General features: G+C 38.1%; 1 protein-coding gene across 17 annotated transcripts; it reads left to right on the forward strand.

Annotated features, from left to right (window-relative positions):
• Nucleotides 1-9,810: 9,810 nt before the first annotated feature.
• On the forward strand, nucleotides 9,811-103,578 carry MPDZ (multiple PDZ domain crumbs cell polarity complex component). Of its 17 annotated transcripts, none has more exons than XM_058043240.1 (50): nucleotides 9,811-10,788; nucleotides 18,777-18,847; nucleotides 19,306-19,472; nucleotides 27,722-27,943; nucleotides 28,972-29,111; nucleotides 30,792-31,005; nucleotides 32,961-33,089; nucleotides 34,330-34,533; nucleotides 37,202-37,316; nucleotides 39,702-39,790; nucleotides 41,434-41,629; nucleotides 42,925-43,023; nucleotides 44,934-45,013; nucleotides 45,715-45,861; nucleotides 47,080-47,247; nucleotides 48,205-48,390; nucleotides 51,165-51,374; nucleotides 53,788-53,904; nucleotides 56,415-56,573; nucleotides 59,344-59,631; nucleotides 60,542-60,665; nucleotides 63,693-63,891; nucleotides 66,740-66,781; nucleotides 71,310-71,414; nucleotides 72,196-72,288; nucleotides 72,787-72,964; nucleotides 75,048-75,158; nucleotides 75,686-75,769; nucleotides 78,292-78,393; nucleotides 79,581-79,652; nucleotides 82,319-82,481; nucleotides 83,035-83,231; nucleotides 88,050-88,141; nucleotides 88,406-88,496; nucleotides 88,842-88,922; nucleotides 89,465-89,557; nucleotides 89,650-89,724; nucleotides 91,081-91,258; nucleotides 92,027-92,172; nucleotides 92,488-92,571; nucleotides 92,678-92,871; nucleotides 93,127-93,274; nucleotides 96,557-96,643; nucleotides 98,004-98,100; nucleotides 98,501-98,544; nucleotides 99,609-99,731; nucleotides 100,510-100,614; nucleotides 100,732-100,844; nucleotides 101,859-101,982; nucleotides 102,748-103,578. In XM_058043240.1, exons 2-50 carry the CDS (start codon nucleotides 18,832-18,834, stop codon nucleotides 102,892-102,894), a joined length of 6,438 nt encoding a protein of 2,145 aa, XP_057899223.1. In that variant the 5' UTR covers nucleotides 9,811-10,788; nucleotides 18,777-18,831; the 3' UTR covers nucleotides 102,895-103,578. The 17 variants fall into 17 exon arrangements, with proteins under 17 accessions (XP_057899223.1, XP_057899222.1, XP_057899227.1 ...); XM_058043239.1 differs by lacking the exon at nucleotides 9,811-10,788 and adding an exon at nucleotides 10,863-10,944; XM_058043244.1 differs by lacking the exon at nucleotides 9,811-10,788 and adding an exon at nucleotides 10,863-10,944 and having other exon boundaries at nucleotides 98,504-98,544.
• The last annotated feature ends 40,601 nt before the right edge of the window (nucleotides 103,579-144,179 follow it).

Below are 144,179 nucleotides of genomic sequence, written 5' to 3' on the forward strand. Positions count from 1 at the left end.
GACAGCCAGCAGTGTCGTGGCTGTGAGCAGTTACAAGATTTTTATTTTTTTTCATTCCTTTCATTGGTAGCCTTCTGATGTCTCCTTTCTCTTTCTTTAGCATAATTTTAGTATATAATTTTCTTTTAATATAATATATGCCATAAAATAATACATTAGCCTTCTGAAACATGGAGTCAAGTTTCTCACCTCTTCCTTTGTTGGGGTTGCCTGCAAATTCCACATGGTATCTCAGCCATCTCTGAATACCTGAAGATGGGCTGTCTCTGCAGAGCAGTGCCCCCTGGCATGTGGGCATATCTGAAGTGCTAGGCAGCAGCAAGCAGTCAGGACTGATCACAGCAGCAGCTTGAGCCACCATGGAGACAAGCTCTGCAGAGAGACCACTAGGGACCTGAATTCTTTCCGGCTCTAAAGACTTAGTTGGTTCACCAAGCTGCTGTGATGGATACAATAAAGTTTAATGCCACTCTTTATCTGACACCTGTTAAATGTATTCCTTGACTCCTAGCTTCTCTTGGGTGTCCATCTCATTTTTTTTAAAGTTTGAGTAGAAATTAAGAAACCCTTACCTAAGCCATCTGCCAAATTAATTTGTAGCATAAATCTATTTTTTAAAATTCTTTCAAGTTTGTATGCCAAAAGTCTATCAGGTTTATTATTTCACTCCTTGGGGAAATGCTTACTGAGATTTAAGAGGTGTTCAAATTCCTAAGAGTTTGCATTTCCCCCCCACGCCCCAGTTTTAGAAAGTGTCTTCAGTACCTCTGGATTACAAGGCACTTTTGTTCTCACAGGAAATTGGATTTCTCAAATCTCTCATCAAGGCTGAAAAATCACTTATGTTTTGCCACTCATGTAAGAAAAGTACACTTACAAGCAAGGCATGCCTGTCACTGCTGCACTTGGAGCACAAGCTACAATCAGACTGCTGATGCTTATGGCTTAATGAAAGCCTGAGGCAGCTGACAGTCAAAAGACAAAACTGGCATTTTTTCTCAAAGCTGATTATAACTAGATATAAAAATACAGTTTTTGAATAAAATTGGAGAGGCAAAATAAGTCTTATTACATTATTCAGAAGGTTACTTTTCCTGTTAAATAATTTCAAGGATTTTCTTTATAATTCACATAAAAAATCAAACATGTTAAAGATGCTATTTTCTAACTAACAACAGAATATTCTGAGTTGGATAGGACTGACAAGGATCAAGTCCAACTCAAAAGTGAATGGCCCATATAGGGACCAAATCCAGGATCTTGGTATTGTTACCATCATACATATTAACATTATACCAACTGAGCTAATCTCATTTTCCCAAAATTGCGAGCATAATGTGAAATAAAAGTCCACTTGGATTTTCCAAAAAAACCAACGTAATGACTGTAAAGTTGCATCCAGAGCAAATACAATTGATTCAGTTTTCAAGTATGCTAGATGTCTATGACCTTGCTATGGCTTTCGAGGTCTTCACAGAAGTACTGAGGTATAGGCAGAGGTCATTTGTTTTCTTGGAAAATGGTGCAGTGCCTAAAGTAGCCTTAGCAAGGAAGAACATAGACAACATTACTCAGATCTTTCTCACTTGCTGGATCAAGGCATTTCCTATTACTTCAAATTTATATATTACAAAATTCTCTGGTTATTTAATCCCTGAAATAAAGGCTTGTTCCTTTTTGTGTGGAGAAGGCATCCACATATACACAGATTAGCTTCATGGGCAGACTCTCCAGCTGGAGTGTAGCAGACTGATCAATTATATTTCCTCTTCTTGCTACAACTGAAACTTCTCTTGATCAAGGACTCTACTGTGATGTTCCTAGAAGGAGTTAGGTAAAAGACTTTTAAATTCAGATGTCCATAATGCCATATATGAGGAGTATGATATCAAATAGTCTTGGTATCAAATGCATGAACTGTGCCCAAATCACCATAAAAATAGGGTAATAGAGGTTATTTTTTCAAGAAATTTAAGTTTTAACCCCTTCAAAGAGGGATGTCAATTAATTTGCCTGTGCTAAATTCTTTCTCAAAAATGAACACAGAGGATTCCATTTGGTCCTTGTGGTACCTGTACAGGAACCTATCTTCTACCCAGAGAAGTTTGGGTACAGTCCCCGAAATCAGATAGAAAAACATATCGTTTATGAATTCTAGCAGGATTTACCTAAGGGTAGACAAAAAATATATGAGGAAATAAAAATGGACTCATCTAGGTAAATTTAATATCCCACATATAATGCTGGTGGCTCTTAATGTGTGAAAACTCAGGCACCAGACTTGGATGGGGCTGGGTATTGGGTGAGGGATACTGGTAGCCTTCTCTAGGTACTCACACAGATCTGAAAAAAGACTTTTGAATCTCTCCAGCTTGAATTAATTCTATAAGAATTCTTTCTTTCTAACTTTTCTGAGGATAGTTTTAATATGCAGGTCCATAATTTATTTCTTTACACTGGAATGGAGAGTGACATTATAAGTAAAAGCACCTGCAGAAGAAATCTGCAGTAAGGGTGACCTTGGAGGCATGGATGTCTGGGAGCCCCAGAAATGTTCTTGCAGTGAAGTCCACATGAGTTGTCATGCATTAAGATTCTAGAAAAGGAGGACACATACAATGACCTGGAAGAGAGGAGGAGAAAGGCTGACTGTAGCCTCATGAGTGTAATGATGCACTCTGTGTTGCAGGGCAGGGGGTTATATACAAACTAGTGGGTTTCAGTTTGTGTACAGCTAGTTTATGCAGAGAAAAGTCCTAAAAACTATGAGCATTTTTCTACTGATGTTTCCTCCTTACATCCAGCTTACAAGTCAGATAGGGAGGTGTAGAAACATTTCTCTTGTCGGAAGCAGCTCCTTTCAGCTGTTTGAGTAGCATTTACAAACCAGTGTTTATCATGCATTGTGCACTCTTCATGTTCAAGAAGGTGTATATATGCTAAGGCAGCACTGGATTGTGAGTCAAAATAGGTTTAATGTTTCTGTTTTCTTTACCTTCATATGTTTCTGTAGTTGCCTGGGCATTTATAGTTTGTTTTCTGAAGCTCTAGTACTCAAATAATAGGGGCATGAAAAAGAAAAGCATGAGAGGAAAAGAGTGATTTTTTGCTTAGCTGTTTATTTTTGGAAATGACATTATTATTATTCATTCCTCCTACATACAAATTAGATTCAGAGTTCAAATATTATTAAGAAAAGACTTAAAATTCATCACTTTGCAGTTGTTTAATCCATTTCCTCTTGGCTTGTCCCCTTGGCAACAAAAATTAAAGGACAACCATATAATGAAAAAAACAAATTGCAGCTTATCTGAGCCAGTCTTTGCATAACGCATTTTGAGATTCTGACTGGATGTAGGCAAATGTTGTCTCAAGTTATAAAACTGAAGGAAGTCATTATAGCCTTGAGATCTCACCCTGTGCTCTGCACATTGTATGAATACTTCAAAGGCTAGAGAAAACAACAAAAAAAGCAATACCTAGCCAATAAGAACAGCTACACCATCTAGTTAGAAAACAAACTATATTTTGCATACAAGGTTTTGAGTACTGATAAGTAACTGATTAACTCCTGAAAATAAGGGATTGGGTGGCTTGGATGGAGTATTGATTCTTATTTTTACTTATATTGCCAGTTTCTGGCACTTAATGACCAGATGAGGGCAAATTTGCTCATTGAATTTCAAAGTTTTTAAGACCTCCTTATGACAATATCACTACGAGAAGGAACCTTTATCTGTAAGAGAAGCAGCTGACCTAAACCAAAGTGTATTTTAACAGAAAAAAGGCATTTACTGAAATAGTTTCCTTCTCTAACAGAGCTTTTTAATGTTGCAGTTGGACTAAATCTAAATTTGTTTCATTTGCTAGAATGATTTTCACTTAGTGTTAAATACCTATTTAAGAACAACTAAAATGAAACTTCCATTTGTCAGATATTTGTATTAATAAGCTTATTCCAGAAACACCAACCTTTTTTACATCTTCTGGTCTGCTGAAAGCTCTTTTCTCTCTGTGTTTTTTCATAGTGTTCTTAGTACTTTCTGGTGGCTTGTAGGAATGGTGAACTCCTTTGCAGCACTTGAGTACGCACAGAAGAAGGAAAGACCTTCAATGTATCGAAGCAAACTGTAAGGAATTTATATCAGTCAACCTTACTGAAACTCCAAAAGCTTTGGCCAGTTACAGACATGCTTACTTATATCTCGGCCCATAGTCTGTAGCACATTGCATCAGAAGTTTCCTCCTTACATCCATCCAGCTGAATAGGAAATATCCTCAATAACAGAAAGGTTCTCCCCACTCTTCTTCTTTTTACAGGTGCTAATCTAACTAGACAAAATAGTTTTGAAATAGAAGAACGGGTACAATAGCTAATAAAGCCTTTTTCCTGGGAAGTTCTTCAAAAAAGCAGAGTGGCCTTCCTTCGACATGTCATCTGCCATCCATAAATGACTTGGCTGATGAGCAATATTTAGTTTTCAAGTTCACAGGCAGATGGATATATTCTTTGCATGTTTAGATTCTGGACTCTCCGTACTTAGAGTCCAAAACACCAAAACACTGGTGTTTGTTTAATTCTGGTAATTCGTAGACTGTAGTAATTACATTTTCAATGCAACTATGTAATGGTATGAATGGCGGTTAATAGTAGTGGTAAATACTAATAGCTTTACTTCTGACCCAAAGCTCACCTATTCCATAAACAAGATGAAAGGACACAGATGTACATTTCTGCCTCTTCTCTACATGTAAATTAAAACTAAAAACATGCAGAGCCATGTGGAATCAAGTCCTCCAGAAAAGCAATGGAGCAGGGTTGTTTGCTTGGTCTCTCTGTACAGAAAATGACTTGGCAAAGCTAACGGTAAAACTTTATTGCTTTCTCAAACAGACTACAGCTCCAATACTAGTCCATTACTGGGACAGTGTAGTGATACCACATTGATACCACTTTGGTTTGAAAAGACAGGTGTCTGCTAAGAAAGGCAGAAGTCTTCCTTGAAATGGAAAATTTAAACCCCTTCCCTCTGAATTATTATTATTTTTAAATTAAGGGGCTCTTAGAAAAAGATATGGGAATAGGAATAACAGTGCTTTACTAGGAAAATTAAAAATACAAATGTAATAATACAAAAAAAAAAAAAAAAAAAAACAAAACTACAGACAGAGTCTGAATATGGCCTGACACCCTGTTGGTCAGGGTGTTGATAGGTTTTGATAAAATGGTGGTTGATAGGTTTGATTAAATGGTCAAGTTTTGATTAAATGGTGGTAGTAATCTTTTTGGAGTGATAGATGTGGTTTTGTTGAAGCAGTGATTTTGTAGAAGGCTGTAGTTTTCTTTTGCAGTTCTGGTGGTGGTGTAGATGGGCCTGGTTTTCTTCTGGAAATCTAGTGGAGAAGACAGCTGTTCTTCTGCAAATCTAGTGGGAAAAGACTGCCCTAAATATGAGGTTCTGTCCAGGTAGGAATGCTTGGCTCCTCCCCCTGGGTGGAGTATCTCACAGTGGGATGATACGATTTTATCAGTCATGCAGTGAGACTCAATAGCCCATTAACAGAAGATATTTCTTGGAGGTAGGATTGTTGGTGGAAGAGATAAAGAAAACTGCCTAATGAACAGAAGATAACCACCTCACTTCTAACAGATGGCAAATGTTCAACCCAGCTAAATCTTTCAACCTAAGACATGGTCCAATAAGTAGAGAACTATTTATCCAAAATGGGTAATATCATGAATCTTTCTGGGAACAAAAGACCTAAGATTGCAAATTCAGAGATGTACTTTTTTCTTAAGATTTCAACACTGAACATCATTGAAAGCAAAACGTTTCTTCAATTTCACATTTGGATCAGAAGCAGAGACTTGAATGCAATCTGCATGGTACACTGAACAGGGCAAGATACCAGACACTTTGACTGGTTAAATAGTGCATGCAAAGGTAAATACTTTTTGGACAATGATAAACTGCAGAGCCATACAACAAATCATTCTGTACATATTGCTGTGCTTTACTTTAGTTTTACTAATTTATCTGTCTACAAACTCCTGAACTAGACATGTCAGGTTCCTTCCATTCTAATTTTTTTAACTCTAAAGAATATGTCATGCAGGACCTCCCAATATTGCTAACACAAGAATTGCTAATAATATATTGCCCTATCTTTTCAAATATTGGAACTGTTGCATTGACAAGTATACCAGAGCACATGTTGCTCTGGACAACATCTCTTGAAAGACTTCTGAGGAAAGCTTTTAAAATTAGATTGTCTGAGAGTGGGGTCTGTCAAATACGTGGCAATCTCTAGCAAAATACAACATTTTAAAAAACCAAAACCACCATAATCTGACAAAACCAGACTCTCCTTGTAGGTATTATGCATCTGAAGAATTATGATAAGGTCAATATGCTTTGTCACTTATTTGGCTTCACTTCTCCTCTATGGGGAAGGCCTGTGGCATTAAACAATCCTGTTTGTGTGTAAATAAATGCCTTTTTAATTTGTCATAATTGCAAGTATTTTGTTTTGTAGTTATAAATAATTAATGTACCTTCTATGATTTTTTTACTCTGTTTTACCTTACAGAGCATACTTCCCCTTCTATTTGTATGTGTAACCTCCAATAGCAATAATAACAGCGATGAAGTATGTCCGCAGGGAAGACCATTTCCCAAAGAAACTTTAAAATGTAAATCTATGCACCATTCTTGCCAACATGCATGCTTCTGTAAGTGAAACTAATATTTGCTACTTGCAGCATAATAATCCAAAATCAGTAAATTTCAAACAGAAGTTATGAGAAAGTTTCCAATTTTAGCTCTGTATAACAACATACATGGTGCTACCTCCAGTAACAGAAGCAACTGTGTAGTTACACCATCTGACTTTCGAAGTGTAACTTCTATGTTGAAATGAAGAAGAGTGTTGTTATATGTAATACTGAATGCTTCTGCTAGTATAACTTATTCTACTCTTAAGAGCTCCATGAAAAAAGATGGTGATCCATCCTTGTTTGGATAAAGACAAAATGCATAACCACATACTTAATATATTTAGATTAGCAGCTATAACAGTTAGGATCATAGTTACCTTTGATCTCAGATTGGTTTTCTTTACAGCTTAATTCCACTTAATGCAATGGATTACTCTTGCTTTATAGAGCCAGGAATAAAATTTGATCTATAATAAATTATTACCATTCTCTAAAAAGAAAAATGGTAATTAGTGTTTTTTGACTTGAAATTTAAGCAAATGCTGTAATGAAAAGTATAATATTGTGTCTATGTATGCATATATACATATGAATATACATTAAGAAAATTATCCTGTAATATTGAAGAGTAAGGCTATAAAAGAGAAGTACATACGATTTTTAATCAAGGTAGTACTTATGAAAAGTGTTTATTGGTCCCTTTTCAGGTTCATTTCTAAGTTCAGGGATGGAATACTTCAAGCATAGATAAAAAAATTATAAATATTCCTGAGTCCTTCCTCTCAGGGTACTTCTAGGTCCCTAAAATATTTATTCTACCCATTCTGCAGTGGAGCATGCAATAACAATGCCCATACCAAATATGATACACACAGTGATGAAACTAAACAATTATTGTTATGAACACTTTTTTTTAGGGAATAAATAGTTCTGTGTCATAAATGTAACCAAATGTGTTTCATAGGCAAAATCTTCTCAAAGTGAAGTTAGTACTTGTGACTCAGAGCAGAATCAGACTCTTATTTCATTGGCTAGATCCTGTTCCCATTACTATTTTAAAAGGCTGCATCCCCAACAGCAGCCTAATGAATGATTTAATGGACACATAGCCTTGTTTCTGGCGACCCTGTTATATCTGTAAAGACTTCTTTTTTCAGTTTACTTCTCCTTCATGTTTTCCAAAAAATCTAAGCAGTGAATCATTAATATTAATATTTTATGTATTTAAGTAAATCAGCAAGGCAGGCATCTCATCCAATATTGATTTGACCATGACTACATTATAAATTGACCTGAGAAATGAAATATATCAGAATGTTAATATTAGAGAACATAAAATGAGGGTTTCTTAGATCCCCTTCATCTTCTCCTTAAGTTCTTTCTGATAGAATATTTTTGTAGTCATAGTAATCTTTTGAGGAAGGCTTATGATATAAAAAATTGCTTGCAATTTTTATTTTCAATCACTTGAAAACCATGTGTAGACACATCAACTATTTGTAGCTTGTTAAAACATTTAGCCTTGAAATACAAAGTAGATTCTCTTTTCTCACATTTGAAGGATCCCACAAGATTATAGAACACCAATGGCCACACTCCTTACAGTAAAAAAGCGTTGACATAATTTAAAACATTGTGTGTCATTGTACCTGATGTAACCCACACTAACAAAATCATTGATACGTTGTGACGCTCTTTTTCTAGGGGGAGCTGGAGAGGTCCTATTTTATAACAAAAGGAAGAAATAATTACATATGAACGGTGGATGTCTTTCAAATTAACTTTCTAAAGCTGGTAGCAAATATATCCATGAGACCAGTTGTGTACTCTGAACCCTAAGAATTTACTTTGCTATTTGCTAGAACTGTGCCTGCATGGCTCTTCATCAGTGTCATCAGCTACTGTGTGCAAGAGGGCATTAGATTACTGTGATGCCAATTCCCATTACAGTTTAATGTTTATTGTATGTACAGTTGTATGTTTACTGAAAGGGCTCAGTTTCTCTGTATAGCTGGGTTGGCATAAATTTACTCATGCAAATATTTTTAATACAGGCAAGGCCTAATGGAGCACAATGCTCTGAACTTCACTAACTATCATCTACTTAATATATACTCCAAGGATTTGACAAAATCTGAATAGAATTTAAAATGTATGTCTACTTTAGAAAAGCAGTCTGTATGTTAAAAAATTTTCTGAAAGGTATATCCCATACAAAGCCAAATTGCACTGGGAAGAATTATTACACAAGTGATGCTGTTGTACAACATGAGTACTGCTGCACTTTTGACCATTTTTTTGTCCAAATAAACTTAATAGAATCACGGCATTTTGTTTTAGTCATATCCCATAGTTAAATCCTGAGCAACAGGAAAAATAACAATAACATTCTCATCTTGTACTTATCTAATCAGCTGTGGCTTATTCATTGCACAATGATACATGGAAACAAAGTGTAACTTATCTTTTAAATTTTATTCTGGATTTAAGAAAGGCTCATGTAACACACAAAGTTGGTGGGACAGTTATAGAGCATTCAATGTCCTAGCTATAGCAGAGCCTCTGTTTTTGATTAAAAAAGCAATATGCTTTTAGCACATGCCAGACTGAACAATGGAACCTGTGAATAAAATCTTGAAAAGTACTTTTCTTAGTTAAAAAGTGGAAGAATTATTGTTAAAAATATATATTATATAATATAAATATATATAACATAAATACGTATAACATAATATAAATATGTATATTTGAGTATTCAGCAGAGGAAAAGGCAGTTAATATTTGGAGTTTTTCAATCCACCAGCTGTAATAAGAGCAAGCAAGAGAAATATTCCTTAGTGATTCAATCTTTTTTCAGAATTTAGTTTTCCAAATAAAATAATAAAAATAAAAACAACCAAAGCATACAGTGTACAAAGACCTGTGTTTCTTAAAGTTAACATGTAAAGTGGTCTGTATAAGAAAGTGTTGGTATTGGGATTGCATTTATTGATACTATTGAAAATAGATAGGGCAGTACTCCATTCTAGCTTCATAACATTAGGTTTCTTTAAAATTTTTGTATGAGCAAAAAAAAAAAAAAAAAACCAAAAAAAACCCAAACCACCAAACACTCAAAGAAGCCCATCAACCAAACACCACCACCACCCCTCAGCCACAAACTACTGGAACTTATGATGACACTTAAGATTAACCTCTGTTTGGAAAAAGAACCAAACCACGACAGAAGGCAAGAAGCAGATAAAAGCTCATGGAGCCTCTGCCAGAGGCAGAGAAGCAGCCAACATGCCCAGTGGAGCAGCCGTGGTCCATCTGCAGGAGCTTTACCTCAGTTGAGCTGCCTGAGAGCATTGACACCAAAAAATAGTCTTATGTAAAGGAATAGGGGAAACCACGACCCTGATAATATTAGTAGAAGCAATGTCAACAAATACCAAAATAATACCACCTTCAGCTGAGCTTATGTTTTTGGGTATTTTGTGGTTGCTGCAAACATCTCTGCATTATGTCCTTCAGTCTTAGACATATATATGTGAAACACATAGCATCTTCCTTACTTCTAGTTAACACAATAACCAGCTGCTGCATTGAGGGAAAAGTCATCCCTTTATAAATTCTAAGACTTTATAAATCATTTTGTCTAACTTCATCATGTGTTGCTTGGTGATCTTGGTTGTTTTGTTTTTTTAAACATTTCCAAACATTTCCCATTTTCCTCCGTTCCAGGCCAGGCTCATCTTGTTGCGCCAGAAGGGGTACGGCGGTGGCTGGGCTGGCAGCAAGCGGGGCCAGGCCCGGCCGCAGGCGGCACCGCACCGCTGGAGAGAGGCAAGGGCCAGCCTGCCGCCTTCACTTCGCAGGCGAACCGGAGAGCTAAGCCGGACTAGCCCGGCCTCTCGGTATCATCCCGGCACGGCGTGCGCCCCGGCAGCCGCGGGGAGACACACTCTGCGGGAAGGGCCGCGAGGCTACAGGCCGGCAGGGACGGGACCGGGCACCCCGAGCGTGCCCCGCTATCCCCCGGATACCCCCGCCCACCGTCGCTGCGGGCGGCCGCCCAGCCCGCCTCGGTGAGACCCGCGGGCGGGGGCTGCCGGATTAGGTTTCAGGCCGCCGGGGCGTGCCCGAGCGCGCTGCCCCCGCGGCGAGGCTCGCTCGGCGCCGCTACTCGGGGGCGGGGAGGGCGGAAAGCCGGGCCGGGCGGCGGGGCCCACCGAGCCGCTGGGGTAAGCAGGGTGCTGCTGGGCCGGGCGGCACGGAGCGGGGCGAGCCCGCCCGAGTCGTCCCGCGGGGATGCGGGCCGGGAAGGGCGGGGAGGGTCCGCCGCGTCGCTGGAGTTCGAGCTACCATTTAAAACGCGTTTGCCTCTCGAAGTTTTATTATTGTTCATTTGATCCGAAGGGTTTTGCCGGGGGAGGGGGGGGGGGGGGGCTGGAGGAGGAGAGAGGCCGTGGAGCCGCGGGCCGGGGAGCTGAGCCTGTTGCTGTGTCCCGGCACATCCCCGCTTCCTCCGCCTCAGCCGACCGCGGGCGGCGGGAGCGGCTGTGGGGGCCGGGCTGGGCCGGGGCTCTGGCTTGCGGCGGGCGGGCGGTTCGCGGGCTCTGGCGGCCTGGCGGGGCGTCGTCCTCACGTAAACAAAAGCCGAACCTCCCCTGACATCTGCAGGGAGCCCTGCTGCCCATTCACGCATTCTTTATTTATCCCCCGCGGGCATTTCGTGACGGGAGGCGGTCTCCTCATCTGCCCCCGCTGCCACCGACCTTGCTAGCGGCCGCGGCCCGCGGCCGGCACTTGTGGGCGGCGGCGTTGGCTCTCGCTCGCAGCCGGAGCCGGACCGGAGGCCCCGGCGACGCTGGCCGTGTCCTCGGGCTCCAGGCGGGGCGGTGGCCGCAGTTCTTCGGGACCTGTTGCCGTGCGGGTGTCGGCGCTGCCCGCAGGTCGGACCCCGCCAGCAGCTCCCCGGTAACAGCTTTGGCTGGGTGGAAACGGAGATGTGCTCTTGGAGGAGTCTGGGTGCGCAAAGGAAAGGGATGGTTCGTTTTTCGTATTCCCCCTTGCTGCCAGCACCTCCCTGTGTTACTGGAAAGAGTATTAGGAGGAAAGAAAGCAAAAGAAAAACTCACAAAGCCGACCTTTTGAACTCCGTGTACAGCATTTAAGAGGTTTGATTTGCCGTTTGGCAGAAAAACGTTGGTTATAATTTTTTTCCTTTTTCTTGATTTTCCTTTTGATTTTATAAACACTGCATCGTCCAGCTATATTTTTGTGTCCTAATACGTGTAGAAGATTTTTTTTTAATTAAAACTGTTGGATAGGAAACGTCCTTACTTGGCTTTGGTCCCTGAAAGGGTGTTGGGAGTCTGTCGCAGTAGGAAAGCAGAGATATACTGAGATAAAGAGGAAGGGTCAGAATTCTGCAGTTGCGGAACTTGTATTGTGTGATGCCCTGTGGTTTCCGTATCACTTCTGCGTTTCCCAACAACTCCTTGGTAGGGAGGAATACACTGGAAAAGGGGAAAGTGGTAAAATACTTTTTGGGAGTGTTACTTGATGCTTCTGTAGAAATTGAAAGTAGTTGTAACACTAGAAGAAAAGAATGCAAGTGGAAAATAACTAAGGACATACCCACCTTAACAAGCAGCATTATTAGACAGAGAACATAATTTAGAAAAAAAATTTTATCAGTTTTTAATTGCCGATTTTTATGTCTCCTATCTTGTTAACAGCAACATGCATGTAACATTTACTGATTAGCTGTGGTGTTTCTAATGGTTTCCTTAGTGCTTTGAAGAGGCTTTCACTAGGAACTGGATACATTCTCCCCCCTTCATGTGGAAGTGCACTAGGAAAGTTAGATAGCTGTCAGCACTACGGAAAGAGAGCTGCACTACGTAGATACTAATGGATCTTTTCATTCCACCTGGCCCTGGTGGGGCCCTGGTCTGTGAATTCTCCAGGCAAGAATGCCTTAGATCTTCTCAGTCATGCAGATAGCTGTAGATGGTTTTGTTTTAACAAGTAGCACTTAATTCAGCATATTGAGAACTATTGTAAAGACCTTTTAAACCTCTGCTCCATGTTTCCAACACAAAAAAAAAAAAAAAATTAAAATTTTGTGAAGTGCATCCAGTACACTTTCTAATTAGCTTCATATTTGAGCATCCTGGTTAAGCAGTTTTGGTTAGTATAATGCCATGCTGGGAGGATGCTATATTATCGTTGATAAGGACAGTCTTCTTTCACTGCTGGTGTTCCTGACAAGTCAATAGGAAAATATGCTATTTTTGTCTTGGCAATAATAACATATTTCTTTTGTAGGCTTTTCAGACCCTGTCCTTATATCTGAAACCCCTCACACAGTGGTCTTGTTAAACAGTGTTATGATATAATGTATAAGTCACTTGTTATTGTCACAATACACAAAGAGAAATTTCTGTTTTCAGTTTGTAGGGATGATGACTCTTTGTTGATGCTTACTAGCAGCTGTTTGGAGAGGCTTTGTGTTTATTCATTTATGTATGCCATGTCACCTCTGTGAAAATCCAATATACATTGAGGTGCAACTGTTGTAAAATCTGTGCTTCATCAGGTTTAATTGAATTTAATGAATATGGTTATCATTTGCCTATACTTGAAAACATAAAGAGCCAATATTAACCATGCCTGTATTTCATCAATTCAGTATATTCACTGGCGTCCCCTATATTCTGTATATGCTAAAAGTTGCTTTGCACTTCCTGAAGCTAATGTAAAAGGATGCCAACTGATCTAAATTTAAGATATTTACTGAAATTTTTTTTTTAAAAAGATGATGCATTTGTTTCATTAACAAAAAAATCCCCAACAGACCCCACCAGAAACACCCTACCTTCTATGCTGTTATTTTTGAAATGCTCTTTGCAAATCAGTTTTAAATACACTGTATCACACACATTTATCAGTAGGTGCAATCATTATGGATAGTTTAGTTGCATTTCCCAGTTGCAATTATTAGCATGTCAGTTACTATGGATATTATATCTTATGCTGATGTAGGGCTTGTTACATGTTACAGAAAATTATTAATTATACACAGAGAACAGATTGCCGGTTCATGGAAAAAGATTTTAAGTTTCTTTAATACATTAGAGTGATGCATACAGAAGATTAAAAGTAGTTGAATGTTCAAAATTCTGTTTTCATAATTAATTCAAAGTATATGGTGTTGTTCATCAGCTCTCTCACAGAACTTTTCTTCAACATATGGAACCACTACCTCTATATGCATTTTTGATGCATTCGGCATTTTGCTAAATTCAAAGAGGCTAGTAATGTTTTTTCAAAGTGCTTAGAGTCTTAATATAGGCTGTGCAATACTGCCTTTTTATTTCTGCTTTGAATGTTTCAGAACAATTTTCATTAGCATAGCTATCAAATGTAGATGTCAGGCATCTCTTGTTTGCTTGTTACATTCCAGGTAGTTGATGGAAATCTGCTTTGTTCCTTGTGGAACTGTGCATGTTAATTTTGTTTTTTTCTTTTTGTTCTCTTTTTCCCCATTGGTCATTGTTGTCTTGTATTTTTTTTCCCACCCTTTGTGTGCTTAAAAAAGTAGTGTATGTAACAGCAAAATTGCATTGATAGAAAAGTAGCTAGAATAAAAACCAGAAAAGCATGAGATCTTTGAATTCACTGTGAATAGTTTCCACTGCCTTGATTTTCACAAGACTGCTCAGTGTCTGGGGATCCACCTCAGTTTTCCTCCTGGGGTTAGTAGCCATCTTTAAGGAGGTAAGTGGGAAAAATGAAGAGCTCTTAGAATCTGCAGGCAAGGCAGAAAGTTAAGCAGTAATGAGCATCTTCCACTCCCTCTGTGGTTTGGTTGCTGTTCCTGCACGGCACAGGTGCTAACATGATACGCCTATTTGAGTGATAGCCAGAAAACTGGGGAGGAAGATGGCATGGGATAAAAATCATGTACTGAAGGATATCTCTAGCCCACACAAACATAGGCCAAAGTGTTGGATTAGAAGTTCCGAAATACTCTCTTTAGCAGCTATAAAATGCATGTTGTGGTTACTTTGCTGCTTAATTGAAATAGATTTAATTTTAATCTCATGCAACTCCAAGCCAGAGTTTGGGCCTAGAGATTGCTCTTAAGATAGACATTTTTCTGTATGCTCAGAGTATTTCAAGTAATGCAGGAGCTATGGGGCAAAGCCTATTACTATGTTTTCTATCTTTGGCATTGCATGCTTCCTAATCCATGCTATGACCATTAGTTTCCAAGGTATTACCTAAAATGGCTTTGTGAAGCAGTAGATGGAGTATCCGTCAATGAAACAGAGTAGGTTTCCTAGTAGAAACTAAGTGGTAGTTGTTAAAGAACGATCAATGGAAATGCGTCGCCTTACTATTTTCACAAATCTTTTGTCTGTTTAGCTAAATGCCTTCTGCAATTGTAGTGGAAAGGAGGTGATCAAATAAATTTCAGAAGTTAAAAAAATTCTGCCACCTGTGCATTTTAGTGTTTCAGAAGTGGACAGATAGAAACCAGAGTTGCAACATGCCAGCTGTTTTGTGGCAACCAATGTTATCAAAGAAGGGTAGCATGAAGAGTGGCCAAAAACCCCAGTTTTGTTCATTAGCGTTGGAAGAATCAAATTTCAAAAGTGCAAACTTGAAAGGGATCATCTTTAACTTTGGTTTGTTCTTAGAGTGAATATGGTGTGTTTGTCACCTTATACCTGTCTAAAATTCCTTGTGTTTTCTATTCTAATGTTCTAAAAGAACATTAGGAAAGTGAGAGAAGATGATGAGGTTTGATTTTTTTCCTTTTTTTTTTCTTTTTGGTTTGTTTGGCTGTTTGTTTTTTGTTTACATCACAGCTTTCAGCTACCTGTGTGTTTTGAACTTGAACATAGATTTAACTTGCTATTTGTTTAACTGTCTTTCTTCGATTTGCCTATAAAGTCTTGACTCAGACAGCCTGTGTTCTTATTACTGTGAAGAGATTAATGAACTTCAGCACTGAAATACAAAAATAGTTAAATCTACTTTGAGCTAAGCTACTAAGCTCTTTGAGGTGTGAAGATTGTTGTATCCTATATAGAAGGGTTGGTTTTGGCTTCAGGTTCCTGTGATACGACTGCCAGGAGATTGCAAAATGAGGAAATCAGAACTAAACTCCCCATTAGAAATCTACAAACTCCCCATCTAGAAATCTACAATCAGAACTAAACTCCCCACTAGAACTAAACTCCCCATCTAGAAATCTACAATACCATTATAAAAATATACAGTATAATAGAATTAGGCCTTTCAACAAGTGATCATGCATTCCACTCTACTTCTCACTAGCACATTGTTGCTACTTAAAAGCAAGCTGGTTTAAGGGCCAGTGTGTCTTGTAGTGGGTGGTGGTGTTTATGGATATGTCTCTGCAGTGTATTTTGGAGAGATGTGTGGTTTTTTCTCCAATACTTCACTATGTTAATGTGCCATTAAGCTGGTGCTGGCAGATCCCACTTGTTAGCATTGATGTGGCACAGCAGGAGCAGTCATGTGTTCATTTGTCCTTTCAGAGTGCAGGTGGAGCAAACAGGGGCCAGCTTGGCCTGCAACACTGTAGAGGCAAACATGAGTGCCTCAGTGCATTGCATCTGCCTCAGAGGAGGTGTCTGAGGGAAAACATTCTGATGACAGTTTTGGTCTTTCTCATGCTTATTGCTGACTTCGACAAAAGCATTAAGCTGGCCAGCTGGGAAGGGATTTCCTACTAATAGAAACCCAAATAAAGTGAATAAACGGAGAGTTCAAAATAGATTTGCTGATACTAGCATGGCACTAGAGCAGTATTCACTCCTCTCTAAAGCATGAGATAAATAGAAAGTAAGTAATGAGTGTCTTAGCAGAGCTAAGGACTTCTTTTCATTGCAAATTACATGGCATAATCTCAACCTATAGATATGTTTAGGACTTGTGTCTGCTTGTAGAATCCTCTGCTATAAGTTGTTAGAGTTCATATCTTCAGAATTATATCAACACAAAGATGATTGTGGGTACTGTCACTTGTAAAATTTACATTTCTCAGCACAAGAAGAATGAAATTTTAGTCAAATTGAGTCATAAAATAAAACAATATCCAGCTACCCCAAAAGGTAGAGACATTTTACAACTGCATCTCTTCTTGAGATACTTGCAAAGCTAAAGCAGAACCGTAACCTTCTATTTTTTCCTGAGTAGTTTCATCTGTTGAACATAAGATGTCATATGCTTGTGCATATAGTGCTGTGACAAATAAAATAACTGAAAAAATACTAAATTTCTGATTTTTTGCACAGCTCTCTGGTTCCATCCACTACACAGCCCCAAGGGTAGGTATTGAGAAAGAAATGGAGCAGTGACTCAGGAAAGAACTGCTTTGATTTGCATTGGTACTGAGGAAAACATCTACAAGCATGGTATAAATACCTCTGATTTTAAATAGTGGCTATGAATAGAAGTGATAGTAGTTTTTAATCTAGAAAGAAAAGCTGTGGGTGATAAGGGTTTGGGGAAGTCAGCTTCCTTCATAACATTTAATTCTCATCCAGCCCTTCCCATGTAAAATAGACTTTGTTTTGTCCTGTTTTATAGAGTGACAAGGTGAAAAAACAAGATATTTGGGTCGTTTTTCAGATCTGGAAATCACATTTTGGGATTTTCCTTGCCAAGTAAGAAAAAAAATTATAAAGGCTTATTTTTATTTAAAAGCATAATTTGGACCATGGAGCAACATTACTTTGACAAAGTCAGGTTAAGGGGTTTAATAATAATCCTAAAAAGGATGATCAATGATTCTGTATCGATGTATTGTCAAATTCAAATGCAGTCTTCAGAGAGGTTATGTACTCCCCATTCTTTTACTGGGCTGGACTGGGCTCTGAGTAACCACATCTAGTGGAAAGTTCTCTGACAATGGCAAGGTTGGAACTAGGAAGCTTCAGGCATATTGAAACTAGGGAAGTCATACCGATGGAACTTGAAACCATTTTAAATCCATTTGGTTTGCTTTTTCTGCACTAACTGCAAACAGTATAGGCTTGACAAAATGATCAGATTCTATAACTAATGATCCTGTTAGGCTGTCTTATCTAGTGGTCTGTCAACGTCATTCCTTTTCCTCTTTTTATCCAATGTCTCAAGAAAGAATTACTTTTCTTGAGTGCTTTGAGATCACAGTTCTGCATGTTTTTAGGTTCTCCAGATTCAAGTGGGGATGCTGTACTGTTTTTTTTCCTACTATAAAAAAAACAAACTATGAAAGATAAAATCAACAGTTCATACACCTGCAATGATATTTGAGCTCCTCACTTCTCACCTATCCATCTCCATCAAACATGTTCTGTCACTGCAAATTTCTGAGCAATTGCAGATGTACATTTTTAAAAAGCCCCAAACAACCCCAAAAAGCAGCAAAAAAGAATAAGCAAAGCAATTTCAGAATTTCTTCCTCCTAATGTGGAATTTCCTGCCTGGAAACCCACACTGATAAAAATTCAGGTATCATCCACATCTGAGTGTCAACAGCATTAGATATTAATAGTGGAGGCTCTACAAGCTTGTAGCCTTGTGGTTTATATGACTTTTCTTTCAAAGGTGATTGTAAAAAGTGTGCTGTGGCTCATGCGCCTGAAATTGTCAACACAGAGCTTGAAAACTGATCCCGCAGGGAATGTCTTTTGTGAATCACTGAAAAGGAAAGCAATGAAACTGTAAAATTTCAGTGGCAGCTGTGACTCATAGTGTCTGATTAAAGCAGTGCAGGACATGTTGTGCAACAGTAGGCAGACAGCTACTTTGATATGGAAATGAAAATAAGTTACAAAGTATATTCCTAAAGCAATTTTCAAGAAGATTTTGAACACCAAAGTGAGTCAGAGTTTGACTTTGAGGTTATTTTAATTATCTGTGAAGATGGTTTTTTTGTGGATCGTTATTTTGCAGTTTATTGCTTTCAAAAGTCAACCTTTTTTCTTTCCCTTCAGAGCTTAGTATTTCTATAAATGTGACCTTTTTTTCTTCTGTTACTTTTCAGGGAAGTATTTACAGTCTCTTTCCAGTTTTGAAATAGAAGCTGAGAAGCAGAGAACATGTTGGAAACAATTGGTAATTTTTTTTTTCATTTGTATCACGATATTTTTGTGGCCACATTGAGTGTGTGTGATAGATTTGGGATATAGGTGTATACTGCTGAGAGAGGTTTTGAAAAAAAATAATATACTGTGCTTAGAAATGCTGTTGTGTTTGGGTTTTTGTATTTGAAAACAAAATTTGTACAATCATATGTTTAATGTATTTGAATTTGAGCCTGTTGTCTGGATTTCATTGTTTTAATCTTTTCTTGAATTAAAAATTTGCATGGAAAAGAAAGATGTTTTCTATTATGACTATTTATGCCCCTATTTATTTGCAGTGGACTGTAGCCACAGTTCCTGTAACTGGATTTCAATGAAGGCTCTTTCATTTTGTAACTCACTTCTTGATGGACAAAAATACAATTTTCATTGGCTTCTGATTTATGCAGTCTAGAAACTGGTGCTGACTAGGAATGATTATTGCTACAGATACTCATCGGGCCCTCCAGGCCATGGAGCGCTTACAGACAAAACTTCGGGATCGAGGTGACATTGCAAATGAGGAGAAACTGAGCCTATTAAAATCAGTGCTGCAGAGTCCTCTTTTTAATCAAATTCTGAGCCTTCAGACTTCTGTTCAACAACTGAGAGATCAGGTAGGAAAAATAGTCCTGCAAGTGCAAGGGGAAACTTGCTAAGGCAATGCAAATATGTTTGTGTTTCTGCTTTTTGAACAGGGAAATAGCTTTAACTAAACATCTGATCCAAAGGTTTGGGGACATACCACATGGACTTTTTGGGAAGCTATGTTTTGTGTATGTGATTTTTATGTATATGTGATTTTTTTGTGTATCCTTCTTACTTAAAATGTGCAGGGTAGGGAAATGGTGATATGGGTGCGGGGGGGGTAACATAAAGCTTTTTTTCTCTGACCTTCAAAAGGAGCATGTTTTCTATGAGGTCTAGAACTTGTTTCCTACGAGCCTTTTATTGCTCCTTTGTGTCTTACCCTGCTAAAATAAGGACGTAGAGGGAAGCTGTAGAATGGTTGACTTCTGAAGGAAATGAAGATCTATTTTGTACTTTGTATAGGAATAAAAGATCAAAGAGAAGCCAGAGCTTTTGCCTCCTTTTTGCTTGCTCAGGATATTAAGTATTAATTTTCTGCATGTTTTCAATGAGCTTGAGAAAAGGGTCAGCAACTTGGCTAGATTGACTTTATTTGTTGCTATAATTTTCTGGTCAGCAGAATAAGAATTTGAAGAATATAAAAAGTAGTTCAGTAACTGAATTAGGACTAAACTATGTATCTGGCTTTGCAAATTTTCATTCCTGTTGAATCCTCCAAGATGGCCAGCTCTGTCGGGTATGCAGAATTGCTTCTGGGAGGGAGCAGATCTGTGCATGGACCTTATCATCAGTGTGGAGCCTCATCTGGTCTCTGACCAGACTATGATGAGACGGATTCCTCACAATCCTCACAGTACTTCAGCTGTGCGGCAGAAGAATGCACTGTGGCCCTTTATTGCTTCTTGTGGATCATCTTGATGCTATTTTGCACAGACAAGAAGTAAATTAGAATGGTGTCTATGTTGTATTCATCACAATGGTTTTCAAATTTTGTCTGTTTAATATTTAGAGACTTAATGACATTGGAGTAATTTAAAAAAATCTCAGGAAACAAAAGCTGTCCTGAGGGTTTGTTTGCACTGCCATTTGGAAATGAGAATTTAACAGTGACATCCAGAAATTGTGTGAATTACATGGTGAAGACCCTAGGAACATGTAGTAAGAAGTAAAAGTATGCCTGAAACTTTAATAAATATTTTTTAAATGGCAAATTAAATTTTCACTTTTGGACATTAGCTATGAAGTTAAAGGATGGCTATCTTTTTAAATACACTTTGCTAAATTAGAAAATGAAGGAGGAGATGCTAGGATGGGTAATTTAAGGCATGTATTTTTTAAAAAGCAAATAACAATTTCACTTTCTGTCCTGACTGCAGGTTTGTCAGTGAAGTAATTTTAGTGCTCTGTGCATGTTGCATGGTATGTACCCTGTTCTGTTTGACAGGGGAGCTATTTGGATGTGAATTCCCTTTTTTTTATGTGTGCTTATATGAACACTTACACATGTAAGTATATGTTTCCAGCATTCTTAGATTTTGTCAGTTCTTCATCTTATATTTTTTCTGTAGAATTTCTTCCATACAATATGACATGAAATTATTTGTTTTTATTTTGTGGTAAGTATTTACAAGGCATACTGAAACAGGACACAGAATAAAAGCATGAAATAGGTAGTTATGTTAAAAAACCTGTGTTTTCATAGGTGCACTTTTGAGGACACCACTCAAGGACACCCTTTTCACAACTGTAAGGGTACTGTGCTCTTGAAGCTCTTAAGCAACAGGTTGATGAAAACTGCAAGGCATGTGAGTAGTGACCAGGTTTTTTTGGCCAAGCTGTGTCAGAATAAGGAGAGAAGTTGTATCCCTACAGTTGCAGTCAGAGCCCTGTTCGAGACAGGATGACAAATGGTGCTGGCTTGTGCAATGACAAGATGTTGCAGCTTCTACCCACTGGAGATAAGGATGGCTAATTTTTTTATGTTTAATGATGAGCTGCAGTGACAGTTTAATGGGCATTTGCTTCTTTTCCAGGTGAAGTGTGACAGTCTGTTTAACTGCCCCTCTCTTTTCAATGAGTTTTTAAACAGCTACAAGACTACTGCAAAATTCTTGAGGAGGTCATCTTTTAGGACAAGGTAGTTTGAAAGAGGGGAAGGGAGCAGGGAAGACAGAACGGCAATTTACTTTACAAGTCAAACAGATTCTTTGCAAGTATCCCAGCAGATGTAGGTCAACCAGTGAGACTTCATTGTGGACCTCTAGGGTCATCAATAAACTTCAAGGTAAAGATGTATTCCTGGCTTGAGGCATTGTGTCTTGAAAGCCCAGAGATGATAGTGAAAGTCCTGCCCTTTATTTGGGCAGTATGTGGACTGGGTGGTATGTTGCTTTATCTTGAGGCATGGTCTAAAGTCAGAAAATCTGGTGCCTTGATTCTTATTAGGTAGGCTTTAATGTTGAGGCGTATTTTTTTCCCTAAATGAGTGAACAGGGTTTGTTTGTACTGCTAAACTGTCATTGTGAAGTTAACCGAAGTGGAAAAGTCTAAGCACAACAAAGGGATGTTTTTTTGTGAATTACTGTTTTGACTTCAGAAGTCTCTTGAACTGGGGAGCACTGAAGGAAAAAACTATTTTTTTCTTGTCTCTTTCTGTCCTTGTTCTTCAGTTAATGCTTGTTTTCTGATGTTGAAGAGCAGTCTTGTTGTTTGAAGTTAAGACAGAGACAGAGAAGAAAAATAGAGATTGTGGTGTTTAAAATATCTTAATATTATTTTATTTTCTTTATGAAATATTTTAAAGAAAATGATTGGACTATGTTAGCATCCCTGTCCTGCTTCTTTTCTATTCCTTTTTGTCTCTCAGTTGTTCACCTCCTCCTCTATACCTTGTCCTGTCTCCTTTCCACTCAGAGCTGTGCCAGAACAAAATATCTAGTGGTTGGCTCAGATGGCAGGGCTGCATTTCTCAGTTTTGGGGGGTTTTTTTGTTTGATAGTTTGTTTTGTTTTGTTGGTTTTTTGTTTGTTTTGGATTTTCTTTGTTGGTTTTTGTGGTTTTTTTTTTTTTTTTGCTTTTCTGTTGTGTTTTTTGTTTGTTTTTTTATTTTTTTTTTTTTACTTGTGAGTTTGACCATAGTTTTTTCTTCACAATGTAGTGGTGGGTAGCAGCTGGGTGTCTGTACAAGGGAGGATTTAGGGAAGAAGTGGGATATTGTCTTTTTCTGTTGCTGGTGAACACTTAACATTGTTAACACAACTCTGTCCTTTGGACAACTAGAGACTTTTAGTTCATGTTTTGAGCTCCTCTTGGCAACAATACTGTTTGTGCTTTTAAATGAAGTGATAACAAGAAATGCTAATTTGGGATCTACTTCATCTGCTCTGTGGATGGAGCCATAAAGGTGCAGCGAGCAGAGTGGTGCTGGTGCCAATTCCTGTTCCAGGCAGCTCAGGGCCCTTTCCTGCTGTTGTGCATGTTCTCTGGCTTGTGCTTCCTCACTTCCAGTGTGATTGCAGTTGCAGCTGGCCTTCTTGCTACTCAGGAATCTTGCAATCAGTCTTGTGCTTCTTGGGGTGTCCAGGGTTGCTGCTCAGTGGCTGCTGTGCAAAAATACTGAAAATTTCTTTTTGTTGAATAAGTTGAGACTTAGAGATGTTGAGGACATTGCTTTAAGTTTTGATACAGTACAGACGTGGATTGTGTTGCTTTTTTGTTAAAGTATTTTGAGCTACTGCCTGTAAGCACTACTTGATTGTATTCTGTGTCTGTCTGTGTGACTAAAACATATATTTTGTCATACTAAGTGGTATTTATGATTTTTCCTTTTTATCTTATGCAAATTTTGTCCATGCTGGAGATGTTTATACCATAAGGAGAAAGCCAATCAAGGAAAAATAGCATAAGCAAGCTTATAAAACAAAGCAGTAATGTTTCATTCCGTAATTATACAGTCAAGGGGCTATAAAGCTCTTTTTTAATGGAATTATGGTAGTTTGCAAAAGTAGTGCAATATGTAAATTAAGAAAGTAGTGCAATTTGTAAGTTAAGAAAAATATATCATTTTAAGATTTGCGCTTGAGGTTTATTGCTCCCCCTGGAATGACCTATACTGCTGTGGTTACCAAGAATATATAGCAGTTGCGCTCTAGTTTTTCGTGCTATAAACCTGGATTTCGTGGGACATGTGGAAGAGAGTGGTCATCACATTTCTGCTTATAAATATGTCTTGGAATTCTGAACTTCTACATTAAGAACTACCGTAAATATCACTATAAATGTTTTAATAGTTCTTAAGGTGTAACCATGTCTGTTTCCAAAGAAGAGATGTGAAATGTGAGGTTTTTGCACACACACACAGAAAACTTTATTCTGTTAACAGTTTAACTTTTTTTTTTAGTTTTATTGTTTCTTGGAGTTTTAGAGGTCAGATGAAATTTTATGTGAGGTTGGCTTCATGCACTAAGCACATTTTCCATTAAATATGAGCTGTGTTTGTTTAAAAAGGGTGTAATGAAAATGAGATGTTGCTGTCAGTTGCTGTGACTGTGTTCAATACTGTGTTGTAGCTCTGCTGTTGTACTGAAATTTTGAGGAGAAGGTTTGAGGACTAGGTATTTCTAGTCTGAACTGGAAGGTTATTTTTTCCTTTTCCTGCAATGTATATAGTATGCAAGACTTCCTTTCAGTGGTATTTTAACCATTGTGCAAATAAATATAATCCAGTTTTTTCAGAATAGTGGAGTTACTGCATTATGTATATTAGAAAAACAAGAACAGTTTCCATCTTTTGCTTTGAAAGACAATGGGAAAAGTCAGTCTATTCCTGTATATCTATTCCTGTATATCTATATACTCAGAAAAGTATGGAGAAAGGATGAACTTTCAAATGGAGGAAATAGCCACTGTATTTGCCAGTTTGAACAGGACTTGGTCAGTGAAAACATGCAATATAGAAACTAAAAAAAATCATTGGCGTGAAACAACTACTGTTTCAGCATGAGAATGTGCAAATTCTCTACCAGGGAGAAATCCAGAATTCTGTAGGGACATTGCCCTACCTTTTTTGAAAAACTGAGTGGAGAAAAGCATGGTGATACTGGATAGATGTTCAGGTGGAAGTTGAAGTGCCCATCATGATTACTCTGCTCTTAGAATACTGTAAACAGTGCAGTGAGCTACCTAAAGCAATCAATCCACTGTCCAGTAGTACTAGGAGAACATACTTAAATCACAGTATAAGTTTGAGTGGTACAAGTAGTATTTTGGATTCAGATTAAGCATGTAATACTAGTCATAATGGCAATATGTCATACTCTGAAACGTTTTATTTTTGATGTGTATTTCCATTTGTTCTTTGGTGATTATAGATACAGAGAGTCTTTTATGGTATACTAGAGAAAAACCGTATCATAATGCAAACACCATTTATAACATCCATACTCTTGTAAAACGGACATAATTTTGTTTACTGTGGTTTGATGTAGATTTTTATGTATGATTTTTCTAGTGCAATTTGCTCCCTACACATTTGTGTGTAAAGAAGTACTTTAGATACATGAGGAACATAGGCTTTTTATGCCAAGAGGGGTTTCACAAACTGGGACTGTCTCTGCATTAGCAGTCTGCAACATTGTGTGGTGTCCTAGAACAAATTCAAAGCAGGGGGCTCTCAGCTGCAGTTTCTGTGACATAAAATTCTGTTTCTCTCCTTTTTGGCCAATGTGGCTTGTTTTTTGTAAAGTAGAAGGTGTTCTAGCTTTCTGTACATTTCAAATTTTGCTTTTAGCATTGTTACAGAATTTTCCTTTTTTTGTCTGAGAAACTGACTACTCAAAGTAGGGAATTTGCACACAGTTGGGTTTTATAAGACTATCAGTAATACCAATGACTTTCTACTTCTGCCACCCTGAAATGTGAAGCATCCAGAAGCTCCTGGATGAAGGAGCCCTCAGGACAGAATAATGCAGTTAGAACGGTGCTAAATGAAATTGCAGATATTTAATGTATTTTTCTCTAGGTATAATCATACTGATTGAAGTCATTACCATGCTCAGCTGCTGAGCCTGGCTCACTTAGTTTGAAGTTACCACTCCAAAAGCTGCACCAAAGTTTAGTGAGCCCTCACTAATGGACATTGGATAAAATTGGTAGTTTTTACTCGTACTGTTCTGTTCTTTGTTTAGGCTAACTTTGCTGGCTTTGCCAGAGCAGGTGATAAGTTCTCTAGGGACTGCTTTGACCAAGAGTGCTCTGAGGATGGTAACTTACAGCAGAAAGGGTAACTCTGCGCTATTTTCTGCAATGACCACTGCGATTTAGAAAGAGAACTTGAATCTAGGACTTACTAACATTTGTGATACCAGACCTGTATACTATGGCCTTTAGGTGCACATGAAAGGTAGTTCGGTGTGTATCTCATATACTCTTAGGCTGTTTCATATGAATGGTTAGTTGCTATAATTTTAGATACTCCTAGGATTAATGATTTCACCAATGACCAAATTTTGTGGGAATAAGCATAGCAACAGTCTCTATAAGAAGATTTGAAGATGGAGGAGAATAAGAAATAAAGCACATAACTGACCAAGTTCAGCTATACAGTTTTATACATTGAAATGGATAACACTGTGAAGGTGGAAGTGAATTAACCTATTATATGGCCTTATGCAGATAAGAAACACAAGTATGTTGTAGACTTTACTAGTTTCAAATCCATTCATATAATGTAAGGGGAAGTCTGACATTCTCAAAAGGGTAGAATTTGATTACATCTCTGCGTATTGTTACGTGTGATGAACTGTGAAACAAGGCTTATCTATCTGTGCATTACAAGCTTTCCAACACGAATGTATGCAATCAAAGAAAGTGCATATGTGCACATTTTAGGTGTTACAATTTGTTTGAAACATAACCCAGATGATTCCTCACAAGTATGGATAAAGAACATAATTGTTGGGATATAAAAATCACTGAGTTCCAAACATCCAAATTTTCTTCTTTACAGTTTTTTTAGGTCAGAGCTGACTTAGAAATGCTAATGAAAACTTTTCTTTTTAATGCTGACTTGTGGTATTTTTTCTTTAACTTGAGGCCTTCCCAGCCATATAAGTTATTCAACAAATTATGTTTGTTTTATTGCATTTTCCTAAAACACTCAGATGAGATGAAATTGTATGATGGAGAACAATATTGACCTTTTAATAACTGGACTGTTGGAGAATTGATATGATAAACCCAATAGTTGTAAAATACTTGAACAATTGAGACTGGTGCAGTAGATATTTTAGAATATATTTACTGTTTTGAAATTTTTATTGATACTTGAAGTATAAAGTACAACTTTAAGGAAGGGGAACCTTAGGTTTCTGTACTGTGATGCAGAATGCTAGAAAGTGTGCATTGTAAAACTATGAAAAGTATTTTAAGTTGCAATATAATAGTTAGTATGCCAGGCCAGTAGGAAGCAAATTTATCTGGAGTAAAGCAGTACCAATTGAAAGTCAACAGACATGTGAGACAAAAGACAAATGAGGGTTTCTGCTTTACCTGAGCTTTATATCACCAGCAGTTATTAGATTGGTTGGCACAGATCACTGGGAAGAGGTGATTTACTATGGCTGTGCAAAACAGAGGTTTTTCTTTTCTGTTCTGAGAAAAATGGCTGTAAAGTTTGTGTAAATGTATGATTGTGACTTACAGATCAGCCTGGTGATTTCAGACTTGTTCACAAATCTTGTATTTAATCCTAGCTCATGCAGATAGTAACACTGGTAGGTGTAGTACATAGTGATGCAGAAACCCTGACCAGTGAAATTTGTTCTCTATGTAGCTGTTTGATTTACTTATTTTTTCATCAATTTTTGCATGCTTCTTTTTAAAATTGTAAAACAAGTGATAACATTTTTTGTTTTGTTTTTTGGTTTTTTTTTCCTTAAATACTGATGTTGTAAGAAACCTTTGTTCTCGTTTACCTCTAGCATAGTGATGGAGTACTTCAAGATGCTATCGTGATGGGAACAAATGAATTTTAGACAGAGTATGGAAAATAATTTTAAGTTATTCTAATCAATTTGTTTTGTGGTTGTAGTGTGCAACTCAATTGTACTCAGTTGGGTATAAATATTGAAGGTAATTTTTCTCCTTAAAATGTCTGTTTAAAATTGCAAATTGGAATTTCAAGTACTTTTGATGGTCAGTTGGCTTATGATAATGTCCTTACCTAAGGAGGTTTCTGCTGTGTCTATAAATCTGTGTTGCCTTCAATCTTTTACAGGTAAATATTACTCCTTCCATACATTCCAGTGGTGAATTCCCTCAGCTTCTCCATCATGGTGTGAACATGGGGTCCTTGCCACTTAATGAGTCATATTTGTTGGCTCAGCAGAATGGCAACCCAGCTAATGTGTTAGAAACATCAATGAGGTCCATTACTCCTCAGATTAATGGGAAATTCTCCAGTGATGACTTTGAGCAGCTGATCAGAAACATGTCCCAGGTAACCCTATCATATAATAACTACAAAATATGGATTACTGATTATATGAGGATTAAGGTACATGTATATTTATTTAAAAGCAATTGAGTTACTGTACGAACCACAATACCATTTATGTATAAATAAAAGTAACCTTTTAGTTTGAGAAACAATTAGTAAGTGAGAAAGCAGTTTAAAAACTAGCCCTGACATAGTCACTCATGAGCTACTGTCCTTAGCTGACCAGTGTGTGTATTACAGATCAGTATGCCATTATTTTTTCATGCTCATTGTAAAACTGCTGCTCTGTGCATGAGGGAGGTACTTTGTCAGAGCCTGCTCTTGTATGCATAATTAACGAAATCTATGTGTTTCTTGGAAATCAAATGGAAAATTTTGACCTTGCTGTGCATTGTTCTCTAATCTTACTACTTTTCTGTAGTAGGCAGAAGTGGTGCACGAGTCCCTTCAGTGGCTGGAGCTGGGAGAGCCCAAGCATATTTTCTAGGATTTATCAATTTAATCTGTAAGAGAGCAGGATAGGAGAAGCCTAGTGGTGTACAGGAGAGCCTTTTTGCATAGTCCAAGTTTTTTTCATCTGTCTGAAATTCATCTATTTCTGGTTTTGCTTGAAAGTGGTCCTGTGGTCCTGTACCCTCTAAAATATATATATATATATATATATTAATTAGTATATAGTATATATATAGTATATATACTATATATATGCTATTCAGTCACTACTAAACCAAAACTTTATATATTTATCATTTTTCCCTGATTTCCTCTTCTGGGCTGTAATAATATTTATTTCTCAAACATTTTCTGTATGATAGCAAGAAATTGGAAAGGAACAACTGTGTTTCAGTTATTAGCTTGTACAGTTTTGCTCAGCTATAGTTGTTATTAATTAGTGACAACTTATTTGTTTCAAAAATTAATTTCCAGTTGTTTGCCACATTTATTGTTGCTGCTTTTCAACATAATTAACCTTTGTTCATTTTTAACCTTTTAACATTTGTACACATTTTTTAACTTTTGCTGAACAGGGTCGTCTTGTTGAGACAATTGACCTTATTAAACCTCTAAGTGGTGGTCTGGGCTTCAGCGTTGTGGGACTCAAGAGTGAAAACAGAGGAGAGCTAGGAATATTTGTGCAAGAAATCCAGGAGGGAAGTGTGGCACATAGGTAACATTACTACTGAATATTTTACTATACCATGTGTGTATGTGACGCTGCAGTTCAGTTGTGTTACTGCTGTCATTTTTGTTATTTTATTTTTGAGCTTCTGGTACAAGGACATGTTTACATGTTTCTCTCTTCATATTCTGAGCATCATCACAGAGGTAAAATTACTTGCCACTATTGATATGATGTTGAAACAGGCATCATATGAACTGTTCTTATTTTACAGAAATTACAGATGGCTTTCCCTGGGATTTTTAAATAGGGAAAAAGAGGGAGATACTGTTCTGTGTCATGTCTTTTAAAGTAGGAATACATATTTTGCCATCATTGAATGCACTGAAAAACAATTTGATGCAAAAAAGTCAGCTGTATCTGGCAGTGTTATTTGTTAGTTAGAGTCCCATTGAGCAGGTGTGAAACCCAGATTTGACATCAGGCAAGTCTTGACCTAAAGTCAGGGATATTCACAGAGATACTCAGCTGATATTACAGAAGCTCAGCAATAATGCCTTGCTGAAATTATGCTTCAGACTTAAACTCAGATTCCACAGCTGATGTTGAGAGAACTGCTGAGGAACCACACAAACTCAAAGGTAAATGGCAGCAGCACTCATTCACTGCAGGCTAGTAAAGTGTGTCACTGGTCCAGGCTGCTTTGTGGTGTACTCTGTACATTGTGTGGAGAGGCTGAGACATGTTGGTGCTGCTTCTCACTGTGCTTTAGGGAGATATTTTCGGATTTTTTGTGATCTGAATATTCACTGTAAGTCTAATAACAACATGGGCAAGAGAGACAAGAACATGGTATACAGACTTAATTGTAGTTAATCAGGTATAAAATGCAGCTTGCTTTATACCCTACGATATTTTTTAGTCTCCTCAATTTTTTCTTTTTTTCTTTTCTTTTCTTTTGGTTTAGGCGAGGTGGCTTTTTTTTTGTTTGTTTGTTTGTTGGTTTTTTCTTCTGTTTGCTTGTTTCTTGTAAGTTGAAGCTAAATAGTTTTTCCCTACCTTGGTGCTCTACTTGGGTTTATCGACTGTGGGGGCTCACAAAGGGTGTTGTAATAGAAATTCTTGTTTTCCTTGCTGCCCTTGCTCCCCTTTTTTATCAAAGCATTCCCACTTTGGGATGCAAAGAAGTAGTGGAAGAAAGAGAGGGTAATTCAGCTTCATGCACTTCCTTTGGAGTAGATCTGAGGAAGGACTCGGTATGTGATTTTACAGTGATGCTTAACAAAATTTGTTTCTGTAACATACTGATGAAAGTGTGTTCCACTCTATGGTTTGATGAATATTCAGAATGGGTACACTGAACAAAGTGGAGCACTTGGTCTGTAAAGCAAGAGGCTCAAAGTCAAGGATAAGCATAAATTCCCAGGCTGTGGTTGGGAGCAACTGAGATTAATATACTTAGTCTCGCATGGGGGTTCAGGGAGAGAAAGCTGGCTAGGGGGTAGTCACCAGGGGAAAGGAGCAGTGGGATTAGCTTCAAAGGGAGCCATCACCAGGGTGCCACATCAGCTCCTTTCAGCAACACTGCAGGGGGGGATTAAAAAAGTAGGGGGAATTGAGGTTGTTAAAAATCCTGTAAAATTGTCAAAATATTGCAAATTCTGTGTCAATGCTTCCTTGATTTTTTTTATTTGTTTATTTTGTCATCTGTTTACACCTGTGTGATAGAGATGGAAAGCTGAAGGAAGGAGATCAAATCCTTGCTATTAATGGACAAGCTCTTGATCAGACAATTACACATCAACAGGCTATCAGCATTTTGCAGAAGGCAAAAGATAATGTCCAGCTAGTTGTGGCTAGAGGCACTTTTCCTCAGATCATCAGTCCTGTAGTTTCCCGGTCTCCATCTGCTGCTAGCACAGTTTCAGCCCATTCCAACCCGGTGAGTATAGCTCAAACATCTGTGTATTCATTCCTGGATGTACATGTACTTACTGCATATAGTCTTTTGAGTAATTTTTTGTAACTTGTATGTACATTCCTTCACAATTCTTGAGGTTTTTCTTCTATTTATCTTTATTATACCTTTTCCCTTTCAAGACTAGAAAATATTCTTGCTTGCTGGGGGAAAAATCTTAATCTTGGATGTATTCTATGCTCCCATCTGCCAAATTATCTGTATCCACCAGTGCAAATGCAGCATGTTTACCTTACTTGATGAAGCTTTATTTTGAGGTTGCACTAAACAGGATATTTTTTCTTTGCATTCTGCTTAAGCAAACAAATTTTTGAGGCTTTGTAATCTGATCTGCACCACCAGCTGGATGGGTGCTTTTGTGTTTGTTTCTCTGTTATCTGTTAGCATGGGAGCTCCAGTGAAATTACAAGATGCGCTTAAGGACTCCCTAAAAAGCAGCTCTGCTACAATTCCTTTCTTATGAGAGCTTTTGCACATCTAGGTGTAGACAGCACAGTTCAGAAACATGGTGGTATCAGGCTGATATAAACTGTACTTTCTCTTCCTCTTACCTCACTCATGTAATGGATTGTCCTGGGATGGAACAGCCTATATTCAATTTTTTTATATTCAAGTTCAGTCTTCTGTGGCCCTTCTTTAAGGGAGTCAATTACCAGAAGTGTAGAGAGCAATCATTCTGGAAAAAGGAACTGTTTTTTTAATCATTAGTATAAAGCCTTTAGTGGAAGAATGTCAGAAATGTTCTTTATATCTGTGTACAGGAGGGCAGCTGACTGACCTAACTTTTCCTGCCAGCACATAGGGGAAGCCTGCTCTTTTCCAGTATTGCTGTGACAATATTGTTATCTATGTGATTGCCTCTGTATTCGCTGAACAGCTTCCCTTGCATGAAAAGATGTTCTTTACAAACATTCCATAGCTGCTTCTGGTTTGTTTAGCATACCTTTCCCAGTTTTCATGTTCTCTTTGCTTTCAAATGCAACATACTAGGAGCCATTCTTTTTCCTTCAGGCTTTGCTTTATTATACTGGCTTTATGTTAAGACTGGATTTCCAAACAGGTATCACAGGCCTTTGAATTTGCAATACCTTGATTATTCAAAAGAAAAGCTTATTTTAAGATTATACCTGGTGTAGCACCAGCTGTGTTTTTAAGTTTCAGGTGAGTTTACTGTAGGAGTTCTTGTTCAGAAGAAGGAGTACCATGAGCTTCCAGCTGTCCCTTCAAGGAGTGCCCCATGCGAGTGAGATAGGATTTGCCTTTCTTTCAGAGCAGTTTTGCCCCTCTCAGAACACAGTCTGCTGTCAGAATGACTTCATTCTCGTGCTGTTGCCATCAGACAAACCAGAAGAATACTACATGGGGCATTTCTCTTACTACCTGCCTCACAATATTTGGTTCTGCTTTCAGCCTTAGAAGTACTGAATTGGGATTTTGGTTTCTCTTTTGCTTTGTTGTAATGGCTGATGTGAACATGCCTGAAGAACAGACCTGAAAATTTTAATTTCCAGTCCTGTGTGATTTTCTAGAAGCAGTATTTACTGACTCCAAAGGAGCATGAAGGTGGGCAGTGCTAGGCTGCTGCCTGTATTCATTTAACGAGTTCTTGGAAGTTCTGACTCATTATTCAACTCTGGTTTGTATCAGAGAAGTTCCACCTGTTATAGAATTAGTTATTTACTGATTAAATATTATGTAATATCACACCTAATAGTAAATGTTAAAAAGGTATTATATGTAAATCTTCCTCCAACTTTCCATTATTAAAAACATACTCAAAAAATAAGAGAAAATATGCTGCAAATTCCTATATATGTATTAATAGTTTGACTTGATAATTGTAAAGGCCTTTTTACACCTGAACGATTCTATGATGCTATGTTTTTAATCATTTGCAAGCTTTTATTTTTTCCTTTTAGGTTCACTGGCAGCATGTGGAGACCATAGAGTTGGTCAATGATGGCTCAGGTCTGGGATTTGGGATAGTGGGAGGAAAGTCAACTGGCGTGATTGTTAAAACCATCCTTCCAGGAGGGGTGGCCGATCAGGTAAGTTCAACCTACCTCTCTGTTACTGTTCAGTAAGGTGTGAAGTTACTCATTACTTTTATGATCAGACCAAATAGTAGTAGCTTTTATCCAAATAAATGAAGAAAAAGAAACAGTAATTATGGAAAATTTTCCTCTGTAAAAGTGGCTTTAATGCAGGAGTCTGCATTTGAAATCTAAAGATTAATTAGGTTCTAAATTGCATTTTCAAATTTAGTAACATTATAAATGTTGTGTGCATTTACAGTCTTAATTCTTTCACGAGTGTACTTTCACGAGTGTATGAGGCTGTAATCAGGGGTGGTGAGGATTCCAAAGATTGACTTTCTGTGCCCTAATAGCTAAGAGCATCTGCTTTTCTCTGCTGGGCTTACTGAAGTTGGTAGTAGATATGTGGCTTCGTGTGTCTGCTTCAAGACACGGGCTCTGCTCTTGCCTGAAGGGGTCGTGTGAATTGAATTTGGTTATCACACCTCATTTCAAGCTTGTTCATTGGACAGGTACCTTGGGCTGCATTTATGATGGTTAAGGATTGAGTAGGCACAGAGACTGGTCAGTCTTCCAACAATAGTAGTAGTGGCCTGATAACAGGGCCTGGAGGGGCATGGACAGCATTTACTGCTGTCCTCTTTCCCCTGAACAGGTAGATAGGTTCCTTTTAGAAACCTGTCTTTCTAACACTCATCATATGTCCTAAATTCATATGAAGCTTTTTTATTAATTAAAGGTTAATCAGTAAGAGACTAAACAAGTGTAAATCAGTTTATATAGCTGGATCACAGGAAGAGAGAAATGAATTTTATTTTGAAGTCATGGTTAATCCTGTTACTATTAGTAGTAGCTTTTTAGTATCAGTGCAAACCTGAACAGGCATTTGTATTCTGTTTTTTGGATGTGTGCTTGAAAATGGAACCCAAAGTTCTGCAATCTACATGCAATTGTTAAATACCATTAGGAGCTGGTAGCTGTAGCACATTTTTGTAGCTAAGCAAATTTTTTTCTCTGTGCTTGGATGGTGTCTTGTTAAAGGATCTCCTGGATATCTCTGGGGAAATTCCTGATAAAACTTGTGTGCCATTATGCAGCCTTCTTTTCTTCTCCATGTTATCAGGATATTGGCTTGGCATCCAAAAAAAGTCACCTGATTCATCTGTCAGAAGTGACTAAAGCTATGTGCTATTTTTCGAGTTGAATAGTACATGGGAGAAATGGCATTTTTTCATCATTATTTTTCCTTCAGCATGGAAGACTGTGTAGTGGAGATCACATCTTGAAAATTGGTGATACAGACCTAGCTGGAATGAGCAGTGAGCAGGTGGCACAAGTTCTAAGGCAGTGTGGAAATAGAGTGAAATTGGTAATTGCAAGAGGTCCTGTTGAGGAACCCCTTCTACCTGCAGTTCCTCCAGGAACACCAGTACCCACCTCTACACCAGAGAAACAGGTACGCAACAGTGAACATATGTAACCCATTGCAAACTTCCTTTCTTTTTAACTGCTCTTTGAATGTCTTTCGTGTTAATGTTCTCAGAAGCTAGGATTTTGTTCCCCAGTAGTGCAATTCTGGGAGAATTTAAATGTAATGAGTCCACAGTGCAAGGAACTGTATTCTTGAAGACTTTTGGGATTAAGGTTTAGGACTTCAATAAGTATAATCTGATTAACAACTTGTTCTGAGTGGCTTGTAAGGTATGTTATTACATTGGGACAACTGAAGCAATGCAGTCTTTTCTTCAGGACTGAGCTAGTTGAGTCTTTAGCATTTCTCTCTCTGCCTTTTTCCTGTATAATTTCATCTGTTCATCAGAACTTTTCTCCCTGTGCCAAGCAGCACAGAGATGCTAATCCTTTCCTACATCACCTGTCACTGCTCATTTGCTAGATATTTTCTAAAAAAAGTAAGCCAGCTGCTGCCCTTACTCCCCTGCTGATGATTGTACTTTGTATCTTTACTCCTCTACAAGTGTCAGCCACTTAAAAAATGCTGTAAATATTATCATGACTTGTCAGCTCAAAACCTCTACAAAATAGGTAATTTACATGTTTGTAACAAAGTCTGGTTTCATGGGATTCAGAAACAGTACTGTTTTGCCACATATTGCTATGACCAGATACATTTAAATGTAAATATTTCAAGTAAATTAATGAGAGAAGAAAAGGTTTGTTGCTTTTGAGCCTATCCTTAGATAGAATTTTTTGTTTTACTTTTTCCTGTTGTTTTTCTGGACATTTTCTTCAGTTCCAATGTAGATTTGAGTCAAGTCACATATGAAGAGAAGTCCTTGAAATTTATGCATGGATATTATGTTACAATTTAGATGGTGTTACCATCCTTTTGTCTCTGTCCATTGTAGTAATATCTGTGAAAAATTAACATATATTCATCCCTTGTTTTGTGGCTATAAGGCAAAGAAAGTTGATTTTAACATTGAGATTTCTGAGCATCAAAGATAAGAAACAAACTAGTACTTTTGTGTCTTTACAGCTCAGAGATGTAAAATCTTTCTGCATTTTAGATAAAGACATTAATATTTAGCACTAGTATTACTTGTCTGAAATGCATCTCTCAAAATAAAAGCTGAATTTGATAATTTAATCTGTGCATTATTTCTGCAGTATTTGCCTTTTTGAGGTTATATTATGCAATGTTTGAAGATCTATCTGCAGCTGCAGAATATATGTGATTTCTAATACTGACAAAATAGCGAAGGGACACAATTTGAGGTTTTTGCCACCTTCCCAATTTTAATACTTTTCAAAACCTTTTTCCTGCTACTTCTTTCCTGGCAGGAGGCAGGCTATTTTTAAACTGCTCCTGCGTACACAAAGTCACATTCTTGGAAGGAGCACCCCTGTTAGCAGTCATGCAAAACTCATTGATTTGGGTCTGGAGTGAAGATGATGATTCAAACAGCTTGATTTTTAGTTTCTTCCTGTCAGATGTGATGTAGGTGAAGTCTTCATGATGCTCTTAAAACTATTATTGGGACCAGAATGGCTTTGCAAAATGGTCACTTCTTGTCATGTTACCTGCAGATGTGTATCTTGTATAAATTCAGGAGGCTACAGGAATTGGATCTTTTTTCAGTGGCATTACTTGTGGCCTAAATAGTTAATCATCAATGAGAGGGATGATTAATATATTAGCAATTTATATTTTTTCTTGTATTCAATTTGGTTTCTGGGGGGTTGCTTGGATAAAGAGCTAAAGTCAGATTCTGTTGGGAAGTAGCATCTTAGCTCTCCTGAAATCTTTTTTGGCGCATACTTACCTAGTCAAACTGGCTTTAGTTAATATCTGCTTGGTTTCCATATTGGCACTTAAAAAAAAATTAACTGCTATTTGGCATGCAGAAGGGGCAGAATAAAAACTTTTGATACAAACCCCCAATGTTAAAATAGGATTTTAATACATATTCCACTTTCATTAACGACAAGTAATTAAATAGATCCAAAATCCATTGGTACTGAAATTCAGAGAGTTATAGCAGGTATTAATGAAGATTGTAATTATTTAGCTAGCTGGAAATATAATTATGTGCTAAAATGAAATTTTTAAGCCTTTCAAAAGCAAAAAATATAATTGCCGGACTCGTGATAGCTTTTAGCATATTTTAAATTAACAAGTTTTAAAAAGACACCTATAGGTAATGAACAGAAATTTAGACAAGTAAAATAGAAAATACAATTGGTTTTGTTTTTTTTCCTTATTTTTAAAAACACAGCAGTCTAAAGCTAGTTCTGAGGAGGTCCCAGAAAATCGGCAAGCTACATATGCATATACATATATATGTAACTTGCGGTACAAGAAATGAATTGTTCAATTTGGGCAAATTTTGCCAATCATTTTATTAATTAAATAATGATTTGATAGGTTGAAGGTGGTATCCCAGAACAGTGGGGTGAAGGAGGACATGACCTGCCCTGCATTGCTTTACTGTGAGGAATGTTACCTACTCTTGCTTGACAGATGAACAGCAAATAAGAACAGAACCAAATTTCATACTTCCTTTTTTGTGGTTTTATCTAATTTGATGTGTTACTGACATTAAAGAATGTGGTGAATCTTTAAAGAAAAAGAGCTTCCTTTCTAATCCCCCTTTTCTTTTTAGGATGATGCTTCTGTTGATAGCTGTGAGGATGGGGAGAAATTCAATGTTGAACTCACTAAAAACAACCAGGGCTTAGGAATAACTATTGCTGGTTACATTGGAGACAAGACATCAGGTAATTGTTGATTCCTGCACTTTATTATGCAGTCTGTTGCATACTATGGTATATGTGCATCAATGACTTAATTTTGATATACCTTCTCTTAAAAGAACCGTTAACCTTTTAAAATATATTTGAAATTTGAAAAGGAGAAAGAATGGTTTTTATTTTGTAAAAAGGATGTTCAGAATAAAAGCAATTGATATTATTAAAAAATCACACCTCAGTATTTTTAAATCTCTTTTTATCTTCACTTTTGGCTAAACTCGTAGTTGCGTGTTTCTGAAAAGCAATGGTAAAATAGTTTGAGTCCTTTCTGTTAGAAGTAGCCTTCTTACAAGGCAACACAGTAGCATTCTGAGTAGTTTCTAGGGATTGTTATTAATTTTTAAACAATGTACATAATGCTGCTTGCGCATCACAAATTCTTTACTGACTTCTGGATGTAATAAATGTTTCTTCATCTGTGTGCTGTGGCAGACAATACATAAGTTTATTTAAAGAAATAAATGCAGAAATGTTCATGGACAGTTGCTTATTTTTACTTTGTAATTTCCACTACATTTTTCACAAAAATAATCCAGAACTCTCTTAAGCTTTCTTAGGGGAAATTTGGCAAATTGAGTAATGCTAGGAAGGGATGTCTTTTGAATGTGTCATAAAACTTCTCAAAGAGCTGTTGCTTTGATTTGTATGTTGTTTGAAAAATGTATGGATTATGGTACATTCCATATTCTTGGCAGTTCTAGCTATAATTTTTTGGATGAGACATAACTGGACTTCCATGGGACAAGACAGTCAGAGTTCATTAAAGTCCGCTCTTCAGCAGCTTCCAGTTGAATTTCAAAAGACAAATTGAGACGTAGAACATGTATAGATCTGAGAGCACATCTTGACTGATTTAGTGTTTGGGTGTCATTGGTCTTCGGTTTGAAATTACTGTGTTGCATGTACCTATGCTCGAGAATATCCGTGTCTCAGGAACTACTTAGGTAACTCAATTTTGTGGCATAACAGTTGTGGAAGAACTTGGCTGTCAGAGAAGGAGCAATAAAGCTACTGGACAACAAATAACATTTCTGTATTTTTTATAAGTGACAAATAACTTGTCATGTTATCCTACAGCTGTTACAGGATATAAGAATGCTTGGAAGTTAGGAGGACCAGCCATGTAATTATGCACAAAGCCTGGGCAAACAAAAACCCACCCCAACCCCCTGCCCCCCCCCCCCCCCCCCCGCCCCAAAAAAAAAACCCCAAAACCTGACACAAATAGAGAGACTTGTCAATGAGGGGACTTGAATATATATGTAATCTTATTTTTCCTAAGCTGAGTTGAGTCATTAACGCTCCTTCCTTATAGCTTTTGTCATATTGAGGGCCAGTAAAAAGATAGCTTGAGGTCTGCAAAGGGTGTGACAGCTTTCAAAATACATTTTGTAGTGTATTATGTTCACATCAAGCATATTCATTTAACAGAGTAAGAACATTTGTTGAGAAAAAGTAGATGCTGTTAAGATTTCTGATACCAGTGTTACAGGCCTGAGACCATCAGAGTGATTTCATGCCTTTTTATGCTGTTATTTTTCCTGATTTAATGTAAGCTGTGCAAAATGTACATGTAGGAACTCCATATATTTTTATTTTATTGAGCTGTTGAAGTTGTTTCAATGCAAGTGTGTTTTTCTTGAAATGTTTTCTTTTAGTAAAATGTCCCTTCTGTAGGTGTTTTCTATGTATTATTTTCCTTTTGATTCAAAAGTAGTGACTAGTAAGTAACTAAAATGTTTTTGATGGGTGTTTTTTTGTTTAATTTTGTTGTTCTGTTTGAGTTTTTAAGACTTTGTAACCTTTTTATCAAATAGTGATAACGGCAGTTAAAAATTGGTTCAAACGTAAAGTTGTGTTCCTGTTCATTTATAATTTTATCAATATGGCAATTGAAACATGCATTTTTTAAAGCTGTTATTAGGTACATAGAAAATTCAGAAATTACCAGATTAGTGTACTCCAGCTGAATTTTCTGTCCAAATCTGGCAAAAGTCAGAAATATGTTTTTTGTCTATGCTGGTTTCAATGTTTAGATTAAAGGAAGTTAGAATATTTCTTGTTTTGCTTCAAGAATATTTCTTGTTTTGCATCGGGAATTGTGTATTTGGCATTGTAAGGTTTTGAATGAAATCTGAGCCAATGCAGACAGACAATCTGGCTCATTGTTTAAGATGATAATAATATATATGTTTTTCTAAATCATTGCCTTCTTTATGATTCTTTTATTATCTTACTTAGAGATTGTTTTTTCTTTTTTATCCCCTTTTTTGATTGGTGCCTTTAGTTGCATTATTTAAATTGTTTCTAAATAAATCAGTTAATTTAATTTTCCCTGTTTTTTTATCCCAGAACCTTCTGGTATCTTTGTGAAAAGCATTACAAAAGGCAGTGCTGTTGAACATGATGGCAGAATCCATGTGGGAGATCAAATTATAGCTGTAAGTAAAAGCGAGATGAACTGAGATCGCTTGTCTATAAGACTCTGTTTCTTTATGTTGCAAAGAAAAGCTCATGAAGTACTTATTTAAAATACTCAGGATCAGTGTTGCAATTCTGAGTCCTTTCCTGACAGAGTATCTCGCCACAAGTTTTCTGATTGTGATACCTGCATGTAACTTGTAATTCTTAAAAAAAATATTGTATGTGAGACTATATCATTATATATCATCCTTATCAGTATAAGGTTGGTAAGTGTGAAATTTCAGAGTCTGATTCAAGTTGTGCCACTGTTTTCAAAATTATTTTAAGAAGTTGTGTCCATAAGTTTTAGGTGTTCAGAGAAATAAGAACATATTTTCATCCGTAAACTGTTGGTTTTGTGGTGGAAATCAGGTCCTGAATGCAGGGAGTGCATTTTTGTGTCCCTCATATATCTGTCCTTGCATTTGTGTGAAAAGAGCTCTTAAGAACAGATTATGGTCTCTCTCCAGAAGTGCCTGCATGTTTGTTTGTGGAAGTACATATATTTTTTCTAATGATTTACATGCTGAATACAAATGGCTAAAATGGATTATTCCAAAGTTTGTTTTCTTCTTCTACTGCAGCTGCAGAAGGAGAAAACTATTTGAGTAATCCCAGACGCTGAAGCATAAAAGTGTTTTTTAAATATGGTTTAAGTGTGGAGGAAAAATTAAATAGTCACACCTGATTTTTAGTTACTTTAGAAGAATTTCAGAGAGGGACAACAAATGACTAAGGGTCCAGGAGATTTATTCTTCATTTAGGAGGACTTAAAATAATGAAAATTGTGTAGATAGGCAGAAACAAATACAGGAGTCACAGAGCATAGTATTGTAAGAAGTATTTGAGAAATGTAAGGCACTGTGAGGTAGATGTAGAAATAATAGAATATAATGGAGTTTTCAGGGAGAAGAAGAATAAAATATGGTGGATGCTAGCTAGGGGTGATGGGATAGAACTGAGAAATGTCAAAGTTTTGAATTTCAGAAAAAACTCAAGTTAATGAGATAATAAAACAATTTAAAACAGAGGAGGCCAAAATTTTATTCTTTAAACTCTTAAAATGATGAACCAGCAATAATGTCTACTTGTTTGCAACAGTGTTCTGTTTGTAAATTGGGATTCATGGTGTTCATTGGTAGACTTCTCTGTATCTAAGTTTAGCTGACCTCAGAACGACTGCGCTCTGTAGGTCTTTCTGCCCTAGTGGATCAATGTGTGTCTCCTTGTTGTTTCTCCAGAACTCCTAGCCATGGCTGTGTTGTTTATTCACCCAGTATTATCCCTCAGAGGTAGGGATGGCTGAAGTGGTTGAGTGACAGGCTGTACAATATGCCCTGCACAGCACATGCTATACCCTCTCCCACCTTGCAGAGAAGATCTGCCTGGCTGCACCATGGTGGGTGCTCCTCCCCTCTTTGCTGTGGTGCTGGTTGTCACCTAGCTCTGAGCTACTCCAGTGGGTGTGCCTAGCATATCCAATTCCATAAAACTGTATAGGTTTTGTTCTTGCCCCTCCACTTGCTTTTTGCTTAGGCTAACAAATGCTTAGAGCTCACTGCATTGTTTTGCCCTGAACTTTTTCTCTGTGGGTGAGCTGAAAAGCTGCTTGATCCTGCAGGTGGATGGAACAAATCTTCAGGGTTTTACTAACCAGCAAGCAGTTGATGTTTTGCGGCACACGGGACAAACGGTTCGGCTTACTTTGATCAGAAGAGGTCTTAAACAGGAAAATCGTATTCCACCCCAGGAAGACTTCAGTGCTCCTGTTGAGCAGGACTTACTATTTCAAGCAAGGGATAGTACCACAGCCAAAGGTAATTAAAACTGGCTTTGCTGTTAAGTTGGCTTGAAGCATGTTTCTTTTCAATTGCAAACTGTAAGTAAAATGGGCCAGATTCATTCTGGGTAGCCATTACAGATGGTAATGGGTAGCTGCTGTACATGAGGGTGGAATTTTGTCTGCAATGGTTTGATTAATCTTTTAGACACAGTGGTATTATTTGCTACATTTTCAAAGTGACTGTTGAAAGTTCTTTCCTGCATTGCACTTCTAGCTGAATTGCTTCAAGCCTTTGATCCTGCAAATCTTTGAATGGTAAGAAGGCAGCAAATGTTTTATTCATACTCAGGAGTGAGAGCTGCATTCAAAAGCAATCAGAGAAAGGCCCTCCTTGATGGGCATAATCAATCTCATCCCCTTTTACTCTTGCTTGTTACAAGGTAGAGGAATGAGAGGAGTAGCCTGTATTTAGGGGCTGATAGGATATTCACAATGCATGTGTAAAATGTTCAGATGCCAAAGACCAGTAGTAATTTTGATGCTGCTGAGATTAGTGCAGCTTTATCTTACATACTCTGCCCATATTTAAGTATATGTGCCATGTCTTGAAAGTCAGTGTTTGAATGAAAGTTATCTATCTGCACAGGGGCTGGAAGCACAAAATAGCTGCTTGTGTTATAGTTTGATGTCAGTGAAAATATGTCACAAGTAGTCAACAGAGGCTTAATCTCCATCTTGCACAAGATTTTCAAAGAGCCAGTAGTATCTTACCTGTATTTCATCCTCCCACTCCCACCATTAACAAAAGGTATAGGCCAGTGTTCAGGATGCTGTTTCTCCAGCCAACAGGTATTCAAGACATCTGACAGGTCACAACAGACAGAACAGAATTTGGTGGTAAGAGAGGTTTCCTATGTATGAAAAGTGTGCCAGGTATGCAGCTCTCCAAGGCTGAAGCATTTTTGTTTTCAGTGTTAGCTTTCTGAATTCCACAGAGGAAAAAAAAAAGAAATTAATATAAGAATGTTAAAGAATGTTATATTTAGATGTATTTTTAGTCAGTCATAGAAATGCAGGTACTGATGATTTCGGTGGGTTTTTTTGTTGGATGAACTCACTGGAGAAGGCAATGCATTAACAGAAGACAATGTCTTTGAAATGTGATTTTTTTTTTTTGGGCCACACATGCCAGATTCCGTTCGCCAAATACGAGTACTCTGAAGTCCAGTGAAGGAGAGAGTTGGTGTCCCAGAGCATACGTGTGAGCTTGATAAGTATTATGACATATAAAATAGCAAAATAGCTGAAAAGATTTCCTCTTTTTTTCAGATAACAATGAAACAGAACAGAGATCCCCATCACTGCCATGCTGTGCCAGTGTGGTAAATATTGGAGATGACATGAAACAACAGGAAACAGGTTCTCAAGGTTTAACATTTTATTCTGTGAAAATGCCCTTCTGTGCGCTTACACAAAGATCAGGTGTTTTGTGTGTCTTTCCATCTTCTGCAAGCTCTGTAGCTGAGGTAGAACTAGAAAGTCAAAGTAGTCATACATTTAATCATGGGCTCTTAATTGTAAGTTTTGTCGGAACAGGACTACTGTATGTGACTGAAAATAATTATATGCTGAAGATATCACATGAAGCAGTCTGCTTTGGCTACTTGCTCAACCCTCTCCTAGTCTAGTTTTGCGTATTTACTCTTAGTGTAGCCTAGAAAAAAAAAATATTTCTTTCCCATTCCCTGTTATCTTTCCAGTTGTCTGCAGCTGTGCAACCACATTCCAGCACTTCTGCATCTTCTGATAAATTTCCTTTCCCCAAATTCTTGAGCTTACATTTCATTTAGTGTTCTCTGGTAATGTCTAAAATTCAGTCAGTTCTGGTTTACTGATACTCTCCAAATTTTCCCATACTTTTTGTCAAAATTCCTATTTTCTACTGTGTATGTTTTTCCTGCTTGATCTCCTAGACCACTGTTCAGCATTTTTAGAAGTCCTGTGTGATGATATGCTTTTCAGATTTAGACATAACTTGATGGGTCAACTTGTTGTGGAACATTTTTGTGCTTCTGAAGTAAAAGGAGGAACTGAAAAGTTCTGCGATATATATCTTTTCATAACTCATGCTTTCTGATTATCTTGGATAGCTGAAGGAATCTCTTTTTAACTTCTTCCCTTCAAATACTGCTGTATCTTGGCCTTGGGGAAAGTATTGTCCTCTTTGAATACAATGCAACATCTGACTTTATATTTAGTAATGTCTCTGGGCAATGACTAGACTTAAAACACAGTCTGAGGCTCCTAGTCTTTTTCTATTCTTACAAAAATCACTTTGAGAACTTTGTAATGAAGATTCTTCTCCTTGCTTGTGATGAGCATTCACTCTGAAGAGTTTATTTTGATACTTACTGTAGACACAGCCTAGACCATGGACCTTGAGTATGTAGGGTCCTGTTAAACTTGCTATGTTTGCTGGCTGCTGTATCCAAATACTGCTTTTTATTGGTTTCTGCCATAGAGCCTAGACAATGTGCATGAGGAGGAAATGAGCAGAAAGAGAGCATTTCTCTGTTTTTTAAACCTGCAAATAAACCTTCAGTCAAATTAAGATTTGCTGCAGTTTTCTACCTAGCCTGTCACTGTATGACTGTACTTCTCCCGCTTCCTTCCTTTCCAAGTTTGTTACTGTTCTTTAGCTATTAAAATATTTTTTTTTAAAGAAGCAAAGAACTTGGACTTTTTGCATTCTGTTACTGACCTTTAGGGCTTACAGTTTCAGAAAGGTCTTTCACAGTTGCGCTCATGGTTTTAAAAATAATAATAAAAAAAGATCTCCAGATTGTGTTTTTTGGACATTCTCTATAAAATACAGGGTCTGTCCAAAAGGATCAGTGTGCATTTTTAAGTATTTTAGCCATCCTCCTGAAATAATCTGATCAGCACACATGTAGTCTGATTTAACATAGGGCTTGAATACAATGTTTTCGTTTCCTTTGTGTCTGTTATCTTGAAAAATTGCAAATAGTTGACTCAACTCGGAGGCTAGTATGTGTCTTTTTTCCCACCCCCCAAACTATTTGACTGAACTTCATGTCTTTCAAAATACACAGTTAGTTTTTCACGACTAGAATCTTTATATTGCTTTGCAAGTTTTTGCTGTGGTAACCCCAAGCTTGGTGAGACTAAACATGCCAAGTTTTTAGTCATATCTAGGAGAGTTCTGGCATCATGGGAATGATTGTGTCGTTGTGCATGTTCCATATACTTTTATCAGTTGTAGGAGTTGACTAGTCTTTTTAATTTTTTGTTACAATAATCTTAAATATAAATTTTAGATTTCCAGCTAACTAGTACAGAAGAAGCAGCTGCAAAGATAAAATGGCAGAGGATTATGGGTTCGAATTATGAAATAGTGGTAGGTAAATTTTGTTTACTCTTGTTAATTATGCATCTCTTTCATCTGTGCATCTATTATGTTGACAACATATGGATAGAAATATGTTTGTATTGCATTTGTTCCTTCATGTATGAAAATAACACATATGCTCCTTAGTATCTTGAAGATTATTCTAATTATAGACTTTGAATATAGATATGTATTTTTCTGTATTCTATCAAAACCATAGCAGACTTTGATGATTACTGTGCCCCTGACTATTGTTTCACTTATTTTCTAGTTTCAGGAGAATAAATGTGTTTAGAGAAAAAATATTTAATGTGAACTCCAAAGCTCACTTCATTAGCTAGGACTTGAGCCTTCATTCTCATTCTGCATATTGAATAAATGATTTCACGTAATGATCTAAATAATGCATAGAACATATACTGTAGATACAGAAGAAAAGAAGTATCTCATTTTAGGTGATCACATGTCACAGATGTAGTGTCTGCAGAACTATGTATTATTAGATACATTGTTGTCATAAGCAGTTCCCACTTGTGTATTGCAAAGTGGTGATCAACGAGTCACTTTTTACCTGACTTACCATTTTACATGATAGTACTTCTGGTTTCTCACTTCTGGAATTTTGACCTAATTGCATGTAAATTGAAGTGGAAAGTAACAGATCTGGCTGTAAATATGAAAAATGTAACCATTTCTTCATCTTATTTTAGGTGGCTGTGGTTAACAAATTTAGTGAAAGCAGTGGATTAGGGATAAGCCTTGAAGCTACAGTGGGTCATCATTTTATTAGATCTATCTTACCTGAAGGGCCAGTTGGACGAAGTGGCAAGCTGTTCAGTGGAGATGAACTGCTAGAAGTAAGAATAAGTACTGCTTTTTCTTAATCTGCATTTAGTAAGGTTTTTGAGCAGTAAGTTTCTTCTCATAGGCTGTGACCATGGGAGTGATGTATGCCTAACAGCATGCCAGTTAGTGGTTGAGTAGTCACTTCATATGTACTTACATATATTTATGTGAGTACATGTGCTTACATACATTTCTCTGCTGGCAGCTGATTTTTTGATAGTCCAAGGTCTCTTGCATAGTCTGAGCTCAGCTGGCCAGTAAGCACCATGCAGCCACTTGCTCACCTACCCTCCTCACCCCCAGTCCGCTGGGATGAGGAGGAGAATCAAAAGTAAGACCTTGTAAGTTGAGATAACGGCACTTTAATAATTGAAACAAAGTAAAGTATAATAATAATAATAATAATAGTAATATTAGAAATATTAGTAGAAAGAAGAAAAATCTTCAAGTGATGCACAATGGAAGTGTTCACCACCTGCTGACCAATGCCAGACCCTGTCCCTGAGCTCGGATCAGTGCACTTTCCAGTTAACTACCCTGTTATATACTGGGGACATGACGCTCTTGAGTGTGGAATATCCCTTTGGCCAATTTGGGTCACTTATACATTGTGTGTTCCTTCATAGCTTTTTTTCCTTTTTTGTACCTCTTCAGGGGCAGAGCATGAAACATCAAAAACTCCTTGATTCAGCTTAACAGCAGCCAAAACATTGGTGTGTTATCTAATCCAAAACTGAATCCAAAACACACTACTGTGTAACTAGTGAGAATAAATTAACCCTATCCGAGCTGAAACCAAGGCTGTCACCGAAAAAGAATATGTAGTGAAAGTATTAAGATTTAATAGGATTATCCCAACTCAGTGAATGGACTAAATATCTAATTACTTTTCTAAATTATTCTTCTAGAATTAAGATGTGAATTTGGTTTATATTAATGCAAGAAACATGAAAGTTTGTTGTATATGGTGTTTGTAGGGCAGTGTCATGCATTTTAAAAGACCATACATTTATTTCAATATGTATCTTGGTACTGAGAACCAAATTGAGTAGAAATTAATGGTTGGAGGTGTCTATTAGCTTGGGGATTTTTGTTGCTTTTATTTTACTTTTTTTTTTAATGAGGTGATTGGTGAGTTTGGGTTGGCTTGGGGTTTTTTTTACTCATTTTTGTTATTGTGCTTCAAATACACTCTAGTTCTAATCAGTGTGTATTCTTTATTTATTGAGGTGAATGACATCTCTCTGCTCGGAGAAAACCACAAGGATGTGGTCAGTATCTTGAAGGAGCTGCCTATTAAGGTGACAATGGTGTGCTGTCGTCCAGTAGCTCCACCTGTTACTCAACCAGAAATACTAGAGAGTCTAAGCCTGTCTGAAGTTCAGCTCACAGAAAAGGTATTTTGTCTTTAAACAATCACTGAAAAATGACAGTTTCCTTGAGAAAAAAAAGATTAAATTCTTCTATATGATTAGAAATATATTTTAATATTTTTGGAATTGGAGCCAGTCTAATAGGAAACAGCAAATAATGTTTATATGCTATTTTTAGGCCCTCAGAAGATATGAATCCTGGCTGGTCATAGGCAAAATATTGTAGGATGTGGGGCTTTCTCTCTAAGTACTATGCTTCTTGTTCTGTAGGCGAGATATAGGAGTATAGCAAATTGACCTTGGGTTCTTTAGAATCTGAATGTATTTAATCTAGTTTTGAACTTTGCTACCTGGCTTTGCATTGCACGTAGTGGTGTTTGATTTCCTTGACTGACACTTCTGTCACTTGCAAGTGCACAGCTCTGGGCAGCCAGGTGAACTAAACATGTAGGAATGGCCTAGGGTGTAGCATAAAAAGCAATAGCATTTGTATGAAAAGAGAAACAGTTAACTGAGTTCTGAGCAAGGCACCAAATTCAGCTTATAGTTTCTAAACTTCTCTGTGAAACCAAGTGAACAAAAGTCTATGTACATATGTATGTACATATTTGTTTTTACTTTTATTAAATATTCTGGCTACTATCAGTATGATTACATTTAATGAAGGCATATTTTAGACATAATATTTAATAACATATATTTCCCAATATTTGAATGCATATACTAAAAAAGTTTTTTGAAGATTTTTATTTGACAGAATTTTGTAAATATTTTTGTTGTGCGTACTTGCAGCTTGCCTATGAAGGATAATTGAATTTTGTGTGAGGTTTATCAGTGTTTGTTAAATCTCCTGAGTGCTTGCACTTCTTCTGTGTTTAGATATATCACTTAGGTCTTATCTTTTTTTTGTAAATAGGTTTTTGTCTCTAAAGATTCTCAAGTGTTTACATTTTATTGATGAACATTTACTGTTTTTCTCAGGGTCACATAGAACTTGGATTCGTTGGCTCCTCAGACACAGAGGGAACAACTTTGGAAACAGCTGATGAGGGTCAGAGTATGGAAGAGGTGCAAAGCTCATCTCTGGCAATGTGGGAAACAGAAATACAGCACATTGAGCTGGAGAAAGGGAGTATGGGGCTTGGATTTAGCATATTGGACTATCAGGTAATTTCTGCACTTCTTTGGATGCAGGACAAAATACTTTGTATTGTTTGGATCTTGCAGTATGTTCTATGCATTTTAAGGGTCAACATTAATTGAAACCAAGCAATAGAGTAGAACTAATCACAGCTGGTAAGCATTCCAGTAATTATATTACATATTTCTCTCATTGTATTAAGACTACAGTTTCTAATGATAGTAATACTGGTTCAGAAAAACAGATAATCCATTATATTCTAGGGTTTTCAGAAACCTGTCTTCTAGTGACCCAAGGACAACAAATTATGTAGCCAGCGTATTTAGGCATTTAGCCATGTATTTTGCACCTGCAGTGAGGTGTTTAGGGCAAGATCCAATAAAGGACTTAAATGCTTAAAGCAGGATTTACTAAAATCCAGAACTGTAATTCTGAAATCCCTTGCTTAGCTGCTGTCTGTCGGGGACATGCTTAAACATCCCCATTCATTTTGTGTTTGACTTCAGAATTCCTGGATACCTAAAATATGTTTCTTGGTGTGTCCCAGTCAACAGCTCACTGCCTGTCTCTTGCCTTCACTTGGTATGGATGCCAGAACAAATATTCCTCCTGTTCCCAGTTTTCCAGTGGATAATTTTTAATTGAATATCAAGTAATTTCTCCCTGAGGTCAGTGTAGGCTTTTGCTGAGCTGTTCTGTGGTGCCATGGGGATCACATCTCTTTCCAGGTTTCCGCTCGATCTTGTCCATAGAAATGCATTTACATCTGGAGATAACTTCCAGGGGGGAATTATGGCCCCAGGGCACTCTTTACAGTTAAGCTGTGGCTTAGATTTTGCATTTGCACACTGATAAAGTGAAGAGCAGTGTAGTGTAATGTGAAGGATAAAGGCATGGTAAAGTGTCTTTTATGAACGCTGAGCACTGACTACTCTTTAAAGTGTTGCTCATGATGCTCTGCAGTGAGACATCACAGATTAGCCTGAGTGTTTAAGTCCATGTCAGCACACAGTAGAAGTATTTTTGCTTCAGCCTCTTCTGAGCATTAACACAAATGGTGGGTGCATATGTGGTTAGTGACTGAATTTTTTTATGGTTAATGAATAATAGTACCAAAGGCTTGTGGGAAGTGCCTTAAGTTGGTTAATGTATTTTTCAAATATAAGGTGGTATAACTTATATTTTTCAAATAGAAGTTAGTCTTCCAGCTTTACCCAGCTTTCTGACACTTAGCTTTTTTTTGATGTTGTAATATTTGGGTACTGTCATATGTTCTCTCTTTTGATGTGCATTAAAAATTCCACTTTGTCACCGAAGTTTTGCTTTCTTATAAGACTGTCAACAGTAAATTTACAGGGAGATTTACATTTCTATTTTTCTGTTTCCATCAAATTCTCAATTGATTTTCAGTGAAGGGTGAACTAAACTTAAGGAGAATTATGCTTGTACTAATGCATTCCTTATGTTTTGTACAATGGCAGGCCTGTAGAAGGTCTGCATAATTTCTAACCCTAAGGAGGACTGCGACATAGACCACAGAGGCTTGTTTCTTTTTTTTTCCCAAATATGTGTCATGCAGTGTCATCTAAAGTGACAGTGTATTTACTTTTAAAATAGTAAGGAAGATGTCAATGCTCAGCAGCACTGCTAGTTATTTTGACTTGGGAAGTGTTTTATTGCTCCATGGCATTTTTTTTTACTGTCATCAAGTGCTAAGTGTCTTCTTGATGTCCTTCCTTCTTTCCTTCACTCCCTCCCTCCCTCTGCTCCCTCCCTCCGCTCCCTCCATCAACACTTCTCTCTCACACCAGCTTTCAGCAGTCTCTGTATTCCTGTGACATTTTCATGTTGCTTTGATGGTGTCTGTCCTTTCAGATGTACATCTTGACATGAAAGCTTGTTACAGCTGCATGCTGGTTTGTAGATGTTTGCTTTTCTCTACTTTTGCTTTCAGTAAAACTGTTACAGGGTTGCATTTTTTGGGGTTTTTTTTCTGTTCATGCTCTCAAGTGAACTGCATGTTGGAAGTATTAACATGATGTTCCTTGTGAATGTAGTTCTGTAAGAATTGCAGCCATTTTTTGCATGTGTGATAATTGTTATAGAAGAATTATATATTCCTGTTAATAGTATTTGATGCTAGTTTTTTTTTAATAAAATTCAGTATATTGGAGGATGGTCACTTAAAAGCAGTTTTCTTCCTTAAAAGCAAACATCACTTTGATTTGTCTTATTGATTAGTCTTATATTGGTATGTTCTTCTCTCATGTAAGCATTTAATTAGGCAAGCACAAGACCTTGCCTCTTGAAAATGCTTTCTCATTTGAGCAATATCATGAAGTATAAGTCAGTTATTGAAAATAAGTAATTCGTTCCACTGGAGTGCATGTGTTACATTTGCCCCCCCCCAATCTACATTCCCCACCTGCGTCCTCTGAGTGCAAGGGAGGATGAAGTTTGCAACACTGTTGTTACAGTAGGAAGTTTATGAGTATGAGTTTCTGATGTGCATGGATGACACTGTGCACATATAGTAGCATTTTATATTGGAGATACATGATGGAACATCACCTAGACAGGAGTAATAATTTTCGCATTTAAGAATTGAAATTAATGGAGGTCTAAGTGTATGGACAGTACAGACAGGATGGTTTGCTCCTACTGAAGGTTCATCTAGAGGAGAGCAACACTTCTTAATAACACAACTCTAGTCAATAAAAGGTCATGAATAAAAATTCTCCTCTCAAGATATAAAAGAGTAAAAACAACTAAATATTTTTCTTCCCTTTTATTTAATTAGGATCCTGTTGATCCAGCAAACACTGTAATTGTAATTCGCTCATTAGTTCCCGGGGGTGTGGCTGAGCAAGATGGCAGACTTCTTCCTGGAGATCGGCTTATGTTTGTCAATGATATCAACTTGGAAAATGGCAGCCTGGAGGAAGCGGTGCAAGCACTGAAAGGAGCCCCAACAGGAACAGTTAAAATAGGAGTTGCCAAACCATTGCCTGTAAGGATTTGGGAATTCAGTGTGTATTTTTCATATAATTGAAGGTGGTACATGTTGATCCTGACCTCTCCATACATTTTGTGTGTTTTGAGGTACAGTTGGGTGGCCCAACTATTATCTCACATGTAGGAGTTGCCTGGGTAGTATATTGCTGGTGTAGTGATTGCAGGACCTAGCACACCTGTCTTGCAGATGAAAAAACAGCAAAGCACCTTGCAAACAGCAGAATCTTTCAGGGCTGAAAGTTGCCATAATATTGTACACTGTACACTTTACATGGTTCTCTGAATGTGTGAGATGGTGACATAAAGTTGGTTTTGATTTGTGTGGAATTTACCGATTCCTTTGCTTTGCAAGGTATAGTATTGTTACAGCTGCTATTCTGCTTGGGGAGGTTCTTTCATTTATTCTGGGTGTTGTGTGAGTGAAACAAGAAAACATTCAAGAGGTTCAATAACAAATTTCTACTTGTAAGCTTAAGAACATTATGGTAGAACAATACTTGGCAAATTTTAAAATATAGATATTTTAGTTAGAAATGCAACCATATAAAAGCAAAAAAAATAACACTTCAGACAATGTATATGGGAAAAGAGAAAAAGAAGGGATAAGGGTAGAAAGATATATAGTCACTACCCGTGGATCCAGTGACAAGACTTGATTGTTGCAATTTTAGTACCCCTTCAAAGTGCTGGTCACAGTCTTGATCCACTGGGGATGGGGGAAACCCATGAAACACAAAGTTCAATGACTTAATCCACGCTCAGGCTAGGTGAGAATGCCCAACTACCTCCCGTGAGGTGAAGAGTTTTACACTGTCTCATGTAACACCATAGATCACAGGGCATTTCTCTCTTTGATGGTTTAGGACACTTAAAATGTTACAGCTTCCTCTCAGGTTAGCATGATGGAGCCAATTATAGCCCATGAGAAGGCATGAACACCTTCAGGCTTCATGTGAGTGTCCTGGTAGGTCTCTAGAGGGGAGTTTTCACACCTGAGCCACTTGTGTAAGGACATGGACATGATAAAAAGCACTATGGCACCTTGCAGGATTTGATTTTTACTAGCCTCTTCCCTTATCTGGCTCAAAACCCAGCTTGTAGCCTTGGGTGGTGGGTGTGCACCCCCTCTGTAGCTGGTTGGTTACTTTGTGCTTGGTCAGCAAAGTGCCTGCTCCTTTGGCAAATGTTTGATGCATTCACCATTAACATTCCAGCCCCTCACAAGTATCTATGCAATCTTTGTATTTAAACAGCACACTTTGTTTATGTTATATTGTGTAGTCTTCAGTTTGTATACATCTAACTGGTTATTTCAGGTTTGGTTTTATAAGGTAGTCTGTTAGTTAAGGTAGTTAAAGATTACCCATGGTCGCTGAGATAGTATAGCAGTAAGAATGCTAGTGAACGAGCGTTCCTGGTGGGTTAAGTTCAAATCAGGAGAATGGCATTAGTCCATACATACAAGGAAGATACCTTTCTCTATATTAGTAAGTGCAAGTACAGTTTAAGGGGTTCATTTTTGTTTTTCATAAATTTATAATCTTGTAACCCTTATGGATGTAGATACCAAATTTTCATTCTTAGTGGATCATTGTGGAGAGAGTGGGAGGGAATGTCTGTTGTTTAAGTTCCCAGAAACCTTGCTTTTTGTAGTAAGAGAATACATTTTAACTTGCTCTGCTAAATTAATTTTTTTTAAATTGGAGACTCCATATTAATTGCAATTGAAATTTCATACTCTAGAAGATGCCACTCTAAAAGAGAAAATGCATGGGGGTTTTGTTTCCCTAAAGTTGTAAATATACAGCATTTGCACTTCAATATTTCATGTTTTAAGTTTGCCAAGTGATTAAATGTTGCAAATAATCCCTGCTTCTTTTGCAGTACTGGACAAATGCACCTACTATCAAGTTATGTTGGAAAAAGGTCTTGGTTTGTAGTCAGAATTACATTTTGTCCTCTAGAGGCTGACAGATGCAATTGTGAAACACAGAGAGTAGATGAAGTTTTCCTGCCTCCAAGCAAGATTGCTCTGTGGCTAGCAAGATTATAAAGACCTTTGCTGTTAGGCTCTTTCTCTGTTGGCAGCTGTGATGGCAGTTTTAGTATATCTTTATTAGGACCAGAAACTGAAAATGAGCCTAGACTTAAGCTGTGGGCTCTGTGGTATACCTGGACAGACCTTTTTCATTATTTGGGGTTTTAGAATGAGGTGTGAAGCTGAATCAATTCAAGTAAATTTGAAAAAAAAAAACCCTGAATACTGTGACTGTGATTAAAATGATCTCTTTGCTGCATTTGGAATCCATTTGCCTTTCTAAACAGCCCCCTGCCCCTCTCGCAGAATGCACACTGCACCTGCTGTGTCCAGGCCACTCATCCGACTCAGAGCTTCGTTCTTTCTGCAGCTTTCACCTGAGGAGGGCTATGTCTCTGCTAAGGAAGATTGCTTTTTCTACACTGCCCAGTCACTTGAGGAAGAGGGGCCAGCTGATGCAGCCCTCTTCCGTGCTGAGCTGGCTCTGGTTAGTGGCCCAACTTACCACAGATTTCTTCAATCTTTGCATTTTGTAGTGAAAGGAGTTGCCTTGTCACTGTCCATGCTTATTTTTTAGTGTTCACTGTCTCCACATTACTCATCCACTGTAGGTGGGATGGATTCTGACTTTGTAGAAACTGGTGTCTAGAGACTTCGTCTTTTTGCATGAGCTGTGAATCTGGCCTCTGATATGTACAATGCTGGGGAAAAAAAAGTATTTTGCTGATGTTTTCAAAAGTGCATGGCTATCCACTTGTCCTTGCATGTATTGAGCAGCCCTTTGGAAATCTCATCTTTTCAGATGTGCACCTTTTTCACGTGCTTATTTTTCCATGTATCGTAATACATCACTTTTCTGCTGTGGAAGGTTTTTGATATTCCCTTTTTGCATGTAATCCAGCCTTACAAGGAGTACGCTGTCTTCAAAAGCTGCAAATACTTCCTCCTAGTAATATTCTTCGGCCTTCAACATCAGTCAGTGATTATGAGATTTACAAGGTCAAAAGGTCTTCACTTGTACGAACAATGCGGCTTACCTGAGCATTCAGTGCCTTACATAGCCCAGAAGTTGCCAATAAGATCTCAGATTAAAAAGACACAGGACCTAGGGCACAGCAAAAAATCCCCCAACCTCTCCTTCCACAAAATAAAATAAAAAAAACAATGAGGCAACAACCCAGAATACACATGTATATGTATGTATTCTAAGTGTGTATTCTCATGGTTGTTTGTTCTGTTATGGGTCTGATATTGAAATTATTAGGCCCTCATTTTCTGGGGACCTCAGCAGGGAAAGTAGCTTCTAAACATGAGAACTTAGTTCATTAGAGAAAAAGTCAAAGTTGAACAAAAACCTGAAATGCATCCTGTCAAGGAAAAAATCTCTGCGTTACTGCTTCCAGCAGGTTTGCTGTTTTTTCACATTTGTATTTGGCAAGCTGATTAATAGCTTGCTTTTAAAGAAGACTGCCTGTTTTTAATTCTTCTGTTTGTTACCTTTAGCAGTTAGGTAACAGTATTTTTCTTGCTCCATTAATTTAGAAGAAGCACGAATTTTGTATTCTAAATAACCTTTAATTGAAGATGTGTTGAAATGATCAAATTAAAACTGTCTAAAAAATTTGACTTCCATCTGTGCTTCCAATCCAAAAAAACTTGTGAAAAAAGCAATGAAAATACATGACATAATAAAATTGTCAGTCAAGTTTGTCAGTTGTCTTAATTAAATGTGCAAAATGGGAAACTAAATGTGCAGTTGCCCAGCTTAAGATATGTTTTGAGAGTGCACATATGAGATACTGTTTTTCATAGACAGATCGGTACTCAGATTTTACAGATATGTTCTGAATTTTCACAACATTTTTTAGGGCATAGCTTTGGTAAAACAAATATGCTTTTTCAAGAAGATGAGCTGAGAGTAAGTTACAGCAAAGAAGCAGTTTGGATTAGCAGTTAAGTCTGTAGGCTTGAAATAATAAAAAAAAATAATCCTTTTTACCCTGAAAAGGAATCAATGTGTTGAATTACTGCATTTTGTTGCTACTGCTATAATGGATTTATAATATGATTAACCACAGGGGCTGAAAAACAAGTTAGATCCCATCTCAGGTGCACTCATCTGCTTCATACAAGTTTATCATATGAACATGGCTTTCAATCCAGTGATCATTTTGTTGGCCTACAATATGTTCTTGAGCTCTTCCAGGGAGATGAAATAATAATCAAAGTGTAGTGTACAAAGCACCATAAATTAGGGGTTTTAGGGCTTAATTTTATTATCGTATTTAAAAGAATATGAGTCTTTGAAAAAAATGTATTTCATTTTTAAAAAAAGACAAAAATACTACCCGTGTCAATGTCTGAAACTTTAAAAAATTTTCTCATGTAAGCATAATAGAAATATACAAATCTTTATTGTAATTTTGTTGTCAAAAGCAAAATAATTTAAAATCTGTTAAAAAAAATCACATAAAGATTTTTTCATATAAATGCACTTTAAAGCTCTGTAGTTTTCAAAATTGTTTTTAAGAGAGTTTAAAAATAACTGATCCTAAGAAGTTGAGTGAAGAGAACATTCCTGACACGTGCTACCAAGTGAAGTTCACTACTTTTTCCATGCTGAAAAAAATTAAAAAGAAAAACAAAAAAAGCTGTAAAGAAATCAAAATATGGACACCAAAAAATACAGTGGAATTCTCCCAACACTTTGTACTTCCATTAAGAGGCATGACCATGCCTCAGCCCCACAACTTATTCTGGTTCAGACTCTTGCATTACTTCAGATATTCTTTGCAACCTTTGAAGAAGTAGTAACACAGATTTACTGGAAGCAGAAAATTTTTCTACTGCACTGTGCAAATGTAATTTCAATCTAAAACATGGAATGAAAGAGAAAAACAGGAAAAGTATCAGTATGTAGTGGCTGGTGTGCATGTGTTTGAGGCTTATGTGGTGTGATGGCAACTGCCTGGCTGATTGAATTGCTTTTGTTATTAGGTGGACTCTGGCGAGGCAGATCTAGCGGATGAGTCCACCTTAGAATCACAGTATTCTCTGGAGAGAGACGTCTTCCAGGACTCAGTGACAGCTCTGCACGACAGTGCCTGTAGCGGTGAGGTGAACGACAGCTTCTCTCTTCCATTATCAACTCCCAAGGTAAAATCGAGGATGGTTTTATTGACGGCAGACTTTGATTTTAAGTGTGGGCAGGCTGTATGATCAGATAGAAACGTTTTGTGTCATCCTGGTTCAAAATGCTCTATTTGCTAGCAGGGTAAAAATTTTTTTAAAGTAGTGCTAATATCTTGCAGATGTCTTTGTTGAAGAGAGAGGCACATAGTAGGCACAAAGCTTGGATTTTTGCTAGATAAAGCATGATTTAGCCAGAGTATGGTGAACTGTTTGTAGTATTAAAGGTGTGGTGAGCAGTCTGCTAGAAAAAAATAGTTGTCATTCAAAGTATAGTAAAGAGTGGTAACACAAAATTACTGTGTTCCTCTGTATTATAGTATGAAAAATAAGAGTAAATTTTTATCCTTATTTTTACTTTTATCCTTAATAATTTGTTTGTTTCTGTGTTTTTGAATGAAATTTTCATAATTATGCTGTCATGAAAAGCAAATCTGTGTATGTCCAAACTCTGCTAATTGTTTTTATGTAAAGCAATAAATGGAGATTTGTTTCAGAGTAATAAGAAGATAATAGCTTTTTTGGTTCTTAGTCACATACCCATAATGACCTGATTGCGTTATCTTTCTTTCCATAGTTTTTCATGGTTTTTAATCTTTAGATTTTAATATCACTAACCTAGAGCTTTCCGATTCCATTCTCCTAGCAGTCTTCATTGAAAACCACGGGGTTTGCAGTCTGTGGTCTTGAATAGAGTAGCTGCTGCTTTTTCTGCCACACCTGAGCTGCAGTAACTCCCATTAACCTTTCTGGAATATGTTTAGCTCTTATGAGATGCTGGTTAGAAAGCAAGATTAATCTTCTAATGGTTTCTCCTAATCCACAGAAGAGCACATTTCTGCTGTGCCAGTGGGACAGCTTGCATTATTTAACTCCGTAATTGTTACTTAAATGGATTATGCATTTTACATGCTTAGGAGCATTTTGTGAGATAGAGACTGGATTTACATTATATATCACATTGAGGCTCTAGAAAGACTTTAGTTATTTTCACCATTGACTTAAAAATAGCTTTACTTTACATACTCTTAAAATACCATGGTCCTGACTTTTCAGTGTCCGTCTCTGTATACTAGTATGAAGTGAGTACTAAGTTCTCATCAAACAGCCTATTCATGATTCAAAAAACAAACATAGTGGGAAGATCTGTCTGATGAAGACTTTTGAAGCAAGAAAATGCAGTAAAAATTAAAACAGCACTGTTTGCTGCTGTGAGGAATGCAAAGATATTTCAGTTATTTCTGGCTACAGGGCAGTTGGCTGGTTCGGCCAGGTCACTTTGGTGTTGCATTTAAAATAGGTGTTGAAAAACCAATTTTAAATAATGCAGATGCTCTAGTGAGGCCACATGTTACTATAGTTATGGATTCCTGGAATTATGTTTGTCCTAAAAAATTGTATCATTGGCTTTTCTTTAAGTGAAACAAAAATAAAAATGAGCGTATGATGCAACTCTTGATATGGCATACAAAATAAATGTTGAGTATAATTTGATGCTTGTTTTCACTGAATTGGAAATTGATATGAAACAAGCTTAAGAGTAGATGTCCCAGCTGCATTTGAAACCTTTTAAAATAATTTAAATAGATTGCAGTATTGTGTTCTGTTCTCAAAAAGGTAGGAAATTATGTCATTGATTGTATCATGCAGATTAGTTGTATTTAGGCTCTACTCAATTATCTTCTCAGCTATTACTTAAACCACTTATTTACTGGTAAGCCTTTTTTGATTCTTGTCTGGGGGCAGAGCAAACCTGCATGTACTTCATGAAAGTTGACAAAAATGAATTCTAGGACTTTTGAGACAAAATGTTGCAAAATATCCCCAAGCACATCTCCCCAGCTTTTTGGAGAAGCAAAAGAAGAATTAATAGGACTGGTGGATAACAAGACAGATAGAGGTAGTTGATTTTGAGCTCTTTTATTGCATTTCAGAAAAAAAATCTCTAATATTGATACAGAGCCTCTAAGTCTAACTTCTGAGTCCTTTATATATCTTTTTAAAATCTAATGGCCTAACTATTTTTAAAATAACTTACTTTAAAAGGTCAGCTAGAGAATATTTGAAGTTTTGGGGTTTTTTTTTCCAGAATGTTGTGATTGTTGGAATCCCTTGAAACATTTCAAAGTCATGGCCTCAGAATTTTGGAAGTCTAAACAAATGTGTAGGGAACTTAGTCCTAGTACTGCAGCCATAATTATTAACTGGTAAGGTTCTGCAATTGCATTATTGTATTTCATTGTTGTCACATTTAAAATCCCCCATATTCACGTTTTGAGGTTTGACCCAGTTTTTACTTGTCACTCTCTAAAGGAAGAGAAGTGTGAAAGTTTCTGCTCAGTTAAATGGAAGATAACTGTACATTCTTATTGTCTGAGCTGCTTGAAATTCCTCTTTGCTTGCTAAGTGTGCTGAAAGTACTGCAGAATTCTTTCACATGAGAAAAACAACTGTATGCTTGAATTTTAAAAACTTAATGGAGTTATTCAAGTTAGAGTTAGTAACTTGTACTGATTTCTGGTGTTGTAAAGCAAAAGAAATGGTCTAAGAAATCAAGTTCACTTTATAGTAGAATGAATGCCTGTAGGAAACTGCAGATAAGGTTGGTCTTGCTGATCTCACAGCAATATGTTTATATTCTATTAGATTAATTTTTTTTAAGGTTTTAGCATGAAATGTGGTTTTGAATTATACTACAAATGAATAGTGATTGTTCATTGTCTCCTGTGTTGAACAGTCTGTTGGAGAGGAATGCCCAAATGCTACAGGTGATTTCCATGTATCTGAGAAGAGTCTGTACAACATGAATCTGAATCAGAGACTGAGAGATGAAAAATCTGTAGTGGATAGTAACCTGGAAACTGCAAGTGATTTTACTAAAATAGATCTTCTGACACTGGAGGTTTCAGATATCAACCAGAATGAAAGTGAAAATACAGCAACATGGGCAACATCTCAGACAGCATCAGAAGTTGTACTAAATACAAGCCTTGCTACTACTACACAGCTTGATCCCAATGAAAAAGTAAATTCTTTTGCCTTTTTATTTTTTTTTCAATCATTTAAGAAACATACAGAAAGGCTGTAATTAGACCAAAGAATTTTCTGCAGGAATTGTCACAAGCCAATAGCCATGTATATTTCTTTGATTATTAATTTGCTTTGAATATGTTAGCTCACGTCAAAACTTTGGGACATAGTTCTTTCCAAAGCAAGACAGAATTTATTTTACTGTCATCAAGACAGTATTTTCTCAGAGGCTGGCGGTACAGGGATATATACAAGTCTTCTCAGACCTTGCATCATTGACACTGCTGGGCACCTCCTGGACAGGATGGGAGTTTTCTTAGCCCGTGTTAACCTTCACAGGGACATGAGTGCACGTAGGAGGTGCACAGCTGGAATTGGGCCTAGGAAGCCAAGGGGGGGTGGTGTGAATGTCTTGCATCATGCTGTTCTTGTAAACCTGTGCAGTTCAGCTCACAAACTGATCTGTGATAGTGCAGTGTGCAAACATAATTTTCCTTTATATGGCAGTCACTGTGGCATGTGTTTCTTATTTATTCCATTCAGTGATTTATTAAGAAATGCTTAAAAGAGCTGCAATTTCTTACAGGATTTGTTACTTTGTACTGGCAAATTGTTAGACATCTGTGGTGAATGAATGTGAATCCCTTGAATTCATTATACTAATTTTGATATCTCTAAATTAAAAGCGTGCTTTGTGATAGATGTGGTACATTGCCTGAATGAAAACAGAATTTATGATATTTAATGAAAATATTGATCTTTGGTGAACTGACTTCTCTGTCTGTAAAAGGAATCCGACTTATTTATGTGCATGGGTTTTGTGTAAGGCAAAAGTAGTTGAGATCAGTGTGACCAATCTTTTTTATCTTGGTGAACTGAGCTGGTGTTATTTTCCCTTATGTTAGGATCAATTGCTTTTCATGGAAAAGAGATGCCCAGTATCTTTGGAGGGAAATTCCACACCTCAAAATTCAGTCAAAAACATGTATGAGAAGACTATCACTATTGCAAAAGGCAATTCAAGCCTAGGTAAGTTAGTGAACTTTTTTTGTAAACTCTTCAGGAATATGGCTGTTGGTTTCCCTTGTACGTTCCAAGTTTAATTAGTAAAAAATAAGTGTTTTCCATTTAGTGGGAACAGAACATTCATTCTTTGCTGCTCTTTCCCTGTTTGACAGTGATGACACTGGATCCATTTGTTGTCATTGTGAACACAGAAGAGAAATGTGCTGTCTAACTGACTATCTGTTCTCCCATAAAGGAGTTTAGTGTTTCCTAAGTGTTTACAGAACAATTTTAATGCATCATTTTTCAGTGTACTAATGTAGTGGAAAACCAAGGTATAGCCAAGGAATGCTGTAGAGGAACACTGTGGTCAAAGAGCTGAAGATGAGGCTTTCAAATATTTGTAAACACAAAATGATCTTGCTTCCTGAGGATGGTCAGATGAGACTAAACAAGCTGCTTGCTTCCTTGCCTCAAGTTTGAATCCAAAGTGCCTCAATGTTTCTAAAAATCATGTCATTGATAAATTTAATAGGCCATATTTTTGGCTTAATAATATTATAGTTTTGTAGTGAAGTTCTAAGTTTTTTGATATCTGCAACTTCCTGAGCTTACTGACTAGAAACTTATTTTGGAGGGAGCACACACAACAGATGTTTTTCATTGTCCTATCCTACTCTCAGGTGTGGCCCTGGGCAGTGTTAGGAGGAGAACAGGAATAGAGCCCTCTGAGAGCCCATGCTTTGTGTTGAAAGGGAAGGCTTTGTGTTGAAAGGAAGTGATGTATGCCTCCTGTTAGTGGCTTGTTTGTTTATTTGGTTTCATTTAGGTTCCTAGTATTGTTTCTTGCAGCCAACTGCATAATCTTGAAGACTCGTTGGGATTGGTAGGGCAGGACTTTGTGTAGGTGCTGGCTAATAACTCTGCAGACGCTTTAAAATGGGCTGTCCACAGAATTAGATGTTTATAAACAGTCCCAAGTCAGGACTTCCTTGCTGTGCAGAGGTGGATGTCAGTTTTTTACAGCTGTGATGCTGTATTTCGGTGGGCATCTTGACCTGGAATAAACTGCTTTCTGATGGCTGGATGCTCAGTCTGCCACATACCACCTTCATGAGACAGCCATCCTTCAAAATGGATCTGGTTTAAAATCAGGATCTGAAAAATAAAAAGATGTAGGAAAGGGTGATGTGGGTGTAAGGTTTATCTTTCATTGGTGTAAGAGGCTTGGTTAACTGCTACCTTGGTTAACTACTACTACTACCTACACTTCATAGAGCCTCATTGCCAGGCTGTATGAAGTGTAGGTCACAATGCATTTCAAAGCATCTGGATTTTGTAAAAATACATTTTCTTTGCAATAAACTCTTCATTCAGTGGAGTAGGTTTTCATTTATGGATGAATATTTTAAGTGCAGTGAACATCAGAGCAAATTTCATCTCAAGCTTGATACGGCATAAAAAAACAAACTTCAGCAGGGTCCATATTGGCAGACATTTTATGCATAAAAAATAAGACTGGTCTTGATATGTACAAAATATGAGTGTGAATATTGCTTTCTTCTGGCTTTTGACTGAAGCGTTTTTCTTCCAGTCTGAGTGTGCTCTGGCCTGGAAAGCAACTTCAGCACAATGACCAGTTTAAGCACATGGCTGCACTGCTTTTACCCTTCATTTTTGAAAAAGCATCTAAGTCAAGAGCTGTGAATGATGTTGCAAGCTGCAGCTGCATTGATTAAATAATTTAGGGTTAGGAGCTGGCACTTCTTTTTTCCTTTCAAATGGTGTCACCCGTATTTTGGAGCAGCTCTTTAATGCCAGCCACTGCTGGAGCTCTAACATTTTGACTGTGATTTTTTAAAAGATGAGAAGCACCCAAATGCAGAAGGGCTGAAATACCATTGTCCTGAAAAAAGTTTGGCAACTTTACAGTGGAATTTGTATTTTTAATCTGAAACTGTAGGTTTCCAAAGTGTGACATCAGGCTTTCAGATCTGTAATGATGGTGTCAGCATAGAAAAAGGGAGATGGTGTCTGTTGTATGTGTGATGTTTTCCTAAAGTGTTGTTACACTACCCTCAGTAATGTCTGTTACTATTTTAGCCAAACAGCAAGGTTAGGTTCAGATTTTCAAACAACATTTTGAAAAAATAAAAAGTATTTATTAAGCAGTATTAAGATAGTGGAAGTGCACTGAGTGGACTTCAGGGTTCCAGCCCTGCCTTTCCCACTGCCTTAGTGAAGAACTAAGTTTTTCCTTAAACTGTTACTAGGGTCTGTTTCATGAGCACCAACTGCCCTGAAGATAACAGTGACAACTCATGTGTGTAAGAACAGTCACACTGATGCATGAGGGCCATCATAAGTCAGTCCCTATAGGTTCCCCATGGGAGAGGAGAGGCCAAGAGGATATCCGTCTTATTCCCATTACTGGAAAGAAAGTGAAGTTAAAGGGTATAAATATTCAGAAGCAGTATCCTTCTGTTTCAAGTAAAATATTGGGCTGTATCCATTAGCAATATACAGACTTTCAAAGAAGTCAGAATGCTCTTCTGGGTCTAAGCTAAGGCCCACCTAGGAGAGCAGGAAGACAACCAGCCTCTTAGTGGGATCAGATTCATGCTTTCTGTTGAAAATAAGTGTGTATTTGTTTTCAGCTATTAATTACCTGTTTAATCATTCCTCCTTTCCAAATAGAGTTGTCATAAACAAAAGTAAATGTGTATAAACGCAGTGAACCATTAGAAGAGTGGTGATTTTAAATGGTTTTTAAGCAATTTCATTATCTTTCTTATTTTTTGCTTAAATATTCCACTGTCTTAATTTTTCTTGTATTGAACTGAGTATGTGAACTGATAAGAAGATGAAGTTTCTGTGACTGTGATTTGTAGTTGCTGTCTCAAAGGAGGAGAGTAAGAGCAATGTTTATAGGCTTGGTGATATTGGCAGGTTGGCTGGCTGACTTTTTCTTTCCCTGTGCCCCATTTCTTTATCTTGAAACCCAGAGCTGTGGCTCAAAGACATTAACTGTTTCATGTGTTTTTACTATAGGGATGACAGTAAGTTCCAATAAAGATGGTTTGGGAATGATAGTTCGCAGTGTCATCCATGGAGGCTCAATAAGTCGCGATGGACGGATTGGTGTGGGGGACTGCATCCTGTCCATTAATGAAGAGTCAACCACTAACTTAACCAATGCACAAGCCCGGGCTATGCTGAGACGACATTCGCTCATTGGACCAGACATAAAGTAGGTAAAACTAGATGATGAGTTATGGTAGGAAAAAGCTGATAATCAGTTTGGGTTTTTTTATAATTTACACAAGTATTTTAAATGCAAATTTTGTTATTACACATCAATTTATGTTTAAGTTGCAGCATCAGATGGATATTTCACCTACAGATCACATTTCCATGGATTTCAAAGATGAGATCATTTAAGTGAGAGGCTTCAGATACTCTTAGAAATCATGAGTATCGTCATTATTACTGTCTTGCCTAGTTTTACAGAAGGAATAGGATTAGACAGAATTTTGCATTTATATTATGACTCTTCTGAGGAAAGTTACAATTTTCTCAAGATGTTTGTGGTTCTTGAAGGTGAACTCTCCCAGCCATTGCACAAGTAATTTCATCTAGTTTTTTTCATGGCTTTTGGTTTTGGGCGCCAGACAGAAAGTGTGAAATATGATGTCAGTGCAGAACATTAATGCTTAAAACATTTCAGTACGTCTATGAAAAACATTAGAAACACTGTTTTCTGTAGGCACTTCCAATTTTTTATTAGTACATATGAATGAGCTGTTGCTCTTGTGCATAGCTGTCTGCTCTTGGTAGTAGTAGTTTCAAATTTCCAATAGTTAATACAAGTTTTGAGAATCCCTTTTGAGGAGAAAGTTTCTTTTCTTTTCCTCAGGTTCACAAAATTACAAAATTTTAACTGCCTTAAAGTACAATTCTTTCTAGTTGCTGTGGTTGTGGAATTAACTTTGCCTACAAGAAGCATGTGGAAATGAGGCTGTTCCTGAAGATGTGGGTGGAACTGTAGGTACACCAGTGCTGAGTTTACAGCTTCAAAACCTAGTGACTATTTTCTCTGTTTAGCATGTGGTAAGATTTATTGGGTCAGATATGGAAAGGGATTAATGGAGTTGTTGGTAGTAGAAGCCTCTACTTATTGGTAAGGGTGTCCTTGAAAGAATCATTCCAGTCCTAGTGTGATTACGGGTGTAACTGAGGTTAGAACTGGGTTCAGAATGGGCAGCAGGGCATTCCATACTCGCCCAGAAGTATTCTAGCTTGGAAGAGATCTAGTGTTTTGGGAACAGGTGGGCAGAGTACCTTCACAATGGCTACTGGGGTTACTTGCCTGCCCCATAGCTGTCATGCATTTAAGATCATGATTTAATGTAAGCCTGTTTAAATAAAGGAATATGCTCATAAAATGAATTACATTATTGTTAATGCTCTCAGGAATATAAGCGAGTCAGTGTTGATAAAGTCTGACATTGATTATTACTGTAGGGTTCCAAACAATGACTCCTAGTTGTCATGATTGAAGTCAGTTGTATGTGCACATGCATGTGTATGTGTATCTGCTTAGAGACACAAATGCTGCAGCACTATTCTTCTATGAGGAGTCTTTTTTCATGCTATAGTTAGTAATCATAGTATGTTCACTGTTTGTGCTATGCTTTTATAGCTGCTCTATTTTATGCTGTGTGACTACAAATTTTGTTTTCTAGTCTTATACTTTTGCAGTTATGTTTGAAATACTAAAATCTTGCCTTAGATGTGGATATTCGGATTTGCCAGAGAAAAATGCATCCCATTTCTGAAAGATATTGCAGAAAAGGAGCAATTGCTATTCATATTCTTACTCAAGATTTTTGTCTTTTGTTTTGTATTGATCTTCTTTTTTGCATTCCTGTGACAAGTGTTAGAGTTTTTTCCCTCCACTTTAGAAAGTATTTTTTCTCCACTTTAGAAACAGAAAGACTAAATCCATTGGTAGCTTTCTAAAGGAGTCTTGCAAGAAAAATGACAGTGACTATGTGACTACATAGTTTTGCTGTAGTAGTATTCAGTGTAATCAAACTTTTGTTTAATTTTTAACTTGAAGGAGCAGTAGAGGATCCCAGAAAAATATTATGATACAAACATGAGGCTAACACCCCAAATCAGAAATTTGGAGATGAGGAGCTTCACGTTAAGATAGTTCTTTCTGTTTGCTGAGAAGGATACACACCCCTCCCCCATTCCCCTCCCATATTTGTCAATTCAGAGCTGATGTGGTCCATCACCTTGCAGTATTTTTGATTTAAGGGTCATAATTTCAAAGATTTAAGTTGAATCTCTTTGGTGTCTTCCTTGGAGAGCAAGGGTATGCTAGCACTCAGACGTGACCATCTAGATATCATTCCTCTTAGTCCTTACTTCAAAATTTGCCCCTTGTGGATTGAGCATTTTCTGGGTAGTTGGGTGGCCCAAAAAAGTGATTAAGCAGAAGTATTTTGCTTCCAAAGCTGTATTTCAAATAGTATTTGCAGATAAAACACAAAGCTGTTCTTACCGGCCATGTAAAGGCATTCTTTAATTCTGTTAAATGATATTTGATTTTGAATAGTTCAAGAACAAGCAGCCTGAGTTTCAGAGTTGCGTATTTAATTTTTTTCTCCTCTGTGTGTAGGAAAGTGCCTTACTGAATGTATTCCATTTCACTTCTCACTCTACCTTGCCAGAGACTCTTGTATTTCTGTAATAAAGCCAGTGTTTTGTGCTCAGCAGCGGAGGCTTGTAGCATCTGTCAGATAATTATAAAGCTGAATTAGAATTCACCTGACTGAATGGGGGGGATGAATTCCTGATCAAGAAATGCGAGAGATTACAATTCCATTTTCCATGCCTCTTAAAGAGCAGATGTTTTCTGGGCTAGATTTAGATGAAGTGGAGGTGGAACAGGAGAAAAAAAAGAAAATAAAAAAAAAACCAGCTCACACTTCTACATACATAAGTATGTCTCTCACATTCAGCATGAGACATTGATATTAATTAACACCATTGTAAAAAGATGCTGCATCGTATGCTTCACGTTCTAGATCTTCTCCAGCACCTGCTGATGATCAGGCCCTGTGTTATGTGTGAGTATTGGCAATTCAGAAACTCATTATGGCTCTGTGTTGCAACTTGTCTGTAAAATCATTCCATGCTTTTATGACATCAATAGTAATGTCAGGGATATATCCAGATATAGGTACATATTCTCTTTCTTCTCATGTATATTTGTGTGTGCATGCACATGTGGCTGCACATGTGGATGTGTATATATATTTTTTAATTAAGAAAGATACAACTGTGTGTGTATAATTGTATAATATATTTATATGTGGCCTTAAACTTGAAGATTGGAACGTGCTTTCTAAGTCTGGAATGAAAATACCAGAAAAAAAATATTGCTAATATATTTAAATTTCATCTATGACAGCCACCCAAGATGTGCTCAGAGCACGTGTGCATGTTGTGTGTATGTGTACATGGCTCACTTCTAGAATCGGCATGAGTACAATGTACTGATATCTGGATTAATCTCAGTGTCATATTTTCTGTGGCACTTACATTTTACTTCCTTCATATATGCAAAGGTTCAAATTGAACCTTAATTGTTAATTACAGTAATTTGTCCTAAGCATTTTCCATACTTTGTATTTTATTTGTTGGTGTTTCAAGGTTTTGTGTGGCTGTTCAGTCAAGCATGTGATAAATGTTCCTCTGTACTGCATGCAGTGTTGTGTTTACAAGATACTTTCATAAGTAAAACCATTGGTGTTTCCATTGTCACTGCTCTAGTTGCTAGTGCATATTTCTGGGGGTAGGAGAAGTGGTGATAGCTCTTAAGAAAGAAAACCAGAACACTTTTCTTTCAAGCTGTGCCGCTACAAAAGAGAAGAAGATGGTTAAACCATGCATATACTTTTCTTTGAAATTGTTAAACTTTAATTTCTCTTGCAGCAAAGAAATATGACACAGAAGTGGAGCGTACATTTATTTATTTTGTTTTCTCTGCCTTCATGTCTGTTTTCTGACCCTTGTTTTTCTTACGTTCTTCCCTGTAGCTGTATTAAGACTATTACCAGTCTGTTTTGCAGATGAACTGGTGCCTTGGTGGGGTTTTATTTCTGCTTTACAGCACAAAGTTCAACAGAATTGGCCAGAGGAGCCAAAAACACTTCTTGTTCTGTGTCCCTCATCATCCTAGCCACTGGCTGAGCTGTTCAGGATGATGCTGAATGTCTTCAGACCTCACTTTGACCTCCAAGTGAGCTTCAGCAGCAATCCAACAAGTGATGGATTTGATAAATGTGAGGTGTCTGTCCATGAGCATTAAGCAGGGCAATACTCTTTCATTTCAATAATAACATGCAGAACAGAGAGAGTAGGAGGACAGTCACGTCAGTAATACAGGTAATAAGAGCAGTTAACTTTGCTGTTAACTGGACTTTAGAAATCATTAGCGAGATACAAAGATGAACTCCACACAGAATATAACTCCTCATGTATTTGATCCATGTAATTTGTTTTGTATGTTATTTTTTTTGCAAAATGCAAGTGTTCTGGTTTATGTTTGTAAAACAACTGAAGTGTTACGGAGACCTAGGTAGGAATGAACATGTAGATAAGAATGAGCTGTTAAAAACATACTGAATGTTCATTTGAGTGCTTTATACTAGGCTATTAGAACTGTAGTTAAGCACTAGAATACAATTAATGTGTTTTTTCCAAAGAACTAAAATGTAACAGGTGCCAGTGAGATTATCTAAATTTTATTCCATCTGTGGAAATCAATTAGGATAATTCAGATGTTCAGTTTTAGATCCATTTTTAAAAAATGGTAGAACAACCCTATTTTCTTTATAATTCCAGTGCTGTACACAGAAAAGGAAGCTAAGGCAGCTTTACAGGGACGTTTCTAAGTAGCATTTAAAACTCTTGGAGAGCGTCCTTTGAGTTGTACCTTTTCAATGATTCAGCACAATGTCAGTTATTTAATCGTATAACAAAACACAGTGGGGTATCCCATAAGTTGGAATGCGTATGGTTTGCCTCCCCCTTGAGATCAGCTGAACCCAAGTACTCATGCATAGGGTAAGGACTACTGCTGTCATTGGACCTTGGCAGTCTGCATAATTGCTTGCCTTGTGCTCCTTGCAGAAAAGGACTAGACAAGAGTTGATATATAATAGCCACTGTGCTATCAGAGATCACACTCTGCTATATATATTCAGGCTGAATCTGGGATAACCTATTTCCTTGGTAGGACTGTCCCATTCTCCTTTTCATACTTATAGCTTCCTGCTTCAGTTTAGCACAAAGGACGTTGTCCAGGTGTTCTAGCCAGAAGTTCTGGTTTCTTTACTGTATCTTTCTGTGGCTACATTATTTCTTACTTATTTTTATAAGTGATGAATATAACTGAACAAATGTTACATTTTCTTACATTGAAATGTAACTTAGAGGTCTTACAGTTTTTGTAGAGGCAAGGTATTCTTGTGGACCTGTTGGGTGAAGCTGCTGCATCTGACCCATGAGAGTTTTGTGAGTGTAATACTAGTACTTTGCTGTAGCTCAGTGCACTTGGACTTGGAGATGGCTGAGAAATATTAGTCATTATTCTCCAAAATTCTTTTCTCTCTTACTTCTTCCTGTTTTACTGCTGGGTCTTCGCAGAATAGATGCTGCATGTCTTTAGCATTTTGCAGTGCTAGAATGCCCTCAGGAAAGGCTGATAGTGCTTAAAGTTTGTTTCAAAGTGTATGTTAACTTCTCAGCACTCCAAAATGAAAATATGTTGTGTCAAGTGGAGTAAGACTTACTTACATTTTTGAAAAAAGGCAATGCAGAACAGAGAGATTTATATGGATTATAGGGTTTTAGAAATTTCCATTAAAAGAACTAGGAAGTTCCTTCTGTTCAGCACCCTAGACACTTCTTTTCACTTTTCTAGATTCGGTAAGTGTGAGAGAAGGTAGGGAACATGCTTGGACACATACACAGATGGACAAATTAAGGTGACCCTTATAATAGTTTTTGGTAGTGTTTTAGACTGACGGCATTAGTCGTATAAATTTTTATTTGCATTTGTTCTGAAGCTTGATGTATTCAGCAGAAAACTACTGACATGAGGGAATCAGTGGTAATCAGGGTGTGACAAAGATGGCATCAGTCAGGAATGATGGACAGGAGACAGCTCCATATGAAAGCCTCAGACTTGAAAGGATCTCTTCCCAGCAGCTTACATATCCTCGTGAAGTGGCCAAGGCCTTTTATTTTTGATTTAGCCCTGTCTCTTCTATGGGGAAATATGTGTGATGGGGTTCACAGGGGTTCTTGGATGAGGGAAGAGATGAGGATCTGACTCGGTGTTTCAGAAGGCTTGATTTATTATTTTATTATATATGTTACATTAAAACTATACTAAAAGAATAGAAGAAAGGATTTAATCAGAAGGCTAGCTAAGAATAGGAAGGAATGATAACAAAAGTTTGTGGCTCAACTCTCTGTCCGAGCCAGCTGGGCTGTGCTTGGCCATTAATTACAAACATCCAGCATGAGCCAATCAAAGATCCACCTGTTGCATTCCACAGCAGCAAATAATCAATGTTTACATTTTGTTCCTGAGGCCTCTCAGCTTCTCAGGAGGAAAAATCCTAAGGAAAGGATTTTTCATAAAAGATGTCTGCGACATATATGTTATTTTTTTCTTTGAACAATGTGATGTATAGCAAAATGGACATTTTTCCTGCCATTTTTTCATCATCCTTACTTCTTGATAGACTTTAGTATGATAGCTAAGCTGTAGTTTTTTAGAACTCAAAGCATCATTAAAGGAGGGCTATCTAAGTAGCCGTGCTTATATCGTGGAAGGTACTCTGGTATCCTTTTGCCTCCCAGATGGAAGCTTTTCAAGAGATATTCTCCACGTCTTAATCTTTTTCCCCTCTTTGTTTCATTCTCCCCAGTTTATTGGACTGTTTCTGGCATTCAAGCATCAAGTGGAGTCTGTACATCATTTTTCTGATGAAACACAACTGTCTGACTGTTCTAAACTGGTTAGAAGTGCATGAAGATCTGAGGGAAGGAGTTGAGCAGGGGATTGGTCCCTGTGGCATAGGTGGTGTGCTGTAACACATTTTTATGTCCAAACCTATGAAGCATTCTTCACCAAAAGCATAGAAATCTAAAATAAATACAAAACCACCCATAAAAGCACAAAACCTCCTACAGGCCAACTTTCAGAAACATTTTCAGCAGTCATTAAGAGGGTGGTAATTGTGCCTCAAACCTCACAGATCCTTCAATGTTTCTCTTTGCATGGGGAATCTATGTTTTGAATGAAGCTGGATTGTCTCTTGTTACTGTCACTGTTCAAGCACCATTTACTTTAATTAGAAAAAATTATGTGCTGTTCAGCTACATAATTTGACTATAGATGTATACTTGTTGAAAGTCGCAAAGGATTTGTGTGAGTGCTTATTCCCTGCATACCAGCACTGTTGCTTTGAAGTCAAACAAACTAGTCTTGAGTGGCATCCTCATATCCATAACTCACACCCACTTAAGGGAGGACTGGCGTTCCCTATGGTAGTTTAATCATGTCCCATTTTATTGCAGTATTACATATGTGCCAGCAGAAAATTTAGACGAGTACAGGGTCAGTCTGGGACAACAGACAGAGGGAACAGTGCCACTTGAACTTTTTCCTTCACATATTGTCAGGTGAGTCGAAAGGCATGCAGCTTTCTCCCAAATAGCTCGCTTTCCATACACCTTGTACATTTTGGAAGTGTAAGTTTTATTTTAGAAGGGGTGAAAGATGGATGATTTTCTTCAGACCGGCAGTAAAAACAGTAAAAAGCTATTAAAAAGAGAGTTTTTTGTTTTGACTAGCAAATTGTTTAACGTTTTTACAAGTCTGTTTGATCTGTCCAAAAAGGAGATTGAGTTCTTTATTATCCTAGATTTCTCTTAAATACTATGGCATTGGATTTATGGATTGCCACAAATACTGAAGTGCTTCCAACGTAAGGCTTTGGTATCGACGGTTATTCCAGAACATAACTGGAAAGAATAAATTGTGTCATTCTTTTCCTTCAGTTTAAAAATTCATTGCAGTTACTGTCCAAACTTTCAAAGAGATTAATAATTGGATTTTTGCAGTTTATCTCCAAAAGCAGTAAATTTAGTTGAATGCTGCTGTTGTAATTTCTTCCATTTTGAAAACAGTAAATTCCCTTTAGCTTTGTTTTGGCTGTTGTTCCAAATTGCACTTCGTTGTTTTGTGTTGTGGATAGAAACTTCATTGCAGATAAGAAGTGGATAGGGAATCCCTGAACACCGTATGTATTCTAAAAGACATCAGAAAAAAAAGTTCCTTATCTGAATCCAATGTACAAATTCTGAAACTGTCAGGGTTACTCAATATATGAAATTTTTCAGAAAAATCTAGTGATTATGTGGATTGTTTAGAAATTAGTTGCATGATTGTGTTTGTCATCAGGGAACTTCCAGAGCTTCCAGAACGTGAAGAGGGGGAGGGAGAAGAAAGCGAACTTCAAAATGCAGCTCTCAGTAACTGGAACCAGCCCAGAAAGTAAGTGCAGATCTTGCACATTATAAAATGTTATCTGAAATTCAAAAATTCCAAAACATATTTTGAGAAGAGTAAAAAACAACAGAATCGCTGCACTTAGGTATGTTGTGCATTGCTGGAGTAATTAATGATTGACTTTTACTGCCATTGGGCTAAATCCTTGCAGTCTAGAAGTGTCTTGATTGTTATAGTAAGTTATCTCTACTTATTCCAAGCTGACTTGCAGGGATCAAGTCAAAAAAGAAGAAGAGAAAGATTCAAAGTTTCTATTAAAACTCAAAACAAGCTGACTAATACTAGACTCAGTTACAGAATTTCTGATCAACCAGTAGATAACTTCCACTGAAAGACAAAACTTTGCAAGGAGGAGTTATTTTCAAATAATTTTTCAAAATAATTTTTCACAATAATTGTGCAAATCCAGGTGTCTTCAGTGTGTGTCTTTGTCATAATCACAACAGATTTTAATTTAGTTTGGTCCTTTTTTTATCACAAAAGGGTTGAACTGTGGAGAGAGCCTAGCAAGTCATTGGGCATCAGCATTGTTGGAGGACGAGGGATGGGAAGCCGCCTGAGCAATGGAGAAGTGATGAGAGGGATTTTTATCAAACACATCCTGGAAGACAGCCCAGCTGGCAAAAATGGAACACTGAAAACTGGAGATCGGATTGTAGAGGTACCATCTGAATGCCTTTTGTTGCAATTCCCCCAGCATCTCAGGAGTCACTGAGATGGATGTATGGTGGGCTGACAGCTGTGCAGTTGCCACAGCTGATACCACTTGAACCGCACAGACTGTAGTACCATCTGCTGATGTGTGTGTGCAAACAGCTGCCTGTTAAGTTGAATATTCAATGTGAAACATATGACTGACTGTTTGAGCAGGAGTCTACAAAGCCAGCAGTTTGGCTTGCCTATTTGAAAACCAGAATGTGTAGGAAAAAGCTTAAGTTTGGTGAAACGAAAAGATTTTACACGTTTTGCACCTTTTCACTGGGTAGCAATAGAAACAGCCAGTGCAAACCATGTAAAATGAATGCCAAGATTATTTCCATCAGAAATCTTAACTGATTGAAGTAGTTCTTATGCATCTTGTGCAAGAGTAAAGGGGGGCACATTTTTTTTCTCCTGACATGAAGAAATCTGTGCTTGATACTTGAGACATGAAGAACATTTTGCCCATTCCTCTGTATAAGGTAGCCAGTGGTATTGCAGGGTAGAATTTATCTTCATTTCTCTTCTACTTAGCTAGTCCTGTGCTCATGCAGCCACTTCTGCTTTTGTCACTTAAAGATACTGCAGAATGAACATACTGAAGGGAACAGATCTTTCCTGTCAGACATTGCCCTATCTCCAGTGTCAGGCTAATAGAAACTGCCTCCATGTAACCCTACTGAATGTCCTTAGCTGACTGTCCATCAGTAAGAAGCCCTACAAGCAGAGTGATGGAGTTGGTAATTCTGGCTCAAACTGGGCTTGACTAATGGTGGTACTAAAACTGCAGTTTACTGTTTGCTACAGTACTGATATTGAGGAAATAATACCTTAGTATAGGTGGCACTTTCTATAACAGGAACAGTTTGCAGTGTATAAGAAGTTGGGAGGTGGAATTTTGCTTGAAGGCCACAAAGTTAAAAACATTCATTTCATCGGAATAACTGGATTTTTGTGAGTGCAATTGTCTCTGAGAGTGATGCTTGCAGAAACTGGAATGGGTGAGTGAAAAAAAAATGTTATGTTAATGTGCCTGTTTCTGAATGAACAATTTCAGTTTCTTAAGTTGTGGCATATGTGAACTTCCATCTCTGCAGTGCATACAGTTTTTCAGACATGGGAAGTCAGAGAGCATTATTGTTTTTGTTCAGTTCCTCATAGGTTTAGAATTTCTCTCAGATTGTTTTTGTGCTCTCTTATTTGCATTGGATGATAAAGTTTAAGGTAGAGTTAGACTATTGAAAAGTTTTCAGGGTAATCCTCATCATATAAGTTTGTGTGCTAGAATTGCCACTAACAAATAACCTTTTTGTGTTAGCTTCTAGCTTTTATTGTGGTCATTGTGACAATACTTTACTGATGCTAATCTCACCATAACATTGTTCTTACTTGGATAACCGGACAAAATGTTTTACACACCCATACATATACGGATATGAAAAAAAAAAAACAACCAGGTGCAAATTTGTCCTTAGCCATCCTGTATGTACATGCATTCTTCTGGGAGACAGAAAGCTTTTCAGCTCTAAAAATTTAACTTCTGAAGAAAGTGTCCAGTAGCTAAAATTAATCTTATCTTGTTTTGAAAAAAAAAAAAAAGAAGGTAAAAGAAAAAAGTACACTGTATGAAAGACTTTTCAGTACCTAACAAGGTTCAGTTTTAAAGTCTCATAAAGTCCTGGGTAATAGTTTTTTCTTAAGGTGGGATTTGCAGAATTAGTATTTGGTAAACACTCCTACCCTCTTCAGATTATCATCTCTCTTCTGTTACATTGCTTGTGGGAAAACTTATGGAGTCTGAACTAAAAATGTTGGAAAACATTTTTAAAACAGAGGAATAAGAGAATATTTATTTGATGTTCTATTCGTGCTCTTGGAAATCCCAAACCTGTGTTTGAAGGACCTCAGGCTAAGTCTGTAGAAAAGTCCATTAAAAACAGAGGGTTGAGCTTAGGTTTTAGTCAAAGTTTCCTAACCAAAACTCAGAACTGACTCATTACTCTTGTAGCTTCTTGCAATGTTAAGATGAGGCCTTCCAATTACAGGTGGATGGAATTGACCTCAGAGATGCCAGCCACGAACAAGCTGTGGAAGCCATACGGAAGGCAGGCAATCCTGTAGTCTTTATGGTACAGAGCATTATAAGCAGACCAAGGGTAAGCATAAAGAATGTGAAAAGACATGTAATACATAGTAATAGATGAAGCAAATGTTCAAGATGGTGGTATTTGGGAATGGGATATTTAATCCTGAAAGTGCCATCTCAAGTATTTTAGGAACAATGATTTGATTTAAGTATTATTTCCATTTAGAATGAAATCGATTTGGATTTGGAAATACCCTCCAGCACGCCGTCCTCAAACTATTTTGAAAAGCCTCAAGAAAGATAATTTGCTGGGGGGCAGAGTAGGAGTCTAATTAAAACCATCTGTTAGAGATTGACAGCATGTCTGAGGAGCGCATGCAGAAATACAGCACCTGTTAAAAAATTCTGTGGACATTAATGAAAGGACCTAGAAGTACATGGAAGTTTTCTGTCACTAAGCTGCATGGACATTGCAGACAAAAGCTACAGTGCTTTACTATAAATTGGTTGCATCACTAGAAACTAAACTTCCTCTTTTTAGAGTCTGTGTAAGCTGCATGTTTATTTACTAGTTGTCTCATAACTCTTGTTCCCCAGCCAGAGTCTCTTTATAGCCCTTCTTCAGCTTCTGCTCCCTGTGGGCAGAAAACTACTAACCCATTTTATCGTCAGTCATCTAAGGTAAAGTTGCATGAAAAAGCTCTCTTGAATGTTGATTATTGACACTCAAACTACTAAAGTAATGCTTTTGTATTTGCTGTGATGTGAACAGAATTGCAGCTACTGAGTGTTTAGGCCAATTGGGGATGGAAATTATGCCATTACAATATCACTACTTTTATTTAGAGAATGTTCCTTTGCTATTTTTGATTGTAGTTCTTTATTATCTATTTTCAAATTAAGCTTGTCGGTTATTTCTTGACTGTGCTAACAAACTCTTGTTTCTCTGTAAGCAGAAACATTGCAAATGCTCTTCCTGTACTCATACATTATGTTGTGATCATCATAAATGGCATTATGTTTATTATTTTTATGTTTTGAAGCTTGCATTTGTACTTAGTAAGATCCTGCTACATTATAAGAATTTCCTGCTTTCGTTCGTGTCCAGTCACCCACATAGCTAGCTGCCTGCACACATGAGCTGTAAATATTATGGTACCACTATGTATTTAACCAGGCAGTTGGTTTTAAGTGGCATGTGGTTAAGGAGTCCATTTCTTCTGTTTTGTTTCGTGCAAGGTTTAGTAGTTAAGAGAGAGCCTGTGTGTACTCCAGAACAGCCTGAATAATGCAAGTGGCCTGTGAAAAGATTGTGATAGTTCTGTTAATGGCAAGTTACCCATCAAGTCTGTGTTTCATACCTATAGCCCTCTGTGTATTTCTGAGTAAGAAACAATGTATCACTGTGATTATGGTCCCATAGTAGTGTTACAGCATTATGCTGTTTGAAATGCTAGCTAGTTTCTGATAACTTAGCATCTTGGACACATGGATAAAATTCTGAATGGAAGTTAGTTGAAAAAAGGTAATAACAGAAAGAAAAAATCCTGTTACATTAGGCTGTGTTTTGAATTTTAAAAGATAGTTAAAGAGAGAACTCCCTTTATTTAGCATTTGCTCCTCTTGTCCTAGACTGCACAAAAAGTATGCTAAACTGAACTGTTCAGGCAAATTCAAATGCCCCATATTTTATTATAATAGTCAGTTCATATTAATACAATGCTGTTGCATGGATTAGTATTAGGGCTAGTATTTTAGGACGTCATGACAAAATGAAAAAGGCAAGAATTTGAATGACTGTAGCTGAACTTTTGTTGTTTTACTAGGATTGTACTGTTGATATATGAAGTGTTTGTGATACTTATTTTAATTGCCTAAAATTTCAACAAGATGTATTTTAAATTTTTATGCAGAGAACATGTAATTTTAAAGTGTAATAGGGTGATTACAGTAACAATTTACTTTTCACAAACCTTTCTTTATAGTATTAAAAATCAAATGGGAATCACATATACAGAAAATATTGTACCCTAGGGAAACAGCCTGTTGACTTTGAATGACTTGCCAGTAAAGAAATCTTGGTCATTCATGGCATTACTTTGTCACTGCTGAAGATACAGTAGAGCCAAGACATTTGCTGTCTTACCAAATGGAATTACTTTTTTGCAACATGGTATTTGAAAAGAAATGTTTAGGGATGTGTTTACTATTTTCAGGAGCATTTAAAAAAACAAATGCTTTAAGAATTTTTTTAAATAACACTGTAACTTTTGATTAAATTACTCTTGGTATGAATGATCCTGGAAGGTTTTCACATTCCTGTCCATACTGTTTTCCAGCAGTGTTAAATTTACAGCCCTTAGACTTACAGGTAATTGCCAGATAGATACAACCAGTGTAGAAATTACTTCTAAGTATACACAGTATATTTCCAACATACAATTTGAAATCAAAGCTGTTTCCTCCTTATTAAGCAGATTCTGATCTCAAAATAGAATACAGTACAAAAACTGCATAAGGAATATAAATGGTCAAATTATATCCTTTTATCTGGTTTAAATGTGTAAACTCTTTTTCTGGTAAATAGTAATGAGAGAGTACCTTGCTTCAGGGGAAGACCGGAGTATTTTTTTTCAAGAAACTATAAATTCAGGCAGTTACACATGCATATGTGCATATACAAAGTGTTCTGTGAAATTTATTATTAGATATGAAATCTGCATAGTGATGCCTAATATTACTAAGCCCTCACTTTTACAAAATAAACAGTGAATGTATTACCACAGAAGTTAAATCAAATTATGAGAATCTGCAGTTTTCAAAATAAGACTGAAGCTATTGCATTATTACAGATGTTTGTGTTAATCCTAACCCAGAAATCCACAATTAATTAATCTGTAAGAGTGTCCCATATGTTTGGAAAAAATTTTCAAATATCACAGCAACAGCACATAAATGCAGCATAATTCTGCACTTGATGTACTTCATGGTCTAGAACAGGTGTGAGGATTAGCCTGCTGACAGAGCATCAGAAAAATGGGGCAAATATACTTTTGCCCAATTTCACATATCTTTGGCAAGTGCAGAACTTGGACCTTGTTCAGTTAGCCCAGACAACAAAATGAATATGTTTTGGTTCATGATTAAAAAGGGTTGGTTTAAAACTTTTTTTTTGCTTAGTTTCTATTATGCTTTCCTTTTAGAACCCTTCCCTGCCTTTTCTGCAGAACAGTATTTTCAGTAGGCCAGCTGTCTTCAGCAGCACTAACCCATTTGCTGATTCTTCTCAGTTCAACACTGCTAAGGTTGGATGATGACACACTATCTTTTCACTCACCAAACATCCTATGTGTACTTTTTTCCCATTGGTGTCTCTCTGCATTTAAATTCTTTTATACTAGTCTGAGTTACGTGCTGTGCTGATGAGCTTGAGAACTCTATGTAGTGAATTTAAAGACACAGATGTGCATATACGTAGAAAAGTTACGGAGAAGTTAAAAAATGCCAGCTCCAATAATCATAACCACTAAAGCTGATCTATTCAGAGCTACCAAAGGAATAGGTTTTCAATTATAAGATCAGTCCCTGATGTATATTTTAAAATATCTAAGTGTAACTCATCAGTGTAAGGGCTTTTGCTGCTATGTACTTCTTTTTGGTTTTTTGTGGTTATGACATTCCAGCTTTGATATTTCTCTTTTATTTTTGCATTAAAAAAACACCAAACTTGAAGCTTTTTTTTTATGATGCTTCATGAAAATATTTTCCCTCTGCTTCTTGAAAATTCTTTTCATGCACCATGGTTAGGATGATGAAGTCTTTGGAAATAAAAAAAAAGTTAGACTCTTTTTTGTGGCTAGTGCATAATTACTGCATGTTAATCACAATAGGAACAGCATTAATCTCTAATAAAATACTTTATCCTAATATGCATGCATTTTTGATTTAATAAAATAATCTATAGCTGGTTTTACATCTTGCAAGTGATTGTGCCCTTTGTCTATTTTCTCATGTTGTTGAAAATATTGCATGTGCAACAAACACTTATGATATGTGGTGTGTAATTGCATGTGTGTTTTGAAATCTCTTTTTGTGTTTGTTACAGTTCTGAGAAAGGGAGTAGACGTGTAACATAAATGATGACTTATGTTTTCTATATTTTTAAAAGTATTTCTGAAAAAGCATTGCATGCATTTTAAGAGAAAACATGATGATCCTGTAGTTTATGCATAATTCCTTTCTTAGCGTTGATCTAAGAATGGCCTTTTGTCATCTCTCCTTTTCTGAACTCAGATTCATGTGTAGTGAGAAACTTTGATGAATCAGGGTCCTTAGTAACCCCTCAAATACTTTTGTCCATTTATAAATAAAGTTCATAAAGTTGTTGCAGTTAGCAAAATGAATCCGTAATTGAAAATGAGATATTGGTTAATATTACTGTGTATTGCCAAAGATGCTATAACATGTGGATTGCTGTTTTCTGTTACTGTAGGAGGTATCGAATCCAATTAGGGTTACCTTCCGTTGTTCCCCAACTAACCCTTTTGCTCCCACACCATTCAAGGTTTGTCTTAATTCCCATCAGCTGGTCCTACTGTATGTGTGCTGTACATTTGTACATGGACTGTGATAACTTCTGGACTACTGCTTCTTTTTCTGCCTGTGCCTTCATCTTTTCAAGTTCCAGACTTGCTGCAATTTTCAGTATTTGCTTGGCTGTGATCAGAGTGACCCTGGTAGCTAAATGGGTTCGGCAGCTGTTGGGTGCTTTGCATTTTAAATGAAATACTGTGGTGTGGCACACTGAAAGTATTTCATGAGTTAAAGCCTTTTAGGTTTCTGTGTGTTGCCCGATTCAGGGAGCGAAAGTCTTATGTGTGTGTAAACTGTGGGAACTGGCTTCTGCTTTTGGCTGTTCAAATGTGTCAGGCTGAGTTCTGCAGGCAGGACATGTTCCACTCCCCACAAATGGCATTGTAGCACAGTTTTTACCCTCCTACAAGGGACCTTTGCTTTTACTTTCATTTCAGCGTTTCCTTAAACCTCAAAAATGTTTAGATTATGTTATGTTGTTATACATTCACAATGGTACAAAAAGATGCGCTTTTTTTGTCAGTCATATTATGGTGGCAGCAGTTAATAAGTGCTAATCTGTCAGGATGTAGCCCTACATCCACACCTTGCAAATCTTCCAAAGATCCTTTACACCAATATATTGCTCCTTTTATGGTTTCATTAAGTTTTGCTTTTCTTCGACACTATCACTTACAAACAGTACCTCTAAAGTAATATATTAATTTTGGTTTTAAAACATAAAAACTAAAGTTTGCTGATCTGGTTTCATCTCACACTGGTACTGGATTTGTGTTGCAAGATAATGGTGGTTGGGGAGGCTGTGGGGGGTGACTTTTGTCATATTTTTTCTCCTTTGTCCAGCTGAAGAAGGAAGTGATAGAGCAGCTTTGGTGGGCACCTAGCCTTCAGACAGGGTAAACCCACCGTGACACCATGTTTCCTCATTTTCCCAGGATATTATTTAGCTTTAGTAAAACTCTAGAAAGACCTCTGAAAAATGAGTTTTTCTAGAATTCTCCCTTTTGCCCCTTCTCAATGTGGAGGTATTACCAACTTTTCTTTTTGTGCACACATGAATTTTTGATTGTGAAAAATAACGTTTAATCTTACTAGGCAGTGTTTCTATTGTTCTCTGATTCTGGTAGGTGACAATGTCTGTGCTAGAATTTTGTTGCTTCAGCTTAGGAATGTTAGGTGTCATCTTAGGAGGATGACATTGTCTTAGATAAATTATTTGCTTTGGGGTCACTTCCCATCCCACACTTTTGAGATTTAGTGACTTCTTAGTTAAGTTCTTCTAAGAAGTTCCTAAATGAAAGGAACTCCTTTCCTCTTTCTCAAGCAGAAGCAGAATGACAGACATGAAATAGGGCATTTTCAATATCTTTATCTTTTGGAGTTAAGAGTGAAGATAAGTAATTTTTGTTTAGACATGGGACCTTTCGTAAATTTCAAAATGAACTAAACTGGTAATTTCCCAGATTTCTCAACACCTTCAATTTGAAAACTGATGAAGTTTTCCAAGGTGTATGTTGTTATTCATTTTACTGTTGCCTCTGATGAAGAGATTATTACCTAAGTGATTTTGCCACCTAAAGGCACGATTGGATGTACTGTGTTCAAATTTTATGATGAAAGTAGTGAGAACTGAAATTATGAGAATTATGAAGTGAGGGCAACACACCTGAAAACTTGAGTGTTGTAAAAATTTGGTTTTTATTTAATATTCTTGTTTACTTCAGTAGCTGATCTGCCAAGTGTCAAGGTCCCTTGGGCATACATAAGTAAAGAATGATGATATTCAGAGAGAGGTTTCTTGCTTGCATGTTTACTTTAAGCAAGGGAAAATTATACAAATTTCACGTAGTGAAATTCCTTATGAGAGTCCATATTCCTCAAGAAAACTGTCTTGAATGGAAGCTTTCAAGGCTGTGGATTTGGGCATTTAACCATTATATTGCAGTAGTAGTGTGTTTATACCTCTTAACTTTGTGTGAATATGAATAGAACACATCAAGTATCTGTCTCTTGTGATTTAACCTGTATCCTCATTTATTTGACCTTCTCTGTGCAGCTTATAAGAAACTAGTAAATGAGGCTGAAAAGATCCAGTCACTATGGATTTCTTCTGTTTAATTTTGGTTTTTAACACTCCTTTCAGTTAATATGCCAATTGCTTTTTTTTTCCCTGTAGGTATTTTTGAAAGTCCCCAGTTTGGTTTTTTTTTACTTTCTCTTTCCTCATATTTGGCTTCCTAGGCATATGATGTGAGGAAATTATATGTGATGACTCTTAAAATTGGTTATAAATATTTTACAAATCTGTCATTAAAACAAAAGCACTTGAGTCTTTGTCAGAGGCTTTTTCTGAAACATAAAGTGACACATAAAACTTTACTGAATTGGGCTTTTACTGTGAGTTGTTTGCTTCCAGATACATTTTGGAGTGATGTTTTTTTTCTTACCTTGCCTGGTGTTTGTTTCTGTCTTTGATCTCTCTGCCTTTCTGTGCGCTGTTATTAATTTAGAGTTTCAGCTGCTTGGTATTGAAACTTTGAAGCTATAGTCATTGCCATTTTGACATTTTTGTGTACTAGTTTGCCCTACAGAGAGTCTGCATCTTCTTAACCATTTCATTTTTCTTATTCTCCACAGGCATTTGGTCAGTCTGATACGGAGCCAGAAAAGACTTCGCTTTGTAACTTGCCTCTGCCCCCTCCTTCAGCATTTTCAGGAATGAGCTCTGATGTTGCACAGTCATCTTCTATCAGAGTCCCAGAAGATGTGGAGAAGGAGGATGAGTACGGTTACAGCTGGAGTAAGTTTTTCCTGTGGTAATATTTGAAATGCTAAGTATTAAAATTGTATTGTAAAAGACACAGGTCTGGAGGCATCCAGTTTGAAATGTTTCTTTCTCATGTGCATTATGGTTTGGGTGCTAAGGTTGCTATTTTAGTTGTGCTTGGTCAGGTGCACATAGAAAAAAAAAAAAGATTTTGTCCATGGTTCCAGTTCAATGTAGGACGACTTGAAGAATTTCAGTGTACTACAGGTAACAGTTTGGCAGTGATCAATATGATAGTATCTATTACCTGAAAATGTTATTGGAGAGAAGATTACTTCTTTTGTGTATGAATTTTTTTTTAAAGAAATCTTAAAATATTTTCTGAAGGTATAAGGAAAACAAGAAGCTAGAAATATTATTATAAATCACCTAAGGCTTAGTTTAAAAGAGTGTGTCCTTTACCCTGAAAATTTATCATCCATTTTGGGCTGCTTCTGTCAGATACTGCACACTGAGCACTGATCTTGATTCTAGGTAACTTGTGAAACTTTCTAATGTAAATCTAACCCTACACTTGTACATTTAGAAAAGATCGTGCAGCGCTATGGAAATCTACCAGGGGAGCTACACATGATTGAGCTGGAAAAAGGAAAGACAGGTCTGGGACTTAGTCTTGCTGGTAACAAAGACCGATCCAGGATGAGTGTCTTTATAGTGGGAATTGATCCAAATGGAGCAGCTGGAAAAGATGGCAGGTTGCAGATTGCAGATGAGTTGCTAGAGGTGAGTTTTTGCAATATGTACTGAAGCCCAAATGTACTGACTTCAAATACCAGATTCTTGCTGAAATGCATAAGTTTTTCAGTAGACTTTGAAATCCCAAGTTTATCCAAGTTCATATCACTATGCTATAAGATTTTCCTTTTGATCTATGCCAAATAGGTGTAGTGGATTTTTTCCTGGTTATAATTACACCAAGTTATGGGTTAGATCCCTGTATGCACCATTCACTTAAGAGTTGGACTCAATGATCGGTGTGGGTCCCTTCCAGCTCAGAAGATTCTGCAATTATGAATGAAGGTGTGTTGAATAGAAATGTGGGACGACAGCTGTTTCTGAGTTACTGAGCTGTATGTAATGGCAGTGAATTGCAGGCCATGAAAAATATTGAAGTCCTCCAATCCATCTGTGCAGTATTCTGGACTTTCTAATTACTTCCCTGTTTACTAGAAGTGTGATAATAGCAGAATATTTTTATATTGTGTAACACAGAATGTGGAAATTAAATTGGGAAAACAGGAACAGATCTATTTTTATTATAGACTTCTAACTCATTATATGTTTGGGTGCTGTTTTCTAGTGGAGTAGAGTGACTGAACCACTAAACATGCAACTAACATTTCAAGTACATGTGTGAGCATAATTTGTTTCTATATTCCCACAGCCCAGTTGATGGTACTCAGAGATGTATTCTCTACTATAGCTTTTTCCATTCTTTCTAATAGCAGTAGGTAACATTACCCTCACAGAATTGCTTTGTGTAACTTCAAAGCTCTATGTGGAAGTGTTTGGGGATGTACTGGCAAAGTACAGAGTGGGAATGGTGGGAACAGCTTGAGGGAGACATTGAGAAAGTAAATAACATTGGCTGAAATTTGCAGACTACAAAAAAAATTAAGGGATTTTTGGCACTGTGGGCCACGTCTAATGGAGGGAACTTTGTTTCAGATTCCAGTATTGTGAGACAGTTCACTTGAAGCATCTGTTTTTAAAATCCGAAAGTGGAAGAGGTGGAATATTCTGAAAACATGTTGACACATGTCTGTCTGAAGCTATCATCTTGTGATTTCTTGGGTACTGTCCACACTATAAACTTGCAGACTACTCCTAAGAAGTTGCGTCAACCTCTTCTGCGAGGAGACATCTGAGCTTGCTCCCTATGTGCCCAAGTAGCTGTCCGTCAGCTACTTGGGAATGTAGGGCCAACATTGAGGGCCATGTCCCATCCCCCCCACTTGGCAGCCTGACCATGTATTTTTCATACGGCTGTGGCAAACACTGGAGGGAGTGCTGCATTTGGGTTGTGAACTCCAATGTAAAGGACAGGACTTGGAATCCCTGTAACCATGCCTGATGCACACACCCTGCATAGGAGGTGGTTGGTGTTATGCTCATCCCTCAGTACAGTGTCTTGCATCTGTTGCTTTGCTGTGTCTTTGCTTCTGTTAGTGCTACCTATATACATTTTATTACTTTCCCTTTGTGTAGGTCCAGACTGTCCCTTTTCAATCATTACTCTTTTCTTCAGTTAACTTCAGCACTGAGAAATTTTTTTTCATTTTTTCAAGAAAAAATGTAACTAATAAAATGCAAACAAATAATGGCCTTAATCTGCAAATTCACACTGATAGCTCATCTCTTGTCTGAATTGTAGACATTTCAAGGTGTTACAGTGACTAATCTGCTCTACCAAATGGAAAAGAGATTGCCAGGTCACATCTTCAGATAACAAGTGTGGAGTCTAGAATGGCTTGGGTTGGAAGGGATCTTAAGGGTCGTCTACTTGCAAGTCTTCCTCAATGGCCTGAATTGCCAGCCATGAGATCAAGTTGCTCTGGTCCCATTCAGTCTGGCCTTGAACACTTCCAGGGGTGGAGCATCCACAGCTTCTCTGGGCAACCTTTTCCAGGACCTCACTGTTGTCTGGGTAAAGAGTTTTTTCCTGACATCTAATCTAAAACTTCCTTCTTTCAGTTTAAAACCATTGCCCTTTGTCATAACCCTGTCACGCTGCATAAAAAGTTACTCTTCCTCTTTTTTCTAAGCCCCTTTTAAGTTCTGAAAGGCTGCAGTAATGTATCTCCAGAGTTTTCTCTTCTCCAGGCTAAACAACCACAACTCTCTCAGCCTATCTTGACAGGACAGGTGCTCCAGCCCTCTGATGATATTCCTGGCCCTCCTGTGGAGCTGCACTGACAGATCCACATCTTTCTTGTGCTAAGAACTCCATAACCAGATGCAGTACTTGAGGTGGGGTCTCACGTGGGCAGAGTACAGCTTCCTTGACCTTCTAGTCACAACTCTTTGGATGCAGCCCAGGATGACATTGGCCTTCCCAGTCCATACTCTTATTTTGGATTGTCCCAACCCAATTGTAATTGGAATTGTTGCACCTCATGAGATTCCCACAGGTCCATTTGACAAGTGTGTCTAGGTCTCTCCAGATGGCACCCCATCTTTATATTGTGTCAGCTACACCACTCATCTTCATGTCATCTGCAAATCTGATGAGGGTGTACTTGATCTCTCAATGTTGCATTGGTAAGGATATTAAAGAGCCCGTCCCAGCACAGAGCCCTGACTTGTCACAAGCCTCGACCTGGACACACAGCCATTGTTCACAACTCTATGGCTGCCTCCATCCAGCCAATTCGTTATCCACCAAATAGTCCACCCTTCAAATCTCTCTATGTAATTTGAAGATAGGGACATTGTGTGGACCTTTGTCAAAGGCCTTGTAGAGGATTAAGTAGATGTCACTGGCTGTGCTGGCTGAGATCATCTCCTTGTCTTCTATGTGCCTTAACATTGCTTCCATGAGGATCTGCTTCAGGATGTTTCCAGGTACATCCTGGAAGAGATGGGGCTTAGTGATCCGTGGTTTCCTGGAGGTTCCTTTCTCCACTTTCAAGAAATGAGTGATATTTTCTTTTTTTCTAGTCACTGGGGACTTTATCTGACCTCTCTGACTTCTTTAGTAGGATGGAGAGTGCCTTGGCAACTACATCAGGCAGTCCCCTCAGGAACTTGGATTGCAGATCCTCAAACCCCGTTGACTTGTGCATATTCAGTTTCATCAAGTGGTCTCAAACTTGCTTTTTGCTTACAGTGGGAGAGACTTTGCTTCTCCCAAACTCCACCTAGAGGTTCAGTAACTTGAGAGATGTGAGAAGCCAGACTGTCATTGAAGACTGAGGTGAAGAACTTTAGAGTTCCTCACCCTTGTCCATATCCATTGTCACCAACTGTCCATTCTTAATTGTTAGGCAGGTACAGTCTCCTTGGTCTTTCTTTTCTGACTTCTACTTAAAGAACCCCTTCTGATTTGTCTTTGCATCCCTTGCCAAAGCCTCTTTCTTCTGTGCCTTAATATTCCTAAACCCATCTCTAAACCCATCCAAACCATATCTATGTACTCTTCCCAGATCATCTGTCCCTAGTTCCACTGACTATTAATTTCTTTCTTACTCCTTAATTTGAGGAGCAGATCCTTGTTTAGCCATGTTGGTTTCCAGCTTGCCTAAGTTGATTTCTTACACATGGGGATGGAGAATCCTCAAAAAGCTACTAGCACTGGTGAGTCCTCTGTCCCTAAGGACAGTTTCTGAGGGAATCTCATCCACTAATTCTTTTAACAGATGGAAGTCCATTATTCTAAAGATAAGGGTCAGTTCTGACTCTGCCTTTTTTCTAAGCCCATGTTCCTTGAGATCAGTAATTTAAGCAGGGCATGGTCACTACAGCCAGGGCTGCCTCCATTTCAATCTTTCTAACAAGCTTATCTGCACTGGTGAGCACCAGGTCCAGTAACACTGCCTCTCTGGTTGGTTTGGCCAATACCGGGACCAGAAACTTGTCCTCAGAGCACTCCAGGAGTCTTCTGAATTGCTTGCAGTCAGCTGTACCACTTTCCCAGCAGACATGCAGGTGGTTGAAATCCCCCATCAGGATGAAAGCATGCAAGCATGATGATTTCTGTATCTCAAGCAAGAAGTCAACAGACTTGCAGATACCAGGCACTCTGTGGTAGACCCCAGCCACAAGGTGTCCCTCACCGATGCTGTCCTTAATTTTTACCCACAAGCTCCTGAGCTGCCCCTTCTTCCCAGCCTCTTTCTTCTGAGAAGGTTGTAGCCCTGCATTGAAATGTTCCAGTTGTGTGATTCATCCCACCAGGTTTCTATGAGTCTAGCTAGATTTGAATTGCATGATTCTGGTGCAATTGAGGAACAGGTTTCAGTTCCTCTTGCTTGTTACCCGTGCTGCCCATATTGGTGTAGAGGCACTTAAGCTGGATTATCAACCTCTTCACCTTCTGAGAAGAAGCCTCCTTTGTACATCCCCTTCCCTCTTCCTCATCAAATCTCGTTTAGAACTCTGCTAAATGTACCAGTGTTCAGACTTCTGTGTATAAAGTGCCTGGCTCAGGGATTTGAAGTGCCCAAGATTCAATAAAGAATAGCAATCTCATTGCAGGGTGTAAGCAATTCATTTATTTGTTATGGTTAGAATTTCCCATGGCCCTGCTTCATCACCTCATCAGTCATGAAGTGATCAATGGCAAGTGAAAATAGATCATGTGCCAGGTCAACCCAATATAACTCAGAGAATGACATTTTTAGCACTGTGAAAGTGTTAGTCTGAAGTCAAACTATGGTGAATATTTTTACTGAAAAAAGGGAGTGAAAGTAAGACATAACATAACTCTTATTTTTATACAGTTGCTGTTTAGTCAGTGATACGGATTTTTTTAAGGCTAAAAAATTAGTTTAAGTGTAATTAAAATATTTTGATAAATAATTGCTGTTTTTCCTTATCTAGATTAATGGCCAAATCCTTTATGGAAGGACTCATCAGAATGCTTCTTCAATAATCAAATGTGCACCATCTAAAGTTAAAGTAATCTTTATCAGGTAAGTTCTGGTTAAAGATTTGGCTGAAAAGGTTTAATTTTTAATGTGCTCACATTGCACATAGTGTTTGTTATTTTTAATTTTGGTAACATAGATGTACTTTTGAAGACAATCTTATTACTTGTTAAATATATCTTGTAGTTTTCTGTTTTGATATTTGTACTGTGAGTGCCAGAAATTAAGAACCAGACTTAAACTTGTCCTAAGAAATATGGGGCGGTACTATTACCTTCTTATTACATCCTTTAACTGAATATATTGCAGAAACAAGGATGCAGTAAATCAGATGGCTGTTTGCCCTGCAAAGTCAGTAGAGGCTTCACAGTGTACTTCAGGGACACTTCAACATCAAGAGGTAAAGTAAATATTTGTTTTTCTTATTTGACCAAAATACTAACATTGTTCTGGATAGAGGAGGATTCTGTCTGCTTAGTAAATACAGTAAAAGAAAAGGAAACTCATAGAAAAACAAGTGAGATTTTAGTAAAGTTGCTAAATTTAATACAGCTGTCATAAATTTTGTTTCATTTTATATTCTTCTATACTATGAAGTAAGTCTAATATTCCCATCAATAGAGTTTTAGAAGCTTAGGTGGAACTAGAAAATGAGCAGACTCGCTTTAAATATTTGCGCACTACTTTGTTTTGGTGCAAAATGTTGGATATAGTCACTTACAGCTGCATTTTATTTTTCTCTTAGATTGACATCAGTGTTGCAAACCCGAGTGCATTTTCTGACTTAAGTTCATGTAAAAACATTCAGTATGTGGAACTTCCTAAGGTATGTACTGAATTTACATCAGTCAATAGCCATTCAATTTTGTAATGCTGTCCCTCTTACAGCAAACAGACTCTCAGTTACTAGAAGCTGGAAAAAAGATTTCTAGAGATCTACTCTTCCTGTTTGGGAATGGATCTCAAAGTTTTCCTCACAGAAAGATTGTTTTTGATTTGCTAATTGCTTTGTGTCTCTGGAAGAAGTATTCTTTTGTTCTATTTGCCCAACTTCTTATAACCGTCTCTACTGATGGTTCCTCAGGTGAAATCAATGCCTTAATTGTTCAAAGTAAAAAGTGAATAACAGTTTACCTTGTAGATTTCAAAGGAATGGATTTGAATTTAGAAGTGTTTCAGATTTATCTTGGTAGTCAGTATACTGTTTGTTTGGCAGAATCTATTCCAGAAATAGTTTAAAACAAAAATATTGGTGCATTGTGGAACCTCAGACTTGATATATCAGCAGGCTTCACTAGTCTTTAGTGATTGTATTCTAACATTTTGATGTCACAATATTTAACCATTTGCATTTTCTGTTTGCCTTAGGATCAAGGAGGCTTTGGAATTGCCATTAGTGAAGAAGACACAACTAATGGAGTAGTTATTAAAAGCTTAACAGATCATGGTGCAGCTGCAAAGGTGTGGGATACATTTAAAATCTAATAAGGGAATGAAGAATGTTTTTTGGAGTAGCATCCATAGTTCATATTTTTTATTTTATGTTTTTCCAGGATGGACGTATCAAAGTTGGAGATGTGATTCTGGCAGTGGATGATGAAATTGTTGTGGGATATCCTGTAGAAAAGGTGCTTCTGAAGTGTCAGGAATGTTACAGAAAGCACACTGCTTAATGTAGGAGGTGATTGTGTCTTAAATTAGTGAGGTTCTCATGACTATATTTAATTTTCAAACCTGACTAAAAAAATCAAAGATCTGCAGGCACTGTCTGGAAAAGAAAGCTACTGCGAAATAAGCTAAAGCCTAATAAATTTATAGCTCAGCTGTTATTTTACATTAATGCACTACATGAATCCTCCTGTCTCTCTTCGAATGTGATTTTATTTTCCCTGTGGTTCAGACCTGATGACTGAGAGACTTAGTAGTGTGATAAAAGCCATGAATTATTGCTCAGTAATGACTCTGCATAGCTAGTCCACTTTAAAGGTGTTAGAACCAGTAAAACTAATATGTGTAAATTTGCATGGGTGAGTTGTTTCAGTGGTAAATCAAGTCATAAACTGTGCTTATCCATGGGAACTGTCTGTAGTAACAGTCTCATTATATTCCAAGCATGGTATTTCAAACCTTTGGAGAAAAATATCTCCATTCCTAAATAAAAATATTTATTTCTAGCTTCTAGCTCTGCAAACTCAATTTGTGTTCTGTAGTAAATCAAGGAGGCTGTTTTTCTAGCACCCACCTTGCTACCAAGAAAAGTGATTCTTTAGGCACGAGCAGATTACTTTCTGTTTGTTAAAGGGCAATTAGGAGAGCATCAATCTTACTCTTTGGTGTGCTGCTATCTCTGAGGCAGTAAATAAGTAAGAAATAGTGAAGTTGCCTGTAAGGATGTAGGAGTAGATAAGCTTTGTAAGAACAGAGATTGAGTAAGTAATTTCTGAAAATATCTCTACTGAAATGTAAAGTCTCAAGAGGATTTGGCGTCTGTTCTGTAAGATGGCAATTGATTTTGGAGGGTCTTCAGTATCTCTTTGAACTAGATTTTGCATTACACCTTGGTGTCTATCTCTCCCTTCCATAGTTCAGGTAGTATTTTCAGATTTTTCTTCCAGAATGACAGTTGCACATTTCTTTAGTTCACTAGATATTTCGGCATTGACTTCTGTGAGATCAGAATTGGGCTCCACCCAGCATTAAAAGGCAATACTTCTGTTTCTCCCATGATTGCTGTACAATATAGTATTTTATCTAGAGAAACAATTGAAAGACTGCCATTTTGTCATCTACTATAGTTTGGCAAAGTTTCATAGAAAAAGTTTTCTTAGAAAAAACATCAATATTTGTGTTTGTTCCTTATGAGAAAACCTGCAAGATTGTGACAAGTAGCTCCAGTTTTGCGGAACTGTTACTCTACTTTATTTTTGGTTTGCAACTGAACAATCCAGTTACAGTTTTCATAGGCTTTTCTCTTTATCATTCAGTTTATTGGTCTCCTGAAGACATCCAAATCTGTGGTGAGGCTTACAATCAACCCAGCAGAGACAGATAACCTGACTACAGCACCAGCCCTTCCCAGCACTGTCCCAGCAGAGAAGAGGAATATGCAACTTGCAGCAGCTGTCCCAACTTCCAGCTCACCAGAACCAGAAGCAGTCAAAAGTATTGTTTTCCTTGTGTGTCTGTATTCCTATGTGTGTCTATTACAATTGGGGTTGTAACATAAAAACAAAGATCCAGCTTGTAAGTTTTCCCTTTTTGTGTGCACTGAGTTGTCTTCTGCATTTTCTGGTATTTCCAGATTACATACTCATATATGTATAAATAAAGCATTGTGCCCCCGTACTGAAGACCTACCTCTTGGCTACCTGTTGTAGAGGCAGGAGGATGAAAGATTTTCTCCTCCGTCTCAGATATGCAGCAGGTGCCTCTGCCGTGGTTGTCTAGAACTAAGTGAAAGGCATTCCTTTAGGTGAGGGAGAAAAGTCATGTCAATTTTTGCAAAAAAAAAAGATGGTTGAGAATGTCTTGCCATTTATGACTAGCCACATTTGGCTCTTCTCCTTCAGAGTGGAGAATCAAGATGTTTCTGATGGATGATAGTCATTGCTTAAGCAAGACCCTTCAAAGTTAATAATCATTCAAGTAATGCACTCATCATATAGATGTTTAAATTAAGTTCTATCCTAAATAGAGTATGTTGTGTAGAATATCTGCCTTGGCTGTCAGGACTATAATCCAAGTACTTGATGGCATAAAAGCTACATGAGGCATGGCAAAAAGAAACTACAGGATAGTATTTCTCTGAGGAGGAGGGGGAATTGGGAACATCGTTCTCTGTGCATCAGGTGTTCAGTTACTGCTATACAGCTGTCAGTAAACTCTGAAAAATGCTGTTACTGTAACCAGGGTGTTTCATTGTTGTTTTAGACACAAGCAGGTCTTCAACTCCAGCCATGTTAACCTCTGACCCAGCTACATGTCCCATCATTCCTGGATGTGAAACAACCATTGATATTTCCAAAGGAAGGACTGGTCTTGGTCTGAGCATTGTTGGAGGAGCAGACACTTTGCTGGTTGGTTGGAAAAATATGTGTCACGCATGTGAAATAACAGTAATGAAAATAAAGTCTGATAGAAGAGATTTTTTGTCATTTGTTTCTAAAGTATTTATAGAAAGACACAAAAGAAACAAAAACAAGAAAAAACCCTTTCTAAAGTTAAAAGTAAAAATGAGCTTCATAAATATTTTGGTCATTTTTCATCATGCATCTGACTTTCATTCCATGACTTTTTCACTGATGAATTATAGTAGCAATTTTCAGTTACTTTTGGTTCAAAATGGTGGCTGTTCTTTCAACATGAAATTTTGATGTTGTTTTTGTTGTCAGGGAGCAATCATTATCCATGAGGTGTATGAAGAAGGAGCAGCATCTAAAGACGGACGACTGTGGGCTGGTGATCAGATACTAGAGGCATGGTGATTTCTTTGGTTGTTTTTGTTTTCATTGCTGGCTAAGCCTTTTGTATTTGTCTGCTGGAAGGTGCTGCATGATTTGCCATTGTACACTTTCATTGCAGGTGAATGGAATTGACCTCAGGAATGCCACACATGATGAGGCCATTAATGTCCTTCGTCAGACACCCCAAAAAGTTCGCCTGACTGTGTACAGAGATGAAGCCCAGTACAAGGAGGAAGACATGTATGATGTGCTGAACATAGAGCTCCAGAAGAAGCCTGGTAAAGGCCTTGGGCTGAGTATTGTTGGGAAAAGGTATGTAATGTACTTGGAGATTCAGTGTCTGCAGCTTGCTTATCATGTTTCATCGTGGTTTGGTGCTCAGATCCTGTGGTCTTGAAGGCCATGTATCTTATTTTTGTGCTTAAGCTAACCAGTCTTTCCTGGAGGAACTAAGCCAGTGTTATTCAAGAGAAAAATGAGACAATGTTTATTTATGTTCCCAATAGCAAGCCATAAACATTGCCATCAAACAATACTTTAATGTAAAATTCATGTGTGTACTTGCAGAAATGACACAGGTGTGTTTGTGTCAGACATCGTCAAAGGAGGAATAGCAGATACAGATGGGAGATTGATGCAAGGAGACCAGATATTGACAGTGAATGGAGAAGATGTCCGAAACGCTAACCAGGAGGCTGTTGCAGCTTTGCTAAAGGTATTGGGGAAAAGATGGATAAGAGTGAAAATCTGAGATTCAGGTTTTGTGAAAGCTTTAACTTTATTCAGACTGAGATGAGACTGTTACTGAGATGTCAGTGAGATGACTTGGGGATCCAGCTTTAAGCTTCCTGAAATCTAGAGCACTCAGATTTTGATACTTTTCCTGATAAAACTGGGAGTAGTGGTGGTGCAGAAAGCCATATATTAATGAACAAGGGGCTGATAGACAACCTTTATAGAATATCATTACCTAGAACAGCTGAAAACTTAACACTGTGTTCTGTCGAACACACTGATAGCTGGTTAACTGTTTTGCATTTTCAGAAAGATATGCAGAACTGACTTTGAATGATGGAGAATTCAGCAGAGTAGTTGCGCTAGAAATTACTACTTTCATAGCTTATTTACAAGGCCCTGTAGTGACAGGACAAGAGGATACAGTTTTAAACCAAAAGAGTAAGTTTAATTAGTTGTTAGGCCTAAATTCTTTAATGAAAGAAATGAGGAGGGAGATGAAATGAGGATGGTGAGGCACTGGAATTGAATGTCCAGAGGAGCTGTGGATACCCCATCCCTGGAAGTGTACAAGGCCAGGTTGGATGGGGCTCTGAATAACTTGGTCTGCTAGGAGACATGAATCTTTTTTTTATTCTGTTTGTTTTGTACCACCTTGCATCCATTAAATTCTACAATGCATTTTTCAGTTACCAAGCTTTCGGTGTAAGAAACTGCTTTCTCAGAGTTTGCGAAGTAACTAACTGCAGCTCTTGGAGCCAACCTATTCTTGATAATTTTTTTTTCGGATGTCCTTCCTCTATTTGCAAATCAGAAATACAATATTTCCTGTAGTCTGCCAAGAAATCCATCTGGTTAACTGCCTTATCTGTTTGTCAGCCCAGAGTTTTGAGACATGCTGCATGGTAAGGATTCCACTGAGTCAGCATTTTCAATGGAAAACTGTTTCACTGGAAAAAAGTTACCAGTTGCTAGTTGTAGCTGTCTCTTGGATACATAGGCACATGGTCATGCTTCTTAACACTCAGATTCAAAGGTATATTTTTTCAGATCTTGAGCTCTTCATTGAAATTTTGAATTTATTGGGGAGCAGGGGTCCTAGGGGAGAGCAGTGGTCAGAAAGGGAGATATGAGAACTTCTGTATTTTCAGTCTGCATCCATTAGTGAGAATGCCGGAACAGGATCTATGTTGTGACACTGAACTTGTTAGTGTACTCTTATTTGGTTATAGTACTTTCCCTTCTTACACGATAGTTTTTTATTTAAGAACACAGCATTTCTTCTTCACATGCTGTACCTCTTCTCTGAATAAAAATGCCTTTACATGTGGGAAATTTGTTTCATTTTGACAAGCATTCTGAAGTATCTAACTGATTCCACTTACCATTCATATATTCAAGTTTTAAGTACTTCATCATTGCTCAGTAGTAGTACTTGTAGTTAATTTTCATAGCCCTGAGGAATGGGCTTTTAAAATTCCTTAGACATATTATTGTTAATAATTGTTTCGTTCACATAGTGTAAGTGGAATAAAACATGGTCACTCACATGTAGGCGGTTGCTGTTTCCTGTTCAGCTGTCCATTAGGTTTTCATTCATGAGAGTAGGATCTAGAGTGAATTGTCGTGAACTACCTAAAATGTATTTTGCTAGAAAATTATTTCATAATCTTTGGAAAATTCCTGTGTATTTTAAGTAGAATGATACAAATAGAATGTGTCATCGGTCTGAGAATTCTGTCTGTTCTTGCGGTGTTTCTTTTGAAGTATCCCCTAAAGTATGTAAAAAAACTATCAGCTTTTCCCCTCACTAAACTTACTGGATCTATCAAATGGGAGAATTTAGGAAGAGGGAGAAAGGTGTAGTAAAACTAAATGTGAATTGATTTATTCAGGAGTCCCATTGGAAAGTATTAGCTCCTACTTTTACACAATTCCAAAATCTCATTTGCGTGTTTGTGTATTCGTGAGGATGTGGTAATTTTAGGTACATATTTCCTCCATTTTCCACTTTGAATAAGAGTTGTCCATATGGTTTAATGTGACTAGATTCATACAAGCAGAGAAGAATGGTTTTGAATGGTTTTGCCTGAGCTTTGATCAGGTCTTTTCCAGGACATTGAGAAATCAACATTATTTATAAAATAAAAAGCAATTTAGTAATAAATCTTTTTTAGTGTCATTCCTAAGAGAATAGCAACAGGCTATGAGGTATTGAAACTTTGTTTGAATGGATATGTCTGGTTGGTTTTGATATATTGGCCTAGTACTATGGATTTTTCTGACAAATGCATGAATCACTTTTAGGGTAATAAAGTTAAAACATGGCAAATAAAGGCAACCTCATATATTATTAAATTAATTGAATGCAGAAGTTTCCTCTTACAACTTCCCAGTGAAAGAAAAAAATCAAAATAACAGCAAAACTGAAATTTCTTTATTAATACATTGCAGATCGACGTCTTCTCTTGACACTACTTGTATTATGTTGAAAGTCTCATTTTCTTAGCCTTGTGGTAACAACTTTTCTGTTTTTTCAAAATAATGTCTTGATTTTGAAATATTTAATTGCAGGGTGAATTTTCTTCTGAGACATGCATTTTATGTAGATGTGTGAATACTCAATAGAGTAGTTAAAATCTTAAAGGCTAGTGAAAGGACTTTCCGATGTGCAGTCAATGCATATCACCCAGCTTATTGCTGGGAGTCAGATGCAGGCAGAAAATTCACTTAAACTATAGATGTTTAGGGAATTTTCTGCCCAAAATTTGTTATATTGGTGTCTATCCAGAGTAACAGATAATTTCAAAAGTTAGAGAGAGATGAGTAACTTCCAGTTCAATTACCATGTTCTCAGTCATATTAAGATAAATAATGATTAAGACTTTGGTGCAATGGTTTTACTTTTTATTGTAAAAATTATATGTTGACATTTCGGTTCAGAAGCTATTCCTTATTAAGTGCAATGTAATAGAATTATTCCTCTTGTGTGATTTTCATGTCTGCATTGTAATACTGATTAATCCAGTATTAAAAAAGTACGCTGCTTGGTATTGAGTACCTTGGTGTGCTTTGTCTGTGTCACTGGTCCTGCCATGAACTCTGTCTGCAAAGCACTCATTTCAGGATTGCTAGTCCATGGGGGTTTTTTTCCTCCTGTCCATGTGGTTTTTCTTCCTCCACTTTTTAGAAAGTCACTTAAATATTGTAGTTTTTACTCTTGTAAAGAGGAGAGATATGTTACAAGTAACTGTTTCTTTAGTGTTCCTTAGGTACAGTAAGACTAGAGGTTGGAAGAATAAAAGCTGGGCCATTTCACTCTGAAAGGAGAACATCCCAGAGCAGCCAGGTATGTAACTATAAAACTGGTTAATTTAAGAGAAATAATGTTAAATAATGAAAGAGTAAAGATAATAAATAATGAAAGAATAAAGAATAAAATAAAGAATTATGTTAAATAGAAAGATCTGGTTTTTTATGACAATTATTTTTTACATGCCTGATCCGAGATGGAAAAATTTTGCAGCTCTTCAGTAGCCATTTTATGTTCAGTTTAGCAAATTGTATCTGTTATAAACAAGATTCAGCCAAAAATATAATCCAGAAGTGACTTTGCTCCAGACTCCAGCTTGGAAGCATAGAGAACTCCAGTTCTCATCAATACCAGAAGAAGTTAGAATCAATTTTAAACTCGTCTGAGTAGTTGGCATGCAGTGGAGTTTTGCTTCAGTAAGCATAGGGAATTTCTCCATTCCTTGCATGTCCTTACTGTAATCTTGCATGCCAGAAGCTGGAAACATGTGCTCTTTCTGTCAGACTTCTCTTTATTTTATTGTTGGTCTGATGGTGAATTGTTACAATCTCAAATCAATTTCTGTATTTGAAAGCATCTTCCATGGTATAACAGCTTGTACTGTGATTCTATCCAGTAGGAGCTATGGTTCTGAAAGCTTAGAAATTACCTTAATAGCTTTCCTTGATTGTGAGCTGGGGATGAAAATTATCAAGTATTAAATATATATAGTTTTAAGACATAATTAAAATTCAAGTGAGTAGTTTAGGTAGGACTGACGTTTTAGGCTATCTTCAGAATTAGTATTGCTAAATAGTATGAAAATGTGCAGACTCTGGCTGATCTTATTCTAAGATGAAGTTCACAATGTTGAATATTTTGAAAAGTGTGTCACAGTCAGTGGACTACTTTTACTGGGAACCATGTTGTTCCTTTACTTGCCCTTCAGGTGTAGTGAAAATCATCCTGGAAATTGTGCAGGTCAAGTTGAGTGGAGAGCCTAATTTTAGTTGCAGCTGATGCAGTAGCTGAACATTTGAGAGCCCACATGAGGACGTACTGATATCTGTCTTTTGTTTTCTGTCTTTACTGTGGTACTTGTAGCTAACTTGCAGTAGAAGATCTCTATAAGGTGATAGAAGGTGCAAATACCAGGACCTTGTTGGCCCTCAGAAGAAGCACTTCAAAGATTTGCATGGGGTTGTAGAAGTACAATCTCTCTTGGTCCAATGATGCTTCAAAAAAGAGCTATCTACAGTGACCAAAAAATTTGTGTTGTTCTCTGACTCAGTTTTAACTGGGCACAAAAAAAATAAAATACTGCAGAAAATAAAATTAATACAGTGAGTTACAGTTTTACTTTTAGCACCTGGGTCAGTGAAGCTTGTCTCTAATCCCACTCTAACATTGTGTGTAGGTCAGTGAAGGAAGTGGAAGTCTCTCATCCTTCAGTTTCCCAGTGTCTGGGTCTGGTGCACCTGAGGTCTTTGAAAGTGGCCTAAAGAGGCATACCAGTAAGTTGTAGAGTTTTTTGCTGCTTTCAGTATTTTATACATGTGAACTGGTAGCTGAGATCTTTCTGTTATAGTTATAACTACGTGATGCTTAAATTTAGAACAAAGTTATTTCTGATCATAGTATTGCTAGAAAATAATGGGTTTTTTCTATTCCATTTGAGCTTAGCAGTCTTATTCCAAAAATTATTTAAACAGAGAAAATGATGGATTCTTTCATCTACTCTAAAAGTATTTCAAACCAATTATTGTAATGATGGTCACTATAAAAATCAGATTAAAACGTATATAACAAACAAGCAGAAAGAATCATCATATTGATTTGTATGACTTTATTGAAAAGGTTTTCTAGGGATGCTTGTTTAACTGTTTTTTTAATTTATCTTAATTCATTTGACAGCAGCTTCTGAAATACAGGGACTAAGAACAGTTGAAATAAAAAAGGTAAGTTGTAGCATAGATAAGGTAAGATAGTGGCACATATCAGGAATAGGTTGTAGATGTTTTCAATAGTTGTCTTTACGGCATGAAGTAAGTCTAGGCCTATTCATTGTTTTAGGAAAGGAACAGGACATTAATTTGTCTGTCTTTTCAGTTTGGGACTGTACAATCTGCACTGCCTATATTTTTATGTAAAGTAGTGTGACTTATGGTATCATGTTTTGTGAGTTGTGTTGAAAGTAAACGAAGGAAGAGATACTGGGACCTAGTTTTATTGTTACCAGATTGAGTTAAGTGCAGATTCTGTTGTGGTAAAGTCAGGGGAATTGTACCAAAGTTGGAAGGCTGTTTTTTGTTATTTGATATTTTTCTTCACACGTATTTTTAATTAGTAGGTTTTTGCATGACAGCTGCCAGATTTTCAAGTGTGAACTTCAGTCACCTTCATTATGCATGTGTGCTTAGTCAGAGACTGCATCTTTTTTTCCAAAATATTTATATGTTTTTGCTTGGCATCTAGTTCACTTGATTACACGGATTGTATTCAGTCATTCTTTTAATAGTAGAATCTGCAAATAGCAGTTTGCAATAGCAATTTTTCCAGTGAGGTATTTGGGTGTGGTACAGGGGTAAGCAGCTGGTTTCACCCTTCAACATTTGGGCACTAGGGGGAGCATAAAGATTAATCCTAGTCTTCAGGAGATTCATAACAGGATATTCATATAGACAGTACTAAGGACAGCAATCCCATCTCGTTGGTTTTCCTTGCTCAAACCTCTATGCTGATATTAAGAGTCAGGTGCTGAATTCTGTAATTATTTAGTTTGGTTAAGATAAAACACACAACTAAATCAGCAAATTTTCTCCTACCACTGAGGGAAAGAAACATCCATTCTGGTCTCTCTGCTTTCCCTGAGGTAATGCAAAGTGTGTAAGCTTAAAAACTGGCTTCACAGGAATTCTAATCTTCATAAAATAGGGAGTTTGGCCATCTTTTGAGGTAAGCCTGCTGTTCTCTGTGTTTTTCTTTCCAGAAAAATCTAATCTTTTTTTCATTACTGTAACAGAACCCTACAGATTCACTAGGCGTGAGCATTGCTGGAGGTGTAGGAAGTCCTCTTGGAGACGTTCCTATATTTATTGCCATGATGCACCCGAATGGACTTGCAGCTCAGACTCAGAAATTAAGAGTAAGTTAATTATTAAGAAGGCTGTAAAGATTGCATGGGTAATGTGATTACTCTAGACAGGCAGTAAACTAGCAGTTCAGTGATGCAGTCATAAGTGCTTCTGGCTGTGCAAAGAATTCTTGCTGTTTGGATTGATGAAAAAGGAACTCAGATTGGTGGCATGGGAAAGTGTAATTACTGACATGTGCTAACTTAAGAAAGGAAGTCCTAAAGCAGTCTTGGATCTTAGAGTTTGTCAGCTTGTGAAAGTTAGAAGCATAGAAAGTGGTTCAGAAGCATGCATTCTATAAACAAGTGCCATTGCTGAGTGTAGTGATCGTTCCTGCAAATGTAGGTGTGCAGTCTGTTTTATCTCTCGTGTTTCCTATGCTTAGGATAGAGAGAGTACATTTTAGGCTCTGAGTTAAAGAGATTTTTAAGCTGTACTTAAGTGCATGCTATATCCAATCTGCACCAAAAGGGGTCAGGTTTCTTAGAAAATGTTATTTCAAGATGAAGTCAGACAGAATCTCTGATGATTATTTGCTACATCAGTCTGCCTATCTTTAGGTGACATGCAAAATGCATCTCTGTTTTTTAACATATATTTCTACAGTTTTAGGATCAGTTCTGTAAAGCATCAGTACTTTTTACACTGATTACACTAAACCAGTGTAATTTGCTAATTCTAATGTTGAATTACGTGCCTTCATACTGGGCCATTTGTAGTTCTGCTGTTGTTGAAAGTGACAAATAAATCTATGTAACTAAGTTAGATTTTCTACATTTTCTTCTGTAGGTTGGGGACAGGATTGTTAGCATCTGTGGAACATCTACTGAGGGCATGACTCATTCCCAAGCTGTTAATATCTTAAAAAATGCTTCAGGCACTATTGAGTTGCAGGTAAAAAATCCTCAGTGACATTTTGAATATTTTCTGAGTACTGTTTTGCCAGCTGCTACATTGAACTATTTTAGTGTCAGCATTCTTATGCCACTGATTTCCAACCTCTATTCCTAGGTTGTAGCTGGAGGAGAAGTGAGTGTCATAACTGGTCAGCAGCAGGATCCACCTACGCCCAGTCTTTCGTTTTCAGGACTAACTTCAACTGGCATTTTTCAGGATGATTTAGGGTCAGTAACTATAGAATGTACAGCCTCTGTAGCCTGTTACTTTGGATGATAATCAACCTATAAACCTTACAAATCTACCTAATAGTAGGTGGCATTTTTGGCTTAATCATGATTAACATGTTTGGTACACATAAGACCTGTGGGCCATAGGTCCTCTTCTGTATTTTTCATGATGAAATTTACTGTGCTGCAAATTTTTTTGACTCTCTGTAGACTTGTTGTGTGATCTGATTTCTTCTACAGCCTCTATTGTTTCACTGAGGCTGGGTAGCTAGGATTAATTGATATGCCCAGAAATTCTCTTTCTACTGTTGTGTCTGTGTTTCTGTATTGTGTTCTCTAGTGCTGTGCAATCAGGAGTGTCAGATGTTTCTGATATACAAGGTATACTGCTTCTGGTATTCTGCAAGATGCATTATGTAAACAAGTTTTGTGTCAAACTCTGTCATAAATCTGAGGCATTTTTTCTTTTAGGAAAGGGGAAAGAGAAGAAGTATTCTTTAGCCACACATACCTACTTTGAAAAGTAGAATTGCAAAATTTCTTACTATCAAAATATATGTGTGGAAATACACCTATAAATGATCTATACAATAAACACATATATACAAATACACAATCGTCTATTAGGAGAGCAGCAATTCAACCTTAATAGCATAAGCTATTTGAGCTTATTTTAGGCTTTACAGGCTTTTTAAAGTAGATGTTAGGGAATCTGGAGATACTGGTAATAATTCTCTAATTCACTACTAACCACTATTAGTGGCACGTAGCAGCCATAACTATGCCCTGAGCTGTGTATTGAAATAGCTGCTTTCTTATAATAATGTGGGCATTAGGTAGTTTACAGAGTTTTACATTAACTGCAATAGCCAGTTCTTTATAACAAAAGTATTTGTAGTTGTAGTGGAAAGAAAATTATATTGGTTAGCTTAAAAGGAGTAATGTTTTTTGTTGAATATTATGTGTGTAAAATCTGAAGTTCAGACAAAATACTCTTTTCCCTTTTCTTAGACCTCCTCAATACAAGACCATTACTCTGGACAGAGGACCAGATGGCCTTGGCTTCAGTATTGTGGGTGGCTATGGCAGTCCCCATGGAGACTTACCCATTTATGTGAAGACAGTGTTTGCAAAGGTAGGTGGAAATTTGTCCAATGAATCTATTTATTAGTTCACTGCAGTTATTGTTCTAAATCTTGGCCTGGTTTTGCAGTCAAAAGATTGTTACAGTTTCTCACAGCTTTCCCTCTTTAGTGCAAAGGCTGCAAATGTGCTTGCAGCATTTGATGGCTGCAGTCTTCAAAAGATTGAGAATATCCAAATACACATGATTCAGCCTATCAGCAGAGTCTTGTCCACCTGTAGAGACTTGAATTGTGTAATACTTAGGAAGAAAAGCTCCCTTGCCTTATATTTAGAGTGTGTTTACTTCAGGTAGTAGACAAAAGTGTTTTATTGAACTCAGACTGGACCTTCAGAGAAGTTCAGATGCTGACCTGGATTTGATAATTTGGATGGCTCTAGGAAACAACAGAGAGTCAGAGAAAACTGGAATCACAAATGCTAAATTTTTAAGGTATATCAAACTATAAAGCTGTCTTTTTGCACCATTTGGTGAAAAGTTCTGCAGGTCTTGAAAATGTTACTTTTATAATACTAGGGTTTAAATCTTACACTAGCTGGAAAAACAGGGTTGAGGGAACCAAACAATCATGTAGTTCCAATTTCTACATGTGGAACTTAGACTGGGCAGAGTGTATTGCAAAATTGGCAGTCTTCTCAGCAATTGGTTCTATCTGTATCCCTGAAAAAGAAAAATGTTGTAGGACTGTTTTCAGGACTGTGTGTCAGGGAGAAAAAGAAATGTGTGAGTCTGCAGTTACTTGTTTTATCATTCCAGGGTGCAGCAGCAGAAGATGGACGCCTCAAGAGGGGGGACCAAATCATTGCTGTGAATGGGCAGAGTTTAGAAGGGGTGACTCACGAGGAAGCCGTTGCTATTCTGAAAAGGACCAAAGGAACAGTCACTTTGACTGTGTTGTCATGAACTGGCTGCCTGACAGGCTTGGGTCAATAAGACAATATTGCTTACTTTCCACATAGGAAAGAGAATGGAAATGTTTGGGTAGTCTTCTTGCTCTTTCAGCTTCACAGGGCTGTGTTACAACACTGAAGAAAAATAACATTTAAACATATTTTTGTATACATTAGAAGTACTTCTCTTCCTGCCAAACCACTGGAATGAAATTATATTGAAAATGAAAACACATGGGTATTTTTCCTGTTAGTAATTCACCACAAAAAAAAATGTTGCCATTAATAACCACACAAGGAAGTTGAAAAGCAGAGGCTGCATATTTGAATAATGTTGGAAAAATGATAAATTCACCAAGTCAGCACGGAGGTTGCAGGAGTAGCAGTAGGCAGAAAACAGGAATGAGTTTATTGAAGAAAGAAAATACTACTAAATCAGAGATTTGGGAGATAAGGGGAAATGTATGTAGTCTGAAGGCAGATGGTTAATAGACTAGATGGTTCTTTGGAACTAGACAATTTTTAAGGTTCCTTTCAACCCAGACTTTCCAATGACCATATTATTTCACAATGCTCAATAGGAGAAACTAGTTTGGTGACCTGGGTGGATTTTTTTGCTTGTCTTTTTGTGTGTTTAAATTTTTATAAGTCATGGTGTATCTGAAAAAAAAAAAAAAGAACACTGTGTTTCACTTGGCTTAGGTTTGAAGGTTTCATTATTTTGGTGTCAGGGGGTTGTGTTGGTAGTGGTGATGATGGTTTTGTTTTGTGTTTGTTTGTTTTGTTTATGGGTTTTGTGGGACTTGTGCTCAGGGCTGAAAAATCCATTACTAGTGGAAACTTCCTGGTGATTGAGAATGCCCAACAACTGCAGTATTAGAAGCACTATATTTTTAAAGTAGGAATATTTTATAGTCCTTATGGGTGAAAACAGATTTTCTAATATGAAGTGTCTGTAAGCAAAGGTTGTCCTCTTCCAATGTGCAACACCACGTACAGGGTCAGTACAGACATTTCTGCAAGCTGTTTGCTTCAGAGCCTTGAACAAACCTCTCAGAGCAGCTCTGCTTAGCTGCCAGCAGATGTCTGGATATTGCCAGTGTGGAAGGAATTGACATTAATGGTGTTGCTGCCATTATCACTAGCAGCAAAGGTAGAGTCCTCCTTGAACTGAGGAGGCATACAGCCAGGAGTGATGGGTTGAGGTTGGGTAAAGACCTGAAAATGCCTCACAGCGGAGGTGAGTAGTAAGACAGTAGTGAGGTTTTGCATCAGTAATAAGCAGAAGAGGAGCTTTGACAGCTACAACTATTATTTTGGGGATATTAATTTTAGAGGCACAGATAAAAGCATCTAGAAAATACAGTGCAACTGTGGAGCTTTCTTTGATCAGCAGCATGGTCAATAAATGCATCACTTTCTCATTACCTAAACTTTATCTAAAAACTGCACTCAATGAAACACTCAGCTGATTGTAACCTGCTTGCCCTTGCCTGCCATGCTCTTAGGTATCTGACAGATAAAGCATGCTTCTCCCTTGATTTATTTTCCTGCAGAAAGATTTAGCTGAGTCTTTTGAGAGAAGAAGATACCTGTCAAACTAGTATGATATTTAGCAGGAGAATGCTTTGTGCTAATTAGCAAAAATGGAATTTTTGCAAGAAGGCCATTATTTCAACTACCATTTACAAGAAATATGAACTGAAAATGCAGGCAATGGTCAAGCCATTATTAGGGGATAATACAAAAGACTGGCATTCATTTTAGTGGGTCACAAAAGCAGTATTAGGCGTGTCTCTCAAATAGTATTAACAAATTGATAGCTATGTGTAAGTGAATTAACAAAAAACCCACTCTTTGTCTTTTTAACTATTCTAGTAGTTACATTGTGGTAGGCTAATATGCAGTAAACTAGATGGTACCATTGCTGGATGCTGCTGTTATTGATTTGCTTTTGTACTTATTCCTTGCATAGAGTGAGAAATGCCTACATTAGAGTATGTAAAGTCACTTTAAATAGTATCTATATTTGTAACAGAAGTAGTGTACAGCTATTTTGTTACTGCTCTTGTGTCACAATGGGGGATTTAAATTAATAAATTTCAAACTGTCTAGATGAAGTGAAGTGCTGGATTTGTTACTAGTTGCTTTATAATAGCATGCTTGCGTTATTCATTCTGTTGCAAAAGATTAATTCAAAACAATTTAATAGTTGAAAAAAGGCATTACTCTTGATGTAAACCTTAAAACATCTTCTAAAAATTGATTTTTTTAATGTTATCTTCACTTGCAAACTCTTAGCAAATTCATGAAACTGTGAAACTGTCTTGCTTTTTTGTAACAGAGCGTTAATCATTGCTAAAAAAAAACATTCCTTCAGGCATGGGATATGCCATGAGAGACAAAAATAGTGGGCCATGGAGCTTGGGGCTCAGAGAATGGGCTCTTCCCCCAAGCCCCTTGCCAGGAAATTGTTGCATGACCACTACTTAGTGGCTGCCATGCACTAGACCATGTAGTAATAGGCTTTTCAGGCTTAGGATGTTTGGTTTTCTGTATCATTTTGTTTTCAGTGCAACTTTCCAGTCACAGGAGTTAGTCCTCTAAGGTGCTGTGGGCCAGTTCTGCCAAGTTTTATGGTTTTGGTTACATTTTTTCCATGTTACCATGTTACAGGTTTGGAAGGGTCTGGCATCTTAAAGGCCCCATCCCATTGTCTGGGCAGATATCCAGCCCCTTTTTTAACTCTCAACTATGTATTGCTGAGGGGTAATCAGAGTGGTAGTAATGAAAAACTTTAGTTTTAGAGTGGTATTAGTGAAAGGGACTGTCACTTTTTGAAAGTATGGGTCTGAACAAAGGACAGGTTCATAGGAATGCACATATTTCATTTCTTGACAGTGAGGAGGTATTGTTGGCATGGCTGCTTTTCTGTTCATTCTTCTGTTAGATTTTATTTCTGGGTTAGCTTTATGGTAGCAGTAGTATTGTTAATTCTCAGCTGAGAGAAGGGTTGGAATTTAATAGCTATTGCTGATCCCCTTTCCTTCAATCTATTCAGTCTTTTTTTATAAGGAAAAAAAAAAAAAAAAAGAAACTGTATATTCTACAGACCTAGAAGAAGAAGAGAGTGTCATCCTTGTTGTTAAGTGTCAGGATGTTTTGTTTTGGTGACAGACACTTGCAAGTGATGTGGAAGTACTTAGGTCATTTAATAGTGATTTGCAAAGAAAGCCTTACCTCAAAATGGGAGTGACACTGGAAAGGGGCATTTGTAAGATTTCTACACACACTTTTTCTTGCTTTTTAAAAACAAATAGTTTGAAGCATCTAAAATATTTCTGTGTAGAGGGCACTTCTCTTTTAAGCTCCAACTGAAGCTACTTAGAATAAAGTTTTCACATTCTTTACAAATTTTATTAAAATGGTAAATATTTTTAATAGTAAACAGTATTTTCTTGTTTTGAATACAGTGGATTTTTCTTTTGTAACTGGTCATCATGCATGCTTCTCAACAGACATGTAGATCTTTAATATAATGTGTTTTAGTCCGTAGCCGGTGTTGCAGGGTAATGCATTTACTTGTGAAGTTTGGCCACCTGTATTCTTGGAAGTGGCAACCATGACAGGTAAGAAGATCCAATTCAAACACTTGGGAAGAATACACCTAGTAGAAAATTATGCCCAAGTAGATTGAGGTTCCTGTGTTCTTATTCTCCTGACATAAAATCTTCCTAAGCTTTCTACTCTCTGTGAAAATGATTGCTTGAAATGGGTGGAAAAAATGTACATACTGCTTCTCATGTCTCAGTAGAAAGGAGATTAAATTCTGGTAAGTTATTAATTCTAAAAGCTGCATATACCTGAGCTGAAAACAACAGAATTTTCCAAACTAAATTAATTAGTTTGCAACTGAAGATTTTTTCTTTAGTTACAGCAGCAAGTTGGTTTATGAAAGTGAGCCAAGCAGGTTTTCACTTACTATTGCACTTCAGACAACTTTCTGTTCAGTCCGTTGTTTTTGATCTTCATATAGGTGCCTTAAATGCATAAATTACATAAAAAATATTTTTTATTACATCAAAGGAGTGTTGGAATCACATATAAAAACAGGTAAGTTGTTTTTGTGACTGCCAGTACTAGGCAGATTTTTTAAGTGCTTGCAATTAGATGTCCAGTTTGTCCATAGGCAGACAAGAGACAGCTTTTTGTTTAAAAGGAGAGGCTTTGAATTTGTTAACACTTGTTAGTATTTTCTGGTATTTCAGCCTTTGGTATTTTATTAGTTACAATTGCACTTCATTAAGTGAATTCAGTTTAATTAAAACTATGCTTTGACTGACCAAGGTAGATGTTATACCTAAAAGAGAGTGAGTGCTCTTCTCGAGTATTTCTGTGGGATGTCGGTTGACTTTTTGAGTTCTGTGCAGCACTGTTCAACAACAGAGTGTCAGTTTGGTTTGTTGTCATAGTGTTTTGTTCATGCTCCTCACTGTCCACAGCCACAGAATAATACCAGGCCTCAGAGAACTGGGGGCATGGGGTACATTTAAATGACGCATTGTCAGATTTCCACTACTGCACACCAGTTAGAGGTAATGAAGTTTCTAGTGTGGGCACCTCACACAGGCACTTAGGCTGAGGCACATGAAGGGTCTTTTCAGGCTGTAACATTGAAATGCCTTGTCATCACAGGGATGCCAAAGCCACTGTGTCCAACAGTTCAAGGTTTCATATTATTGGGAATTTTACAAAAGCTTTGGGAGCAGCACCTTGGGTAGTTAATAGGTAATAAGCTGTACTCTCTTTTTGGGGGAATATTTATCAAAAACTGTCAAAAACATATACAGTTTTGACTGAAAAAAATATATTCATTACTTGTTGTTAAATGTGAATATGTCTGTTGAAAGCAGAAAGACCAGTATTGCAAATGAGAAAGATAGAGAGATAGATAGAGAGATAGATAGAGAGATAGAGAGATAGAGAGATAGATAGAGAGATAGATAGATAGATAGATAGATAGATAGATAGATAGATAGATAGATAGATAGCCAGCCCTCAATACAGTTCTAACTGTTAAGGCAGCAGATGATCACTGGAATTCCTGTTTGTGATAGACCACTGAGGATAGGTGATAGTAAAAGATTGTCATATGGGAAAAGCATTAACCTTTGTTACTGTCACCGAGACCAGAAGGGTAAAAATGCTAGTATTCATATTTACCTCATAATATATTCACTTCATACCCTTTTTAAGCATCTATGTAAGGAAAAGTACTGCACTTGAATTTATTGTTAATGTAGATCTAGAGGTTGTTCTAACTAAATATTTATGTTGATTATTTCACAAAAATGTTTATTGACACACTCTCATGATAAGAGTTTTACAGCCTCTTTCACACACTGAATGACAGTAGTGATTGCCTTTTTGCTAAATTAACGAAACCTTTGCAATAAGGACAAATCTGGGCAGGAAGGAGAATTGCTTAAGACAAGGTAGGAATCTCCTGATCTGAGCTGATTTTCCTATTGTGACTGAGCACGCTCTCTTCAATCTGTCCCTTATCTTCCTAGGAACAACTGGGCTTTTGTTTGTTTCAAATTGAACCTGACCATCAGAATTCTGTGTATACAGTCTCCCTCTGAAAAAAAAGCTTTTTTTCTATTGTAGTTGCTAGAGCAGGAACAAAAAGAATACAACCGGACCTTTGCTTTAAGTGCAGATTTATGGAATATTAACATTTAGTAGAAATAGCTCATTAACAGTTTGTTTGCTGCAATATGTTCTCTACTTTCCACTCTAAGTCAGAGTCTGTTCAAAGCATGCTATTATGCCAGCAGCCAAACCATTGTTGTCTGCACTTCTCCTGCTCCCATTTCTTTTGATTGGAGTGTGTGCATTGGGCTGGGGAAGAAATTATGTGTGAGGGGAGGATGTCAAAGGCTCTGTGTGTGCTCGTGCACGTGTGTGCATGTGTAGATCTGGGAATAGTACTGTGTAAGTGCTAAGTATTGGCCTGCAGATATTTCCTACCACATATGTTTGGTTTTTTTCCCTTACAGAAGAAATTTAAATTGGTAGTCTATTCCTATTTAATATATATATGTTCTCAAAGGTTTTTTAGAAATAGAATAAGTGTCTATTTAATGTCAGAAAAAAAACTGCAGCAGAGGCATTATCTGTTTCTTCTTTGTGATTTTGTTATTTCCAGTGAACCTTTTTCTAATGTGAATGTACATCTTTTCTGTTAATCTGGTAAGTTTAACAATGGAACACATTCCAGGTTCTGCTTTCAGGACAATGAAGTCCTATTTGAAGATGAGAAATGTTTGGGCCTGGGATATTGATGCTATGTTTCTGGGGCTAAAATCACCTCAACAAGTGTGAATACACTTCACAGTTCCTCACTCACAGAAGCCTTCTGTTTAGGCCCATGTGGAAGACCTCACATTCATAGAATTGTTCCTTTTATATACAGAAATTATACTCAGTTTTACTTTACTGATGGCTTGAACTCAATGTACATATATTTTGGACTCTCACTTGAGTGTAAACCTTGAATCTGTTGGCCAAGCTAACGAATCTCTGATCAAGCCAGAAGTGGCAACCTGAACTATGTTGGTTTCATTCTACATGTCAGGAAGGAGGTGAACCAAACAGAAATGCTGGGCAGCCAGCAGCAAGGAGACAAAGGTATTTACTGACATCTGGCAGCCTGTGTAGTTTCTCTGTTTTGAAAGAGGGCTGCAACTGCCATAGTACGAACATCCAATTCAAAAGGGACTTGAGTTAAAAGGAGAGGGGTAAGTTAAATTAAGGTGTAGCAGGAAAGGGGAAGTGGTCACTTATTTAAGAACAAATAGGCATGGAGATGGCTCCGTGAGTGTTTCTCTTGTATTAAAAAACCAACAAGCAAAGTGTTTGTGCAGTCAGCGGCTGGTTTCAGCTTGTGCACTTAGCCTGGGAGCTCCAGGTGCTGAAGCTTTGTGGGAGAGGCTATTTGGCTCTACTGCACAGCCCCATATGCGCACTTTGAAGTCATATGTACGCATAAACCCTGTAAGAAGGACCTAGATTGGTTGATAAAAGCTGACTTGTATTTTGCTACATTCATAGACATTAATAATTTTCAGTAATAGCCACTAGATAGCACTAGAGAATCAAGGTAAATCTCAAACTGCATGGGTTGCAGAGATTTAAACGAACACAAGCACTCCAAAACAAACAACCACTGGAGCCTGTTGTTGGTGTTCAGCTCATATCAGCAGCCTAATGAAAATTATTCAGTCAGGTGAATGTTATTTTACCTTCTGGTGTATTTAAAATGTCTACACTGATATATTTCCAAGCAGAAAACCACATAGTAGTAGCTTCAACAGTTGCCCTATTCTGACCCTGGTTTTAATGTTTTTGAACTTTATTGAAAACCACAAGCTTCAACAAAATATGCATTAAATCCCAAATGTTCAACACTGGGCATCACAAAATGAATGCTTTAAAATAAAAACATCTCTAAAAATATCTATAGGGATATTATGCTTTCCAAAAATATGCATCAAAAAAATCCTCAGTTTATTTGCAGAGAGAATAAAAAGTCTTTCACTGTCTCTAAGTTTGTCCCTTGTAAAATTATTCATCACTTTTACTTTTTCAAGTATAGTTTAGGATCTTGAAGAAATCTTTACTGATGACCTCTATGAGAATGCAGGGACTGATCTTTCTCATTTCTGCTATGAAAGCTATAAAGGTACTGCTTCGATTTCCTTGCTGATAGCCTTTCAAGAAGTCCCGTATGAACTTGGGTAAGGAAAGGCATAAAGGTTTTAGGAGAAATGCATGGGTTTCTGCCTGCATCTACAGTGCATTTTCATAGGTTTTGCAGTCCTCTTTGCAAACTATGTACTTAATGCACGTAGGTAATTTTGGTTTGCACATTCATAAAGTTTTTTGTGGCAGTCTTGAGGAATATCCACAGGTATGCATGGTGCTGTAGGTGCAGTTTGAGGTCAGAACTTTGTGTCTCCTCTGAAAACTGCATTCCTCAATTCAGTTTCAAAGTAGCTTCAAAGTAATCACAAATTCTTCTGTTATTTATTAACAGGGGTTTTATACCAAATGCCACATCCTCCCATGATAATGTCTTAAGAGTTTTTCACAAGGATCTAAAATCTGAAGTTTGATGGTCTTGAACTCCTAGAGTAATGTGTCCTAAATGCTTGTCTTGAAGGAGAGATTCATAATCAGCTCAGGGCATCTACCACCTGTGCCTTGCTTCTGAAGTACATTAAACAGACTGATATCAAACTGTGCAACTGTACTGGGGCTTGTTTGCTATAGGTGTGCTTCATCTTAGGAATGGGGACTTCAAGCACCTCAGTCTTGGCTGTCATCAATACGGGCTTACAAGAGTTCCCAGTGGACTGGGCTGATGCATATGTGAACTCATTCAGCCAGTGAACTGTTTCTTGCAGAAATGACAGCCTGTTATCAGGAGATGCATGGGCTGTCTTTGAGGCTTGCTTGCACTTGCAGCACACCCAGAATATCATTACCTACCAGTTTCTATAAATTCACCTTTTCTTGACAGTATATGAGAGGCACATGTTTAAACAAGATAAGAAATTTAATGGAACTGAAGGTTGATCATCTGTTTCTCCACAATTTAAATGAAGATTTTGCAGCTCTCCTGTTTCCTCCCACGCCAGTTCCTCAACTTCAGCTTGGAGAGCTGAACTTCCTTAGTGATAAGAGGCCATAATGCGAGGATGGAGCTGAGTAAGGTTCTCTGTCACACTTTTAGGCTGCTTCAGGCATCCTTTAGTAGTTGACAGCTATTTGCAGTTGTCAGGCAAGTAAAGCCTACAGGACTAGGAGGTGAATTAGTGTGACGGTGCAACTAAAGCAAGACTGACAACTGACACTGTACTAGAAATCATTCCAGCCCCTTTTTGGCCTTATAGTTATTGGACATGTAAAGCCATACTAAACTTGTTACTTCATTCTCAAATGCAGCTTGTTTTGCTTCAAGTGCCAGTGGCAGGGAAGCTGTTTTTTTAAGTGCTATGAAAACAAGTTCCAGCAAAACTGATCTTTATCAGATCCCATTGAAAAAGCTGCACATACTGAATAGTGAAACAGGCCAGTTAAATTTTAATCTGGGTTACATAAAAGGCTGTTCTTAAAGTGGCACATACTGGCATTGTTCTCACACCCATTAACTTACAGCCAGACAGTGAGAAGGCCAAGAGATGTGTAAAGTCTCAGTGTGAATCCATCTGTGCATGTGTGTATAAGCAACTTCTAGGTAGGGTAAAGTACAATCTCAGAAACCTATCTGCAGCATCCTGCTTATTGCAGTTTGGTTTTTTTTTTCTATGTGGGGTGTGGGGACGGTGCTTTGCAGATTATGAGTTGTGTAATTCAATAACTCTTTTAGGGGGGAGAGTCCTTGTTTTGGAAACCTGCTGTCAGAACACTGAGAATCTTTTTCATGTGAGTTTGGAGACCTGTCAAGGCTGTGCCCATAAGCTTGTGTGTGGCTAGAGTGGGGAAGATTTCCCTAGTAAAGACAAAGGTATGAAACACTTGGGCATAAGACAACCTGCATTCAACATATTAGAGGTTGTAAAAATTAGTTGAATTGCCAACATACAATTCTAACCAGTTAATTTTGAAAGTTTGGAGCCTTGTTTGCCATTCTTTTTGAAGGAACTGGTGTTACCACAAGGAAGTAGTAAGTGAAGGCACACATGCTTCGGTAAACCAGATTATAATGCCTGGAAGCTGTAGGATGGTATTAGTGCAGAGTAGGAAAAATGAGAACAGAAACTGATGTTTTAGATTTTTGGTTTTTTTTCTGATAGTATTTCTAATCTGTAGTGAAACCTGAAGCAAGATTTTTTTCCCCCAAGTAATCTCTGATCTTTAATATATAGTTTAAAGTATTTATTTTCTTTATAAAAGGTTTCTTTTCCAATTAACTTAATTTTAAATTTACATGGAGTATTTGTAGGGAATTAAGAACAGTTTTCTTGTGTTATAAAGTTACACTTTAGGGTATTTTAAGATCTAAGAGCAAGTAAGTTATAGCATGCCAAATTGAGATATCATTTACATACCTGTGATGCCTATTAATCGACATCAGAGGCCTTTCATATTTACTCCTGTGTAGCTGAGATGATGAAATGGCCTGAGGCATTTGGTTACTCTTTGGTTTCAAGTGCTCTTTCATCAGCATTGGGTATGACTTCATTTCGATGCAGGACTGCTTCTCAAATTACCATGGGTAAATTTTTCCTTGTTTTACTTTTTGCATGGGAATTAAGTCATAATCAAAATCCCAGGAACACTGCTGTAGCTAAAAGTTAATCTAGTGGATTGCAATGGCCAGCTGCTGGGTGAAGTAGTAGGACCAGGTGAGAGTGGTACATGCAGAAGCATCTGAAGTGACAGAATGCAAAACAACCTCAAGAGCTGGAGGGCCAAACTTAATTTCCTTAACCTATTTGCTGCTGTATTTGGGAAGACACAAAACCTCCTTGATAACTGTATTTGGTCCTCAATACAGTGTTGTCTGTGTCTGCAACGCAGTGAAGTCTCAAAATGGTAGGTCATTCAGCCCTCATGGTCCTCCATTTTGTCACAAAAGCTGGGTGTTTTATTAAAGCTTGATTTAGGCTCAATCTGTAGCCCAGGAAAGCTAACCACACAATAACATAGCATGGTTTGTTGAACAAAAACAATTGCTGAACCCGCACTTGACACATTTTAATGATTAAACCCAACTTCCTCTGCTCTGTTGCTGTAGTCTTACACTTGCTTGCACCAAATTTGTGTGGGTAATTGTTTGCTTGTATACACCGCCAAGCATTATTTAATTTTAAAAAAATGTGCTTGGCAGGGGGATTTGTCAGCTGGAAAAGACAGAATTTGTGTCAACAACACATGTGGTTCCCGAAAAAGCAGAGTGAACATGTGAGACGGCAAGATAGATGGTGTGTGCAAGACATAAGCAGTGCTGTGTGTGGTTGCTGACAGTCACCAAAAGCAAGCATTAGCAAAGGTATCTGACTGAAGACTTTAGAAGCCACATATTACTATGCTATCCTGTCTCAGGAGAGGTGCAGGCAGGCTTTGCCTTTCTGGTGCTCTCTGGACCCTGTTCTAGTGCTTACAGTACATCTGAGTAAAAGGCCCAGCTCAAGAAAGGGTGAGAACATTCCTGCCTAGGCGTTTCTGCTGATAACAAGTAGCTTGGGAAAATCATGCTCTATGACACCTGCTAAACCATCTCCGTTTGATTTTCATTAAACAGCAGACTGTCTTCTACATGTCCTACAGACACACCAGAGATTGAGACTGCTGTATTTTAATCCCTGAAGACAGTTAAGATTAACCAGGTACACTACCAAAATAAAACAAAACTACTTGTCTTTTTCAAAGTGTAGCAACCCCAAAAAACTGCCTTTGGATTATGTAGTGTTCAGAGGAGATGTGGTGACCTGAAAGTAAGCAGCAGACAGTCCAAAAGATGGGTAATGTCTGAAGCTAAGCACAACTCAAGAGAGAAGTAGTTACATGTTTTGTATGTTTTATTGATAGGCCCCTGATTTAGGTGATGTGGGAAAATAAATCCGAATTTCAGCTGGAACGTTTTCCCTCTCTATCCATGTAATCATTGTTTCCTTCTTTGCTTTTCCAAAGACCTACTGCTTGAGCAGACAAAACATGCAAATGGAATCAAGACAACTATAGTAAGCAGCTGTCTTTGTGATAGTGAACTAGTCAAGCAGGGCAGATCTGAATTAAATTTGCAAAGTATAAATTTTCCTCACAGCCAAATCACCTGAAAGTAACTCATCCTTTATCATCTGTTCAATAAAAGTTTCCAGCAGTTGTACTGTAAATATACCCAGAAACTACTGTTATGGAAAAATAATTGTCAAGCAGTCCAAATGCTTTAAGGCATGATCAGTCCAGTGGTGTCATCAGAGCTCCCTGGCCCTCAAGGGGCAAGAGCAAATGCCCATTTTTCATCCGAATGTATATTTTTTCAGCCAAAATGTAGTTGTGACAAGATTTCAGCTGCACAATTTGACCCATTGAAGGTAAAAATTCCTATTCATTGCCATGGGTACATGTTTGCACATTATTAAAGCTATTCTCTATCTTGCCTTAATATGTAATTATTGCTTACTGCTTAGAAACGTGGCATTTTAATGCTCTGTGAAATGTCAAAAATTACAGTTTAAACCCTAGAATCATATTATACATACTTTTTGCATTAGGGTATGAAAAGGACAAGGTGTGCCAGGGAAGATGTGTGAGACACTTGTTTCTGTTCAGAGGGAATTACAGCTGGACTGGAGAAGCAGGACAGGCCTGGCCCAAAAAGCTGGTGCACTTTTTTCAGCAGGGATCCCCCTCTATAGTGCTCCATATTGCATGCTGCATCAGAGCAAAGGCAGGTCAATTTCCAGCACTTTGTTGGAATCTGTGTGCTGGATCTGGCACACCTGGAGAGATGAGAAGCAGTGTGCATTTGTCTTTGGGTTGTCACATGACAGCTCATTCGAAAAAGGACTTCAGTGCAGGGGCTTTGACTTGGAAGAGCTCCATACAAACTGCTTGGAATTCTGGAAATGACCAGTTGACTGTAAGCCTAAAAGAAAGCTGAACTTGGTTACATCCAAGTAACCAAAATGCTTGTCCAAGTAATTTGGATGGTCTTAGTGCTCAGAACCTACTCCTCTTGTCCTCTCAAATACTGGAGCAAAATCAAAACACTTGTCACGGACAAGGGAGCACTTGCCATTTCTCATGGTTGATGTGCAGAAAAATGTCAGTAGAAGCAGATCTTTTCCACATGGCAGTGACTACTAGAGAATACGAATTATCAAATCAGTTCAGTCAAAGAGAACAGAGAAGATGGAAAATGTTTAGCTGTAGAGACTATCACACTATCACTGTTCCCCTGAGAGATATCTGGGATATATATATATATGTGTGTGTGTGTGTGTGTGTGTGTATAGTCTTCTAAGGCAAGGATTTTTTTCAAAATAGCACTTCCTTTACTTAGAAGAGCTCTGGCACACAGCATTCCAAGTATTTTGTTGTCTGAACATCCACTGGGACTACCAAATGTCTCTCTACAGAATAAAGGAAAAGTCAAATATCCACAAGTAGTCTGTACCAACAGTTCTCAGATTAATTTGCCACCCACACTAGTTAACTGAATTGCTTTCTTAGGTTTTACACATCACCTCAGCCTTCATTCAGTTAGGGCTATGAACCTCAGTCTTTCCAGTGTCCAAAATCTTGAACATTTTCCTCAGGGTAGGAAAGGTCATCCAGGAAGACATTACTTCCCAGCACAGTGGGGAAAAAGGCTGACACCCAGCTGTTTACCTGCAGCACCACTGGAGCACCTAGCAGGGGAGTTACCAGCTCACAACTGCCGTAGTGACAAATCATATGATGTTCTGCTCTATGCAAAGGACTGGAAATTTCTTTGGGCTGGCACCTGTAGAGGGTGAGACTATTTATATTGCTCACTAATTGCATCACTTAATTTATAAGTGATAATTATAAAGCTATAAAATTTTTAATGGATTTAAATTATTTAAGCTATTGTAAGATATTAATTGGAAGCAGTATTCCCTTCTTAATAGTAAATCAATAGAGAATTAATAATAACTAGGACTGGAAAGGCAGTAATGCCAGCACCAATGTTATTCAATAAAGGTGTTCAAGTGGGAAAATGTAGATTTTTGTAGCAAGATACTGTATCTGATACAGAGTTGACCAGGGAACTTGTATTTGTCTTGAAACTATTAACACAAGATAAATGTTAAAATGTTCAAGGAAACCTGAAACATGTTTTTAAAATTGACGGTCATTTCTGAGATTGTCAAAGACTTTGCGTCAGCTGTTGGCAAACTGAGATGGGATTTGCTTGTGATGGAGATGGCATAGAAAATGGATCACATTTATAGGCTAAAAATTTCATCGTAGCTGTTGTCAAGCTTGAATCCCGTGGCGTATAAACGCACAAATTGGAGTAGTGAGGAGAACTCCATTTATCTGGAAATGTATCATATGTTACTCCATTAGTATGGTCAAACTATCAGCCCAAGATCCACCTCCAGTTTGTCAGAATCAGTGGTTTAGAGGGAGGTGGTAGGAAACAACTGCCAGGATATCATCTCAGATATGTCAGTGAAATTTTTCTTCATGTTGGCTCACAGCCAACTGGGTTAAACTGGGTTTTCCTATATAGCCTGCAGAGTTGCCCCCAAACGTGGCAAGAACCTTATGAAATACTAAAAAATACTCTTTGTTCTCAGTCCTTCAACTCCACAATTTGCAGCACCACCTGTTACGCACGTTTCAATGGGAAGTCCCGCGCTCACCAGAATAAACTCTGACCACACTGAAACCAATCTCAGTGCTCTAGTTTTAAGGAAGGCAGTATTTCACTGGGGAGGTCTATTGCTTAGTGTCAGAAATGGCAGAATCTCAGCAAGAGGAAAATAAAACTTTAAATGAGGCACCACTGAGAAATAGGAGTCTGTACCAGAATTGTTCCCATACCAGCCCTGAAGACGTCATACATAGAGCCAGGTCAGCAGCAGTACTCACATGAGGTGCATTTACAATTGCTGTGTGGTGTTGACTCAATTATGGTTGCTGAGAACATTAATGATCTGTTTAATGCAGTAAATGTGATGGGTTAATAATTGAAACTCTTGGATCCTACTGCAAGGACGTGAGATTCTGCCCTTTATTCATATCAGAATTTTGGCTGTTAACTGGTGTAGATTAACTGTGCACTGGGATCTCTTTTGTTACAAGGGCAATAGTTACATATTCTAGGAAAAAGAGAAAAGGCAAGTCAATGAAACAAGCTGAAAGAGGCCCATAACATTTTGTTTCTGGTAAAGAACAAAAAGTAACACTTTCAGATTTACTTCTGAAATAAAGAAAGATGCAGTTTGGTTGGTCAGTATGGATTCATGGATAGGACTGGAGCAGAGTAGAATAACCAGTGGGACTCCATAATGAATTTCCCTAATAGGCTCAACATGAAGGAAAATTAATTGGTGCTAAAATAATAAGTAATTGGTGTCCAGCCCTGTGAAGATGGTGAGTTCTTTCTATCCAAGAAATTACTTCATGCAGGAGGGAAGCTTACAGACCATGGGTAAAAATATCTTCATCTTTGACCTTGTGTGTTGGAGGTTATATAAGTTTTCCCAGATAATTATCTTTCTGCATTGATGAAAATCTATTGAGCTGTTATTTAATGCTCAGCTACTGCACCATGCTTTTGAAAAGGAGGTCAAAAAAATATTTTCTGTCTCTGGCTGTCATAAAATGGTGTACAGCATTTTGTCCTGAGTCTGTTCTCCTTATTTCAACTGAAGTTTTTAGTCCTTTGAGCTAAAGAAGTTGCTTTCCTCTGAATCATGGAAAAATACAGTTTCCTGTGACAAATCAGTGACAAAAATATACAGGTAAAACTAAGCTAATTAAACACAACTGTTCAGTCTCAGATACTTTATCTGAGACATCTCCACTATAGTGGAAGAGTAAATTCAATCAAATACAGTTAATTTTCTGGACTTGCTTTGTCCAAGAATGTTTTGTTGTGCCTTCCACTTTAAAAGTAAAAAACTCCTGTGAGAAGGAAACTACTGATGCTTCCTACTCATTTCTAAAGCCACAAATCATCCTGAATTACATGAATGCATTTATCTGCTTCTACCTACATTTCAGAGCAGAAGTTCTGGCAGAAAATCCATCATGTGCACTTGGTCTGATCGTTTTGGTGTGCAGGATTTGCAGCATACATGCCACTAGCCAAAAAGCAGCAACTCCTGCCAGGGAGTGGTTGGCATCTCATGCTGAGTGGCGGGCACATTGTCTATGTGACCCTGATTTTAGGGTGTTGTTCATACCCAGGCTGCCTTCCCAGTATACATTTATTTAAGAAATTTTAGTCTGATTTCCCAGTAAGTTCAAGGGTGATAAGATGTCTAAATAAAATCCTGTGATTCTGGAAATTTGTCTGCAATTCATGGCAGCACTTTTAACCTCACTGAACTTAAATCTTAACTGTAACAAGTGATTGATACTGTAGCAGGTGTTTGGTTTTTTTTTTTTCTTCCCTTGGTTTATTTAAGTTTTTTTTTTTTTACTTTTGTTATGGAAAAGAACCCAAAATGCATGAAAAGGAGTAGTGTAGGCATTAAAAAAGTCAAGAATCAGGAAGCTGAGAGGGTCAAATGAGTCAGTAGGAAGAAATTATAGCCACTCCTACCTCTCATAATTTTGGCTGTGTATTATCCCTACAGATTTGAATTCTCTAAAACAGCTAATTTGAATTTTTAAGAAAGTCTTCATTGCCAGATGAGATAAATAACACCATTATATGTATTATGCAAAATTTTTGCACTTTTATCTGGGGTGTTCATATTGCTGTTCCTAAATCCTGAGTTCAAGCACTGGAAGATCCTCCTATCACAGTAAGAATATTTTGCAATTCAGCCTAGTTTCTGTCAATGTTGTTCTCTTAATGAGGGATTTTTCTGTTTCTCCCAATTCTCTGACTTCCCCTGAGATAGTGAAGAAAATTGTGGATAGGATTTTTGTAAGCAGTGTCCAGATATGATTCCACTGACACTCATTAGAAAAGTGATCTGCATTCTGTGGGAAAGTGCCTTCTCCAAACAGGAATCTCTGTCTCAGAGTAACCCATGCTGTTTAGGTGGGATGCCCTAGAAGATAAAGATTCAGCTTGGATCCCACCCAGCTGCACAATCCTATCTCAGAGAAGTGCGAGCACCAATAGGGAGCAAAAGTGAGCAGAAAAAACTCTGCAGAGAAATAAAAATGAGAATATTACAAACAGATGGAGGGTGATTGGCACAGCACCGTGAGGTGTATAAAGATCAAAGAGCATTTTCTAAGAGAGAAAACACCTACATAAAAATTGCAAACTCTAAAGAAAGAAAGCAAGAGCATAATCTAAGGACTATTTGTAACCACCAAGCCACCAGTGTAAGGATGTAGCTGGAGCTGGTGGCAGAGGGCAGAGCAGCAGGAAGGAGCTGGTCTGGAGAGCTCCAGGCAGTGGCTCTTCTTCCTCAGTTTGCTGATGCTTTCCTCATCAGCAAAAATCTGCAAGTGCCTTATCAGCGTGGCAAGAATATCTGAATTCTCTTGTGTATATGTGATCTGACAAACATCTGTTTCATATTTTTTATTTGTGCTTGTCTTGTCACACTGTGCAGGGTTTTTCCATATGACTAAGGGAGCCCAATTGGACTCATCCAGAAGGTGGTGAATTTAAAATTGAATAAAGGGTAGTTTGTAAGTTTGTTCCCTTTTTTTTAGTGATTGTAATTTATTTGCAAAATTTTCTGGATGTGAATGCACCGAATGTCTGAACTGAGTGATTGCTGAAAATACATTGCTTGAAGCAAGCTGGTTGTACATGCCTTTGTGATGGAAATGACAGCATAGAATGCCCAGCAGGAATACTGGGTCAGCAAAAATATATTAGGAATCATTATCTCTGACTATGTTAATAGGCAGATTTCTGTAATCAGTGAAATTAAAATAACTGCTCTTTTTACTTGAAAACTGCCCTATGAAAATAGATGCCCTCCCTGTCTGCCCATGCCCCACCTTTCTTGTAATGTTTTTGCTCTTTGGTTATTTAGTTCTTCAGATTTGTCTTCTTCTTCTTCTTAGTACTTCATCAATTATTAACTAAGCCCTCCTCCACTACATGTATTTAAAACAGCTGGTGTGACTTTAGCAGTCCTTCACTATGTTTTTGAAACCTGGTGATTTACAGCTAAAAATAATAGCTTTTAGTTTCTTTCCATGCTGCTTCTTTTTTCCCATCACTTAATTTGTAACAGTTGTCTAATGGTGCTTTTATGTCATCTGAAACAAAAATGTTACATTCACAGGCTTGGGAGTTTGAACTGCTGTACCAAGAAAGGTTTCATGCTTGGATTTAATGAGTAGGAAGTCATAGGTTAATTCTGATATGGCTTCTTGGAATTCAGCTTGGCCTATTCATAATGCTGTGTCTAACCTCTTCTTCATTCTTACAGATCGAGGGAGAAGAAAACAGTCTTGGTCCTGGGTTTACATTCTGGGAGTTAAAGAGCAGCTCAGTGAGATAGCCTTTAATTTGGACCCATAATTTGGTCTGTTCATTTAAACGCTCAGCTCCAGATATTTCAGTTTTAGCTGGCCTGGCCCGGCTGCTCTGAGAAGCTGCATCCCACCGCTGCGGGGTGCGCGTTGTTCTCGACGCGGCGCCGCCGAGCGCAGCTCGGTCACTCGGGTGTCCTGCCTTGGGTGGCAGCCTCGCGCACAAGGCCTGTAGCTAACCCTCTGCTGGCAGGGACTGCTCAGACAGTGCCCTCCCCCACTTTCTCACACAGACACAGCTTTTCTTTCTCAGGAAACAGGAAGGTACTGAGCGCTAAAGCTTTAATTCTCGAGAGTGAATTTCTACTGGGTGACCATTTCAGTGACACTGCTTTTCTTCAAGGCTGATGGCACTGCCCAACAGCCTGCTTTGTGCAATGCTTGTTCATGTGGCTGTCAGAGGTTAATTCCCATGGTGTTCATTCATTCTAGTGGAGGTTGCATACATTTTTCAAGCAATCAACATGGTTTGCATTCTATATTTGTATTACTGAGCTCTCTACATAATCTGTTTCAAAACTTTACTGCATGAAGTACTGCAGGAAATGCCATCAATACAAATAATTTTTGGAATCAATAGTAAATTCTCCCCAGTCTGCAATATCAGACTGAAGCTCAGCTTCACCAGATATTTTTGGGTAATGAGAAGCACATAATATGTTGATTTGGGCATGTTTAATAAAATTTCTGTATATGTCCGTGTATACCTTTAACTTTGCCAGACTCTGAATTAAATATTTACATTATGTTTGATTCTTAAAGAAACAGATGACATCTGGGAGACATGACATGGATTTAATTTTTTTTTTCTTTTAGGATTGGGGTTTTTTTTCCAATAATAAGTGCCTTTAAATTTTCTGGTAACTTATACCTATTAAGAAATTGCATCTTCCTTTTTTTGTCTCAGTCACCTGTCACAGGTGAGAGCAAGAAAACTCCTTCAAGTTAATGGCAAAATAAAGTTAGTGCTAGGATCTTCTAGTTCATAGGTATCAGAACTCGATGAAAGTCTTTTTTCTGTATTTTACTCCCAAATGATTTGGCCTTGCTGCATAGCATGGTCATGCTTGCATGTGAACGTGCACATGTAATACAAGACACTATTGTTCTAGGAATGGAATTTATTTCCTGCAGGTACTGGTGCCAAAGACAACAAAGAAGAAAAGTAATATTTCACATAAAACAAGAACTTTTTAAAGAATCAAGGATGTTAGTGGTGACTGTTGTATTTCAGCTTAAGGCCACCACATAAATTATATGTAAAAAATTACCCATGGAAGGTTATGCACACCTGTTTGTGTCAGTGTTATGAAATACCAATTTTAGTGTAGCTTCTGTTTAACTGAACATGTTGTTGCCTTCTGAAAGTTATTTTAGGGTATTCCTTGAGTTTAGGCAGACTATTTATTCTTCCCTATCTTTACTTACAGCTGGTTGAGGCAAACGTGTTATCTCTCCCGATAAACCAATGTCCATGATCCCCATTGAGAGCATCAGTTAAACTTCCAGAAAATTCAGGGGACATTGATTTGCTTTTCTACACAAATTGCCTTTCGTGCTGAGGTTACAGACAGAATTCCATTGATTGGTTTTTTTAGATGAAGTTGTAATGCATAATGTATTCCTGTTCACCTGATTTTTTAATTTACTTGGAAGATTTTCAGCTGAATCCTGTGCATTCAACTGCCTATTTTTAAAAAGTTTGCTAAAATATAGAAGTTGTTGACCAAGTTTGAATTGAAATACAAAATGAGTGATAAAAAAGCTGGTAGGTGGTATCACAGTATAGGCATAAATAAATAAATTTTCCTCTCTATATATTACTGTAGCTGCATTGACTAGTCCATCTGTTTCAGCATGTCCCAGGACCGTTACTATTTTTTTAAATGTATCTGTGATCTTATGAGGAATGTTAAAATCTGGAGTTGTAAATATACTAGTAAATTTGAAGCAACAAAGATTTATTGTAAATCCATAGTACAAATACGTTACTGCAAATTACAGAGAGCATGTATTTGAGCTGTGCCTCTTTCACCCTTCCTCTATGCTGGACATTTCTCTTGTGTACCCTGTTGACCAAGAGGTGTTGTAAGATACCTGCATATTGAGGTAAATCTTCCCCAACCCTGCAGCCCCTCCCCTCCACTCATCATCTGTCCCACCCTAAAAATCAAAAAGATATTGCAGTGAAAATATTTAGGTGGGCACTCTAGATCTGTGATTTACCACATTATCCTAAAGCATGGTTTGATTTGTGCTAATAAGATGAACTCGAGACAATGGATTCAGTGTGATATGTCTTCTATTAGGTCAAATACAACAGTGACTCTTTCCAGAATATGCAATATTTCTGTGAGGCTTTGCACTGTGGAAAAATATGCCACAGGTTCTTGGAACATCTCTTAACACTCTGTATTTTGAAGCACAGTTTGCCCTCTGCCTGTGTTGCCCAGAGCATTTGGGAGCCAGATTCAAAGCTCAGGCCAAAAGAGGAATTTGGTTCAATCTGCTTTCTCTCCTGCCTTGACTGCATCTGGTTGATGTATATTATCAGTGCTTGGCCATTGAATGATGTGAAAAACAGCTGATGAGAGCTTATTTGTAATTCTTTGTCTAATTTCATACAGATGATTCGAGTAAATGTGATTCTGGAATTCAGGATTCAGATGAGAAGTGATCTTCTAAGGATTGTATGTTTGTTTTTTTCCCAATGCTGATATGGAGCATACTGCTTCTTTGCCCTTCCTGGCTGTTTGGCTTGCTACTCATCTTGTGCTTGAAGGATGTACTTATATTCCCTTTGCTAGGCATGAACATAGGGGTATCTTTTTTGACCTTCCTTTTTCCCTGGGAAAATGCCCAACTATGACACATGGCAGTGTTGTCTTCCTGATCTTACAGCAGGCCTGAAAAACAGGTTGCAGAAAACAGTGCATATGCTTCTGCACTTTGAATTTTAGTGATATCAATAAAATGCTACAAATATTTCTCTTTCCAGCTGTGGGAATCCTTCTGGGAACTGGGAAAACTCCATGGACACTGGGAAAATATTGAACATCCTTGCCTTGAATTGGAATTGTATTTCACCAGATGTACTTTAAACCATTTTTCTCCTCAGTTTCTAAGTCATTAGAACTCATCATTTGTCATTCATCAACTCACAATTAATTAATAGAATTGTGTAAGAATTACCAGACTGCAGCATGATACAGATCATGGCACGGCTGATCATTTCATGTGCTATTCCAAACAAATATTCTTCTCCTGTATTGGGTATAGTGATGACACTTTTGTCAGTGGTGATGCTCCATGATTTATCACTAGCCTGCAGTGACAGCAAATGATTGCCTTCTGGAGAATCCGTGCAAGCACCTCCAGGGTATAGGAGATGTTGGCAGATGCTGTTTTTGGCAAGAAGGAAAATTGACAAGGAGGTAAGAGATGGTAAGAAATAACAAGAACATTGTGTATGCCCTTTATCTGATAATAATACCCTCCAAAAATTTGAAGATTCCTGGTAGAATGCTACATAACTGTGTTCATACTATATTTTCATGCTTATATAACCTTAATAACTTAGATTCTATAAAATGCATTTAAAAACAAAAATAAAATAATTTTGAACAACTTCATTCTGTGGGGAAAAAGTCCCAAGTTCTCACTGTTCCCACAAATGGAGTACAAAATAAAGCTTTCTGTGATGTGAGGGGAGAGACAAAATGTGCCATAAAGTTAGCCAGAGGTGACCATGGCACTGATTTTTTATTGGAACTTGTGAAAACTGCACCATAGTACATTTGGTCTGCAATGAGTGGCTTGCTTTTGTGTTCTAACTGTTCAGCATGAATTCAGCATGAAGTCGGTTTAAGAAAGATGCTGAATATTTGCAAGACGGTAAAGGTAGGTTACGAGAGAGCTGGTATGGAATATCTTACCTGCACTACCTAATATGGAGTGATGATTTTGGATTTTCTGTTTTGTTTCTTATCTTTGTGCCAGCTGTCTAGCTATTCTTTCCTTGGTGTGTTTATCTGGGCAAATCCAGACTGGAGTTTCCATGATATCATCATGTAAGAACCTAATAAAGCACATTTTGTATGTGTGAGTAATACTCATCTGTGTTAATGATCCTGCTGGAAACACTGATGCTATTCACAGGAACAAATCTTGAAAAATCAGATCTAGACTTACTCTGGTGAAACTGGAAATGTAGGTAAAAACTCTTTGGGATACCATATTTACCACTTAATATAAACTTTGAGGTAGGAAGGAGCAAGAAACTGTAGGAGTGCCTTTTGCTATCTGGCATTTCTCAAAACTTGTTATGACCATTCCTCTGCTGTCCTGAAGATAAATGGTCATTTTCCTTAGACCATTTTACTGGAAGGGGCTCAAAGCACTCAAAGCATGCCACTAAATGCAAGTGACACCTCCATTATAAGTGCAGTAGTGTTATACTGAATCCTCTCCCCTCTTTTGGCTGTGGCAAAAGACTTGCTTATCCATAGCCTGGCAGAATTTGGTCTTTTTTCTAAATTCTGTTCAGCCAACATCCTTCCACCTGGTATAGATGTGATGTGTTCATCTGAAGCAGATGAATAATTTTTCCTTTGTTAAATTTTAGAGGACTGGAGACCCAGCTTGTTTAGATTGCTATCAATTTGGAAGATTTGCTCTATTTCCTGGTGCATGGGATTGCTGGCTACAAGAAGGCATGCATGAAAGAAGCCCTAGACAAGGAACCTCCTTGACTTGTTCTTGGCTGAGAAGTCAGCCAGTCAGTGGCTCCTGGGAAGACACTCCCCAGAGTCCCTCAGAAGAGTGGGGGCGCAGGTTCCACACTCAGCGCCAGGATCTCAGTCTCTCTGCAGGGATCTGCCTTTCTATAGACCAGGCTCCCGAGACAATGACACAGTCCCTCTGGCATCTGCTCTGAAGCACAGGAGTCTTTGTGTGGGAGCTTATGGAAGAATGCAGAAATCTCTGAGCCAAGAGGTGAGATCACGATGTGTATTTAAAATAACAACAGAAAATTGCCATCTCTAGGGGCAGTGGTGTCCTAAATATACTGTTGAGCGGCCACAGTGTTGGAATCATCCTATGGCTGCAAATGTGCAGGGGCTGCTAAATGTCTTGATGCTTGAACACTACTTTACTAATACTGATTCTAGGCAGCTACTAATTAGCAACATCCACATAGAGGAATAAAGTAGTCATGTTGTATAGACCACACCTCTTAGAGAGAGTATTTTTCAGAACTTCTTCTGTGCTCTAGACTTGGCGGTTAGTAAAAACAAAATTTATGAACCCCTTTTATTACTGGAGTTTTATGCAATGGCCCATTGTTGCAATCCACTCTAATCACAGAAGAGCAAATAGAACCAATTCTCTATGAATAAAGGAGAAAGGATGCTGAAATATTCCCAAAAATATTATTAAAATCAAATGAGGTTAGATGTTGACACCAAAAAATAATCAACATATTTTATATAATAGTAAAAGAGGGAAAGAGAAAGAAGGAGAAAAGAAAGAGAAAAGAAAGAGAAAAAGAGACAGAGAGAGAGAGAAGCAAAGAAGGAAAGAAGGAAAGAAAGAAAGAAATAAAAAGGGAGGGAGGGAGGGAGGGAGGGAGGGAGTGAGGGAGGGAGGGAGGGAGGGAGGGAGGGAGGGAGGGAGGGAGGGAGGGAGGGAGGGAGGGAGGGAGGGAGGGAGAGAGGGAGAGCAGGCTGACCAGAGGCCTTTTTTGGCCATGAATCCAACACCTTTCTCCATGCCCCCGGCTCAGGGGAGTGTGCAAGCCTGGCAATAATAAGCATAGGACTATAGCTGCCACCCCAAGCTGCTGGTGTGAGCCCTGCCAGGGGTGCTCTTCCTGTCTTATCCATCACTTCCCAGATGCTTTGAACAATAGTGTCACTTTGTTGCCTCTTATCAACTTGCAGTCCAGGGCCTCAGTCGGGAGGCCTATTCAGAGTGCAATGGTCTTCTGAGCAGCTTTTTTACACAATTTTTCTATAGTAAACTAAAGTCCTTCATGAAAAAATCCAATGACCATAACATTTCAGTCTCCAACACTAGCTTCAGTTAATTAATCCCTGCTGGGTCCTGCATGTGCACTGCAACAGCCCCAGGCAGAGCTGCAGGCTTGGGTCAGAGAGACTTGAGAGCTGCTGGGCAGAAAGGGCGGGAGGGTGCTGACTGACAGCCAGCTGGAGATGAGCCAGCAGTGCCCAGGGGGCCAAGAAGGCCAGTGGCATCCTGGCCTGGATCAGCAGCAGTGTGGTCAGCAGGAGCAGGGCAGGGTTTGTCCCCAGCGCTGATTATACCCTGAACTGGTGCGGCTGCGCCTCAAACTGTGCATTCAGTTTCGGGCTCCTCACTAGAAGAGAGACTTGGAGGGGCTGGAGCATGTTCAGAGAAGTACAGTGGAGCTGGTGAAGGCTCTGGAGCACAAGTTCTTGAGGAGTAGCTGAGGGAATTGGGGGTGTTTAGCCTGGAGAAAAGGAAGCTCGCGTAGGACCTTATTGATCTCTACAACTGCCTGAAAGAAGTTGTAGCAAGGAGGTTTGGGCTCTTCACTTGGGTCATGTCTCAAGTGAAGTGGGGAAAGGAAATATCAGGAAGTTGTGCCAAGGAAAGTTAAGGTTAGATATTAGATATTTTTTCCCTGAAAGAGTGCTTAGGCATTTAAATAAGTTACCCAGGATTTGACTGAGTCAAGAGTAAGAGTCCTCTGTACGTGGCACTTGGGGGTATTTGGTGGTTTAGAGGTGACTAAAGTGGTGTTGCATTGGTAGTTGGACTTGATGATCTTAAAGGTCTCTTTCAACACTGATGGTTCTGCGCTTATATGTATTAACAAGTTTTCCTTTAATTTAGACTACCATTGAAGGTTCTGGTAATTTGCTTTGGAGAACAATAAAAAACCTTTGTTGTGTGGGTGAAAAAGAATATTAAAAAAAATCAAGTCATGACATGATGTACCACAGTGAATATATAAGGGAAAAAAAGGGAAGTAGGTAAACAAATATGCTTTTCCTTCAGCTCATTATTCACAGGATAGTCTTCTTTAGATATGGAAGTGAAATAAGAACAAATTTCGAAGTTAAGATATTTTTTTCTTTCTTATGTTTTTCAAAATTATTTCTTAGAGAGGAAGAAATAATTTCAGCGGGGAAAAAGATTGATTGTCAACATAGAAGTATCTGCATAAGGTGTGAAAATCTGTTTCTTTCTACCTGTGACAGAATGACTGAACACTTATGCTTAAGACAGGGACAACACTCAAAGACATCTGGTACATTTGAAGTCATGCCTTTCATACTTTTGTTTTTTGGATACACTGGTGTTGAATTTCATGCCAATTTTAGTTTCCATGTTAAACTTAAAGACATGTACCACTTCTACCTTCAGCACTATGAAGAGAGCACTGTCCATACTTATGAGAATATGTGTTCACTTTGGTGCCTCTTGTGTTCCTCTGCTCTTGAGTTCTGCTTTTTCTGACATGACACCCTTGTCCTTGCAAATGACAAAGCTAGGTGCTGTTACAGTAAGGATATTTCTAATCACAGAGAAGATTGAGACAAGCCTTGCAAAAAGTCTTTGTGGATCAGATATGAGATCTCAGAGATGATCTGAAATAATCCTGTAAGTGCCTTGTCATTGTGGAAGTGCACATAGTCATGGTCTGTCGTAGTCTTCTTCCAAAACGGGTTGAAGAGGTTATGCTTTCTTTCCTAAATCAGGACATCTCCTAATATCTTCACCTGCCAAGGTGCAACTCTCCATGTCCTCTGCTTGGGTAGTTTTATCTCCTCTCTGCATGATTTGTGTATATACCTTTCAAAAACTCACTGAATGTGCTGGGTGAGGGAGAAATCGGTCATTTTGTTTGCTCCTTTCAGAGGTACAGGGTGTCTCACGGTAAAGTCTGTGGAGAGGGCTTAATATCCGTGTGGAGTGGGGAAGAACAGACTCCCCCACTCTCAATGCTCTGCCCAGAATGCAGAGATGGAGCACATGCTGACTTTTGGTGCTTGCCAGGAGATGCTAGTGGCAGCAAGGGACTTTGGTAGAAAAATGCGCTGGAAGACGTACACAATATATCTCTAACACAGCTTGCCAGACCTTTTTGTATCAATATCTGCTAGCATAAACATGAGAAAATCAAAGTTCTTAATTTGAGGAAAGAAAAAGGGAAATGTACCATAGATTTTTATCTTAAAAGCAGATGTTGGGAATGTTTATGGGTGAAAAAGTCAAGTAGGACTGTCAAGACTGCCTTAATACTAGGAGAGATGGAAGTTTTGAGTAGAAATCTTTCTTTTTTTTTTCTTTTTTTTTTCTTTTTTCATGACAGGTATTTCTGAAAACAGTCATAATTTCTTAACAGTGTTTTAATTTTACTGGATTTGACTGGTCTGAGCTGTTTTTCTCCACTGAGTCTTTCTCTCCTTATTCACATGGAATATAAATTCATGAAAGTATTTGGATCTTAGTGATCCAAGTCTACTTAAGCATCATTATATTAAAAAATCTTTTGGATAATCATCTGAAACTATACTTAAGGTGCCATATATTTTATATAAATATACATACATATTTATGTCTAGATCATCTGCATCAGACAATGGAGTCTGGTGTGTAATTGAAATACAATATAACATGTTTGTGATTTGGGATCATATCTGAAAGTTATTCCATTGAAATTGATGCAGAAAAATCTAGATTTCTGCTGGGATTAATCAAATTCAAGAGCTTTTCCTGTATAAAATATTGCAATAGCAGTCCCCTGTAAATTTATTTGGCAGCTATGAAACTTTTGACTAATTCTGACTTGATAATTTCATAAGAAAGTTAAAAAACCTTATGCAAGTTGGTGAGAGGCTCTGTAGAAAGATTTACCAGCTCTTGTTAGCATAAATGTGGCTTAGTGAAAAGAAGGAAGATTTTTTTGAATAAGTTGTGCTCAGGAAAAGTCACTGTTGATATGTAGGAAAGCAGACATATAGGTTGGACTGGAAAAATAATAATTATATAGGAACAGTGGTACATGGGCTTGGTGAATAAATGAGATAAATATTTGGTTTGAACTTCTGACATGAGTTTTGTTTTTCTTTTTATATTGTGTTTGTTTTGTTTTTCTTTTTATATTGTGTTTCTATTTGGAGTCCAACAATTTTTTCCAATTTACTGCACCAAGCTGATACATATTGGAAAAATGATTTGCTGTTAACCAGGTGGAAAACTCCACTTGTAAACATCGACAAGGAAAACTTCTGTGGAAAGCTAAGTGCTTAATACTGTGCTTTTATGACAGGCTTTGCTCATTTTGCTTTGGGTGTTTGTATATGCTCTGACATAGGTCACAGAATACATGTTTTTGTGGTGCTACTTGGCATCCCATCTGTGACTTCCCTGCTCCAATGAGCACCAAAGCAAACACTTCAAGAGAGCAGTGGTCTGTTGCATAGACAGGACTTTAGGACAACTATTTTTAAGGCTTTTCAATAGATCAGTATTGAGGATATAATATAAATACAACGACCAGACTTGGGGCTTCAAGGGACAAAACCCCTCTTTTAATGTGTTTTGAACACGTGGGAAGTGGTGCTCTGGAGAAGAAGACACATGCATGTGTCAAAAGGTTGAAGAGGTTGAAAAGCACTACATCTGCCCACAAGTGAAGGAAAAGGAAGGCAAGTGGGGCAAGGTCTCCTCAAAATGTCAAGCAGAGAAACTGCTGTTTTCCTGCTGGCTGTTGATGCGCATTCCAGCCCCTGACCAGCTGCACACACTGACAGGGTGCAGGTGGATATTTTTTTCATGCTACATGTTCTACCACCAGGCCAATGGCATTGACCCTCTCCATTTTTTCAGTTGTTTTCATTTGGGGTTTTCTTCTGCAGCTGTATGAATGCTTTAGACTTCTCAACTCACTCATTTTGTTCAGTCTGTTTGGCACCATAATCTGCCATGAGCTGAGGGACCAGAATGCTTGAATTTTTCCTATCTGTTTTTATAGCTTATTTCTATCTCTCCATAATTTTTTTAAGATGTCTGATAGATAAAGTATGCTTTTAAGTTTGCCTGGCCTGAATGCTAAAAATATTTAGAAAGGATTACAGGACACTAAATGTCTCTATAACATAGAACATGCTAAAAATTATATTTAAATTTATGAGGGTTTAAATTTTCGAAATGCTATCTCTTAGTAGTCCTCTTTCACATTACTGCTTAGAAACAGACAATTCAATGCCTGCATTACTGAGAAGATCTGTTGCCTTGTTTTTTTTTTTAATAGCAATTGACAACAAAACATTAGAACAGCAATATTATTGAGATGAAAGAAAAGAAGAATGAGAAGCTTTAAGGTTTTTAGAATGTAATTTTTGGAAAAGTTCACGTATACACCTGCTTCCTCAATACCTTTACATTTTATGTGTATTTTATGTGCATTTTTTTCCCATTAACTGTGCACCATACTGTGCATTTTTCTTCTCAAGCTCTGATAATAGAAGTAGTCTCTTGTACTTTGGAAAAATGAATAGCATATGTGGAAATATGAAGATTTGTGAATATCTGAAATAATTAGAGTTTTTTGCTGATAGGAAGAACTTTATTAGCATGCATGAATATTAAACTTTTTATTTTTGTTAAATCAGAGAAAAAGGTTTAACAAACAAATCCTACTTGTTAGACATATTCTTACTATCATAAATTTTCTAGTTCCTTTCAGTTTTGATTTTTGAGCCATGATGATTTACATGTTTTTTTCTGTTTAAATCAAAGCTTCTTTAAAATAATATCAGATGTAACTGCAGCCTAGTTATTCTTAAAAGATTTTTAATCACATGTGTCCAAGAGTAAGGCAAGCATGTCATGACAATTCTTCTGAAAGCGAAAAGTGAAATAATCAAAGAAATAAAAATGAACTGATTTTAGAATAGTTTGCATGCAGTAAAATGACAACATTTAATTTAGTATGATTTACTGGACAAATGATAACAGATCACATGAATAGCATTTTTATAAAGTCATGAAGGTCAGCTTACTGACTGTAGTCTCTGGCAATCAGTCATGTAGATAAGCATACAATGAATATTTGACTTGCACGGTGTCTTTGTCATAAGTTGCATTTGTTTCAAACTAGGCAAAATGTCATCTCTGATAATTACACTGTTAAAAAAGGATTTAAAAATAATCAAACAAATAGAGACAACAGGGAGATCTCATTTCCCAGCAATATTTACAGCGGATGAACCATTTTGATTGCAAGGCAACCTGGTGCAGGACTCCATCTTGGCTTCCTTTTTCCTTGTTCTTACATGCCAAAATGCAAACTAATTCTCTATTGTGCACAGATTTCATCCCCCAGCAGTCGATTGTGGCTGTGAGAATCTGAGGCTGCTGGCTGCAGTAATTTGTTTGTTGTGTGGCCACGGTGAGTAGAGGCTGCTCAGGCTCCCATCCCACTTAGAGCACCCCATTGATAAGACAGCTGCCAAATAACCTCCTGTGTACTTTGGACAGAAAAAAACCTCAGTCTGAAAGTGTTTCTCCATGCCTCGTTTTTGTTTGTCTTGTCACTACAGCAACAAGGAGTTGTATTTTTGTGGTTCTATTATATATAATTCCTTTTCCTGCTGATGACCTTTAACTTGTAAATTTTTGGTTACAGGCTGGTTTAATGGACACAACTCCCTGTTTCATTAAAAATAATTCAGAATACTCCTGGCATTAAAACCCAATAATTTTACGTGGGCTAAGCAAAAAAAACAAAACAAAACATAACAAAAGCCTCATGTGGGAGAGAAAAGGAGAAATGTGTTTGGATTTGAATCTCAGGTCTGCTGACTTTATCTCAGATGCAACGTTCTTAAAGATTTTATATTCCTGGCAAGAGATTCCATCTCTTGCCCGGAATAAAAAAATAATCAGTTTTTTAAACATTTTTAGGCAGAGCAAATCACAGAATCACAGAATCACAGAAATTCTAGGTTGGAAGAGACCTTTAAGATCATCGAGTCCAACCTATGTTCTAATACCTCAACTAGATCATGGCACCAAGTGCCACATCCAGTCTTTTTTTAAACACATCGAGTGATGGTGACTCCACCACCTCCCTTGGTAGATGATTCCTGTATTTGACCACTCTTTCTGTAAAATACTTCCTCCTTAATTCTAGCCTGTATCTCCCTTGGTGCAGCTTGAGACTGTGTCCTCTTGTTCTGTCTGTTGTTGCCCGGAGAAAGAGGCCGACCCACAGCTCACCACAGCCACCCTTCAGGAAGCTGAAGAGAGTGATAAGGTCACCTGTGAGTCTCCTTTTCTCCAGGCTGAACAACCCCAGCTCCCTCAGTCGTTCTTCATATGGCTTGTGTTCCAAGCCCCTCACCAGCCTCGTTGCTCTCCTTTGGACACGCTCAAGCATCTCAATGTCCCTCCTAAAGTGAGGGGCCCAGAACTGGACGCAATACTCCAGGTGAGGCCTCACCAGTGCTGAGTACAGGGGAAGAATGACCTCCCTGCTCCTGCTGGCCACACCGTTCCTGATACTGGCCAGGATGCCTTTGGCCTTCTTGGCCCCCCGGGCACACTGCTGGCTCATGTCCAGTCGGCTGTCACCAGTGCCCCCAGGTCCCTTTCCACCTGAGCACTGTCCAGCCACACCATTTCTAGCTTATATTGTTGCAGGGGGTTATTGTGGCCAAATAACTAGTCTTCAAGCTATCCCTTTTCCAAGGTTAGCAGGTTGTGTTTCCAGAAATGATATTTTACTGTTAGCAAGTATAGAAGTTCCTCACTAGCCAGTGTAATGTGTGTCATTACATTGGGGCTTGTTGTTGTGGTATTTCCCTCGCTGATTTATAAAAACTCTGTAACTCTAAATCTATGGAAATTAGAACCCTGTTTCGCTACAGGCCCTGCTCTGTGTGAAGGCCTTAATGATGGAAAACAATTCTGTTCTGTTACTGTAGCGAGAATATTTATTTACAAACATGCAACTGAAATACACTGACAGAAAAATGAACATTTAAATGCCAGGCTACAGACTGTCAAATCAAAGAAAAGGAGATTTGGGTAGATAAACTAAGCTAAATTAACAGCATCAAAGCTTCCTGAGGGCTGCAGTCAAAAGCTTTTTGCATGAAATAAACACTTGAAATCAATACAAATATCATGCCGGAAGGGTGAAAGCACCACGGGGGCAGCTCATTTCTTCTGGCCTTCCCTGACAATCCTCTGCTGTGTGGGTGAAGAGCTATGAAGGAACAGACCATGTGCTCCATCTGGAAGTGAGGGGGCAGCACAAAGGGCAGGGCTGTTCAGTCTGGAGCTTCAGTTGCGCTATTGTACGAAGCACAATTCTGCTTTGCATGGGGAAACATGGAGGCAACCTCAAAAATTGCCACCACAGTGTGAATCAGGTTTCCTCCTAGTATCTGCACACTGATTTTTGTAATTGACAACAGTAGCCCCTTATTTTCTTCCTTTTCAGAGGCATGCAAATTGTATGGTATTGAGCAGGATATAATCAGGATATTTAGTATCACTTTTTAGTGTTTCAACACAGCGGCACTAAAATACATCTGTAATTTCATATGAAAATTATACAAATAAACAAGGCACAGTTAATAGCCCCTGCTTGTGGAAGGCTTGGCTTTTGTATTATAAACAATTTCACTCATGTTGAACAGAGATTGCACGTCATGGATTCAATGATTTGTTCTATAATTTAACTCCTGTAACACTGCCATGTTAATAAAAACATATTGCTGGCCTTGCAAATTATAAAAAAACTATTCAAGTGACCAGTACCTCATGCTGATGCAGTGTTCTGTGGAAAGACTTGATTTTGATGATTTAAGTTAATACATATGTAGTTAAAATTTTTTTAAACAGGATAATTACAGTTTTACTGCCAATGTGTTTTGGTTAAATATAGAGCCATAATTAGCTCTGTTTTTCACACTTCATTGTAGCAGCTGTTCCACAAATAGACAACTAGACTAAGGTTGAATATTTTGTTCAATGTCATAATGTATGGTAAGTGTTACACATTTTAGGGGAACTTAGACATATTCCCTTCAAGGACATTGTGGCTTCATAAACCACTCTTTAAAATAAATCAGGGGTTTTGAGGTAGTTAGCAAGAGGTCTTTGGAGTGGGCTGTAGAGTACAGCTGTCCTTTCCAGCAAACCTCTTGACATGTGTGGAAGAGCAGCACAAGATCTGCCAAGTCTTTTTGTTCAGAGCACTGACACTGTGAACACCACATCATAACAGCCCCATGAGAGCCCCTGCCCATCCTGCACAGCCCAAGAGTACAAAAGCAGCTCCGCAATTTGGAGTGGGTTAATGCTGTACATACAAGACAAGCATGTGCTCCGCAAGGGGACAACGTAATAATGCTGTGGTAAAACAGACTGAACCCACAGCGGCTGCTGCTCTTTCAGATTAAAGACATTTCTCCAGGGAAAGTTTGGTTTAGGGCTTAGTTTACACTTGTGAGCACTGGCAATCTGTATGAAAATGGGTAAGAATCTTCCTATGAATGGGGTTAATCTTCATGTCAAATGAAGCTGGAATTATTAGCATGTGGTCTCTTCTCTCTTTATAAATGCTGATGTTGATTTACTGGGAGAAACAGAATGGCAGGAGAGCATCTTTTCCTTTGTTTTTCCCATAGATTTCCCCTGAGTGAAACCTGGTATTTAGTAAAAATTCAATGTATTTTCCAGACTGTTTAATCTGTATGGTAAAAAAAGCTTTTCATTTTTTTCAAATATTTATTCTTTATAACCTTTATCTCCCTTTCTGAGAGCATCAGGGACTGCTTTTAAAATATAATAGAAATGAAGTTTGAAAATAATGATCTTCCACAGCCATGTGGCTTAACCTTTGAATGAAGAGGTGTGTTTGAGAAGAATTGAGGCTGGTATGCAGCGCAGGCTGCAGAAGGGAGTAGAAAATTTTGATAGGCCCAAAGGCATGGTTAAATTCTCCCTGAATAGTAAAAACATAATGTAATATAAAATTCTATCTATTTTCTGCCACTGCCAGCTGGATCTAGGAGTTATACTCAGGATAAATGGGTGAATTATCATGTTACAACTAGAAGCAGACTCTCTGTGTCCTGTTTTCTGTGTGATGAACTGCAGAATGGGGGGTTATGAAGTACCCTCAGCTTTTTGGCATAATGAAATAGGAACTTTAGGACTTTGGTCTTAATTTTTCAAATTTCCATCTTATTGCTTTGGGCCAGTGTAGTGACAGCCAGTGTAGTGACAGCATTTCTACACTGTATATCTACATTGTGAAGTACTAGGTTACATCCTCTCTCTCCTTTAATATCTCACAATCTCCAAGCAAGGTACAAACTGTTCCATAACAACTCTTAAACATTGGTGTTTGGCAAAGAAGGGAAATACACAGCACCTCTCTTCAACGACTGAAAAAACATTGAGTCAAAGTGAATCATTCACTCCCCACTGAGCACAAGGAAGATAAACACCTGTACACTGCACATACCCAAACCAGCTTGACAGAAACCTCCCTTCTTCTGTGACTAAAGCAGGACTGTTACCAGCAATACAGCAGCAACAGACTGTGGTAAAATATACTCCAGTAACCTCTTCTCTTCCCAGCCTTCATTCGCATCCAAGTCATGACAAAAGACAGCAAACAGGAATCCTCTCTGCTTCTGTTGCTTTAAGAGGAGTAACCTTATTTCTCTGTCAGTAGTTAGACCACATATTTAATCTTCAAGGATGCTGTGCGATTTCTAAATGTAGCTGTTTCCCTACTGATGGTGTGGGAACCTATGAGATGAGGACGGTTTCCAGTAAAGATGAAAAAAACTTTTTAAACTTTTGGCTATGATGTCTGTGTGACTGGTGGGCACCCATTATTGGCAGCACCCGCAGAACATTAAGAAGAATCTTGAGTTCAGTGCAGGGTCTGAAAAATGGGTTCCCTTCTCAGATGCTTCTGCCATCAGCCCATGCATGAGAATTTTTCATTTTCTGTTCTTCCAGACATTAGAACATCCTGACATGAGTAAAGAAAGTGTTTTGGTAGCAATGGAGATATATTCTTTTGCTCTTTCATCAGCACTGTGTTACTATAACATTGTTTTGGAGGAATATTTCCCTTTGAGATAGGAATTGATCAGCCACCAAAGTTACTGCAAAAGGGAATGGAAAGTTACAATTTCTGTCTGAGAAAGGTTATGATTTGTCTGGAGTATAGTTTTACATAGCAGAACTAGGTTTACAGAAAAGGAGCTTTACCCTGTCAGTAGTCACAAAACCATCAGTAATACTACAATAAACTCCATTTTAAGTTGGTTTGTGTTTTTTTAAATTGCAAAGAAATTTTCAGTGGCCATCAAATGTGTATTTGGAACATCAGTACATATTCTTCAAACATAGCAAGTTAATGTGCTCCTGGAAAAGGAAGGAGAAAGTTAGAGGGGGGGAAAATGGGATGTGGGGGAACATGTAGCTACATCATGCTGAGGATTGGGAAGATTGTCACTGATAATTTTGTGTGTCATGCAGTGGGAAGAGTTAAGGAGCGCTTCTGGGACAGGAAAATGGATGTGTCGTGGGTTGACCCTGACTAGATGCCACGTGACCATCAAAGTCACTCTACCTGATGAGCAGGGGAGAGAAGATACTACAAAAGATTTATGGGTCAAGATAAGGACATCATGGAGACATCACTCCCACTTACTGCCACAGGCAAAACAGACTTGATTGGGGGAAATTAGTTGAATTTATTACCAATCAAATCAGAGCAGGACAATGAGAAATAAAAACTAAATCTTAAAACTCCTTTCCCCCTACATCTCCTTTCTTGCCAGGTTTTGCTCCTGAATTCTCTAACTCCTTCTCCTGAGTGGAGCAAGAGGACAGGGAATGGGGGCTGTGCTCAGTTCATCAAATGCCTCCAAGGTTCCTTCAACCTCAATAGGAGGCCACTCCTGCTGACCGGAGCTGTCTGAACAGATAGGATTGGCAGAAATTTTCGGACAGAAATTTTTCTGACAGGATTTTCAGAAAAAAAAAAAAAACAAGCTCAGGCAGGGTCATCAAGCTGTAGAAGACCTGCACCACTCTCTAGACTTGCTGCTCCTGCCAATGATGGAGAGATAGAGATTTCTGTCACAGAAAAAGCCCTTTGGTCTTACAATGTTCCACCAGCTTCTGTGGCAGATAGCAGGCTGGATTGGAGAGGGTAAGATCAACTTTGGGCAGCTGGGGTTTAACAAATGGTGGCTTTCTCTCTCCATCTCAGTGACTGTTTCCTTTCCACGACAGTTGACAGCAGGGCTAATGCTATTCTCAGAATCACAGAATCACTAGGTTGGAAGAGACCTTCAAGATCATCAAGTCAAACCCATGCCCTAACACCTTCCCTAAATCATGGTACTGAGTGCCACATCCAGTCTTTTTATGAACACATCCAGGGGTGGTGACTCCACCACATCCCAGGCAGGCCATTCCAGTGTTTTATCACTCTTTCTATGAAAAACTTCTTCCTAATATCCAAACTATATTTCCCCTGATGCATCTTGAGACTGTGTCTCATTCTGACATTTTTTGCCTGGAGAAAGAGACCAACCCCCCTGACTACAGTCACCCTTTCAGGGAGTTGCAGAGTGTGATAAAGGCACCTCTGAGTCTCCTTTTCTCCAGGCTGAACACCCCCAGCTCCCTCAGCCGTTCCTCACTGGGTTTGTGTTCCCAGCCCCTCTCCAGCCTCGTTGCCTCCTCCGGATGCGCTCAAGCGTCTCAAGGTCCTTCCCAAACTGAGGGCCCAGAGCTGGACACAGCACTCGAGGTGTGGCCTCACCAGTGCTGAGTACAGGGCAGAATGACCTCCCTGCTCCTGCTGGCCACACTGTTCCTGACACAGGCCAGGATGCCTTTGGCCTTCTTGGCCCCCAGGGCACACTGCTGGCTCATGTCCAGTCGGCTGTCACCAGTGCCCTCGGGTCCCTTTCCAGCCACACCGTCCCCAGCCTGTAACACTGCAGGGGGTTAGTGTGGCCAAAATGCAGGACTCAGCACTTGGATCTAATAAACTTCATCCTGTTAGACTTTGCCTATCCCTTCCACTCTCTGCAGAGCTCTCCTACCCTCCAACAGATCAACACATGATCCCACCTTAGTCTTGTCTGCAAACTTACTAATGAAGGACTCAATCCCCTCATCCATGTCATCAGTGAAGATCTTGAACAGAGCTGGCCCAGCACAGACCCCTGAGGACACCACTGCTGACTGGCCCCAGCTGGATGTGGCACCATTCCCCTCCACCCTGTGGGCCCGGCCACCCAGCCAGTTCTGAGCCCAGCACAGAGTGCTCCTGTCCAAGCCGTGGGCTGCCAGCTTTTCCAGCAGTGTGCTGTGGGAGACAGTGCCAAAGGCTCTGCTGAAGTCCAAACAGAGAACATCCACAGCCTGTCCTGCATCCACCAGGTGGGTCACTTGGTCACAAAAAGGGACCAGGTTGGTCAAACACGACCTTCCCCTCCTAAACCCATGCTGGCTGGGTCTGATACCCTGCCCACCCTGTAAGTGCTGTGTGATGACAATCAATATAAACTGTTCTGTGACTTTACCTGGTACTGAGGTCAGGCTGACTGGCCTATAATTGCCAGGGTCCTCCTTCCCACCCTCTGTGTGAATGGGTGTCACATTGGCCAGCTTCCAGTTATCTGGAGCCTCACCAGTGAGCCAGGACTGCTGGCAAATGATGGAGAGGGGCTTCACAAGCTCATCTGCCAGCTCTCTCATCATCCTGGGATGGATCCCACCTGGTCCCAGGGATTTATGAATATCTAAGCATCTCAGCAGTTCTCTGACTGTCTGCTCCTGGATAACAGCGGGACCATTATGTTCCCTGACACCACTGAGCAACCCAAGAGGGCAGTTTTCCCAAAGGCAAGTTGTCTTCCCACTAAAACAGAGGCAAGAGAGATATTAAGAACCTCTGCCTTCTCCACATCTGCAGTTACCAAGTTCCCTTCTGCATCTAATAAAGAACCAAGACTGATTTTACACTTCCTTTTATCTTTAATATTTTTGTAAAAACATTTTTATAATCCTTTACCAAAGTCGCCATTCTAAACTCAAACTGAGCTTTGGCTTCCCTAATTTTCCTTCTACACGCTCTAGTAGCTCCCTTAAATATTTCCTGAGAGACCCTACCCTCCTTCCAAAGATGATACACCCTCTTTTTACTCTTAAGTTCCTCCAAAACCTCTTTGCCCATCCAGGCTGGGTGTTTGCCTTGTTGCCTTGTCTTTCAGCACATGGGGACAGTCTGCTCCTCTGCCCTCAAGATCTCTGTTTTGAAGCACATCCACTTTTCCTGAACTCCTTTGCTTTTAATGACTGCTTCCCAAGAAACTCTTTTAATAAGCCTCCTAAGTAGGCCAAAGTCTGCCATCTGAAGGGCAGCATAGAAGTCCAGTCTAAAAGTCTTATTAATGTTCTTCCTGACTTCACCAAATACCAAGAATGCTATAATTTCATGATCACTGTGCCCCAAGCGACCTCAGCCTTTGTGCTTTTTCTTGGTCTAGATGATTTCTGTGCAACAGCCAGGATGTAGGGAAATGTTTCACTTCCGACACAGTCGTGTGGCCAACCAAAGGGAGGTCAGTGTGCAATGTGCTCAGGGGAGCCTGCTCTCCTGGCAGCAAATCCCAAAGAATCTCCTAGGATTGGTGCTTGACCTGGAATTCTGAGTCTGTATTTGGTGTATGTGGCTTTCCACAGCAAGAAGAAGTCCTGAAGGAACCAGGCTGCTCACACAGCTCAGGTACAAGCACTTTGCTCTAATATACAGGATGAAGGTATCCAAATTCAAATGCAGCCACAACCACAATACACTGCTCACATCTCTCCAGCAGCTTCTGGTACTGGTGCTGGTGCTTCTGGAAGAGCAGTGCTGTTGAGTTCATAAGAATTTTAACAAAAATGAAGGCTTGTGTTTAACCTCAGCTCACTTTTCAGTCATCTGGTAGCAAATTAGATTTAATTTGTGTCATCTGATACATGGTTTAAAAGTCTGAGTTGCCTTCAAATGCTTGCTTTCAGCTACCCCTGAGCACTAACCTGGGTCTGCAGCTGTTTGAAAGTGTTCCAGAGTTGTGGACTGAGAAATGCTTTGCAGACAATCCCCTTGCAAGGACTTATTATTTTGGTCACACTCTTTAAAATCCTGTGCCTGTGTTTGGCAACATAGGTCCTTGGACAGCAAAGCTGGAGCTGCATTAGTGCTTAGATTCCTCCCAACAATGCTGGTGAAGATGAAAAGAGCTACAGCATGTTTTTCAAAAGTGGGTGGTGCTTTTCTTCTACTACTCTTATCCTGTAGCCACTATGTCCTGTTATTCCTGATTCCAAATTAATTTTTTTGAGCCATCTCCTCCACACATATTAAAAGTAATAGTGTTTCACTCCTCTATTATCTAAACAGCAAATTGTTCATGGATTTTACCTTATATGACCCAACTTTGGTAAATTTTGACTGTATGACTTCCCTTCATTAATAAATAGCTACCTGGTGTTGTTTTGGAGCTCAAATCCCAGAGAGCATATTTACTTAATAATAGATGATCTATGCAGCAACATATGGGCAGGTCATTAAAAGGGGTTCACATTATCTAGTTTGAGCTAGCCCACTGTTTGACTTTCCGCACAGTGAATTAAGGCTTGGCTCACGACTCTGCTTCTCTGCTCCCCCGGGAACTTCAGTTCAACACCAGGCTAAAACTTTAACTGACCCTAGTTGAACCATTTTCAGCAAAACCTGCCTCTCAGCCCACAAATGACTGTCCCTTCCCAAGCAACCTTGAACTGTGGGTGGCTCCCTGAGGAGCACATGGGTGTGTGTTTCCCTTCTGCAGATTTTACAGAGCATCCTGCTTCATGTCTATTTCACCATGGACAAGCCTGCTGGCTGTGGAGGCAGGGAGGGAGGAGGAAATGTAGGACATGGCTTTTGAATGCCCTAAGGAGCATGAAAGGTGACCTAACCTATGCTTAGCTATATCTATACTATATCTAGCTTTTCTAGCTTGAGAAAGAAAAGGCTAAGAAAAGAAAGTTTAGAGGAACCCTTATCACCATGTTCCCATATTCAAAGGATGGCTACAAAGAAGAAGGAGATTCCCTTTTTATGAGGAGTCACACAGAGAAGATGAGGAGCAATGGGTACAAGTTACTTCTGGGGTGATTCCAATTAGACAAAAGAGAATTTTTTTTAAAGTTAGAATAACTAAGCATTGTAATAATCTCCCTAAGAAAATTGTGGATTCCTCAAGATTGAACACTTTTAAGATTCACCCAGACAAAGTACAGGGCCATCTTCTCTGGACTGTGCTTTTGCTAAGAAAGGTTGGACCAGTTCATCCTTGAAGTCTTTGATACTTACTGCAGGCTACTCTCAGTCCTTGTTATAGGTGATTACTTAGTGATGAAATTTATCAACAAACAAGAAACAAGGAGTTAAGAAAAAGACTAACTCTTTTCTGAAAATGTTATCCTGTTCTGCTAACTTAAAATTCCAGTAACTTTTTTTCTACCTGTAAACATAATTACAAAAGAACAGCACATGCAGTTTCTTCACATAATATTTCCTGAACATCATGTGATTCAGCAACTGCTTCTCATAGTGTTTTCTTAATGCATGTGGCAATGGACTGTTCCTTTTCTTAACAGAGCATCATATTTCTATGAGGGGATTCCGAGGCTATGATTGATATACAGTCATTGTTCTCTAGTATATAGTCTAAATATAGCATGCTGTTAGATAAATCAGGGAGAGAAGAGCTCAGAATACAGGATACAGATGACAAGCTGGTTAGCTTCTGGGATGTGCTGGCCCAGGACCTCCTGGACGTCTATGCTTTCTGCTGTGTTAATTCAGGTTAGCAGACTCCAATGACCTGTTGCTCTATGGCTGGCTTCTATTTTACCTTTTGAGTCATGCTGAAACAATGCTGTAAAAACACTGTCATCACAATTATTAGTCTGTTATAGGTTACTATTGCAATTCTAACCCAAAACAGTTTCAGAGATGTCATTTTTAGACAGTGATTTTTTCTTTTATCTTTGTGACATGGTCTAGGGTGGATACACAAGAGCCTTTCTCACAGAAAAAACTTGTTTCCAACACATTATGTGATAGCATCACACCATGATATTCTATGAAAATCCATTTTAAAAACACACTAAGAATTCATGCTTGAACTGGTTCAGTAGCATGTGAATCCTGAAAAGCTGTTCTCCTACAGTCTGTGAACAAGTTGGTACAGCTTTACACAAAACGCATTCCAACATGTTCATTATTGTATCTCAGTTCCTCAAAGCAGGAGCTTCTGGCAGGTTGAACAGCTCTGGCAGTGGAGACCAGCTTATAGAGTAGTCATAGCTCACCTAAACAGTTCCAGGTTATCCATGCTTGCATGGACTCTCACAGGTTTGGGTAGAGTCCCTTTGCCAACTGACTCAGCCAGTTGTGAAATTTTCAGTTCCCTGTTTGAAGAACCTGTGAGATGTTGCCTGCTTCATCTAGGAAGTAAAAAATTCCAGGCTTACGTCTAGGATTGGGCATAGCTCAGAGAAGCCCAGAGTCTACAACAAAATTCCAAAGGGCAGATGTGGGAGAGTTTTGCTTCAAAGAGGCAACTTTGGAAGCCCAGGGGTTCTGAGTTAGACGAGGGAAGTGCTGTGCATGTATGCTGGAGCTATTTAATTTGAGTACATATGTACTTCAAAACTGAAACAAAACCAACTCATTGGGATGCTGTTTGGCTTGAACTGACTTCACGTAACTTGTATATGTTCTCAATGTACTTTTCCTATGTCTAGAATGCTAAGATGTCAGAAGACATTGAACAATAAAGCCAGGTGTTTCTCCTGGGCTTGTGGTGGGCAGAATGATTAGACTCAGAGATCAAATAGAGACAGGTTTTTAAATTTAGACTTTTCATACATTGCCTTATAATAATGGGTGTCTCCACTAATGGTCCTACATATTTT

The sequence above is a fragment of the Melospiza georgiana genome, chromosome Z (assembly GCF_028018845.1).
Source record: "Melospiza georgiana isolate bMelGeo1 chromosome Z, bMelGeo1.pri, whole genome shotgun sequence".
NCBI lineage: Eukaryota > Metazoa > Chordata > Aves > Passeriformes > Passerellidae > Melospiza > Melospiza georgiana.

Coding starts and splice junctions, on each gene's coding strand:
- MPDZ (XM_058043240.1), top strand. Junction 39,791..41,433: donor TGGGAGATCAAATTATAGCT/GTAAGTAAAAGC, acceptor TTGATCCTGCAG/GTGGATGGAACAAATCTTCA. Junction 60,666..63,692: donor AAAAGGCAATTCAAGCCTAG/GTAAGTTAGTGA, acceptor TTTTTACTATAG/GGATGACAGTAAGTTCCAAT.